This window comes from Sycon ciliatum, chromosome 1, assembly GCF_964019385.1.
Source record: "Sycon ciliatum chromosome 1, ocSycCili1.1, whole genome shotgun sequence".
NCBI lineage: Eukaryota > Metazoa > Porifera > Calcarea > Leucosolenida > Sycettidae > Sycon > Sycon ciliatum.
In genome coordinates, this window is record NC_088643.1 from 93,836,545 (window position 1) to 93,980,723 (window position 144,179).

Here is a 144,179-nt window from a genome sequence, read left to right on the forward strand (position 1 = left end):
ACTCGTACTGCATTGGTTTCTGGTCCACCTGTCACTCGTACTGCATTGTGCTGGCACTAGTAGTCATGTTCATTGTTCAATCCACAAAATGTGATACAGAAAGTGAAGAACCATCCGAGGTAAATAGCCATTGTAAACATTGCATTGTGCTGATGGTGGTGGTGGTGGCACTGCTGCTGCTGCTGCTGCCGTTGCCACCGTAGTCATCATGCTAGAATATGTAGTGGTGACAGGTCACATTGCAGCAATACACTCGAAGACGTGCACCATGCAGACAATAGAGAGGTTCCGCACTACGTAAAGTTGAGCTACTTTACGTTAGTAGGCGGGAAAAACCCGTGAATTCGCGAGTTTGCACTCCACTTACGGAAAGTTGTCTACGGAGAGTACGTAGATAGGGCTCTCATAACGTAGCTGGTCCGTAAGTGGATTGGGGTACAAATTTATGACTCTCTCCCCAGGTCGATCTGGTCATACACTGCCGCGTTCGGAGTTGCCAAGGGCAGCTACGTGATTTGAAAACTCCGTATGGCGGAACCCAGATGCGCATGCAGTTTACGTAAGACTTTCCGTAGATCGACTACGCTTTTTACTAACGTAATTACGTTATGCGGAACCTCTCTATTGTCAAAACAGTGTACAGTCCAGAGGGTACGCCGGACTTCATTCCAAGAGGTCCCCTGCCTGCGCTATCTACATGCACACACCTCGCCATGAAAACAGATTGTTTCGGCAACAAAAACTGCCAAAATAGCTTGGTTTTCAGGCATGGCATAGCACGGTGAACCGGTCAGGACACGCTCTCGCATACTAATACTGATACCACAAGTGCAATGTACATGTATGTACAGTGTATGTACAGTGCAATGTACTGTCGTGGACATGGAAATCTGGTCGCACGTCTAGCGACCGCAGGGCGCTGGCGATGCAGCCGTGAGTACGCATACACACATTCAGTTGGGCGCTGCAGCGCGCTGGCCGCATCGGATCAACATGCGCACTGCCTGCAACGTTCTGTACGCACCGAGGGCACCGGTCCCGGGTCATTCGACTGGATTTCCACGTCCACGACAGTATCATGTGTATGTACAGTGTGACTGGTTCTTGGAAGTACATAGTGGCATTGCAAGAAGCCATGAAGCCAGAGCACATGCAGGACAGGAAAAAGGAGGATACGGTCAACAATGAGTAGACCAAAGTTGCAGAGAATCAGAACACAAAGGAACAGTATTCTCTCCTCCAACAGGACGTGCTTAGACTTCTTGCGAAGCCATTGGCAGTACCTAGCGCAACACAGCACACAATGATAGACGCAAGTTGTACGAAATACATAGGTACAGTGTTACACAGCACACAGCACACAGCACACAGCACACAGCACACAGCACATAGCACAGCACACAAACAGTCAAACCCACACTCACGCATAGACTACTTGCACTGTGGACAGTAAACTCATTTCCTGACACCCCAATACAAATTGTAATCAGGCATTGTAATGAATGTGGCATCAGCGACCTCGTGGAAAGCCATTCCATTTACTTTGGTAAGCAGTAGCTTCCTCTTTCGACTTGCACATACTTGACCAGTAGTTCTGTGTAGAGCCACTGACCTAGTGGCGTCAACAAGACTCAAGAGTGCATTTTTGAAAGGAAGCACATCATTCACAAGCAGGTCCCAACCCGGCAATACTGAGCAAAGTCCTTTCGGATTCGGGCTCAATGTGATATTGACTACAGATGGAGCCCTATTCGACTATGGACGGACTGTCCCTAGAGAAGTCTCCACAGGACGGACCAAACAAACCTGTACTCCTAACAGTATTTAGAGCTTTACATGAGTTCATGATAAGCTAAGCTGGCTTGGTAATACACTGTATACCAGCAACACCACCAGCAGCAGCAGCAGCAGCAGCAGCAGCAACACCACCAGCAGCAGCAGCAGCAGCAGCAACACCACCAGCAGCAGCAACACCACCAGCAGCAGCAGCAGCAGCAGCAGCAACACCACCACCAGCAGCAGCAGCAGCAGCAACACCACCAGCAGCAGCAGCAGCAGCAGCAGCAGCAACACCACCACCAGCAGCAACACCACCAGCAGCAGCAGCAGCAGCAGCAGCAGCAGCAACACCACCAGCAGCAGCAGCAGCAGCAGCAGCAGCAACACCACCAGCAGCAGCAGCAGCAGCAGCAGCAACACCACCAGCAGCAGCAGCAGCAGCAACACCACCAGCAGCAGCAGCAGCAGCAGCAACACCACCAGCAGCAACAGCACAGTGACAGAGTCTATGAACTTACTGCTGCACGGCATAGACCAGCACAAAGTCAGTCAGAATCACACTGCCTCGTTGAAACGCTACGCACAGCGGTGCAGCATAGTTGAGGTTCGTTACCGAGACTATTTGTGGATCAATGAGGACGGCGACCTGAGATAGAAGCCACTCGAACCACGCAAAGAACGGTGGATAGTCCAGAGTCCATTCCGACGTGTTCTAGGAAAAAAGAAATGCGGGGAAAAAAAGAAGAAATTTTGATTTGAAACAAACTTCGGTTTTTACCGACAGTCCTTTGTGGGAGTACTTGAAGAGTTTCAACCGCAAAAGCACTGCCCCATACAAGAGTGCCTAGCCACTAGGCCATAGGATGAGTGAGAGATGATTATTTGTGCTAAAGTCTTAGTGCAGATACTGTCAGCATGCACTCAGTGCTCCGCTTTACAAGTTTGCTATTCCAACTTGCTCAGCAGGCTACAACGTTAGTGACCACACATACAGCTGCAGCCAATGCCCCCAGCCCCACCACCCGTCCCCTCTCCACACAGCGGAGGGGACGGCACCGCATTTCAGCCCGAAACCTGGTGGGCCAACTAGAGCACTTTGTGGCGGATTTGGTGTCGCAGTAGAATTGGCCCACGTGCCATCTCCTCTGCATTGGGTCGGATTTCATTGCCTCAAATCGTCTGTATAACTTTTACAATAATTATATTGAAAATAAAATAAATAAAGAATCAGGAAAGATGAGTGCATATACTAGTAAATGAGGACAACAGTGAGAGTCGTACGTACTTCAAAATACCACTTGGACACAGGCAGACTGTTCGTGATTGCCAGCCAATTTCGGTGCACTTCGAAGTCTGTGGAGCGACTGATTGTTACAGGAAAAACAAAAGAATAAAACGATCATGTTCAAGCCAGTCCTCCACGACCACAGCAATGTTTCGCTGATATCACCATGTACGTACTACGTCCGAAATAGAAGAACTTTGGCAACACTCAAAATAATACCCCAGCCAAAGGGCAAAAGATCCTTGCTGGAGACCATCACGACACGTTTCCTTTACAAGCCACAGAAAGCTGAGCTCCTTCCACCGTGAATACTCAATGTGCCATGTCAGGAACTTCTACAAGCAGACTTCGCCACAAGCAAGCAATCCATTCACTTTCAAGAATCTATTGCTATTGTTTATGTCGACATCAGTCGATTTGAATCGGGGAAACTTTTTTTACTTTTTTTCACGACGTGGATTCTACGATTTTTCAAAAGAAAAGCACCACGTGGTGCCATGGCAACTTGCCAATTACTATAATAATTATTATTTATTTTTTCCAGAGCAGATATTTTTCCAGTAGGCAGAACATGAACATGATTGGACTGCATGTGTAGGGAGTAGCCAGATATCGATAGTGACACTCACCCACCCTTTGAAAGTTTGTTAATAGTAACGTTACTTCTACAGAGATTCCCCATAGAGAAACAGAACGAGAGCATGTTAGCAGTCATCAGCTGCACAGGACAATCAGTAGAGCTGGGCACCCTGCCATTGATAACCTCCAGACATACAGTAACACCGAGAATTCATACTCTTACAACACACGCCACAAGAGAAGCACGCAAATCTGCAAATGTGGATGTGCACCCACAGCCCCCCCCCCCCCCCACACACACACACACAAACACGCGCATGCACTCAAGCGAGTACACAACAAGCAGCTCAAGTCACCCCAACCCATCATGCATGTGATCTGAATAAATCGATTTGTAAAATAAAAACATCGAAAGAAGACAAAAACGGTGACAGAAAGTTGGGTGGAACATGAGCAGAAGAAAAAAAATCTTGATGCAGAGCAATAGATACTGAAAGAAAGGAAAGAACAGAATTGCAATGACAATACAAATCTGTTCTGAGCATTCCTAAAACAAAACGGACAATTTGATACCTAGACATGAAAGCTAGTAGCAGACATAAGAGATGCACAACACCAAGACTTGGTCAATCACCACTTAGTGGTGATTGAGCGGGTGTGAGTAAGGCGTTTGATATAATCTGAGCAGCAACAAGTATACCAGTACACTGTGCAGCTGGTTCAACTCAGGGCTAGTTTATAGGGGTTAGTGTGGAGAGGTGTGATGGACAAGAGTAAATCTGTATCAGCATAGGACCGGGTTGATAGATCAAGACATACACTAGCAGGAGAGAAGAGGAGAAAAAAAGGGGCACTCATGCTCAGGAGAAGAGTCACAGATAGTTGAATCTAAGGTTGGATCATCAGTACTAAATCAAACCGTGATAGGATGGCTACCTGCACAGCAGGGCAGTCAAGTAGGCAACTAGATAGCAGAAAGAGCTAAAGGCAGCAGCAGGCAAGCGGTGGGAGAATAGAGTGATCGCGGTCACTAAGAATACTATCTTGCACATACATGTACGGCGTGTACAGCTGCGTAATGATCAAGCCAGGCGAGTGCTAATATCAAGCAAGCCGGTGCGCATAAGGGGTGCTATGGACTAAAATAGGACGGTGGTAATATGCTGCACATACTTAGATTGGTGCATTTGATGTGGACGCTGTTGTAGGATTTCTCGTACATATATAAATATAAAAGGGAGTCCAAAACGACACCTGCTGAAGGGCATACGGTATGTGAAAGAACAGCTATATGACACACACACACACACGCACACACACACACACACACACACACACACACACACACACACACACACACACACACACACACACACACACTACGAGTTGAATATCGGCATTGAGGACGTGTTGACCGTTGCTCCAGCCGATTTCCTTTTGAACCACTGCAATCAATCAAACACACCAGTGCAGATAGGTTCAGACAGACGTGCAACGACACAATTTTAGTGTCAGTTTCCATAGTAGTCGTGCTAAGTTTATTCTCGCTTACACAGTTGCAGTGATTTGCACTCTTCTACTTGTCTGCCATGTGTACTTGTTTGCCGAGTGGACGGCCCGGCATTCTTCTTGCACGCTCCAGACAGCAGCCGTGAGTCAGTCAATCGTCAGTCAGTCAGCAGGAAGCGCGAGCTCCATCGTTTTGAGCAGCCACCCCCCCCCCCCTCTACTTGTTTGTTATGATACTTTTCTCTCTTTGTTCTTCTTGCATTTTCTGTTTTGTTCTGCCTTTCAAACTGTACGTACGGTGCAGTGAAGTTTAGAGCACGTGCGTGGTTGCATACTCGTACATGACATCACGCGTTTTTGCTTCTCAGTCTTTCAGCATGTGGTCCGTGTCGGTGCAGCGCAGTGTTTTCCCTGCACTTGGTTGGGAGCTTGCATGCTTCCAGAACTCCGCACTGAGCTAAGCTGCTTTGCTGTTTCTCTACCTTTTCGCTTGAGGGTCAGTATTCTTTTTGGATATTGTTTGAGAAAATACAGCTTGAGCTATGGAAAGTCATGAGGGAGAGGAGCCATGACACCATGCCACATGATGTAACACAAACAAAACAGTCTGTCCACACCATGCTGTATCTGGTTTCCACCAGCTGCTCCAACAATGAGCACAGCACCCAGGGACAACCCTAGCTGACAGACCAAGGCCCCACCAGATGGCAAAACAGAGAAGATAGTGTGAGCATAGTTCTTCTCAGCGCATGGATCTTGAGTAGCACTATGCATGAAGAACATGAAGAGACTTACACTGCTCTTGTTGCGTGGGCCAAGACTTCCTTCGTCTCCATCACCAATGAAGCCTTTACTAGTCGACAAGCTGATTTTGTGACTGCTTGCTGAAGAGGATTTCTTCACTTGGATGTTGAGCAGGGTCAATGCTTTGCTTGCTGTATAGTTATAGGGTGGGAAGCAAACAGACAGACGGACAGACAGACGGACGGACAGACAGACAGACGGACAGACAGACACACAGACTCACAGATGGACAGACAGACGGACGGACAGACAGACGGACGGACAGACAGACGGATAGACAGACAGGCAGACAGCTTCTCATTTATATATGATGTCAGTTCATCAGGTCAGGGCGCATGGATCTATGGTCTGTCGCTCGGTTTTGACTACCGTAGTTGCGAAGTACCTGTACAAATTCCTTGAACTGTTGATCTCTGGTTATGCATGATGACACCAGAAGGCCAAATGGTCACGAAAGGCTGGTGTCATAAAAAATGTCTGCCGTGGTTTGAGAGATCATTGAGTTGCACACTTGATCAGGTATTCTTGGTAACAGCATTGAACACAACCATGCACACGACACCAACACCGAGCACACACACACACACACACACACACACACACACACACACACACACACACACACACACACACACACACACACACACACACACACACACACACACACACACACACAGACACGCACACACACACAGACACGCGTACACACATACACACACGTGCACACACACACACACACACACACAAACACACACACATATACACACACACACACGCACACGCACGCACACACATCACGGTAACTATGATGACATGGCTGCACTTACCATTGTGATTAACACCTTTCAGCAATCTCTCTACATGTGTAAGAACATAGAGAAGATTTCACACATACAATCACACAAAGAGCAGAAGTCACACATACCATCCCACGAAGAGCAGAATTCAATTCACACATTATAATCCAACAAAGAGCAGAATTCACTCAAACAACCTCACAATGAACAGAATTCAATTCACACAAACAACCTCACAATGAACAGAATTCAATTCACATGAACAACCCCGGAAAGAAGTGGCTGGAACACAATACTCTCACAGTCAATCTTGCAACAGGGCTGGTACATGTACCGTTCTCCAGACAGGAGCTTACTGCATTGTTGCCAAAAGAGCACTTCTACCACTCCGGTTGTGTACATTTCCAAGACTAGTTTCAATGATCAGAGTAAAAACATTCACACAGTTAGAGTACTTTTATGACAGTGAGAGTAATTTTATCACACAACATAAGTCACCTTTCACGGCATCCGGTAGCTTCTTGTGGGCAACATGATACGCTAGTTTGCCACGGCTGTCCCTCAAGTTTGCATCCGCACCTGACCAGCACGGACACACACACACCTCAGATCTCAGACCTGCCCATCGCGGAAGCGATGATAGCGAACAGCTATGTTAGACATTGCAACTTGTGCTGGGATTACACCATTCAACAGCTTGCAAGGCTGATGAATTGACCGCCACTAATTTAAGCCTGGTATCCGCGCGCGCGCGCACACACACACGCACGCGCACACACGCACACACGCGTACAATATCAATTGCAAACAAACCAAAGAAAATGCAAACATGGGTGAAAGCAGTAGCAACAAGGCATGGCACGTTGATAGACAACTGACAACATTGATAACTAGTGGGGGGGGGGGGGGGGGGGTGTAAGCTAGTCTCACCAGCATCCAATAACTCCGTGCATATGGCTGTTTGTCCATATTTACTGGCAAGATGAAGGGGACTACAGCCCTGTAAACAACACAACACGCCATTAACTTTGGTTAATATAAATAGGAAATTGAGTGAGAATACAACTGACAACACCTCCGTCGAACTCGGATGGTGAGCCAATGTTATAAATAAAAAGGAGAAGGACAAAATGATACGAGTTAGAATTAGGTGTCCAGTTGTTGAATGTCTCAGTACCCCTTGTCAGTTTAGTGCCAGTTTGTTGCACTCGCTGCCTGTATTATGATCTGACAACACCGTTATTATTATTTTAAAATAACAAGCCATTTTTAAAACTACCGTGCAGTACATGAAATCGTCGACAATAATGTACATGTAGCATGGGAACTTACACTCTGACGTAACGAAGAACAGGAGCAAGCAAGGCAGCAAATCCACATGGGGTGTGTACACAACCAAACACAACAGGAAACACAGCAATGAGTTGAAACATGAAGTAGATCACAAGTAGACCACATACACACAACGACACAAGATTCCGTGCAAGCACGCCAAAGCTTGGACACAACACACTCTGGATAGAACCTGCCAGCGCAGAGATGAGAGCCATGCCATAACTAGAACGCCGGCAATACTGATAATAGTGATAAGGCAAGTGATCGCCTGCAATACACACTACACCGTACTCCTGAGTAGAGCATGTTCCAGGCAGTACATGTACGCAAGTCATTCAAACATGAAACTTACATGCTGCACGTGCCAAGAGTCCACGGGCAGCCAAAGAGCCAGCCAGACAGTCAGTCAGTCAGTCATAGTAGAGTGAATGCAAATAAATATAGCAGAACATAGGTACATTAGCATTGTCAAGACTAGCTGCTCAAATAATTGCCATCATGAGCATAAAAAAGAGCCAACATCAATACAACTGAACATTCAGTCGTGCTACTTGAAACTCAACCTGAAGTGCCCGTTTGCCACCCAGGACTTCACATAGCCTTTTGGGCACCCTGGAACTTGTGTGAATACTGTTGGACACAAGCACGCCATGCCAGCAAAGCACTCTGAAAAACAGTCCGTGCGACCCAACATGTAGTTCTCATTCAGGATTACTTGAAGTTGTGCACCCAGCACCTCTTCTCACCAGCCTAGGGCCATAGTCATAGCAACTAAATACACAAGGTGCTGGCTGTATGGTTATGACCTTACAGTTCGAATATTAGTATTTGCCTTGTTGTCCAGACAGAGATTCAGCATGTCTTTATTGCCAAACTTGCACGCCCAATGCAAAGCGGTCTACAGCAGAAACGGAAACAAAATCATGCAAAAAATTCAGCAGCACACAAGAAGATAATACAGCTAAGATGTGGAAAGGATATACGAAGGAAAGTCTGACAGTTGAGCATTGCATAAGCATGTCACTTGCCCCATAAGACTATACGCCACACATTATGCATACAAAGATGCCCACAGAGCAATACAGCTACCGTACACATAACTATACTTACAAACTGTAAAAGGAAATCCATTGGAAGCCAGGACGCACCATCCGTCAAATATACAAAGATGTGTATAGAAAGACACACACACACACACACACATACACGCGCGCGCGCGCACACACACACACACATGCCAACAAGCACGCATGCAGATACCCAAGCACACACGCAGTACGAAGTAAGACTCTTTGAAAGGAAAAAGCAAGAAAATTCCAGGATAAATTTCTTCATGCAATAAGAACAAAATTCTCTTGACTAGCAACCAGTGACTGTGCAATCTACAGCAGAAGCCGGTAGGTCTAAGGCTGCTCTAGCTCAACATAACACCACGCATACTCTTCCCGCAGAGCTAAGCGTAACAACGGACATTCGAATGTGAAGTACCATAGTCCTGTACCAGTATACTCCGCAAAGGGAAACTGTACGGATCACAAACCGAGAAAAGAACTTACGCCCTGTTGAGATGAGACCAGTAGGCAGATTCGAATCAAGATGAGAGAGAGCATGCACAGAATAGAGAGAGAGAGAGAGAGAGAGAGAGAGAGAGAGAGAGAGAGAGAGAGAGAGAGAGAGAGAGAGAGAGAGAGAGAGAGAGAGAGAGAGAGGAGAGAGAGAGAAATAAGACAACATGAGTTGGTAGCAAACTGTGAATCATGTACTTCTCATACAAGAATAATGGCCGGCTGGCGGTGGCGGTAGCTTCAACGATGCACATGCACCCCACACCCAGTGATGCCAGACATGCGCTGACACGGAGTAAATCTACACAACTTCAGGCTCAACACATAGAAATACACTACAGGTGTAACATAATCTTTGTGCTGAACATTGAATTCAAACAGTGTTGAATTTTTTTCACCTGCAAAAGGGTGGGTGGGGCCGGGAAAAACTAAAGCCTTTTCATTTTGAAAACAATACAAAACACAATCATTGGTAACCGAGGGCGGCCTCAAAGTGAGAACAAGCAGTGACACGACAAACAAGTAGGATAAGGGAGCTTGGTGGCGTCCAGTAGACTGCAGACAGCAGTCACTTCTATCCTTCCAAGTCAACTCACCGTGAAATAATCCTGCAAGGGACAACATGAATGTACAGCACCGCACAAGTGAATATACGTACACACACACACACACACGCACGTGCACGCACACGCGCACACACACACACACACATACAGGGGTAGCTTGCTGATTGATAGTGGCAGTGTGTCTGTGTGACAAAGAATACGAGGGAGTCATTTACTGTAGCACTCCCAAAAGCGTTAACGTGCTCCTTTATCTCTCAGAGTGTAGCATTGACCCACATAGAAGAGGACTCTATTTTCTGGGGAATACCCGAGACCAAGCCACAGTAAAAGAGAAGATGGTGGAACTTGTAGTGGCTGACCTCATGGTCACAGCATCACGAGTAGTGAAGGGATGTATCACAGGAGAGGGCTGAATAAAGATTTCGATTGTTATTGCGCTAGAGTGCAGAGAGCAGCAACATGTATGAGTACTCGTATCGATGCCCATCATAATGAGAACACATGCACCTTTGTATGCATGACGGTGATATTGGATAGTATTGTATCTATGCCGATGATATTGAACAGCTGTTAGTGAACGCACATACACTCCAACGACTATGTTCCACTTACTCTGCGATCAACATGGATGTCTTCTTCTGCAATCATCTTCTCCATTTCACCAACATACTGCGCATTGACATGGTTGAACCAGGTCCTTTCTGATGGGTCAACAATGGGCTGCATGGACACGTAAACACAAATGGACGATGGCCATACTATAATCAGTAATCAGTATAAAACAATATTAGGGAGGTTTCGCTCTACGTAATTACGTTTGAAAATCCGTATGTCGTACACGCCAGGGAGCGAGGGCAACTTTCATACGTAAATCTCTCTACGGATTTCCGTAGGAAAGCTCTTTCCTGCGTTGGGTCCTCCGTAGGACTTTTTGAAATATTTTTCGCATTTCTGCATTTGTCCATGGCAACGTTCAAGCCGCGCGAAACACAAGGTACACATACCGTACACCACGTGCAAAATGAAATGGAAAACACGGTTTCGGTTCATGGTGCATGCGGTGGGCTCATGCAGCCAACGCGTCTCCAAAGCAACAACGCATGTTTAGCAGTCGTGGAGAAATCACGTAGAGCGAAACCCAACAGCTCTGATTTTTACGTATGAAAATTCCGTGCAGTTCCTACGTTATTTTCATACGCAATTCCGTAGAGCGAAACCTCCCTTTTAAGAGGATGAAAAAAGTGTTTTAACTCCGAGTTTCAAGCACTAAGCGATCATCAGTATACACATACAAATCTCAGACTCGAGTTGACCACCCATACTTCAAAGAAGGAGCTTCGAAAAACCTTCAATTTCCTACACCGTGGCCGCTGGTCGCATTCAGCAGGACATCGCTAGTCACAGTGCATTTTGAATGTGGGGGCGGCCATGCCTGGCGAAGTGGCCCCTAGTCACGTTAGTCTTTAGTTACAAGCTTTACTGTATTAGCAAGTGTATATAACAGCAAGAGTGTGTGCAAGTATGATCTTCCAGCTATGGGTACGTGCGGCGCACTGCTATTATTACGTAGTGAAATGACGATCAAGCTCCTGGATTCGAGTTTTCCTACAGTTTAGCCGCAACAATATCAGGCGCAATACGGCAAGCTCAAAGGAAGTGCCTGTGCCTGACACATCATGTACAACATCATTCGAAGACCCAAGAAAAGCGGACTTAGAAGCAGGAAACCGTAGCAGATCAATATCGGATAACGACGCACTGGCTCGCAGTTAGTGGCTACGTGATGTGCGCGCCAGATCCCCGTATGCAAATTTGCACACACGGGGGGGGGGGGGGGGTGCTCTTGGTATAAGTTAGTGCAATAGTGGCACACTGGCACTGTGTACATGTGGCAGTCAGGACTCAGGACTCGGTATGTTTCCTATGACAGTAATGTTTGCTATGCGTTCGTTGTCTTCAGTGGGATTCTGAGATGGAACAACAATCATGCAATAATCATAAATCAAATGACTGTCTATCAGCTACACTGAGATCTGTGAGAGAAGACAACGCTCAATGACTCATGCACTGATCATGTAGCGAGTTATAGAGCAAGCAGCCGCCGACCGGACCGACCCTTGTCCTTGGGTTGCACGCTCACTGGCTCACCGCTGGCTGCACACTGAGAAAATGAATGACTTTTGATTGCTTGAAGGAGAGAGTGCATTGGGTTCACAATCTGACACTGAAAACCAAATCTTCATGACTGTACTGGGCTCTTACCCCGTTCGCAAGAACGCGTGGGCCACCAAAAAAAAACAGAATGCACCAGGCCAGGCCACAGACATTCTAGCGACAAAAATCAACGAACACCACTCACTAGGAGCTCACCCTTTCTCTTGGTCGCGCACTTTGCAGCGAGGCTTCGACTGAAGATTGGCCATAGTAATTGGGCAGAGCGATCTTACCGGGTTTCGCTGTCGGTGGTGATCTGCTCCGTGTGCCTAGCTTCATCTCCAGCGCCAGGGGCATATTCTCAGGATCTATAGTTGCCTGTGCAACACCGGGTGCGGACTGAACGACGTCAAAGCTCTGGCTCACTGGTCGAGGTCGATCGCCGTCACTGCTGACTGAGTACGAACCCCTTTTGCCTGCAGTAGTACTACCTCTGCGCCGGAAAGATCCTCCAAAGTTAGAAACCAGTGAAGCAGCTCGCCCGCGAAACTGTGCCGTTCCGGATGTCGTTAGCGATATCGGCTCCATTCCTCCCTAGGATCCCTGAGCTGCCTGGACTACTGCTCAGATCGCACGGTGCTGCCACGACCACTAAATCAGATACACCGCACCGCACACACGATGTTGTGGCGTCTACGGTCGATCTACAGAGCAACGCTGGGCGGAAGACTGCCGTTATCTACTGACTGTAGCGGCTAGAATCTGTGATACGGGCGCGAAACGAAGAAGTCCAACGCTCTGATCGGTAGACGTAGCCGGTTTACTCCAACCATGTGAACGCAACTCAGACAACGGATCGCTCGCAGATCTACTCTCGAGTCGGTCGGTCTCTGCACCATAAATTCTGAATCAATGAATCCTGAAGCGGTGATGCGAGTCACAGTCAGTGGGTGATACTCAAGTAAAAGAGTCAATGGACTGCACTGCAGTGCCACTTCTGCGCTACCTAGACCTGGAGGCTGTCCTAGGCTGTAGCGTCAGTAGATCTACTACATGTACTGGTCTAACAGCTACGCCGTCAAGTAACAGTCATAATAATTATTCGAATCGGTATCTACAAGAGCGTCAACAACAAACCATCAGGCATCAGGCATCGCTGCATCGCAGACCTAGTATTTTACAGTACAGAGCCATACCAGTAAGATCTACTCACAGGAGACAGATAGACCAGGGTCCAGTCTGTTGAGTGTTGTGTTTTGTTCCTGTAGGCTGTAGATCTACCTGCCAACTGCAGTGAAACATGACTTTAGTCTTTGAGTTTGAGAGATCTCCCTCTACTCCAGTTTGGGAGCGCTCCCAGGCAGTAGGGAGGTACTAGGTAAGTACTAGTATACTATAGTCGGCCTCAGCGGATCAGATCATCATTCTCATGCCCTCAAAAATTATTTCACACGTTGTAGGGGTAAACATGGGTCATGGGCATGTAGTGCCATGCCATGGCATACGTCCTTGACCATACATAAGACTAAGAGTAAGACTAAGAGGGAGGAAAAGAGTGCCAGGCACAAGTGCGCCACATGCACAGCTAGCACTGAGTTTGTAGACGCTTGTTTATCATACTTGCTGCAAAATCCGTGCTGAACACTCCTAGATTAGAATAAAAGTACACCCGGACGTCTCTTATCCGGGCACCTTGGGACCGGGTACTGCCCGTATCTCAGAATAACTCATCTACCATGTATCATATCACTTTTTGAAGAAGTTTATTTGGAACGTATTGCACATGTTCAGGATACAAAAGGAACCCATTGGTAAAAATGTGTGGATTACATAGGTTGGCAGTGAAAAATAAGCACTTCCGAATACGGAAAAAGTTCAAAACCCCCAAATTCGAAGTATTTGTGCTATAGGAACTCAAGCTAAAGGTGCCCGGTAGAGAGACGTGCCCGTATCTGAGGCGTCCGGATAAGAGGCGTTTGAGTGTACTGTAAATAATACAAAATTTCGGCACTTCACGATTTTTGACATTTCGGCGGCGATCATTTATTTTCGGCGTGGGGTAGAGGGCATGGTATAGTGCGAGAGATGCTGTGAAAAATTTCATCGGCTTTTTAATTTAGGCGTTTTGGGTCGATGCCGAATATAGCCGAAATTAAATAGCTGCCGAAAATTTGTATATTTACAGTATAGGAGACTTGTACATGACTGTAATGATGTATAGTGTACTCAGCACGGATTTTGACGGACTTATAAATAATAATTATTCCCGTAGCTATGCAGAAGACGTTACTTCAGTAACGTCTGGCGCTAGCCAGGGTCCACACAGCTTTAATTTGGTGTTTGTTTGTGTGTTTGTTTGTGTCACGCCTGGCGCTATCCGTATCTGACGGCAAAAAAGCATAGGATGTTATAAATTTTTCAATTCTCCTTTTTTCAGGCATATCCTGGGATTCGAACCCGCACTATCGCCCTACATGCATTCCCCCATACACTTCGCATTCATACCCATTCTTCCAAGTTGCGTTACGTTATTATCTTGCGTTTGAAAGCCCTATTTGAATATTGCGGGAAGCTGTATGTGGTCAGCTGTGTTTGATGGTACGGTACGGGAGACGGTGTCGTATTACCCTCGATCGTACCTGTCCCGTCCCTATCCCCTACCGTACCGTGCCATCAAAGACGGCTGGCCACAATGCATATAACTCAAATAGGGCTTTCAATAACATCCCTATGCTTTTTTTTTGTCTAGGTCATCAAGGAAAAAAAGCATAGCGTAGGGCCCTGAGCTTCCAAGCTCTCTCGTTATAACTTTTAAAATATTATGGGCTCGCGCTCGCGTACAGGGCTGGTCAAGAACCACCTTTCCGTTTCAGTGGGACGCCACCAGCACATGATCCGGTGTCAGATGCAGCTCTTTAACGGGGGGAGAGAATCGATAATTCTCTGAACAATTGTTGCTCAAGCGAGCAAGTAGGAGTTTCACTTTTTATTTCCTCATTTCGGCTTTACCGTCTCTAACCCGCGGCTCTTGGACAAGGATTGAGCCCGAAATCGCTGGCGCTCTTAACGAGGTTATTTCTCGGGCGATTGCTCTGCTTTCTTCTTGCCTCAATCACTTTACGGATAATTCTGATGGCAGCGGGATAGCCATCAGTTTCAGGATGATCTGGTTGCTTTCAAAGAGCATCAAGACCGCACTGAAATTGGTGGCCTTTTTTAACATCACAGTGGGCCCTTCTATTCAGTCTTCACCTGACCAATGCAGTACGTGCAGCTGGAGCAGAAAGAGAGCCACGCGCCTGATGGGCCATGCTCCTGGATCTTCTTCGGGCCCTGGTATGCATCATGGTACATGCCGTCAGTTCATTGTTGGTTGCACTCCGTCAACACTATCACAACTAAAATTATAATTAATAGAAAGATACCGTTTGTGCCAAGCCATAGCCCCCTGGTGGTTAACGATAACTAGTATAGACTCTTGTTCTGGTAGTGACGCGTAGGTGAGTGCAATGCATCCTGTTAACCAGGCCGGGGGTACTCAAATAGAGGCCTGATGGATTTCCATTTGCATTCCTGTTTGAGGTATTCGCAGAAGGCCGGGCTTTACATACTACCTTGGGATATCAATCTGCTCTCTAGCTCTTTTCTGCCGATAGCTAATTCTACCATTGGCCACTCACCCATGTGCTGTCCGCCTGCTGAAAGACACACTCATCCATCAGCCCCTCGCTACACCCAGGGGTGTCGGAACTGGCGCGGCAGGTGCGGACAAAGCCGCACCAACAATTTCATCAATAATCTCAAAATGTGATAATGTGATTTTTGAAGTAATAGGATATGGGCTATTTGGGCCCAATCAGTTTCCAATTCAACGTTTCCAGGGGAGGGCCCTGGACCACCAACTCTTCATGCCCGCACCAATGACTATGTTGAATACCTTCCGATGCCCCTGGCACTCACACCTGGGATGTCACAGACAGTCCAGATCAGTTTGGTGACATGACCAATAAACAGCTTGCCCTTTGCTTCGTTATGTTTCTGGCTCTTGCTGGAGCTTCTCAAGGTCGTGAACTCTGCGAGCTGCCATCTGATGGTCTTATTGTGAGGTGCTGCGAGGAGCATAGAGATCTATGTCTTATAGCCGACGTCAAATGCCTGGTATGGCATATTGCAGAGTCCTCAAAAACAGAACATTGTACCTCTTAGTATGTTACATATCGAGTATACTTGAAGTGCGGTACACTAAGTTTCACTGCAACATAATCCTCTGCCGGCATCGGATATCATGCACATTTCAGGGACCAAGTGCATGTTTTTTTTGAAATTTTCCCACTAATAATTATTACTTCGAAGTAAATAAAAGGGGGTTTGTCAACTGACAACCGCTCTATTTAGTTGCTATTCACTCTTTATGTGATGTCCACCACTTTCTGAACTAATAATTATTTGAGTCAGAATTCGGATATACAGTCGACTCCACTCTACACGAATTCACATAATTACACCAACTTTCGTGATATAGCGAACTATTGTCCATGTCCCTGTTTGAACCCATACAAAATGACCCTTTGCAGCAGGGAGTAGTAAAATGCCAGGTATTTTACTACTCCCATGCTTTGTAGCGAACAGATTTCGTTTATAACGAACCACATCTTGAAGAGGCGCGTGTAAACCAAGTGTACCAATACCGTCATGGGCCATATGATGATAGTCATGATGTTTTGCTTGTATGGTGTACGTGCATTTCTGCTATAAAGAACTTTGGCTGTAAGGAACTAATTCTCCCGCACAATCGTGTTCGTTATGTCAGAAGTCTACTGCAGAGCATTTTCAGCTAGTATTAAACTTTGAATGTGCCAGTTTTCCGTCCCCTGGAGGCAGCATAGTCAAAATTCAGCTATAACGTACCCTGGGCCTGGATATGACATTCTTTTTTCTTGGCATCAATAAAAAGTGCAATTCTGAGGACACAACATTTGCAGTTTTCCAGTCATTTGACCTCAGTGGATATAGAGTCACCTTGGCTATAACAGTACCGTTGAATTCCAATCTCCCTTGCAGGTACACTATGCTGAAGTTTCAATGTACTTCAGTGCATGATACTTAGAAGTTTCATATACAGTCCACCTACCCTTATAACGATAATTGCGTGAGACCAAGAAATATTGTTAAAAGGGTACTGGTTCATTTCATAAATGTACGTCATAACGCATGATTTTTGTTCATTTTTTACACTCTTCAGAGCATAAAAACTTGCGTACATGTCTGTTCTATGCACATTATGTACATAGCAAGGCATCACTGGTGCTCCAATTGCAATTTTTATCATGTCCCAGCGACATCAAGTGAGACTTGCCCTACTTGGATAGTGGAGTCTACATATTTCCTGCTAAATATTGTTATGAAATGGAAAATGCCGAGTGGTCAGCCCATTTTATATCGTCCTAGGCGTACTATTGTTATAGCAATATTGATATAAGGATAATGCATTTTATCACTCTTCTATATCGACCTCCACTAATTCTCGTGATCCTTGACTGGTCCTATATTACCTATATCGCCGCAATATCGACCGCTTATATCGACCGCTTGTATCGACCGCTTGTATCGACCACAGGCATTGTAATCTTTCGACTTTGGAGGGACTTAGAATTTTTCTCTCCACTTCAAAAAGAAAAATTGAAAGAAAGAAGACAAAGGAAGAGAACAAGCAGGATTTGAACTCACAACAGTATGAATCTCAAGCAACCTCTTATACCACCCAGCCACTGTGCTGCAGATGCTGAACTCTGTTGTTCTAAAGCTGTGTTCACAACTGGCGCGTGGACGCGGTACGCTTGCGGTTCATGCGCCCCCAAACGCGCGCTCAGCCTTTCACAAAAAACAGCAATCCGAGCCGTATTTAGCGCGTGCGACACCTTCAAGTACTAATTTGTTGACCCCGCCAGTCAAAGTGACTGGCATGTACGCTGATACGCGCTGAAAATTCCAACATGTTGGAAGTTCCATTTCGGCGCGTTTCCGTACGCATGGCGCCCCAAAAGCCAGCAAAAATACGCGTGTACGCGTGGTTTCACGCGTACACGCGCCAGTTGTGAACACAGCTTTACAGTCCTGTACCCAAAATAGGCAACATCCTATGTACACTACCTATGTACACTACCTATGTACACTATAGTACAAATACTATACTACAAATGTTAAAATAGCTCCTAAAGGTTCAAATTTTGGGGTTATGGCAAAGGAATCGTGATAAATAGGATATTGACCTCGACTTCGGTCTATATGGGAAATATAGGCCTCGTAAAAGACCTCGGCGGACCTCGGTCTTTTACTCGGCCTATATTTCCCATATAGACCTCTTCTTGGTCAATATCCTATACGTATACAAAAGTCAATGGAGTGATTTGGGTTGACAAAAAAATATCGTAAGGGTAGGTCGACTGTAATTCACTGTATTATAGTACAGTACATAAAGCCAGCTAATGATGACTATTATTGGAGTAAGGGGTCGCCCATAATTATCGAACTTTTTTCACGAAACGAAATAATTTCGTTATGGGGTTGGAGGGGGTTGACCAATTTCGTTTCAGAAAACTTCGATACATGTACATGGCCATAGGAGCAGTGACACACTTGCGACTTTTGTTGTATAATTATGCATGTATATGTCAACAATTTGTACGTTCTGAGGGGGAGGGAGGGAGGGGTTGGGTCTAAACTAAAATAATTCATTTGGTGAAAAAGTTCGATATTAGATATCCTTAGCTAAAAAAATGCTAACGTAAACGCAAAACTTTCCGTACTTCGGATCGTTCAAGCTGACTTATCCCTTAGCACAATGTACGTTATAGTTCAGACGAAGTAGTCGTGACAACCATGGCGATATGAATATTCGTGGAAACAGGTGCGGGAAATTCAAAATTTTGAACCAGGGATTAGTTTGCTGTCGTTCCCAAAGAATCCCTTGGCGAGGTCTTTCACTCTGGGATACCAGACGCACTGCGAAAATGAATTTTCGCGGTTCCCAGGTCCTTCGAAACCCTTTCCCAAAGGCAGCACCGAAGACTGTAAGGGTTCTCCAGCTCCAGCACGTCTGGGAGAGGCCGATGAATTTCTTCCTCAGGAGTGCCGTGGAACTGGTCCTTTGTTTCCCAGATGGGGTAGAGGGTGAAAGGCACGAAGAAGAGGACGCAGACATTGTCAACCGAAAGGCAAAACTCGCCAAAAATACTAAAATGTCACAAGAGGAAGCAATCTCTCGATTCTCATCTCGATCTGCACGTGCTTTTTATCTCCCGCCAGTTACAAAACAATGCGAGTTTTTGCATTTTTTGCAGAATTACTATAACGAACGTCGGCCCGTTATGTTGAGCTCTGTAACGTTTTTCCGTTACCCGATAACGTATTTTGTCACGACTGGGAGAGAGTACCGTAAAAGTTAGCGTTATCGTACTTTTGCTAAGGATGTCTATTAACAGACGGCCCCTAACACTACACTGTCCCCCGTGAATTCTGTGACTCCGCGGATTGCAGAATTTCTGCAGAATCCAGTAGTGTCCGCAGAATTCAGAAAATCCCGCCGAATATTGCAGAAAAGAGAGAAAAGCTGCTTTTCTGGAGACTTTCAATCTATTTTCACAGCCAAACCAACCTGCTTGTGACTTTCAAAATCAACTTGCAGTATATTTTAGAGCTTTTAATTTTCTCGACCAGGATTTCGGATAATTTTGGTTCAGAATTTATAGGGACAACAAACTTCCGTGGGGTTGCGGAAATTCGATCTGTTTTTACGCTCATTTTCCTTGCAGAATTGCCGCAGAATAGAGAAGGACTTGCAGAATTTACTGTTTTCAGGAGCAGAATTCTGCACGGAATTTCTGATATTCTGCCGCGGAATTCACGGGGGACAGACTACGTGTAAAGCCAACACATGGGCGGCCACTGAAACCAGATTTTGCCTGTAGTCTGGGAATTTAACATCTTGCTTAGACTAATCGCCAGCATTACACAAGAAAGCTGAAGCTCGCTCAGCACTTGTGAGCATTCACGAGCACTCGCCAAGTCTAACACACGGATGTGACACCCAGGTTTATAATAGGGCCTTTCGTCATAAACACAGGGCAAAATAAGAGCCGCAAGCTTCCTCAGCCTTCTCAAGCTGGTTAATTCCCCAAAACACGGTGTATTGAGCAAGAAGTGCTACCATGGTGCTTTCTTGCCGGTTTGCCGAGTCGAAGGTTCAAATTAATGAAATTACCAGGCTTTTGATGCAGTAGCATACAAGTACTAGTATAGCTTCTTTGCCTGCTCGGGCACCCAATCGCTACATTCGCTTTTGGACATGTGCTAGAGGTTGTCTTGATAATTTCACGTTGCAGAGACTGTCGGGGGCCGAAGAACAGAACGCCGAAGAACAAACAGGCTAGAATTTCACGAAGCACAGCATACTGAGCGACATATGCGCGGAGACTCGACTGCACATATATGTAGACTGCAGTGCACGAAAAAATTAATAAAAATGGCCTACAAGTAGGCTACGGCGCTGTTCTTCGGCACTTGACAGTCCAGCATAAATATTCCACAGTATGCTGTCATAAAAGTACTCACCCTGTCTCCTGCAGCTTCTTGATCTTCCTGGCCACCTTCTCCATCAGATCCCACCAGCTCACTATCTGTGTTATCCTCTGATGTAACTGTCAATACTTTCGACGGTCGTACTCCAGAGGTGCTCAAGGATCTGCTGATCTTACTCACTGTAATAGCAGAAGTAGATTGACTTTTGACTGGATCTGGTGATGGTAGCTTTATTTCTCCTGTCGGAGAGCCTATCTCACTCAACTCATCCTCGTCACCTCTACCCAGAACAATATTGCCAGCATGTCTCCTATGTTCCATCACAAGCTTTCTTGCCAAGCACTGCAAATCGAAGAGCAGACCAGAGGCCATGTCTGGCATAATAGTATTGTCAGTTGTTCCCTGTGGTGGATGCCACTGGCCAGCCGCACTTTGAGGTTTTCGATCCAAATTTGCACTATAGCGTCGGCCAATTCCGGCAATAATTCCAGTATTTCCTGGAACTTGCGGAAGCCGAATGTCCGTTACACTATTTGAACCTGCTGTCAGATGGATTTTCTTTGGCGGTTGACTTGCCCGCCGCCTGGCGGTGGGAGACAACCGGGCGAGAAGGCTCCATGGTGGCGATGAGCTTGGATCCGTCCCGGAGTGAATTCCATGGAGGGAGCTTGTTGAGCCAACCGAGCTCATCCTCGAAACGTGAGGGTTGACAGTCAGAGGGTTGAATTACTGTTTTCTAAATAGCTCTACACTGCTACTGAGGTACTTCTTTCTGCGTGAAGCCTTTGTGATCGGTCTATCTCGTCAATGGCACCCAAGAACAACCTCAGATAAGGAAATAATCACATCTTAGACCGATCTTGTGACAAGACACAGACTTTCATCGTCCAGAACATCTATCTTGCATTTTCGTTTGAATCCACACCGCAGCATTGTTTGTTTGTGTGTGTGACCGCAACGACATTGACAATCATGGAGATCCACTTCCAAGCTACACACTTGCAAGAGTCCAGAGTTCAAGATAGGGTTCCTTTTATGGAGTCATTTGATTCTTCTTTTCGATGCAGTTCTCTACTCTACAAAAAGTCAAGGAAGCTTTTCGAAGGGAGTAAATTATTTAATTAGAATTAGAAAATTATTGATTGCTGAAACATCAATCCATTCTACGAAAGTGTAGCAAGAGTACCCCCCGGGCCCCCCCCCCCATGTACTCTTGATTCTAGCTGTCAAGTCATATTTTTCGTTGAAGGGGATGGCCATATGGATGGGCGGCGCAGGAGAGTCAAAACCCTAAATCCAGATTGCGGAAGAAATAAGAACATCGTGACATGACCCCTGGGATTGGGAAACAACATTCTCCAGCAGAATTCCACAACCAGGAAATCGGGAGTGGGACTACTCTCTGGACACAACACAGGCCCTGCCTGCCCTTCAAAACTGCGGTTCGCACCAGAGAGCCGAGCCCCTACTCTTGATGTAGGGCTCCCTGGTTCGCACCATAGTCACGCCATGCGCCAGTGCACATCCACCACTAGCACACTACGAAGAAATGTTCAACATGCACCAAAATAATGTCGTGAAAACATGGCTTTTCCAGAAACACTATAAAATCGTGGACCAAGCAAGCAGGCTGCAGATGCTATCATAAAAATATAGAAAATGGGATATTATCATGCAAGCATGGCAGCGGATCAGGCAAATTAAGCATGGCTGGAATCAGAGCCAGCCAAGCGCATCCTCATCGCATTTCAATTCAAGATACCGCTGCTTGCAACTGTTACAGGCTCAAAGGGCTGTGAACAGATCTGACCAACGATGACAATGACAGCGCCGAAGCAGATGTGGGTACGTGCCACTCGCGGACACTTGCCAAGCGCAGAATGATGCTAGTGGATGAGTACAAATACTGAGCATTGGGGCATAGAGCGCGTGACAGGTAGAAAAATGGGGTCAACGTCAACAACTACTAATCAATGTACAGAAATGGGGCAAAGGCTACAAACATAAAACACATCCGAATTCAAGACGGTGAGGATAACGAAAATCCGAAATAAAACGCAGCAAGGTGAGAAAGACCTACCAGTACTTATGGGGAAATTTTGTTCAGGTGGCTGTGTCTTGGAAACGTTGCAAATGAAAGGATGCCTATGTGAAGTATCGTGAGCTGGGGCATAACATATGATGTTTTATACTGGATGGATGCATGACTAGCATGATGGGAAGCAGTTAATGACATGTAGAGAATACTTATGACTTCATGACCACCTGGAGAGGGCAGTTAGGGGTGGGGCTAAATGCACAGCATTATTATCAAACACAGCCTAAATCCATCCCTGGTGCAGCTCTTGATTGCAAACGTTGAAAAAAAAAATAAAAAAATAAAAAAGAAGTCCAAAACACGGATACCGTGATCAATGGGAGAAGCTACGATTGGAGCGGCGCCCACCGACATGTCTCCGCTTTGGCGGTCGGTCACAGAACTGACAGCGGCATAACGCCAGCGTTAATATGCTATGTTGGCAAAGGTCTGTTGCAGACGGACGAAGCATGGATGAAATTTGTGTCATAGACACAAGCAGTTGGTGCATCGACTTAGAGAGATGGGAAAGGTGCTGTGACAGAGAAAACACACACACAGAACAGTAATAAATGAGAATCAGTTTAATACTGGACATGTGTGAAAGGGCAATGAGGCCAGTAAAAGAACTCATGGGTAATAAACTAAATGAAGAATTCGAAACGGTCAGAGATAGGGATGCAGATGGATTGCTTACCAGTAATTGACCGTTTCGTAACGCATGCCACTCATCACCCTCTTTTGGTAAAGGACCACCGCCTGCTGCTTCATACGCCATTAAGCCGAGTGAGAAGACGTCCGCCTTCGTCAGATCAGTGCATTGATCTTGGAGGACCTCTTTCGCAAGATAGCGAACGTCACCTTCATCATCAACACCAGCTGGTTCCTATTTTCATCAAAGTAAAATAGAAAACAGTCGCACGCAGTGTACATTGGCAACGGCACTGTAAAACTTAGCGTTGTTGGTTATAGTAAACAGGGATGAATTTATCCGGTATCGCATCGCAGTTTGCTACGCAAAATCGATCTACTGCTACTCAAAATCACAGTGGCACGCAGAAAACTGCCATACATACACATATAGGATATCCATGCCTTTTTGTAGCTTACACCACAATTGAGATTTTGCATAGCAAAAACTGCTATGCAAAAACCTGACAGGAAATTCATCCCTGGTAAAGCACTATGCTTGACAGATATCGCTGGGGCACAATGGTGTCCAAGTGTGGGAGGGTGTATAGCAGCAGCAACACCACAGTGTTCTTAAGTTTGATGTTGAGGCCGTGCAAGAAAGTTGACTGAGCAACAGCACACCAGAACGAGTGGTCAATTTCTCACATCTAGCAGATCAAAGGAGCAAAAGGCACCACTTATCTCAGGATCGTGCTTGCAGAACCATTTTCCATCTGCACACTTGCAATGAAACAAAAATGCAATTCTACCCTACTGCACCTTGATGTGTGTGGCACAGAGGGGGTGGGGAGTCATACCGTACAAGGTATGCACAGCAAGTCTGTGGCAGGGGTTTTACTGAACTTGCACTAGAAGCACGGCAAAAAGCTACAGAAGCAAGAAAAAGTTGGAGAAAACTGGACACACACTATCACTCACCGATGAGAGATCTGTTCGCATTGCATGACCTAGGTCACCGATCTTGTAGACACATTTTTCGATACAGATACAATTGGCGGGGAGGGATTCTTCGGATGAGCTAGAACAGCAGGAACATCCGGGCGATACGATAGTTACGGGTGAGGGAGAAGATGGATATGGAGGTGATATGGGAAACTTAAAATGACTCGACTCTCCTTTAGACGCAGGTGACGCCAAAGGTCCATTCGGTCTGCGACACAGGAAGATGTTGCCCGGCTTAATATCAAGATGAGCAAGGTTGTGCGCATGAATGTGGGCCAAGCCACGCGAGATCTGCAAAATACAGAAGCAAACAGGCACGAAGTGGTAAGAACCAAAGGGTACCGCCAGGACACTGTGTCTCACCAGATTCATCCCCCCCCCCCCCCCATCCGGTCCTGATTTACAGAGAGTGAAAGAAAATCTTAGCGGTATGTCCAAGTGGAAATACGGTCACATGGTGAAAGAACACCAGTGCACTGGGGTCATACACAGCCCTACAGCAATTCACAGTCTGGAACTAGTTGCGGTAAGGACAACATAGGTGTGCAGCGTGCAAATGTACCACCTACAGATAAGAGTCGCTCATCTACCTAACTTAAACACTGTATAAGCAGAAATATTCGCCCGGAATTTCATCTTTTCCGTCCAAGGAGCCTTTGGACTAAATTTTGGACTAAATTAAATGCCGGACAAATGTCGATTTAGAAAGGAAGAGGACATATGGATACGAGTTAAGAGTAACTCTCCATCACTGTAACCAGATACTATACGTCAAATGGCTCAGTACTTTGTCAGCTTTGTGCCTAGTTGTTGCACTTTCTGACTGTATATGGTATCTGGTTACAGTGATGGAGAGTTACTCTTAACTCGTATCCATACGTCCTCTTCCTTTCTAAATTTATTATTGGCTCAACATCCGAGTTTTAAATGTCGATTTGTCCAGCTTTTCAATACACTCTTATGATCCATGGACGAAATTTACAACCGGACGAACTCTCTTTCTTAGGAGTTGGACGAAATGACCGGCCAAATTTTCTGCCTGTACAGTAGTGTGAAGATGACACCAATGAATTGTAGAGAGTTCAATGGGAGGTGTGCATCTAAGATAACCGTCACCTTTTTGCGGGGCAAGTTACCCATACTTGGCAGGTACAACCCGTTATAGTACATGTATGAGTAAGGCCTCACAAAGTTCATGACCTTTTATGCAGAGTTGGTATCAAGGTGTGTACGGTTGTAGTGGACATGCCCCGCAAAACGTAATGGCGGGAAATTGATGCATACGTTCCATTGCAAGCAAGATTCCAATAACGATAATATAGGCCCACGTAATACTTAGGTTGGGTATAAAGCAGGCATCTATACCACAGTTGTAAGAATTTCCGCTGTGTGTAACATTACGGTATACTTAACGCACAAATTTGGATAAATGTTGACATCACATGGAACTAACCTGCAACATGAGTTGCTTGACTTCAGGTTCTTGGAACTTCACATCCGCTAAAATAGCATCCTGGAGACTGCCACTATTGCAGTACTCAAACTGGATAAACAGATGGAAGTTCTCCAACCACGAGCTGTAGTACCTGCAACAAACCACCGCACAATAGCACCAACAGCTCATTTCTTCGATCATTCCGTGAAATAAATGGGAAGAAGGGGAGCCACCGAGGTCATAAAAGTCCTTGGAACAGTATAATTATTATACTGTTCCAAGGGTCTAAAGTTTCAAAAGGTCGCTATTTCTCCGGAAATCCCAATGGGGCTCTCTTGATTTCGTTGCAGATTCAGAATCAAGATGCACTTACTTCCCGGTTGGTTTACCAAATGAACGAATTCTGTTAACAATTTTGGTGGAAAAGACCATGAACATTTATGACAATAGACACCCTTAGCAAAAACGTTATGTTGTAACGGTAATTACCGTAAGGGGAAAAATACCGAGATTTGGGTTCGACCTTCAGCAAGATGCACGCTGATTTTAGTACATGAGAATAGCTTTTATTTCGCGCGCGCGCGCGCGCGGTACAACCATTCATGGCGCCAAATACGCGCAAGATGAAATCGGTACGCAATACGCAATATTTGGCCAAAAACGTACCGTTTGTCACAATGATAAATCAGCCCCCATAACGTTTTTACGCTGCAGCTTTAACGCTATTTGGGTGATCAAGGTAAGAGTACCGTAAAAAAAAATAGCGCTACCGTTGTTTGCTAAGGGTGTCTAATGGTAGAAACATACTGTCGCAAAACCCCATGACAAACAAGTACAAAACACAAGCACCCAAACTTTTGTGCCAAAGAAACAGATCCCAACATAACTAGTAGTGTTGGAACGAATAATCGAATAATCGAATAATTTAGAATATTCGTGGGGTGAACGAATAATCGAATAGTCGTAGGAATTATCAGAAATCGAAAAAAAAAAAAAAAAAAAAAAAAAAAAAAAAAAAAAAACATCTATGCTCAGTGCTGACCCTACTGATATTTGCACTGCGTAGATCTGCTCGTAGTATTTCTTCTCAATCTCTTCTCCTCCAAGTTTTAATCTCCTATCGGTATCTAGTAATCCTAGTATCTAGTAATACTTCTGTTCTTTCCATACGAGGGAAACATGGATGCAGTGAATGTGATTTTCGGTCTTTGACCACTTTCGACCAAGACCCTATGCAAAGCTGTATCAGGCGTTGCATACTCTGGGGGGTTATGTACTCTTAAGATCTTGGCGGCACAGGTTAACCGGTTTTGCACCTCCACATAACAAAATCCGATAATCAGCAAAAAAATCAAAAAAAAACTACTTAAAAGTGCTGAAAAAGTGTTGAAAAATGCCATCATGCGTATGATAGAATATAGATTATTCGTTCGATGGAGGGCGAAATTATTCGATAGATTATTCGTTCGAAGAATCCGTGTTCGGTTTAAACACTAATAACTAGTTATTGCTGTCACAGAGGACGAGTTGACATAATCAAAGGCGACCTATTGAATTATTCCCTTCACCCATCGTTAAAGTGAAAACCCTGGTCCAGAGGGCTAACACCTAGATACCCATGGGTCCTGATGAATACTTCATCATAGTGCTCTCAAAGTATCAAGCTATGAGCAGGAAGCCTTCCAGAAATTCAATACTTTCGCAAGGAAACTTGCAGCGCTTCCAGATATTTTGCACAGAGGACAAAGCAAGAAACCATTCACAAACTACGCACGACAGCTGCATACCCTCTGACTCCATGCAATATTAGTACGACATGGTTAAACTTAAAACAAACGTCAAGATTCACTCAAAACACTGCTCACTACAATGCCCACACATGTACAAGAAGACATGACAAGTACAGAACCTGCCATTTTCAAACACAAATACTCCACGACAAAGAATTTCACCTCAATGGTATGAAATATTCTCCTCCTGCTGCTAGAGATATGTCAACATTACTCACCTGACTACATGAGGATGAGCCGATAATTGGTGGTGAGTCCGAGCCTCCCTAAGAGCAGCGACGTCTTCAGAAATATCTTGAATTGGACATTTGGACTTTTTCACAGCATACGTCCCGTTGTCCACGCGATTCCTACACTTATACACACTTCCAAATGCTCCAGATCCAATATGGTCCATTTCCTCGAATTCCTGATGGTATCTTCCAGCACTTTCACTGATGGCATTGGCTGGAGTTCGAATAAAAGTTGTTCTCAAAGCTGACCTTGGTGGAGCAGGAGTACATGGCATAATAGTCTCGCTGGGGTAGTAACGACGTCTACGCTTTGTAGCTTGACCAAGATGCTCCGGCGTTGTAGGCGGAGAGGGGCTGGGTGACTCCCTCTCCGCATCGCTGAAGAGACAAATTCTCAGCTGATCATAACAGTCCATCGTCCATTCTTTTCCTGGGCTTCCACATAGATCTTTGCTGTCTTCGATCTTCCTTCCCATTCCGCACTCGACGCATGCGCACGTTGTTGTTTCAAATTTGGCGCCAAACAGAAGTGTCAAGGCAAGTCGACAGCACTTGACAGCGAAAATGACGATGCTGGTGACAAAGGCCTTGTTTTCGGCCAACTGTAATGATCCTCACAGTCAGCACAAAAGAAAGCTTCAAGTCCAGGAGCAGAGAACTGTTCGTACATCTTGCAATAAAAATATCTAAATTGGGACTTGTCTCAACTCGTTTCGTCTGAAGCAACCAGTCAGGACTCGTTCGGGAATCTCCTAGAAGTGCGAGAAGTCGACAATCACTTGTTCCCCTCCATACAGCTTCGTCGGGAGCTTAGATCAGGCACTTGACAGGAAAGGATGACTCTCCTTCCTCCTGCGAGCCCTCTCCTAAGCATTTAGAAGTGGAAAGAACTAAACAGTGACGGTGATGGCGTGGAACAACAAATCATAAGAAAATTTGTGTCACAAGGCAATAAACGGTTGAGGTTGTACATGTACAAGGTGTACGCGTCTATGGTACTTCCGCGGTGTGATGAGTCAAAAATGCAACAGTATTCTGGCCAACAGACAAGTAACATGCTGACGAAAGCCTTTGTAATTTTTGTTTCAAAAATAACTGTCAGCAAGTACCCTCGGCGTGCACCGACACGCGGTCCAAAATGATTAGGACAGCCATTATTTTGGAGATTGTTTAGTGAATTCATCCATCGTGAGCGCAGGTGAATCAACGGATGAGATGTCACGCAAGTAGCTCAGGCTGAGCACACTCGTGAGTCGTACTCCCTGTACTCACTCAGCAGTCTTGAATTTGTTTCTGCAACGACAGCATAATGATTATTATCATCATGGGCAAGATACTACTATTAGTATATTGTACTAGTAAGCCAGTATTCATAGGTCATGTATGCGGCTGAGTGTGGTCTATACTCAGTCTTGAAGTTGAAGAGATAAGAATTGTTTTTACATACTGAGAATACTACTGTAAAAGCAGAAATTCTCGGTGGTGTTTTATTTTCGGTAACTTCGGTGCCGACAATTTTTACCGAAAATAAAACGCACCGAAAATTTTGGTACAACCAATTCTGTATACATGTAGTACTAGTACACTTCCCTGGAGAACGGGTTTTACCGAAAATTTCCCTCTACCGAACCGCCGATTTTGGAGAATACCGAAAATATTACACCACCAAAAATTTCTGCTTTTACAGTACTTTCTAGTGGCAAGAGTACATAACCTATGTATATGCTATGTACTCTTCGTAGTAGTAAGCAATGAAAGAATTGCGCCGATCATATCAGTGTCCATGGCCACTGAGCAACGTGGAGATAATTATCAGTGTGGCAATGCTGCTACAGTCAGACCTCGCTTACTAGCCTTAGCCGGTCCTCTTTTATCCGGATCCCTCACCATCCGGAAGAGATCGTTGGTTACCGATTTACAGCGTATGGCATGCATACATACAGTATGTGTGTTCGATTATCCTGTTCCCTCGCCTATCCTGATATTTCTGTGGAAAACGGATGTGTGCGGCTAACATAATATGTAAGTGAGGTCAGGCTGTACTACGACTTTACTACTACAGTATGATCGGGCGCCGTAGAACCCTTTGCCGAAGAACACTTAGGCTTGAAAATGGCACAAATTGAAGAACAATCCAGGCTAGGTTTGCAGGTCTAAGAACACATGTACTGCTTTATACGTGGTGTGATCGCATGGCATGATGCTCTCCACAATCGCGGAATAACTTCGGAACAAAGCCACTAAAAATCAGAATATTATATTCGCCTTGAGCCCCTCCTCCATTCTTCAGCACCAGATCTACTGTAGTGCTAGCAGTGAGACTGAGTACATGTAGTACATCACTATACAAGCCTAGTACTACTCCAAAGTTGCTATGATCATGTACATGTAGTATTTTTTTTAAATGGAGTAGTAAAATAGTACTCCCTGGTCCAGGTACCGAGCACCTTACATACAATAGATTCGCGCGCTGAAGAACGTGGAGCCCAAGAACACCCAGCCTGAATAACTAAGAACGCCCCAGCCTAAAGTTAAGAACGTCGGTGTTGGTTTTCTGCGAGCTTGTGGGATACATAGGGCTCAGTACGGATTGTTTCTAAGAACGTGTTATAAGAATGCAGCCAGATTGCTGAAAAAATAGGAACGTCCCAGGCTAGCCCCTTGGAAACAACGTTCTTGGGCGCGTGACTCTACTGTAGAAAGTTACGTAGACAACGTGTCAATAGCGGTGTCGTTGGCTCTTACATTGTGACCACAATAATAGAAAAGCTGACTAGAAAAGCTGACAGGCTTTTGCTGACAGGCTTTTCTAAATGATCACTCGAAAAAAATCATGAACATGTAGTTACAACATTGCTAAAACTTATTATAAGGCGACTTACTTCGGGTCACTCCACTCAGTAGCTGCATCTAGGATCGGTCGTTCAGGTTCCGGTTTTCCCCAAGTGTTGCCAGACATATTCAATGTTAATGCCAGGCTTTTCACAGTGCAACAGTACATTTGTTTTACACACCACCCAGCACTATCAGGGTCCCGCCGGCCCGGCCGGGGACAGATCTCGGTCACGCAGACTAAGGAGTGCGGGGAGCTATAAATATTGTAGTTGCGCCCATGCCCCTGCCATCGAGCATCCAGGGTATAGAGCCATGATTATACTTTCTGTTGTACTTACCAGACAGTAAAACATTTCTGCGGTCGCATGGAAAGAGTTGGTTGGGTGACCGGAAGCAATGAATTAATTCCGGGTGGCAAAGGAAAAAGGATGGCATTCAGAAAAGTTTCCCGGTCCGATGTTTATAGCAGCCAAGTAAATGATGTCCTCTCTCAGTTCTCTCACATCCACATCGTGTATTTCTAATCATTTAGAAACTGCATGTCCCTGATGCAAGCATAAGCGCATGAGCCATTAGTATAAATAGTTCATTGAAAAATGCCCAGCTTCATCATTCTAAAAGTGACTCATCAGAGCAAACAAATAATGAATGGACACAACAGGATGTCTTGGTGGTTTTTAAAGGCTACAAAATGTACAGGTACTAGGTGTGCTGGGTAAAATCTGACCCAAAGTGCATATTTGGCGCCCTGGACTGGCCCACACACAGCCCTTGATGGCCAGGAAGTGGTGCGAATGCTGGTGGATATACATGACATTGTACACATGTACAAATCCGGTCATGTAATGCAATGGGAAGTGGCCCAGGAGATTTCATCTACATGTACATGTAGCTAAACTGTACTATTTTTCACAAGTTTGCTATCGAAATGCAAAGAGGCCCCATGGGAATTACACCACAATTGGAAATGTGCATGTGTGTGTGTGTGTATCAATTCTGTTTTTTGGATTGTGCGTGTGACATGTGCTGTTAAAGGAGATTTACCCGTGTAAAGCGACAAACTTTCGCGGCGCGCAAATTTAGCGTTTTTATAAATTGGGCTGGTTCACGATGAGAAGCTTTTGCGATTCTATCTCTGCAGTTGGATCTTGTACTGTCTACAATCAATGTACGGAGAGATTAGCGGCGATTTATATTCGCGAATGTGTGCTGGTCGCGAAAATAGCGAAATTTAATCTCTAGCGAAAGTTTCTCACTTTACAGTAGTAAAATCCTGTAAGAATTTCGGCTAGCTTTGTAGATGGACTTTGAAACTTGATTAGCGTTCTGAGCACCAATTTGATTGCCCAAATAAGAGTGTTCAAGTTTTCCATACATGTATATGGACTTCCCTTATGGGATGATTTGGTTCGATTTGTCCCCTTTATTTATTTATTTTTTTTTTATTCAACTCAATCGCGTCGCATATGCAAGCAACGCCAGAGATGAGGGACTGATATGGTACTTACCCTCCAGTCATCCGTGCTGAAAGGGGTGCATCTATGAAGGCTGGGGAATTGTTGGTTTGCGTTGTGCAACCCTTGTCACAGGGCCGCTTCTCCCCGGCCCCGCACACATATTTTCTACCAACATCCCAAAACTGGCACGCCACATGCAAGCTATGCCGGGGCCGCAGGTCATACACACCCCACACGTACACGCGCTCCACATATGTAATAGTCACGTTCGCACAGTATATGCCGTATAAGCCAACCATTTGCTTTGGGTGCGGTCACACCAAGGCTGTTTTTACAGGGCTGGCGCACGACCCCCGCGGGACACTTCTCCTATCCTTGCCCCTCTGATGTGTTAAAAGTTACAAGTATGTGTGCATGCAGCAGCACTACATTGTACGACCTCGTACTAAGTTTTAATTTTTAATTGGCCAAGAATCATCCACACATCCAGTGTCATACAAGGTCCATGTAATCGGTAGCTTACATGGACAATGCTCATGATTGCTTACGTTATTTGAAGTACTATTTTCAGAAGTATGCCACAAGAACACTAGGCCAGGGGTCCCAAGGGCTTTGGGGGAACCCATGCTACGCCACAAATGGAAGTGCGTGTGTGTGCATGCGTTTTTTTCATTTTTTGTGTATGAATTTTTTTGGATTGTGTGTGACATGTGCTGTAAAAGGCCATTCATCTAATAGCTAATCTGGAGCCGCAAGTCCTGAAAAGGTAGAGTATACTTTGTATTCTGATACAAGTTGCTGACAAAATTGGGGCTAATGCCTAAAGATCTCAGGCTGCGGCCGGCCCGTTCAAATTTTTAAAGAAATATACTGCCTTTTCTGGAATTTTTGAAACAGGTTTCGCCCATCTCCTTTTATACATGTAGCTTACGTCACGCACAATCCAAAAGCATGCGAGCCACTTTTAGCATTGCGAAACCTGTCACTATCAGTTCTCAATGAACTCAGTGCCAATAGTCCTTATGCACGCTGTACATATGTACGAAGTTCTGTACTAGGGCCGTAGGTGTGTACATACCCGGTTGGGTGTTCATTGTGTGCTATACATGCGCGTTTGACCCATTTAGCCTCACAATTCATGGCATCTGTACAACGTGCATAAGGCCTATGACTCGTTGCATTTGTTTGTGGCCGGGAACATTTATAGATAACCATTAACCATCACCATCCGAGATAACCATTAAATTAAACAAATAAGAACTCAGATAGTGAGCCAAGGAAAAAATTGTAACATGGCACAATGTGGGCACAAGTTATGCGGAGTCCACCAACTAACCCAGATTTTGAATAGTCAGACGTGCACAATCTGTCTGGTCTTGCTGTCCGTTATCGTACCAGGTCAGCATTCCTTGGAATGTACTGTAAAGTGAGAAACCTTCACTAACGTTAGAGATTAAATTTCGCTATTTTCGCGACCATCACACATTCGCAAATATAAATCACAGCAAACCTCCCCGAGTCCCCGTGCATTGATGGTAGACAGTACAAGATCCGGCTGAAGAGATAGAATCGCAAAAGTTTATGAAAACGCTAAATTTGCGCGCCGCGAAAGTTTGTCGCTTTACAGTAGCTTGTGCTCGGCCCGATGGCGCTTACCTTCTCCTCTTTGGAATTAGCACTAATATCTATGAAGGCATGAACCTTCCAAGTAGTTGGAAGGCCGTTGGTTAGTGGCCGGTATCGTGCAGTGCTCAAGCTCACTTTCTTGCCGTGGAATGTCTCAGTACTCCTTGCCAGTTTTGTGCTAGACTGTGCACGCCTGTTCAAATTCTGGTTTAGTTGGTGGACTTGATGCGGCATAACTTGTGCCGCCCACATTTTCCATGTAAAAAAAAGTATAAAAATAGCAGGAGAGGCTTCACACCATGAAGTACAGGCCTGAAGGACACCCATAGAGGGATGCACCGTGACTGATTCGTCCTCCATGTACATGTAGGAAGGATGTGTGTAGGTTTATTATTAAACACCTTGAATTTTTTTCTCTTCTTAATTTTTCCCAATTTTCCTTCAAATTATGCCCAAGCTACCTACACTTTTGCTGGGCTTGGCCCATACAATGCATATACTCACATTTTGTGACTCATCTGCCAACATGCCGGACGGTGGCAGTGTGAGTCAATGACTCGGCTGTGTACTCCGCTTGTATGGGAAGTCCTCACCGACAAGGTCGGCCAGGAGCAGCTGCTCAGTGTTCTTGCTTGGCACCGAGCCTGTACATGGACAACAGCATGCATTTCATGGATCTACATGTACATGTACATACACAGTTGTCTAACCCTTTGAGGTGCCACTGAACGCGTGAAAATGCGCAATTGCAGTTCACTCCACCATTTCCATCATAACTTACGTTCTGTTTGCTTGATTTTGACAGTCTAGGGCTCTTTGAAACGCTCTTTCCGCTGCCAAGAGAATGAGGCCACGCTCAACTCCGTGGGTGCCACAAAGCCTGCTCCAGAGCGCAGGGAATCGCCATAGGTCGGGCCTCGTGTTGAAAGAAATACTTCTAAATTTCATCCCAATGCCATTTCGCTATCGTTTCTTGCACAGCTCTGGATTTTTTTGCATCTCAATCAGTAGTTTCGACGTCATTACACCCACACGTCATCAGCTGGCTGCACACCACGTGATCCACGGGAAATCCCCGAAGCACGAGGCAAAAAAATGATTTTGAGACGTTTGAACAATTTAGTGCCGCGATCAAACTTTCGAGCGCCATATCTTTATCATCTTTTCTCCTATCGCAAAAGCGATTACACCATTGGAAAGCTTGGAGCTTCCTCTTTGATCTACATATTTCGATATTTGCAACAGGACAAAAATCGATGGAGTTACGACAGTTTTACGGTACGTACACAATATCAGTCGTTAATGACTGATGCACCGCTAAGGGCTAAGGTCCTCATGCTGCGTATACTGCTCTATGTTCAGTGGACAGAGCCAGTAATACAATGATCACACACTGCAATGAAGCAAACAGCATTATATTATGCTGTCTGATGAGTGTTTCACACGAAACTCCGGGTAACGGCGGAAAAAATTGTTTGCTTCATTGCTCTGTGATCACTGTACATGTACATAACGTTACATGACTGTATACCACTGTCATGTACCGGTACAGATCATGTGACACGGCAAAGCACCCAGCTGACAGTTACCATGGTTTCAGATGTTGCAAAAGAAATGGAGTTCAAATCCCCAAGAGTGCGGTACAACCTTTAGACAGTGCTGCGACGGCAAAAGTGACTTCACATCACGTGACGTGGTTCAAAACGGCAAAAGATTACGCTGGCAAACAGTGCAAAGTAGCCACAAGAGAGTTGAGAGAGAGAGAGAGAGAGAGAGAGAGAGAGAGAGAGAGAGAGAGAGAGAGAGAGAGAGAGAGAGAGAGAGAGAGAGAGTTGAACCCAAAGCAGGGGTGATCCTGTATCTATCGTGCACAGGGTGCAAATAATGTGTACGGGCTCGTCAAAATCACAGTGATGTGAAGTTCTGCCGTCGCAGACCCCATAGCTGGAGTTGCACACTCTTGGGGGTTATGTACTCTTGGTCATGATCATGAGTTTTGACTTTCTTCTACAGCGCAGCTTCCTTATTATACTCAATGATTGGGCTGCGAAGCGAAGGCCCATATCCATAACTTCATAAGCACATGCTCCCTCGCTGCACATGACCCTCCCCCTCCCCCCTCTCCCCACACCCCATAGTAATTACCAGGGAATAGTACAATATTGTACTCGTGACTCCCTACTAATTACAACCCAATCCAGGACTGAAAACACTCAACTCTGCCTGATTGTAGGAGATCTACCAGTGAGACTGGCTGTGTCACAGTGAAGACTGTCTGTAGTGTCACGCAGAGCGACAGGGTTGTCCCAAAGCCAAGGGATTCGAAGCAAGAGTACTCTCTCACGTCTAACACCTGTCTCACCGAATTCAAACATTCCCTCTGCCAGCACTTCCGCCGATACACTCACTACATGGCAGTCTGACTGGGACTGGGCAACCGACCGCCTTTAGCCTCCTCCGGGATTGTACTCCTGCTTCTCCATCCCCAAGCCTAATTGTCGCCAATCCTGAGTAGCCAATCTCCACTGCTACCCTACTTCACCCTTCATTACTCTCCTTTCACTCCTATCATCTGTTTGATTATTTGCTATTTTCTGCTCTGCTGTGTTCCAAAATTAGATCCTCTCCTTCGTTCCAAATCTTCCATTTTCTCCCCTGCTTTTTTTCCCTCATGCTTATGCTTCCCTCCCGAATTTGGTGCGCCTGCCATGTGAAGATGCCGAGACCTCTGGTCAGTTGAGCATGGCAAGCCCCACCAGCACCATCTCACCCCATGCTAGCCCCATGTGCCTGCTGGTGAGTTGTGTAAGTTTTGTAAAAAACCAAAAACCAACAAAAAAAACAGCACACTGAATTCAAACATTCCCTCTGCTAGCACTTCCGCCGATACACTCACTACATGACACTGATGGCATACCAACCCCTTGACATGCGCAAATGCTATGCCAGCTTCTTTTCGTAGTTTTCTTCGTCTGTGTTCTTTGTATATCTACTCTTTCCCGAACACATGGAATTTCTTTCAGATAGTACAATCATGGAAGTATACCCTAAAATCAAATTTTCGCCAGTTGTAGTCTTCGGGGTGCTGAGTCGAATGGTCTTGGTCCGAGGATGCTGAGACGCTCCCTTCCTCCTTTATTCCCAATCGAACTCGCGCACTTCCACCGAAACTGGGTGACTGCGCCCTACTAGATAGGGATTTGTATGGAAAAAGTCACTAAAACGCCGTTTCGTTCTTATAAAAGCGCGGATGACCGCGATTGGTCCATATGTTGTAGTCTTTTGGCCGCTGAGTCGACTGGTTTTGGTCCGAAAAGGCTGCGATGCAGCGTTCGGCCCTTATTCTCAATCGAACACGGTTGAGTAAGCGGTCGCGTGCTCATGCGTACACCAGTCGCCTGGTCACCGTGCCTGCAGGCTACAATTTTCACATCAAGGTTCAACTCAAAGGTTCAAAGCAGGGAGTCGTAAAAGGCTTTTGCAACTCCCTGGTTCAAAGGTTCAACTCGAGTGACATAAACGGGCCCAAACACGCTGTAAATGAGCACGTGACCGCTTACTCAACCGTGTTCGATTGAGAATAAGGGCCGAACGCTGCATCACAGCCTTTTCGGACCAAGACCAGTCAACTCAGCGGCCACAAGACTACAACATATGGACCAATCGCGGCCGTGAATCCGCGCTTTTAAGAACGAAACGGCGTTTTTAGTGACTTTTTCCATACAAATCCCTATCTAGTAGGGCGCAGTCACCAAGTTTCGGTGAAAGTGCACGAGTTCAATTGAAAATAAAGGAGGAAGGGGGCGTCTCAGCATCCTCGGACCAAGACCATTCGACTCAGCACCCCGAAGACTACAACTGGTGAGAATTAGGGTGCGTTCTTAAATCCTCTCGGAAAAGTTGGAGACTCTCCGAAAAGTTCGAGAGCTGTTCTTATAATTATCCTCTCCGAATTTTAGGAGGCTCTCCAAAGCTCTCCAAGCTCTCCAAGCTTCGGAGGTGGTTGAAACTCAGAGATTCCCGCGGTTTGGGATCAGCGCATGCGAACTAGGCTAAAAGCCACGTGTTGATCATGAGTGTCCGCATTTCCCTTTTCGCATACGCACAGCGCATACTATTTTCGTGGCACTCAAGATCACGGCCCCTTTGGCGCTCCATTTTGCTTGACATCTGCAAAATATCTCCGAATAAGAATCCCAGTTTCTTCGACTTCTCTTTTCTTCTTCTCCTAGAAGCTGGAGAATTTAAGAACGCACCCTTATTATTTTGATTTTAGGGTATACTTGGGTCTGTTGAGTGTTGTGCTAGCAAAATGATCAGGCTCAGGTCAAAGGTCATTCAAATAGTCGCGTACTGCGTGCCATGCCGCTGCACCGTGAGCTTGCTCTTGTCTTGATCTCGGAGAAACTAAGTAATTAGTTTGATCTGAGATCAGTAGAGCTATTATTTTTATATCCGTGTACCAGGTGTACTGTGTAGGCAAAGTCGGAGCGAATCATGCTGCATGGGTTGGACTTACTTACTGGGGAACTGGTTATTGTCGAAGGACGCGGAATGGCAGACTCAGTTTAGTGGTCTGGAACTCGCAGTGGTTCAGCTACTTCCAAGTAGTTCGGTTGCATGCTTCGGCCTGTGCTGCTGCATTCTCCATCCCTGCCCTACCTGGCCCTGTCCAGTCTCAACGGTTCCAACGGTCTTGACAGGGAACTCAATTGGTAACCGTGAACGTGACACGTCTAGCCGCAATGTCCGCGGGATCCGAGCTCGTCCCGGATGAGCCAGGAAACATGGCGATCGTCCTGAACTCCACGCTGCAGCATGGCAATGAAGAAAATACTCCTGAATCGCTGACCTTAGCATTCAGCCCAATACTTTCGACAAACAGTCGAGCCCCGGAACCTGGATGTTCGATGGAAAATGAGGATTGTGCGAATGTGAAAATCGCTTCTGTGGACAATGCTATGTGTTCGGCTGAAGATAGTGATGCAACGGTGTTCAGTGGCGATGGAGAAACGCATGGTGAAAGTGACAGTGAGTTCTATCAGCTGCCAAACTTGGCTAGTATATGCCAGAGGCGAGCAGTCCCACTGCCATCAACCTGTGACACTCCGCTTCCCAGCGCTCTGTCTCAATCTGAGTACGATGGTGTGGCGGAGAAGACTGCAGAACCGGCTCAGCTAGGCAGGGACAACAGCATCTCTGATGATCAGAACATGGAAGGCGGGGTAAGGTGAGAACATGCCTCCAGATTCATAATTATAATCTGATTTATGACTTATACACAGTCACCGTGAGAATCCAGGACACGGCTAGGCTGTGTGAAATACTGCATGGGTGGGGCGGTCTTTCACTGAACAAATTCAGTGTGCTTGGTTCACTGTGACTGGCTGGGATGTCCAATTTGATGATTCGGGCCTACTCAAACTAACGCGTTAGCCAACATTGTAATTCCTCAAATTTTAGCGATGGTTATATTTAGTGTGTTATTGACATTATAGTGACGATTTGTTTCAGTGATTGAAGAATTCCGTTGTACATGTAGCTACATTCAACGGTCTCGGAGAAGTGATCCACGAGTCCTAACTTCAGTGAACTTAATTTGCTAGGTATCCGTGTTGCTAAAATTAGGAATTTACAGTAGTTGTTCAACTACTTTTAAAATGGCTACATGACAATCCAATTGGACCTCTTCTCGGCATACATGTAGTAGGAATCCGTATATATTGCATTTGGCCTTTTTAAAATCATTCCAATGCTCCATTCACATACAGTAACTCCATGGAAGACGGCGATATGTCCGAGGAGTTTCTACCTCAAGTCAACGAGCAGTTACGCTCCACCGCTGCGGCAACTGTGCTAGTCACACGGACAACAAGTACGCACAGCATGATACAGGGTAGGTGCAAGCGTAGCTGACATGACATTGCTGCTGCTGCTTTGCGGCTGCTGCGCGGTGGCGGCGGCGGTGGTGATGGTGGTGCAGCTGCTGCTGCTGTTGCAGGTGGCCATGTTCTGGACTAGCCAGCTCTGTCTATGAGGGCGGGTGTTACTGCAACTGTTCAAGTACCTAACTCTGAGATGTGTCTCCTGATGGTGAAATACTCTCCACGCCAACAGAGAACTAAAACCTCGACCTCACGTTTGGAAAGCGAATGCGGCCAACACCCTGACATGTCACCAATACATTAAATGTGGGCTTTGCACAGCAACGCCTAGTTAGCCCATGCACATGCATGCTGGTGGTGGAGTGCTGCGAGTGCGTGTCATCTGACCACCTCGTGACTAAGCCGCGTGCGTAGCGTGTGGCCTGGCAAAATGTTAAAGGGGAAGTTAAGGCAAAAATTAAAATTTCACCAGTTGTAGTCTTCGGGGTGCTGAGTCGAATGGTCTTGGTCCGAGAAAGCTGAGACGCTCCCTTCCTACTTGAATCCCAATCGAGCTCACGCACTTCCACCGAAACTGGGTGACTGCGCCCTACTAGATGGGGATTTGTATGCGAAATGTCACTAAAAGCGCCATTTCGTTCTTATAAAAGCACGGATGACCGCGATTGGCCCATATGTTGTAGTCTTTTGGACGCTGAGTCGACTGGCTTTGGTCCGAAAAAGCTGCGATGCAGCGTTCCTCCTTTATTCCCAATCGAACATGGTTGAACAAGCGGTCACGTGCTCCTGGTTGCCCAAATCACCTGGTCACCACGCCAGCAGGCGACAACTTTCACACCAAGGTTCAACTCGAGTGACAGGACTGCACCCAAAAAAGGTCAAACAGGCTAGTAAGTTGTACCCTGCAGGCACGGTGACCAGGTGACTGGCGTACTTAGGAGCACGTGACTGCTTGTTCAACCATGTTCGATTGGGAATAAAGGAGGAACGCTGCATCGCAGCCTTTTCGGACCAAAACCAGTCGACTCAGCGTCCAAAAGACAACAACATATGGGCCAATCGCGGTCATCCGTGCTTTTATAAGAACGAAATGGCGCTTTTAGTGACATTTTGCATACAAATCCCCATCTAGTAGGGTGCAGTCACCCAGTTTCGGTGGAAGTGCGTGAGTTCGATTGGGATTCAAGTAGGAAGGGAGTGTCTCAGCTTCCTCGGACCACGACCATTCGACTCAGCACCCCGAAGACTACAACTGGTGAAATTTTAATTTTTGCCTTAATACTCATAAAAAGGACACACTTCAGGCTCATTACAAACATCTTGAAAGTTTTTGTCTTCACAAGTATACTTTCAAGCCTTCAACTTTCAAGATGTTTGTAATGAGCCTGAAGTGTGTCCTTTTTATGAGTATTATCGCATTTTTGTCTCAGAGGAAACTGTTTACCTATTTTGCCTTAACTTCCCCTGAAGGAGCGTTCTTTGCAGTTGCAGTTTCTGTTTCGAGTCGTAGTTTTTTCACTCCCTCCCACCCCTTTTGAAGTGACATTAATTTTTGTTTCTCCGGTTGGGGGGGGGGGGCAAACGGCCTCCTATTATGTCTGTATGTTGTGACGCCTGATGCCAGGCAGTCGTGTGAGCCCTCGGTGGGCGATTGGCTGGCCGCGGTGGCCATTTGTGTGCCCCCGGCGGGCAAGATGATAATTATCGGCCCACGGTGGGCAGTTTGCTGGCCTCGGTGGCAATTTGAGCACCCTCGATGGGTTGTCTGCTGGTTTAGCCCTCGACGGGTGGTTTGTTGGTCGCGGCGGCCATTTGAGCGCCCTCGGTGGACAGTATGCTAGTTTAGCCCTCGGCGGGCGGTTTGCTGGCCTCGGCGGCCATTTGCCATATTTGTCATAAATATCAAAGATAAGTAAAGAAAGGGGAAGCTTTGCAAAAACGAATTGTACAAGCCGAAAGCCAAACTCCTACAGTACTCCTCATGCATGACATTGTGATGGACTAGTTGACTTCTTTACTTATCTTTGATATTTATGACCCACCCAAGTTGGGCGGTGTGCTGCTTTGCTGCTTCGAATTGTAGTTAGACCGCTTTGTCGTACTGGTCTCGTCGTCGTCCAGTAACAATCGACATCCTTTGTTCGGTTGGGACTGTAGCTTTTGCTCGTTTTCGTTGCGCTTGCCTTCCCCTCTTTGGTCTTTCCATAACCTTGAACCTTCCAAGTTGGAAGGCTGTCGGTTAGCGCTACGGAGATGTGTTGAAGCTAGGTGTCAGGACGTCGAATGTCTCAGTACTCTGTCAGTTTTGTGCCTAGTTATTGCACTTTCTGACTGTATATAGTATCCAGTTACAGTGATGGAGAGTTGCTCTTAACTCGTATCCATATGTCCTTTTCCTTTTTACAAAGAGCATATTCTTGAATATTTGAATTGTCCAAAAGAAATCATGGCAACCCCCAACCCAATGTGTCTATTGTATGTGTGTGCACGCCATAGTGAGTGGTACGTTGTGGGGGTGTCTGCGTGGCAGAAAATGGGTACGCTGGTGGCGTGTGCGTGCATGTGTGTGCTTGTGTCTGTCTGCGTGGGTGCACGAGTGCCCAAGCTGGGCGTGCGGGTGCAATTGGAGGTGCTTGCATGTTTACGGGTGCAAGGGCTTATACTATGTTTGCTACTGAATGGACACATGGAAGCAATGTTGCGTTGAGTTTTTTCTTGTCTTAGGAAAGTTCTCTATCTTGTGATTTTGCAATGCAATAATTCTGTCATCACGTCTACATGTAACGTTACATGCAGAGTGCTCAACATCATCTTCTCATCAGGACATACCCGTAGTGGTAGATCTAATCGATGACAGCAGCAGTGGCAGCAATGCTGTGGAGGTGGAACCAAGACCCAAACGCCAGGCAGCGCAGACAGCAACATGGCTAATGGACGCCGCCGTCTTCAGACCCGGTAGTAATGTCTACTTGTTAGGAAGGGCTGCTGAATGGAGCAACACTCGAGTAAGTGTGCATGTCATTGTACATGATATCTATATAACACTCATCTGTGTAAACCCAGGCATCGCATGTACTGGCACGAACCTGAGAGACCCGCGTGCTCATCTTTGATTTAGAAAAGTGATCCTGTCAGCTTTTCTATGATTGTTGGCTTTTGGATTTTTCTTGTAGGCACAGCCCTTGTGAAAGTCAGTGGCACAGGCCCAGTTACTGGGGCGTAGATACTGGTGAACTTTTGTCTTGAATGCTGGGACTGAGTTCAGACTCGGCTGACTATCATGGAACACGCATTCCGGGAGTTTGTTCTATTGGTCGATCACCCCATGTGGGAATGATCTGAGACGGCACTGGTTTCAGCTGATGCTTGTGATGGTCGCTGCAGTTTAAGATCTTGTAGATACATCTCCCACGAACCAGGGCGAACTCCATTGTGCTGCCTATCCAGCAGCATTGGCAAACGATACCGTCCTCCAAAAACTACTTGTCTTGTTATCCTGAGTGTTGATTGTGCAGAATTAACACTCAGGATAGGTTACGATGTTTTATACGTTTAAACACGATACCAGACTACTTGCCTAAGTTATTGTTGCTATTGAAAACGTCGCAGCAGTGCACTGCAAATGTGCTCGATGACCCTTGTCTGCATATTCCAGAAACCCACAGCATCGTCATCATCGTCATCATCATTGCAGCCTGGAACAGTTAGCATGGCATCGACCAAGAAGGCGGTGGGTCGCAGAGGTCGACCAAGAAGACCAGTTTCAAGTGCACCGCCACTATCAGCAACAAGTGGGCAAGTTATGTATGCTGCTGAGAGTGGTGCGCCTGTGACTATGCAAGAGTTATCAGAGAGGGACAGCTACTCTCTGAGTTCCAAGGAAACCCTCGAGAGTCTCCAGGGACGTCTGGCTGAGATGGAAAGAATTGTTCTAACACCAAACTTGGGGTTTGGCCAGCTCAGAGGTAAGGACAGAATGTGTAAATGTGTCACAATGACTGCCGTCAATGGTATGGAATGGAGATATGCATAGGAGAGGAATCAACGAGTGCCATGTACAAAATAATAGAACGACACACATGAATGCATGTATTGTTACCATGATTGACGTTGAGAGTTGCTTGAGACGATTGATGGTATGCCTGTATTGTGTGGGGTACTGTGTTATGCCTGTGTGGGGTACTGTGTTTACGATACAGCCATGAACAAGATGTTTGGATCACTTCAAGTGGAAATAGAACAGCAGCGTGTACTCTGCAGGAAGGCCAAGGAATCATTCCTGCGCAAGTACAAAGCAATGCAGGACGCATCTTGCTGGCACAGAGAGGAGATTGAGAAGGGTCGTCACCTGAGCTCCAGCATGCGTCTCCTGTCCAGCTTGGTGTCGCGTTGCAGTGACCTGAGCGAGATTCTAGCGGAGAGAGGAGCAACCTTTGAGCCAAGTCCTGGACGAGTGGATACAGCAGCTCTACAGACTCCTACTGCTGCATTCCCTTTGGTCAGTGATGCAGAGGCAAGTAGTCACAACACTGATACTGACCCTAACACGATGATTGCCACAAGGCAGGCAAGTGCTACAGGGTCTACATCAGCCTTTCATCGGCCGTCACCTCTGTCTAATAATTCACCGTCAACAGCACCGGTAGTGGTAGCAGCACCAGCAGCAGTAGCAATGCCTACCCAAACACAATCAGCAGTGGCAAGTATTGTTCATCCAGTGCCATTGAGGCAGACAAGTGCTGAGCTCACATCCAATGCAATGCCTGCCAGTGCTGATGAACTGCCAATGTCATCAGTTCCACGCACTGTGGGAAGTGTATGTGCTATAACCCAACACAGCACTACGGGTGCCGTGGCATCGACATCAACACAAGATCAGCCAAACGGCATGGACAATCCAGGAGTGACAAGCTCCAACGGAGCCGCACCACCAGCAGCACCAGCCACAACAACTACAATACATGTGCCACCACCTCTGGCATCAGCAGCAGCAGTAGTACCACCACCGCCACCGAGAACAACAGCTGCAGTAGTTCCAGCAGCAGCAGTAGTGAGCTTGTTACCCTTGTCACCAGGACATACTAGAACTGAACCTGCGACTGTGCTTAGCAGTACCACTGTCCAGGAGCAATCTAGCATGCCAGCAGTATCAGCATTGACCACCACTACATCCAACATGGCATTGCACCACCAGTGGCAGCAGCAGCAGCAAGGAGGCAGAGCAATAGCATCAGACCAACGCTTACCCTCCCAACCACACCAGGTTCACACAGAACCTGTGTGCAGCCAGCCAATAGCTTGTACTGATGTGGCATGGTGTAGCAGTGGAACTGTTCAGGTGGCGGCTTCAACCACCCAGGTCCAGCAGGCTGTGCACAGTCATGTAACACCAGCACTAGGATCACAGCCGACAGGCACTAGGTCTACTAATTCAGCTGCGCAACTCCTGACTCAAGCATCGATGGGTACGGCGGTAGCTGTGACATGCCCTAGTCGTCCGCATACAGCAGTGGCTCGTGCCACAGTTCCTGTGACTTGCAGCAGCAACAGCAGCATCAGCAACAGCAATCAGTCCTGTAAAAGTACCACTGCATCAAGTATATCTATAAGCACCGGTAGCAATACCAGTGGTAGCACCGCCTCACGAAGACGTGGTGGCCTAACCAAAACAACTGGTGGTAAACCCACAGGAAGAGTGAGACGCAGGAACACTGCAACAACGGTATCAACAACAACCACAAGAGCAGTACAGGCTGTACTTGCTATTCCCAGTAATCCAGTGCAGAGCATGATCCAAACCACTAGTAATGGCACAGGTAGTATGAGCGTAACGTCGGCCAGCACAGATGCACCCATAACTCCATTGGATGACTTTGCTCTTCTTAGTCAATACACTGACACACTGCTACTGCAAGATGTACCTAACACTAGCGGTGGCCAGTCCGCCCAGATTGTGCCGGTGACCATGTCGACCAGTGGAGGAACGCCAAGCTGTGCAGCGACTGCTCCATTGGCAACTACTGCGACGGCGGCTGTGTCTCGGGTAACAGCGCCCACAGGCAGTGGCCAGCAAGCAAGCAGTGGAATGACTGGAAGCAGAGCCAGGTTGTCTCAGTTTGCAACACTAAGTGAGATGATAGAGGCTGGTGTCATTCAACCGGGGGAAGATGTACTTACCATGACTGTAGTAAGTACTCAGTGCCTCTCCAATGCAGTACTCAGTCAGTGCCTATTCTACACTACTCAGTCAGTGCCTATTCTACACTACTCAGTCAGTGCCTATTCTACACTACTCAGTCAGTGCCTATTCTACACTACTCAGTCAGTGCCTATTCTACACTACTCAGTCAGTAGTGTATGCTCCAATGCACTAATGTCATATTATCTTTGCAACCTCTGACGGTAGCTTAGCTACATGCGCCAGTATGAGATAGTTGAGGATGTCCTGAAGAACCGTGTCGTTTAGAAGACCTGGGAAAGTGTGTGTGGCAAGGTGTGTACAGTATTTGCCACGACTGTTCCTATAGAGCAAAAAATGCCACCATGATCAATAAATAGAAATGCAACTAAAACCCAAAACAATTAATGAAAAGAACTCAAAGCTAACGAAAAGAACCCAATCAGCGACTGTTCCTTGATTATGCGCGTCGTACATCGGCACCAATGCATAATAGCATGCCTACTGCCAAGCGGCGTGTGTGACTACAACATGCCATGTACTGTAGAGTAGAACCCAGGTTAAGGGTCACACCGGATTAGGGATCGGAGCCCGGGGGGGGGGGGGGGGGTCACTTGGCACGTACATTGTGCGGGTGATCCTTCGGAGCCGGGGGGGCACTTGGCATGTGCATTGTGCGGGTGATCCTTATACCGGGATTTAATTTCCGGCCCAAGGGGGGGGGGGGGGGGTCCCCCGTCGGTTTCCGAGGAAGCCGTAACTTTTTTCGCTCCAAACTATTTTTCCGAGGTCCATCTACTCACAAGAAGTCGTTTTGCACACCTTTTTGCCCATCCCTGTACAACTGAGTCCAGCTATGTCCGCGCAGAGTTAGGTGGACCCTTAATCCGGGTTCTACTCTACTGGAAGTAGCTACATCGCTACATGTATGGTCAACTATGAACATGATTGTACAGTGCTGTGTTATACGTGTGTTGGTGTACACGATGTACTCACAATGCCCGGTGTATGCATCACAACCATACAGCCGGTCCTTGCACATGTGATCTAAGTGACTGGGAACTACTGAGGGGGAGGAATTTCTCAGGAAATTTTGTGTGCTGCCTATATTGCTCATTGCTGTCATCATTGTCGTCGTTGCTGTTTGCTGCTGCTGCTGGTGCCAATGTTCTTGCCCAGGACCACAATGGGCGTCCTGTCAGCTGCACTGAACAGCTAGACTCGCGCAGCGACGTGCGCCATTTCAAAGCCCATCTTCAGCAGGATGGTAGAATTCAGAGTGCCGGCGGTGAATGCTTCCACTCTCCACGCCTGTGGGCTTGTGTCTGTCTGGCATCAATCATCCCGGACTTCTTCACAAGGCAAATAAAAGATAGCATTCTGTACTCCATGGTATGTCATAGAATATGTTTAGATGTTTGTTTGTTTTGCAAACCAACAAAGTTCTAATGCTAGTAATAGTACAATATTTGGGTGAGGACAGCTTGGGTGCTAGTATGCCGGTAAACTGTGGAACAGGCCTCTTTTACGGGCAAAATAAAACCAATGAAAAGCCTTGCTTATTTTTTTGCCGCTAAAATAGTCAAACCTGCTAATTCACGCTGACTACCGTAACGTGATTGTTTGCCAACACAGCCACCAGCCAGGTGGGCACATACCGGCCGTGCTGAAGAACTACATGTACAAACAATAATAAGAGGATGAACTCATGTACATGTAAGTACATGATGATTGCACGGCTGTGCGTGGAACTCAACCACAGTTCACAGAGAGCCTTTCTGCCCACTGTTTGACTGTGAGCGTACCAGTAGATGTAGGGAGAGAGAGAGAGAGAGAGAGAGAGATACTTGTGCTGTGTATATCTCTAATGGCATACCATAGTCCAGCTCAGGCCAGCAGTCGTGTGATGTACGCAAATAAACCTTGACTACTGCCGTACTGGTCAGAGTGCCACGATGTGCAGAGCTTCAGTACAAGCGAAATCCAGTGGTACAAAAAGTTAAGATTAAATTTTGTTCCGCTGGATTTTCGTTTGCAGTCGAGTGATGGACTGCAGTATTCTGTCCGTCGTCTTTTCCCTGTGTGTGTGTGTAGGTCTACGCCAGTGGTGTGTTGTTACAAGAGCACATCGCCAACTACAATGAGCAAGGTGAGATCAGTTATGGCAGCAGCAAACATACCAACATGACATACGTACTGGTACTCGGGAACACGAAATGAGCTGCAGCAGAATGCTTCGTGTCATGTAGATCACCACAGCACTGTATGTGCACTAGGAGCCTTGCCAACAGCGCAGTCCTGTTGTTCCCTCTTCTTTGCAACGGTATGAAGTAATATTTCAAACTCTTTTTATATTTCAAAGTATGTGCATGATAATACCGTATTATCTCTAATATAAGCACAGTCTCCAATAATAGCACGTCTCCAATAATAGAACACCTTGGGGCGGCATTCAAAAAATAAAGTGCTCAGTCTCCATTATAAGCACACTGTGTAAATTCATTATCTGTACCGGCAAAAAAAACCCTGAAATGTGTGTGTCATACATGAATTTGGCATGGCAACATGCCTCTGAAATGAGGTTGAAATAATAATGGAACAGTCTCCAATAAAGGAACGTCTCCATTAATAGCACGGGGCAGAGGTACATTGAAAAAATAAAGGACCGTGCTTATATTAGAGATAATACGGTAGTGACCGCCGGTATGTGTGCTTGCACGTGTGCTGTGCTGTGCTGTGTGCTGTGTCTAGTTGCTGTTGATCAACACGGGGAGGTGAACACAGCTGACCGACATCTAGCTCATCCAATCTCAAACACACCCAAGACAACCAGCCAGAGGAAGAACTATCAAAGAACAGCTTCCGCCAATGCCAATGAGACGCCGGCAGCGGTCATTGACAAGGCCCTGAGTAATGCACAAGCCATGGCACAACCACCTTCCGCTACACACAGTTGTGGAACTAATAGATGGCCACCAAGTAAGTTGCATGGCTTCCGAAGACTACTGCCGGACTCAACAGAATGGCTGTGCACAGTAGATTGCGAGTGGAGCAGTGTCGGTTTCGTACGGCAGTGTTTTGCTCAACTTACAGATCCAGCATTTTGAAATCTGACCAATACTGCCAACAGCCAAGGCAACAGCCAACAGCCAAGGATCTAACATACGAGCATAAAGCGGCATGAAGCACACACACGAATGTATGCCCACACGCACACACATCCACAGCACGCCACAACAAAATATAACTACCATGATTAGACGTTTGTTATCTAAAAGGTGTATTCAGTTCTAGTGGTAGAGCATTGTTATAATGGGAGAAAAAGTTCACATAAACCGCCAGCAGATAACCAGAAAGCCCAGGCAAGACTTACGATAGAGAAGTGAAATACACCAAGTTGCCAACTCGCTCACAGTATAAGCAAGAGAAGGCACACAAATAAAACTAATATGCAATGTCATGATTGATTCGGATGTCTCTATCCTTCTTTTTTTTTACTCAACTTGTGCATTCCGAAGTTTTCATGATACTGCCATTGGGCACCATGGCGTATATGTTAATTAGGCATGCCCAGCAATGAATGGTCACTCAGTGTATAAAAACACACAGTGTATAAAAAGAAAGACAAATACGAGGGTGAGTCTGCCCATGACGTATCTGGCTAGCAGCAAAATTAGTACTTTGTATGCACTGCCAGTGCATATCATTTTGCTGTGTGATGGGAATGTGATAAGGAGATGGTGGACACAGAAGGTAAGATGTAATAAAAAGCAGTGCATTGGGTAGAGAAAACTACATTGACTTTCTCAGCTAGCTCTAAAAAGTGTGATTATGGCAATTTTCATGTTTCTCCATGCTAGACATATGTGATAGCTTGATAAGCTAGAGAAGGCTACCTACACCGGTGCAGCGCGGTGGTTTTTGCATCAAGGCAAGGGGAGACATTCCTTGGGCAGCGTTCCATGGCAAATGTCGAGATGAAAACAGGCGTTCATCTCTCAGTAGCAGCAACAGCAGCAATAGGCACTGCATTCGTTTCTTTTCTTTTCATCACGCATCAATGAGCATCCTCACCCTGCTCAACAACAAACTCCTCTGCGTCTTCACGAGACACCCGCTCAACCGTGCTGACTTTGTAGCGGAAACGAACGCCGTAGAACTTGTCAGCAGTGTCCAGCAACTCTGGCCGGAATGTAGTAGTGATGAATTGTGCATTATCTGCACTCTGCTTGATTTTGTCTGTTTCCCATTGGTAAGTACGAACATATGACAATAGACACATGCCCACACACGTATACACCACACACACACACACACACACACACACACACACACACACACACACACACACACACACACACACACACACACACACACACAGGGAACACTATAGGCACGAGTTTAACCCATTTTGTATACAGTTTCTATACTGCACGACAGGGGAGCTCAGCCACTATAGGGCTTGAAAGTGATGACGTCAAAACGGCCAGGGAGTAGTAAGTTGACATCAGATTTCTATTTTTGGATCCACCAAGGTGTGACTTTGCTATTGCCTAAGTATGTGGGTGCATAGCAACCCACTCATGTCGCATGCAGGTGTGACTTTTATTTCGCCACCAGTTGTAACCCCGCCCCCAGTAGCCAAATCAGTCAGTTTCACTGGCTACATCACCATGCTGTGGGTAAGACCGCTTGAAATGTGCTTGGATCCATACAAAAACTGGATCCAAGTGGATCCAGTTTTTGAATTTTTGAAATTGTTGCTATGCTGTGACGTAGCACTTTCAAGCCCTATTGGGCACAGCGGTTTCAACCACAGTATCACATGCTCAACACATGTCCAGAGATTGACCCGAGATAACTATGGCTGTGTTTACATGAGGTGCTTCAACCCAGGTTGAGTTCGACCCGGGTCAGAGTTCAACCCGCCATGTACACAAAATGAATGGCGCGTTTACATGACGCATTGCGCTTGACCCGGGTTGAAATTTCGCCCCGGGTTTGATTTCAACCCTCCCCCCCCCCCCCCCACCAAGGGGAGGGTTGAAATAAACCCGGGTCAAGAAAATCGTACAAATGTACTTCTGTTAGCCAGTGCAGGCTAAATTTTATTTTTCAAGGAAACCCTTCGAAAATGGTACCAATCGATTCAGCATGGCATTTTCATTCCTCCTGCAAAGTTTCAGCTGATTTGGAGTCATGACAAGGACGCTATGGCGATTTGAAGATCGAAAAACTTCACTTTTGTTTGTCAAGAAGAAAGACCATGATCGCACACAAATCATACAACCCGTGTGGCACAATGATTTTTGAACGAAGTTGATCCGCGGACCCCGTGCTTCGCGCATGCATGCATGCATACTGCATGCACACACGCAGTACAGAGGCTTTTTTGAACGCGGATATGTAGTTCTTCGTCTTCTTCGAAATGTCTTCCAAATGCGTGGTGCTGGTTTTTATCTCAGCTTCGTCAAGGCAGAATGCAGCTGCAGGTGATGCTCCTGTGTGTTCATGCATGTTCTCTTTTCGCGTCTCGACATTGTAGCGTCCAGACTCTGCTCGACTGGAGAAGATTGAGGAGACTATGCTTTGATCCACATGGAAAATCGATGAAATTTGGTAATTATCGTCGGGCGCTAAAAAGCGCTGGGGAGCATGGGGCTAAAACTTCGTAGCAGTCATCCCTACCATGACAGGCATCGACTGGTATATGTTCCATTCTGTTCCCAACCACTACGGGTAGTCTGCGAAGCTTTCTTCTTCGCCGATTCTCGGACAGATCGTACGTCTTCGCACTGTATCTCTCGTCTCCCTCAACGGATCAAAACACGGTTTTCGCCAGGACGAACACAAACCCCCAGATTTCGCGGCGGCAACAACTTCGAGTAGGGAAAAGCTAGCAGCTAACCAGGAATCACCAACAAACACGTGTAATACTCAGTGTGATTTGCGACAGCTGTCATTGTGCCGTCGCACCATGCATGTACCATGCACGAGAATGGAACACGGATGAGTCGTTTTATTACGACAGCCTGCACTGGCTACTTCTGTGTGTATCTCGCGCCAGGTTTGAACAGCACTGCACATGCAAATTTCGCGCGAACGAGTTCACGTGACCATGCAGGACTCTTAGAAGTGGACTTTTGGCGGCATATCAGTATTTGACCCGGGTCAACTGTCTTCATGTAAACGCTCACCTATTTTGTCTATCGTACAGACTTTCAACCCGGGCTACACTCGACCCGGGTTGAAATTTCTCATGTAAACACAGCCTATGGTGCTGCCCCGCCGGATTATACAACTTTCTGATGCCACCAACACAATAGGCATGTTGAGTAACTGTTACAACTTACAACACACACTGTAATGCGCATACTGTAGCTAGCAAGAGTGGTGACATCGGTCATTACAATCTAGGGTGGTGCCCACTGCATGCCTAACTGTAGGAGACGAAAATTCCATTTACGTGTCTAAGCACTAGTGTATCAGCTAGCGCAACTGCCTTTAGTTCAGCTAACATCCTGAAGTTGGCTTGCTACAGCATGTACTGCATACAGGGTTCGTACAGAGTCTCGAAAAAGTCTTGATTTTGACCTGAATGACACTTTGTCTGGAAAAGTCTGGGATTTTGAAAACATGCACGCAACAGTGTTGTTATGCACAGTACTGGTGTGGTACTGGTATGTCGTAGATCTACTCCGAGCTGCGGCAGTGGCGTGCACCCATGCGGCGCGCGTGTCACTGTGGTCCACACAGTACAGTTTTTTTTTTTTTTTAAATCTACGTACAGCTCAGTCAGCAATGATTACAAAAACGAAAAAAGAAGTTAAGAGAAGTGCAAAGCAGAGCTGGAGTGCAGCTGCCCAATAGCGGACTGAAAACTACTAGTAGTAGGATGAAAAGAGCACAGACGAAGCCAATACAGTCAAAACCAGAGGCAAATGGTATCAAATGCGAATGCCTGCCTCAGCAACCGCCAAGGTGGGAGGTGAGTCCAACTGCACCGGCCGAATATTCCGGGATCCGCGCAAACACATCACGCTGGACCGGAGTAGGGCAAAACTCAATTTGCATCGAACCCAAGACATAACACAGCTGTATGCTTCTCCAGTCTTCGCGGCTTGAAGAGAAGCTATCCGCTTGTAGAGCGACTCCGCGTGTTTGCCCAAACCACCAGTGGTAGAGAATATGGCCGGAACAAACGACGAATGCTCTATGTCGCGGACACGTTGCTCGTAGCAGCGCCGCTTCTCCTTCTCGTGCTTGGTGTAGCAGGAAGCAATGGAGGTGGCGCGGTTTGAGGTCGCATGAGGATTGAAAACCCTCACATCGATGAAGGTGCGCTCAAACCGGCCACCCCAGATGCCACTTGCCGCAACGTCGAGACGGGCCTGCTCAGTCTGGATAGCGGTGCGATACCGGAACTGCTCCCCAGTGACCGGCTGCAGGTGGGGCTCCACGGAGACATTGTGAGCCACTCGCTTCAGCATATGGGCAGTGAGGTCACGCACCTCATTGTGCCGCACCGACGGAAACCCCCCTGTGGGGCAAGACAAAGCGTGAGCGACTGAAAATGTGGCTCCACAGCTGCAAGATGATGGCAGTCGCTGTGGAAGCCAGCCGTAGCGCAAGTGGATTCCGTCGCGGAACTCACCCTTGGTGAGGGTCAAGCCATGCCGCTTCAAGGGTCGACAGGTCAGCCAGGAAGAAGCTCCCTTCTCCGACGCTAGCGCAATGATCCGCTGCAACTCAGTATCCACAGATGAGGAAAGAAGCACAGCATCAGCCCGAACCGAGGCGTCAACTGTGTTCTTCGCTTGCTTCTTGGCAGCGCGTACATCGTCAATGGCGATGCCTAATTAAATATCTTGGACCAAGATACGGCTTGTCAGGGGCGCGGTGATGTCTCGAGAAGACTGATATTGGGAGGCTCGCGACGATGGGTGGGGCAGCCCGAGACCGCCGAAGCGACACGGAAGAGCAAGGAGGCTGCGCTCCTGGGTATTCACCGGTCGTCCCAGAAGGGCAGGGATCAGCATGTTGGACACAGCATCATCAAGTGGAAGCAGGTGCTCATCCATGGCTGGCATGCCTCGGCAGAGAAAGGTCCACTTACTCTGTAGGCCATGGGTGTACGCGGCATACGCAGCTTGAGGCTGAGAGCGGGCATAGTCACTCAGCCGTTGGACCTGTGCGACCCACTCCTCGACCTTCTGCTGCACGTACTGCGTGGCGAACGCGGATGACCCGATGGCTGCACCAAGGTAGCGGCATCCATCTGCCTGGATGGAAACACCAGTACCAGCGAAAATCCGGATGGCCTCGTCGAGGAGTGGGGGCTTGACCACTAGGACTGACTTAGCTGGATTTGGGAAGTAGCCATATTTGGGGCCCTTCTCCATCAGCTGATCCCACCACACTCGGACGCTCTTCAGCTTGCCTCCGGATCCGGCACCATCTGCATACCATGCCTGTACGGCTCCTTCTGTTGCAACAGCTTTCATAAGTGGGATGATGCCAATGGCATACATCGCCATGGCGACGGGGTCGCCCTGTGTGGTACCCTCACATGACAAGATCTTCTCGCCGCCGACGAAGAGGCTAGCGGGCTTTCGGTAGGTGTTGATCACGAGTTTGGCGAGTGATGGGCATAGGTGCTGGATGTTACGGAGGCACACTTCGCGATTTAGGCAGTTAAACGCGTTGGTGGCGTCAGCCAGAAGAATGGCTTCAGTGGAAGGGTCATCAAATACGTCGCACATCGCATGGATTGCCGCCTCTATGCCGCTATCTTGCCCCGCACATAGCTGGAGACTGCCAGCAGCTTCCATGATTTCGGGGCGGATCACCTCGAGGATGGCCTTCCCCACTATGCGCCGCAAGACTTCCCCGATGCCTATTGGCCTGACTCCAGGGCATTTGTCGAGTGGAATCAGCCTGCATGCAGTGTAGGCGTCTAGTGACGCCGGGTCCACGTACGTAGTAGCGAGACGACGAGCACACTTGGCCATAGCGTCACATAGTTGGTCCGATGTATCGGCAAAGGATGTACACATGTGCCGCCAAGAGGCAGCATCCACCCCGGAGGGACCGGCAGCTCCTTGGGTGTGCAGGGCGGCCTTGCGTAGTGCGTCTCGGTTGAGTGACTCAAAGCGTACAGGGTGGGGAGGCACGGGTGCCTGGCCCTGAAGCAATGCTTCCGCATGAAGAGGCTGCGCCTCCGGGTGCTTGGCCTTGAGGAGATCCCGAACGGTGCTTCCATTGATGGAGTCATCCAGGTCCAGCACTCCTCCACGACCACCATCTGCCAACATGTGGGTGGCGGACCTCAGTTTCCCATTGGTCACGAGGTTTGCAAAGTCTCTGGCTTCATCGGCCCTGCTTTTCGGGGATGACGCGTGTGCTCGCAGGAGGTGCTGGATAGTGCGGCATTCATGGAGCAGCTCGTCAAGCTCACCACGATTCCAGAGGTCAAGGCGCGCCTGGAGACGCTTAGAGAATGACTGTGACGAGGATGCATGGGGTTGTTGTAGGAGCAGTTGCTGGAATACCAAAGCAATTTTGATTGCCTGACCCTCATATGGACCTGTATCTCCAAAGCATTGCAGATAGCTGCTGAGTGTGGAGATAAAAGCTCTGCCCGTAGTTCCATGAGGCACATCAAAGGTGTTTGGCCTGAAGTGCACTGCTTCCTCGTATGCTGCATGAATGGCAGCTTGTGTGGCTTGACTGTCCATTGTTCCAAGTGTGAACGGTCCTGTTGTTGATTCCACATGTGGAGGAAGTGAAACGTGTGCGTCTGCAGCGATTTGATCCTCACGCTGGCTGGCATCCAATGTGGCGAGCAGCTGGGCTGCTTGACTGTCTGAGGCCACGTCCTCGTGGATGTCAGAGTCATTGGCATTGCTCGCTGTGTCACCTTCCAGCGTGTCCCATGCAAATTGCTGGGAGCTCGATATCGAGACAGGAGTCGTCGACAGCGCCGCGGAGAGCGCAGCTGAGGCAATCTCCTCAGCGGTTGTTGCCTTCCTCGGGGTCTGCAAACCTTGCACTACCGTACTCACAACACTGGCCCGAGGCCCAGCCGCCGTTACTGTATCGCCCGTACCCGTACACTGCGAAGATGGTTGGCTCGCCGCGGGTGGTTGGTTCTTGCACCTTCCATTTTGAGCAGGGCCGCAGTTTTGGCAGTTCCGTCCACTCTTGACACAAGCACAGCCAACACAGGAGCCTTTGCCGTTGCACCGACAACATTGGTGGCCACCCTGCATGGCGCGCTTGGCGATATGACGCGCACCGCACTGAAACCAATCGAAGATCTGCTCAAAAGCCCGGAGCTGCAAAAAAAACTCAACTCATCTCTGGGAAAGATGCTTTAGTCTCCACACAGTACAGTACAGTGTGGTCCACACAGTACAGTACAGTACAGTGTGGTCCACACAGTACAGTACAGTACAGTGTGGTCCACACAGTACAGTACACTGTGGTCCACACAGTACAGTACACTGGTCCACACAGTACAGTACAGTGCAGTCACACTACAAGTACAAGTCAGCGTGTAGATCTACTCCGCAACACGGTCGGTCATGGACGGGTACCGGGTGCGCGCAGCACATGACCACTGCCGCATGCCTGCTACAACTGTAGTGTTTGCCCAAGCGGCCACTGCACACGGATCGTAGGCTTTGTGCTTGTACTGTTGTAGAATCTACTGTCGTTTTGTTTTGATGTTTTGACACAAGAAAAACACAACCTGCCATGACCAGGGTTCGCACAGGTTATGGAAAGTCTGGAAAATGTATGATTTTGTGAAACACGTTTTATTTGGGTGGGAGTTTTGAAAAGTTTTGGAAAACGAAGTTTCCAACTGTCGCATCGGCAGTCTGCAGTAGGTGCTACAGTCTACTGCAGTCTGTACTGTGCTAGCCGTGTATGATCGTTGAGTGGCAGTTGCTGTGTTGGCTATGGCGGGTAGACTGGCCTGGTACAGCCCGCGCGCAGTGTGTGCGGCGCGGATGTCGAGAACATTTTTAGTTATACTTCCTGTTCAAAGTAAGTCTTTTCTTCTCTTTTCAGCAGTCAGTTCGACAGTGTTGCTGTGAGGTCGTGGTTTGCCTTACTGACAGGCGGTTTCAGTTTCTTTGTAGTAGGCTCTTAGGAGTAGTAGGCTCTTTTAGATTATACGTGTTCTTTTGTGTTTTGAAATGCGATTTTTCGTGAAGTAGGCAATATGCCAGGCAAGTGTAAATTTAGTTATGCGTGGCTCACGCACGACGATTTTGGAGAATGGATTGCTGTTGACCCGCCAGCGCGCATTGCGTAGCCATATGCAAGGAGTCGGACACAAGGCCGGCATAGCTGCTGCTCGTAGAATCCCGTCCGTCAGTACTCTGTTAGGAGGCAATGTTTCCTCAGCCGCTGTCTCGTCGACCGTTGCTTCACCGCCGTCCACTGTCTCACGAACTCCGCCTATGACTAGCCTCGTGTCAAATTCATGGAAAAGTTTGTAAAAGGTTTTGGAAAAGTTATTGAACTTGGTGGTGATTTTCCTGTGCGAACCCTGCATGACGTTGGTGAAGTAGCTTGGATTTTTCTTGTCCTTGTCAAGTTGAAGTTTCCAGTGCCAAAGAAGTATGGGACGCTGTGTTTTTTAGGACACATGGTAGTCCCACCAGGATTACTCTCTCTGGGTAGAGAGGAACCAGAAGGACAAGCACTCCGCCCGCTGCAAGCTTTGCAACACGACGTTTGTCATCATGACAATGGGGGAGAAAGCGCTTGTCAGCCATGCCAAGGGAGCCAAGCATAAGGAAGCGGTAAGGAGTGCGTCTGCTAGTCCCTCGGTGGCTAGTGTGTTCTCAGCCAGGTCCCAATCTGCAGCGCCACATTCTTCATCGGCGGCAGCGGATAGTTAGTCCTCGTTTGTGTCGAGCACTCGGGAATTGGAGGCAGAAGTTCTGTGGGCGCTGAATGTATCTGATAAACACCTATCAGTATCATTCCGTAGCTGCGAGGACCTTGTCGGTCAGTCCGGCCTCTTCGCAAAGATGTTTCCAGACAGTAAGATCGCGACCAAGTTCTCCTGTGTGGAAAGAAAATGTCGTTATTTGACAACGTTCGGGTGGCGGTTGGTCTAAAATGCTACACTTGGATGGGTCTGGAAATGGGTCTTGAATTTTGTGATGGCTTTTTCTGTACGCACCCTGTGTTCTGTTGACCTGCGTGTGTGTGCGCGCGCACACCTTATTGAGTTAATTAATACTAACGTGTTCTCCAATAGAATTGCCTTGCTAGCTTTGCACACTTAGTCACCATTTCGCACATCTACATTAAAAGCACTATTATAAACGCAATCTTTGTTTTCTAAAAATGATAGTTGTTTTTGGCACATTCCTTTTCTCTGCTCCGAACATATGATTAGGTTGTCTCCCTTTCCCTTTAGTCACGGTATGCCACCGACTGTCTCCCTTTCCCTTTAGTCACGGTATGCCACTGACTGTCTCCCTTCCCTTTAGTCACGGTATTCCACTGACGATCGTGACAAGAAAACGTTCTGGACACAAAACTACTTTGGCTGCAATGTCTGTGACATGAATGTGCCCTTTATAATTATTACTCATCACGATCTGAATCTCCTATTTAAAGTGGTATGGTAAGTTTGAGAGCTATGGTTCACACGGTGTATGCTGGTTGGTCAATGAGCACGACCACTGTCAAAATAGGCTAGTGACATTTTGTACAACGTTGGCGAGCGCTGACTTTACAGCTCTGATTTAATCCCCGTTCCTTGCCAAAAATGCAGGGGACAAATTGACTGTGCGTGTGTATGGGGGGGGGGGGGGGGGGGGAGGGGGGATGAATGGCACTTTACAGCACCGTCCAGTGACGAGAATAACCACCATAGAACCACCCAGAAACCCAGCACAGTAGAGACAAGAAGACAACATACCTGCAACTGCTTTCCTGTGCGTGGTGTCCAGGGCTTGATCAATCTCGTCAAACAAATAGAACGGTGCCGGGTCACACTTCTGTATGGAGAAGATGAGTGTTAACGCTACGATTGACTTTTGTCCACCTGACAACTGTTGCATATCTCTCATCTCGGATGACTGGCCAGAGAAAGAGACCTGTAACAAGAGAAGATAGAACAGATCTTGTTTAATTTATACAGTACAGATCCCGGGCCGGACATGGCACAGCGCTTCTCAGTTATATTCCACCGTGCAGATTGAGCACTGGGCGCCATGTAGCCACAAACCTGCGAACCCTGGGCTGTGCACTGGCGCAGGACAGCAGCACTGACTTACTCATGTGAGGTGGTATTTCAACGAGCACGATTGTACGTCACTTTCCCTACAATCCTGACTTTGATCTTGAAAGAAAGGGAATTCTCTGTGCCTACAGATCGAGTACTTATATAAGTTATCAGATTACATGCATACATAGATAGATACAGACATATGATTCACATACATGTATGCGCGTCCACGCACGCACGCATGCACACACACACCCACCCACCCCATGGAGATGCCCAAGATTATCTATCACTTACCAAGATACGAACTCCCTTCAAGGTCTCAAGAGCTGCAGCTGCACCCTGGGTCTCCTGCAAAGCGACAAGATCACAAATCAACACACAGGGTTCATAGAAAGCACTAGAACGCAGAACGCATAGAACATAGAGCATAGAACGCAGTCTGTGCTTTGAGCAGCATTCAATCGCAAAACCTGACCACATCTTCCAAGCTTGGCCGCAGTGCATTAATCACAATACCAAACATAAGCACCACAACATTCTCACATATTGCAGTCGGTATGAGAGGTACAGTTAGATAAAACCCAATCATTCGCTTGAAAGCTGCACTGAAACGTGCACCATGAGCTCGTGAAACGAGTTGAGCTGCACATGAGCAGGGTGTCAATGTCTGCTTGACTGGGAGCACTGACAGGACCCCTGTGGTCAGCTTTCACTGCCAGCACTGTATTTACAGGGACTATGCACACAAAGTTAGCAGCCCATATACATTGCATGGTATCATTAGTAAATCCATTTAGACCAGTCAGGTGCGAATTAAACACAAAAACAACTTACAGCATCTCCTCGAACCATCTGCAAACGCCCAATGCCGTTCGCAACCAACTCCTTGAAGATCTCGGAGAAATACTTGGAGACTTGCTTGAATGTGAACTCCAGTTGCTCATGCTTGCGTTGCTCCAGGACATCCATCAGTTCCACGATGGCCTGTGTGCATCAGATTGTGTGCACAGTACAGGGGGAAAGCAAGAACATAGAATGAGTGCATGGGGACAAGGCGTGAAGTGCATGAAAACAAGGCGTGAAGTGCATGAAAACAAGGCGTGAAGTGCTCACATTGTACACACCAAAATGGCCACTGTTCAAGCAGGGCTCGCAGCGAACCAAGCACACAAAATTCCAAACTATTTCCAAACTTTTTCCAAACCAATTTCAAGAATTTCCAAACCCACTCGTGCAGGAAAAATAAAATTAATTATAAATCTCTTCTGCACGACTGTCTTCTCCACTATTACTACGAGTACAACCAGGGAGTAGTAAAATCCTCCCTGGCACTACTACCATCAACAAATTCACCAAGGTGCATTGCAATGATATCGCCTTCAGCAGCTTGAGCCCCTGAAAATAGCAGGGGGATTCATGCGACGAGAGTTCCCCTCCGTAAGTTCAAATCCGCCTCCAGAGGGGGTTCCAATGAAACATTTACATAGCTGGTGTCCATCTCAGCGCAAAAAACGGCTTCATCCTCGCCAGCAAACTCATCTGAGTGCGAAAGGACCTCGCCATCCTGCTCTCCCGACTTCAAAGAATCAAAGTCGAGCGCGAGCGCCAGTAACGAAAAACGGCTAAATAAAAGTCATCACCGGCCGCGCTTGAGCTGCACTGAAATGACCATGACTGTACGAGACTCGTACATGCACACTGTGCAGTGAACACCACGCATCGCCAGCGCGTCTTCTATCGCGGCACTCAAAACGGCCACTTGCACTGCAGTGGTGCAGCACATCTGCGGCCAAAAAATCGAAATTCAAAACATTTTCCAAACTTTTTCAAAAGGAGCGCCTTTTCAAAACTTTTTCCAGACCTGGAAAATTGAATTATAAAATCCAAACTTTTTCCAGACTTCCAAACTTCGCTGCGAACCCTGTTCAAGGCCAAAGCCCAACAAGAAAGAAAGGGGAACAAGCAACATGCACAGGTGGCAAATTACAAAGTACACTGTGCACTGGGCCACATCGTCACTAACATCGTATGACTTGGTCTGCTCCTCGCCTCGCTTCACCAGCCTCTCCTTCTGCTCAGAAAAGGTGATATATTGATCAAGAGCCTTCTGGTTGACATGGCTGTACTTCTTCAGATCACTGTTGCACTCTTGTAGCTTGCGGAACAGCTAAAACAAACACACGCGTACACGCACACACCACACACCCCAGAAATCAGTAGAGTGAAGACGGCAACATGACCTCACGTACCGAACAAGGTATGGTATTTCAATACAGACTGGCATGTTCCTATGTGCGAGAAACAATTCAAACGCATACTGCAGTGTTCATATTTGGGAGAATCAAGGCCTGGCCGTCCTTATCCCGTTCCCCAGAACGCGAGATCAGTGTAGAGCTATGCTGGTACAAGAGTTGTAAAGAATAATAACAAAGGCTATCGTGCATCTGCGGCAGTAGAACAACCACAGAGGGAGTATGGCTCATGACCTGCAATGCAAGTACATGTACATCCAAAACACACACAGACACACAGAGCATCATGCCGCTCACCCACCTTTTTCAGTCCCATACTTTGGTACTTCTCAAAGGCATCAGCCGGCAGAGAGCCCAGCTCACGGATCTTGTGCATACACTCTTCTTTCTGTACATGCATAGAATAGACAGACGCAATAATGCATTTGAGATACTAGTATGGGATGATAACAGTCAGTTACAATTTACAAATATTCCCCTTTTGACGGTAGAGGCAGTAGCTGACAAGGTGTGGGTCAGGACTCACATTAGCCAGAGTAATTCAACTGCACTTGAACTTGAATCATATCATCTCAGGAAACTGAAGACGGGGGGGGGGGGGGGGGGGGGGAGGGTATCATGCACACACACGCACACACAGCTATGGCCCATACACACCTTCTTCAGCAATAACGTTCTCTGGTTGGCAACACGTTCCATATTCTTCGAGTCCTCTTCCATGGCTTCCCTACGCTCTTGCTCGACCACCTATACGGGAGAGAAGCATCGAAATCTCAATTCACCTCCATTGCCATGGCAATCAGCAAGTGCCCTCACACAGCGCACATGTGCATGGATAGGCTCTTTATCGTAGGATTGAAAAAAGGGAGCAGCAGCAGCAAGGAAACTCAAAAAGCAGTGATGAAGAAAACAGACACTGCAGCTGACAAGCAGCAGCCACTTACAATCCACTGCTCCAACTCCGCTCTCAGTTTATACTGGCGTTGCTTGAAGTCATCGAGGTTACGATCAACCTCTGCGACAACAAAGTCACACATACACGCACAAACACGCGCGTGCACACACACACACACATGCACACACACATGCACACACACATGCACACTACACACACACACACACACACACACACACACACACACTAGTAACGTCAGATGAGCACGAGCAAGACAGCGGGACAGTGGTCCGGTTGAAGGAATGGCCCACAGTCAGTGCCGTCTCAGAGAGTGTAGCATTGAGCGGATGGGCCGGCTGAGTAATTAACCCTCTCAGTGCCACGGGCGACTTTAGTCGCCCAGACTGAGTATGTGAGTACAAATAAATTCGTATCTCCACTTCTACACACAGGAGAGTTACAAACGACCACTCTACGTCTTCAGGAAGACCTTGGCTATCGACTCATCACAACGTTTTGTGTCCGTGAGGATAGATATCGCCAGGGCGAAGCCTGAAGCGCGCGCGCTCGGACAAACAATTGTCGCGTGTAGAAAACATGACGTATGCGCATCGCGGGTTTCTCTATTTCTTTCGCGGCAACCCATGCGTATTGGGTATCAAAACATCGAGATTTTCAGTGGCTTTCAGGCCAACTTTGTCCGAATTTCGTGCGTTGAAATTTGACTGCACTGCGATCGATCGCGCGCGTGAGAAAGTGCAGATGCTACGAAAATGCAGAAAACGGACTTCGCTCAGGCGCCCTCGCGAGGAAGACTATTTTCGCTGCATATTCTCTTCACAGCTGTCTGCCTGGCCATGATATCTTTCCAGAGAGCCATCGTTTGTAAAGATCCGTGGATATACAGCTGAGCTATGAAAAATTTGAGTTCAGCTCAACTCAGAAAAATTTGAATTTTTCTGACCCCCTTGGCACTGAAAGGGTTAACCTTCGCACAGAATATCTCAATGTGACATACATTCATACAAACATGCCACGGAGAACGGCTGCGTACAACGACAGCCGACAACAACCATAGCAAGCATAGTGTATACGCGCACGCACACACACACAGCCATCTCAGCTTCTCACCGTCGAGGCGTTGCTTAGCACGGTCAAGGTTCTGAACCACACTCCTCAGATCACTCTGGTTCTCAGACAACTGCTGCTGCCGATCCTCAACTGAGATATCATCTAGCTCCTGTCAGCAGTAGCAAACACACACACACACACGTCACTTGACGCTTCAACCCGGGGCCTTATTACGGGCATTCGCAGTAGCTGGCACATGGGCGTGGGATGGGATGCTGCCCAAAGACGAGCTATGGATGATGGCGGGGAGGAGGGTCATGGCGATGATTCCTTTATCTTTTCCTTTAGCTTGCTCTAACTGAAACGACATGGTTGGGGACAGAATTGCGATTGGCATCCTGAATGATGACACACATAATTTCCTTGCAGCTCCATGGCTCACATCGAAAGCTGTAAAATATACTGTTATGTCAGAGAAGAAAATCTTAATGATAAGATAGGTGGAACCGGGTGCTCTTTGAAGAGATGGTGACAGGTGAAGTGGGAGTGGGGCAAGTCAATTCTACGAGTTTGAAACACTAAACTACATGTATATCCCGGCAAGGAACTCGCCTAGCTGAACACAATGTGTCGTCTACACTTCATCTGAGAGGGGGGGGGGAAGGTTCTGTGACAAACGAAAACGAAGCATGTACCTGCACTAGCTCATCTCGACGGCGACAAAGATTGGTCGATAACTCGTTCTCAATGCCGTTCTTCTCCTTTTCCAACTGTAGAGCAACATGAACACACAAGAACACAATCATACAGGTTTAATACATGCACCGACAAACACACCTACACACACATCTACAAAATAACTAGCACAAAGATTCGTCGCAACTGTTAGCACTGAACTTCCAATTCTACTGACTGCCAACACGAAGGTGAACCAATATTCAGTGAAGCGTACTGAGAAGTCATGATCTACTAACATTTTCGAGTAGTTACTTTTCTACTGTAGTTGGCTACCGTCCATACTTCTACACGGACTGGCACCATGACAACGTGCAGAAGATTCAAGGTTCAAACACAAAAGAGTAACACACACACACACGCACGCAGAAAGGCACCCATAGTTTCACAGGGAGCCAGAAGCACATTGCACTCACATGACTTCGCTCCGATATGCATCGTCTCATTGCAGACTTGATGTCATCCACAAGTTTTCTCAGGTCAGCAAGCTGCGAAAACAGAACAAAAATAAACTCACATCTTTACATCTTGCATGTAAAAGTTGAAAACTGAAAGACGGGAATGAAGAACAGCAATGCAGAGTATGTCAGAACAGAACTTAGTACATGCACAAACCTCGGACTGGTCATCAGTATCAAGCTGTGACAAGAGATCAGTTCCCAGCTCGGCTGAGAGAGCTTGCAGAGTGCTGTTGAGGCCCTTCAACTCAGCTGAATCAGCATTCAGAGTGTTCTCCTGTGAACACACACACACACACACACACACACACACACACACACACACACACACACACACACACACACACACACACACATGTACACGCGTTCGTGCACACAGCAAAATCGGTTAGCTCATGGAGCACTCAACAAGATACTACAAGCATCTAGCCATAAGCATCTTGGCATTGTATTCGATTCTTCTCTATCTTGGTCCGCCCACACTGACCACGTTTTGTCCCGTGTTTCACGTACTAAGACTTGGTTGCGACTTCGGCGATGACTTGTAAGAAAGGGTTTGCTCCCCACACCGGAGCTCGCGCTATTCCGCCGACTTTACTTGACTGACTCACGACTGCCATCCAGAGCACACGAGAAGTCCATCGAACCTTCGACTCGGCAAACCTGCAAGAAAGCGCCACTCCCTGCTCAATACACAGTGTTTCGGGGAATTCACCCCTCATCAGTTGAGCTTGAGTAGGCTGAGGAAAATTGTGCCTGAAGAGCACCACTTATATAGTGCTCTCCAGGCACAATCATCACCAGGGATACAAACTTACAGAGACGCTCCGTTTCCAGCGCGACAAACACCTCGTGAACACCAGATAGCAGCGTGAGTCAGTGTCGCTCCTGGACGGTGGTTTGGAGGTGACAGCGTTGCGAATGACCGAGGGTCCCCGACGTCTGTCTCACCGTCCAGGAGCGACACTGACTCACGCTGCTATCTGGTGTTCACGAGGTGTTTGTCGCGAAACACTGTGTATTGAGCAGGGAGTGGTGCTTTCTTGCAGGTTTGCCGAGTCGAAGGTTCGATGGACTTCTCGTGTGCTCTGGATGGCAGTCGTGAGTCAGTCAAGTGTCAAGTAAAGTCGGCGGAATAGCGCGAGCTCCGGTGTGGGGAGCAAACCCGTTCACGTACTGTAGGCATTATGACGTCCCATTTCTCTCACTTACCCACCAGTTGTAGGGTATGTTTTTATAAAATCTTACATTCTTCCACTCTTTCTTTATGGATACCCTGCATGGTCTACTATTACGAAGTCCCAACTGGAGAGGTTGGAAATTCTCAACCGCCGTATCCTCCGCATGATATTTAGAACTGGCCGCTACATTTCTAACTCGGACTTGTACAAAATTGCAACCTGTGCCCCCCCCCCCTGCAGTGTTATCTCGATGTTATAATGTGCTGTCTTGTGCACGCAATTTACCTTGGCATATTCCCCCCACACCAAGGTATCTGTACATCACAACACCAATACGAACCTTGGTAGCAATGGTCTTGACTAACATCTGCTGTTCCTTGATAAGACCACGTACGTTAACCTTTTCACGGTCATAGGACTCTCTGCACAGGTCAAGACACAAGTTTAGAGCAGATACAAATACAAGTGTCATATCCCGAGTAGCTGCAGAACGTGTTTTCCTGGCAACGGCGACAGCACTGGTATGTTACTGATCTCGAATAGAATCGATTCCTTCCCTATCAAGTTTTGGGAAGACGAGCTTGCAGGGCTGAATGGATACATTGATCAACAATATTGGTTGATAGACCGATCGGGTTATCATTGCATGATGAATGTCTATGTTGATGCCATGGGATTGGTAATGCATACGTCTGGCATGTCAAATGTCAGAGATCAAGAGTCATGGCACAGAGGGATACAAGACACACTCAAGTCGAGATGATCATTTTGGCCAGCAGAGATGTCACTAGCACTGGACAGTACACAACTGGCAAACATCACATGTACATCCATGGAGTTGCAAGCCACTGACATACCTCAGGTGAACTTGTTGTGTCTCCACTCTCTGCAGATTACCTAAGACCTCTGTGATTTGCCCATCAAGCTGTTTACGCCAAGCAAAGGTCAAGGAAGACTTGCAGACCAGAATCAACAGCCAGCACAGCAAAAAGGAAAACATTTTGACCTGATATTTAGCCAAAGTACACACAGGTACTTCCACACGCATACACCGTCATTCAAATCACAGCGTACTTCACAAAGGAACGTGCCCCCTGAAGAGCAGCACAGAGTGAGATGAACAGAGAATACAGCTGATGAACCCAAAACCTGGTTAATGGGAAAGCAGACACATATCAACCCAACAACTGCTATTCGTGCAAAAAGGATATCAGCAAGTCGCTTTACAACCTTGTCCAAAGAGCCCTGGTCAGCCTCCATGCGAGTGACTAGCTGCGACTTGGAGCGCTGTGCAGCCATGCGCGATCGGCGAGAGTCGTAGAAGCCACCGGTCATGGCTCCGCGACGACTCACTTGATCACCTGTTCACGCCACAGTCAGGAAGAGAACAAGGACACACACACACACATAAATATGTGCGTGCATGAGCGCACACATTATCAGCACAATCACTGTATAAAGCCTGAAAGCAGACGACACTCCACTGTGGACACTGGAAGCCAGAGGCCATACACTGCCCGTTTCAACCAACCAAATAGCATGCATAGTGCTGTTGCTCAATGAGCGCGAGCGTGTGAGTCAAGTTAGCACCGTGCACAATGTCGCAGGCCAATGTTCATAGGTCTACGGCAGCACAATGACTGGATCAACCGGATTGAATTGAGCAGCACTGATTGAACACTATGAATATGCCATATAGGAGACCCCGACATAAAGCTGACAGGAGGCTAACACGGCTAGCCTTGTGTAAACACGTAACATACCAGCCAGTGTAATACAGTCTAGGTTAGACGACTGGGAGAATTGAGAGGCAACCTCAATCGTCCGACATATCAGCGTCTTGCCAAACACGTTCAGCATAATTTGCCGGAAGGCTGGGTTGAAATTCAGCCGCTGGATCATCGGAATAACATCCTACATCAGAGAGAAACAGAAACAGAAACACACACACACACACACACACACACATAAATGACTTGCTGATCTACAAACATTCGCTATTGTGCTGTATGTGCAGGTGTAGAGCGTTTTATCGTGAACTGGTGTGGGAAGACATGGCACGATATTTATACTACACATTTTCTTGCTGCAACAACATACAAACTCCACATCTGTTGTATGGCTTCGGGCCCAGTTCACAGTCTGCAAAGCACCATGTGGCATGAAGGACTGACTGAGACAATGCTGTTGGTGACCATGGTGATTGGTACAAAGCACCTAGGAATCAAAAACGTCACGGACTTTGACAAGCCAAGGGCATTCTTATTTTACCTGTAGGGCAATGCCTGTATAGTTGAAGGCATACACTGTGGAGAATCCATAAATACAAATACACATGGGTACTATTGCACTTGGTCAGATTCTAGCCAGTACGTTCAACGGCGCCTGACAGGGCTGTAGTAGCCTGGGAAAGCAATGTGTATGAGAGTTGACAGGGAGGCTTGATGCGCCGCAGTGGGTACAAAGGTACTTCACCTAACATGATCACAACAGCCTGGCAGTGTGACAATCCACCACAGGAATGCAATCGGATACAAACAAACAAGCTAGCAACATGAACAGAAAAAAACACTACACTCACAGCAGAGTTTGGATACTCGGTTTCCTTGGTATGCATCCGATTGAGCGGCATGAAGGTCACCTCCCCCGACAACTTCTGTCTGTTCATGTGCTGCAAGATGGTGGTAGCTGTCTTGTCGTTGTCCACGATGATGTGAAAGAGCCTGATGAGCCACAGAGGCAGCGGCAGCAGCAGTCAAACATCATTGTCACGTCAACAGTCACAATCAATATAACAGAGGTATGATTGAGTAAGAGAGGTACACACATACCTCGTGCATCCAGGCAATCCGGGAGCAGGCACTGCCCGTAACTTTGAAATGTCAGTAACTCCGAATCACATACATTTGTGATGGGGAAAGGCCATAGATATGACATGTGACGTCACTATTTCCACCAAAAAGTGACAGAAGAGGAGTAATATTTCCACTAAAACTCGCCCAAAGGGTGGCTGGTAGACTGAAGTGCCTGTAACTTCGGGGTCCGGATAACCGAGGTATGAGTGTATGATATTCAGCATAGGGTTTGCAGTGCAGTTTACAGCACAATTCCTGTTACAGTCGTCCCTCTCTAATCCGGCACTTTATAATCCAGCACCCTCGATAAACCAGCACAATTTTCAGTAGCCAAAATGTCCTCTTCATGCACATTGCAGCAGTAAATCAGATTTGTTAATCCAGCACCCTCCCTAATCCAGCAGATTTTCGTGGCACAAATGGTGCCGGATTATAGAGGGACCACTGTACCAGCCCACTACTAGCATATTCTTGTAGCATGCGCATGACAACGCTGGTTGTCAAGGCACAACACACAGCATACGTGGACTCACCTTCCACCAGCTGTCACTTCCACAGCTGTGAAAAACTTCTCGTCGCACTCAAAGTTCTCAATCAATGGGCCGTACACACCTTCCAACTTCTTCTCTTCGATGATGCGGCGCACAGCCTCCAGACCTGCGTTCACAGACTGGTCAGAGAAGGAAACAACAATACTTTGCAACATGCTCACTGCATTTCCTTCATCATCCCATCATCCACTTTTGACCTCAAGTATAAAGTGATCACACAGCTTCTGGTATACAGCTGCAGCCTAGGACAAGAGAACGTGGTGTCCGCCACCCACCTTGCTGACGGTCGTACGTAGGTTTCGCTCCACTTGATTCAGCTCTTCACGAGATGAATGCAGCGTCTGCTTCATGGAGTCCTCTTCTCGCCAAACCTCTCTGCAAAACGTGCAACAGAACAACAAGATAACACGCATGTACATGTATGTGCAAGCATGCATGTGAAGGAGAGGACAAACCGACTAAATTAATACACACATGCACAAGCACAGAGCTCCTATTCTGCGATGAACGCAGGGAATGGAACACTTAAACCTCTAGTCAATGGACACCCTACTGCTCCACTGGCAAAGAACTCGCCAGCAAAGCATGTACAAGTACCTCCTTGGATATTTCAATAGCTTCCTTACTTTCGTTCATTCGTGAGATCATCTCGTTGCTTCTTGAGTTCAACGTGAGACTTGTTAGCTTGGTCCATGGCCTGGCGCCGGTCCTCCAGGTACGCATTACGCTCCTGCAAACACACACACACACGGTGAACACAGGTAACACAGGTTGACCACCAGCGAAATAGCAAGGGCTCTTTCGACCACAAGGCCACAAGGAGGTTGATAGGGACAAGATCATAACTACCAACCATAACCCAGGACAGCATGCACCTAAGAACACACCATTTGACCATGATTTGACGCCCATCACCTGAGGCGATGATAGTGATACTACAGCAGAAGCCATAGCAACTTGTGCTGGGACTGCACCATTCAACAGCTTGCAAGGCTGAAGAATTGACTGCCACTATTCAGCTTGGTCTACACCACACAGCTATGAAGTGGCTTTTTCTGGCCAGTGAATCCCTAATTTTTGATCTTTTTCATTTTTTTCACGCACACACATCACACCACATACTCCGGCATGCACTGGCTGTTGGTAACCACCCAGAAGAATGAAAGAAAAGTCAGAAGGAGTCTGAGAAAGAGAAGAAAGACGTGTGTGGCCATAATCGTCGGGAATCGAACCCGCAACCTATCGATTGGAAATCGCTGCACATACCACTGCACCATATGGGACACACACACACACACACACACACACACACACACATACGCACACACACACACACACACACACACACACACACACACACACACACACACACAATGCATTGGACAATCGCCAATTCATTCACAAGAGTCATGTGCAAGGCGTAAGACTAAATGGATATTTAAGTGATGCTAACTGAGACTAGGGATACAACACACGGCAAGCGTACTAGCGCTACTACAGTAAACACGCAGCAGCGTTCACTGCAAGACTGCAATCGCATACCTGAATGGCAGTGTCCAGCGTCTCAAGACGTTGCTTCAAGTGGGTGGCTTCATCACGCACCGTCCGAAGCTGCACATGACATCACAAAAGCACCACAATACTTTGTAGTACACTGCCGTCAAGACACATCACCTGCCAAGGTGCATAGCATGGACATTACACACCACACAGTACATGTAGCGATGGTACAGACACACTCAACCTCCACAAACCAACACAAACCGTACCTGATCTTCTTTGCACACTATTGTTGCTGACAGCGCTTTGGCTTCCTGAACAAATCCAACAACACCAGCAACATGCAGATGCACACAGATCCAGATAGATGAGAAGAATGGAGAGTGAGGGAATTCAACCCTATTCTCACTTGGCACCAAATGGCCTGGCCATGCTCCGATCACTTTTGAGTTTACAGTTCTAAGGTGCCAAAGTGATACGTTTCACAATTCTGTGAATTGCAAAGTCGTACCAAAACCTACATACCGTATTATCTCAATCATAAACCCCGGGACCGTCCTGACCCTAAGCATCAACCGGAGACGATGCCTATACTTTTAAATCAACGCTTTGTCAAAAATCCGCATGCCCGGGTTTGTAGTGAAGAGTGTGTAAACAGCACCTCGAAGGGGTATATGGTGTACTTGCACTAGAGATAGGATTATGGTACCTTCTTTATCCAGACATCACGGTCCTCCTTGGAGCGAAACTGCTGCCCACGGCCCTGCTTAGCATAAAGCTCAGAAACTCTTTGCTCGGAAATCTTCAGCCTGAATGCAACAATCGGACGAAAAGGATCAAAGTAAAGAGACAGGGAGCGGGAAAGAGAGCGGGAGAGGGATGAAGAGAGAGAGAGAGATAGATAGAGAGAAGAGAGAGAGAGAGAAGAGAGAGAGAGAGAGAGAGAGAGAGAGAGAGAGAGAGAGAGAGAGAGAGAGAGAGAGAGAGAGAGAGAGAGAGAGAGAGAGAGAGAGAGAGAGAGAGAGAGAGAGAGAGAGAGAAGAGAAGAGAGAAGAGAGAGAGAGAGAGAGAGAGAGAGAGAGAGAGAGAGAGAGAGAGAGAGAGAGAGAGAGAGAGAGAGAGAGAGAGAGAGGCTACTTGCCATGTACAAGTACACAGAGTAATAGGGCGCTAAGTAACACGTTAGTTTAACACAGAAGTGAGCACTCCTTCACAACACACTGCGTACCTTGCAGACATCTGCTCCTCCTCAGCTCGCAATTGCTGAAACTTTGGTGTGATCTTGGAGAGGCTGTCCTCCTTCGTCTTGATGTTCTTATTCAGCTGCCGAAGTTCACCTTCCATACGATCCTGGAGGGTACAGGTACACGTTATACAGTACAGTGAGAGTTTGCACCAACACATGCACTCTTACAGTGTGTATGATCATACTGCCAGTATTGCTAGAACAGTTTACATGGCAAAGGTGCACAGCACATAGCATCAACAAAATTCACTACAAGTAGCATGTACCATTACAACTGTATGTTCCACTGCGGTGGTATTCGGCGCAATGGACTGGTTTCTCTGCCTATAGAATCTCAGTATTTCAGAGTCTGGAGTGGTCACTGAGAACAGGCAGAGTGCTGCAACAGAGCATAGGAGGAGCGAGAGCAAACTACCCATCCAATGGGACAATTACCTTTCCTTTGGAGTGCTCCGATACGCCGTCTTCCAAGTCCTTCACACTCAGCTCTAGCTTTGCACGCTGCCGGATGAAGTCCTGGCGCTCCACTTCCAGCTGCTGACGTTCGCGAGTCAGCGTGTCGGCACGCGATGACACATCGTTCAGGTCTCGGTCTATGCCCTGTGGGATAGCGTGTCCCGAAAACCAAACATACGGGTACATGTGCACAACATGACGAATTTAGACATCTACTGCATTCCTACATGAACTACTCGAATAGGATAGAAGTCTACCGCTCAGATAACAACGGTATCAGCATACATGCACAGGAAATAACGGGAGGATGGAGAACTTCTGAAGCTGATATATCAGCACACTCATAACTCCATACATTCCAATTGCCATATACCATGCATTTACCACGCAGTGCAGTTATTATCATACATGTACTTGGTCCGTTTCATCGCAATTGTCGCTTATCTCTCACGCACCTTTTGACTGGTAAAACCCAGTCCGATCTCGATATCTAACTCACATTCGTTTGGGAGGTTGTGATGGCAAGATCAAAGGAGACCAGAAAGAAAAAAACATCGCGACTAGCGCCAGTGCAGTGGCATCGCGATTCGTACGATTTTGATGGGAAAGTGGGGAACTTTTCACTGCAGCGAAAAGCCAAGCGCAGCTCAAAAACCGGAACTGTAGCAGGGGAAATCGACATCCTGACCTGGAGAGCGTGACAGTCACGGCCAGGCAGGCATTCTTTGCAAGCCTGCAAACTGATGGCGAGATGGTGGCAAAGAAGACATTGTCCGACCTGGCAGAGAAAGCAAGAGATACTCTACGCCAGCAGCTATACACACCAGTGAATGTCAGCTCAAGTGACATCACCTCGAGTGATACAGAGCCAGAGTCGGATAAACTAAAGCGTGAGTGCAAGAACGCGCTCCGTCGCTGTTTTCTTTTGTACTTGAAGTACATCTTTTGTAACCTTGCTTCCTTTCTTTGACTTGCTTCATCAGATTCCATCGCTGAATTTTTTTCTTGTGGCGGACAGGAATCCTGTATCATGCTTCTTCACTATGCGTATTGGAAATTTTACAGAGCGGTAAAAAAACTCCTGTTCTTAGTTGCGATAGATAAGCGACAATTGCGATGAAACGGACCAAGTACAAGTACTTTGAAACACACACACACGCACACACACGCGCGCACACACACACACACACACATACACACACACATGCCAAGAGCCCCCTCCTGCAGCAAAAGTGACTTCAGATTGAAATCTACGCACCTGAACTTTCTCCGACGCCTCGGCGGCTTTCTTCGCCAGGCTGTTAGCTCTGTCCGATGTTGTGCGACGGGAATCTTCAAGATCATCCAGCTGTTCACGGGCCGTGCGCAACTCTTTGTCGTGGACGGTGTACTCCAGCGATCTGCAACAAAAGAAAAAGCAATGTTCCACCATACGCAACTACTACGAATCACATACTCTGGTGGCGGTCGGTTTACGGAGGAATGATAAACGACACAAGCAAACCAGTGTTGTCCTCTAATGGTATATGCAGCAGCTTAAACAAGAGAATAGCCAGAGAATTTTCAACTGCAGAACTGCGGCCTTGCCACTTGCCCTTTCGCAATCAAGGTCATGCATGAAACAAGAAGCAAGGAAGCAGCAATACGGCGGAACTGACCGTCTCATTTTGTCCAATTTTTGGTAAGCTTCGAGTTCTTCTTTCTCCTCGGACAGAGTGGAGAGTCGCTCTTCAATTGCCTGAATCAGCTCCGTCACTTTCTCACGTTTCAAGTCTGAGCAAAACGAGTCGCACGTATACACACACACACACACACACACACACACACACACACACACACACACACAGACAGACATGTACACATGCACACACACCAGCAAAAACCCTCATTCAACAACATGCCCAATCCCACACAAGTCAGGTGTGCAAAGATAATAACTAATAGCATTGCATGCTAGTAATACATGTATGTGGTGAACCGGTTTCACTGTTGGTACATGGCCCTGCCCCAAAAAAACGGGGCATGCTCGACAAAAACCATACTTATTGCCTAACACACACACACACACACACACATACATGCACACATGCACACATCCACACGCACACACCACACACATACGCACACAGGCACGGTACCCAGAGCGATCACCTTACCAGTTTCCTTTAAAATGGCTTTGCTTTCTTCGCGCTTCTCATCGTAGACACGTGTTCCGGCTATCTCTCGCAGCAAATTCAGACGTTGTGAGTCGGGGGCAGTGGCCAGTTCATTGATCTGTAGCACACAGTGTGACACAAGGAGAATAGAAGTAATACAGTAAAACAATGCAATCAGGACACACTATGGCGATATAAAGTACCGTAATTTTTAGGACCTTGCATTACACTACACCAGCCGTACGGCCAGTTTGGGGGATTTCCCATCTAGGACATTGCACTGCCATTGGTCACCTTCCTCGGCGTAGTCGTGGTAGCGGTTCTTGTATTCGCGATGAAAAGAAAAGTGAAGTGTAAGGCTGAGCCGAGGTTCTTAACCCTTTGTGACCCCACTGAAAGTACGACAATTTACTCACCTCCAAATAACATGCACTTTCGCTTGTATCTCTGCCAAACATTCACCGATTTTTACAAACTTGCCACCGCTGGAAAGGTATTTCCAAGACGAAGCGACTAATACCACACTCAAGCCAGCTACCTGCATGGCCTTTGCTCTGCGTGGCCTACAATGCCGCTCAAAACAGCAGCCGTGCGCGAACAGCTCCAGCAAAGTTCAAACAGCCGCCATTCCTGTTCGATTTAGTGTGTTCGAATTTGTGCATCATGTTTCTGCCTTGTATTAGTGCAGTAGTGCATTTGTAGTTTACTTATTTGTTGCTATTTTGTGCACTGTCTCAGTGGCTGGTTATTTGTATCATAAGCATGAGTGCGCGTCTGCCGCTAGGCTGGTTGTCTGTTTCATGAATGCACTTGCGGTTGTTGTTGGCTGATCACTACACCATTGTCTCACATGTATCATCGTTCTAGCTGCGTGCTCCCGTACCTGTGCGTACGGTGTTCTTTTGGTTCTATATTCGTGATTTGCATTTTTGTTTTGGGTCAGATGTGTTTACGATGTTTTCAGATGAGTTTGGAAACGGTTGTGTTGAACTCTAAGCTGGTGTTTTTTTGAGCTAGGGCTTGTTGTCCGAAGATGGAATATTGAATACAGTCTGATTGGAGAAGTCATTGATTTGTTCAGTAACATATGGTCCTTCGAGCCGGATTGACATGGCTGCGCCAAGAAGAAGTTCGCGATCCAACCAAGGTGTCTTGCCTGTACGGTTTCAGGACGAGGGAAATGAACCCGCAAGTCGTCTGAGCCCAGGAAGCCTGTCGGACGTGGACTCCGTGTCTGAAAGCAGTGTGTCAACCAGAGCCAGTGTTGTTGGCAGTAGCATCAGCTCGTCTGCGTCGTCGTTGCGACGAGCAAGTGTTGTACAGGCAGAGCTGAGAATGGCTCGCATGGAGCGAGCCTTCTTGGAGCAAAAAATGGAGCAAGAGAGAAGGATATTTCGTCTGGAAATGGAGGCTGCGCAGGTCTCTCTCTCATCGACATCGCGGTCGAGCTCACCAGTCGATGAAAGTTCGGGATTGACATTCAAAACATGTGTCACCGGGCTTCCCAAGCAACCTCAAGCTCCGCTGGATAGTGCAGCTATGGAAGCTGTTGAACTACAGGGGAGTGATGTGCTAGTAGAGCAGCACGTAGAGGAAGAAGTGCTTGTCGTTGAAGAACATGCAGCCAACGGAGCTGATGAAGTGAAAAGCGACGAGAAAAAAGTAGTTGTTGAAAGCCGTGTGCAGTCACTGCAGTGTGCTCAAGATCCGAGTTCCGCTGTGTTGCACAAGGGGGACAGGGAACGTGTTCGTGATCCAGCTGAGACCAGTGCAAGTCGGAGTGCAGACAAGAGCACGGAGCTGACCACAGGAGTGACAGGTTCAAGTGTCCGTGACAGCAGGCATGCACCCAACACTGTGCAAGCTGCATTCAAGTCTAGGTCCAAGCCTGCCAGCTCACACAAACCTGTACGGGAGGCTGCTGCTGCACGTGGTGCATACTTTGAGACTCCTACTGCTAGGGCTGCTGATCCCGGACTGCAGGCTCCTTCTGCCAACCAGTGTGCCAGTGCTAGGAGAGTGCAAGACTGGGTTGACAGAGTGCAGGTACCAGTACCAGCAGGAATAAATCAACATCAGGTCAAGCCTCTGGAGTTGCCCAGATTTGATGGCATGCAGAGGAGCTACGTAAGATGGCGCCAGAGATTTATGAGACTGGTGGATGATGACTACTCCGTGTCCGAGGATTATAAGATGGCTCGCTTACGAGAGGCGCTAGATGGTGGCAAGGCCGAGGAACTGATATGCGAGGTGCTGGATGGGCCTGGTGCATATAGAGCGGCCTTGGAGGAGTTGGAAGCTTGGTACGGAAGCAGTGAGCGCGAGCTAGAACGTCAGCAGACGGAACTCATGAGTCTGCCCAGAATTGTCATGGAGAAAGACACTGAGTCGCTGCAAAAGCTCGCTGTAAAGCTCCGCAATGTCATTGTGAACATGTCAACTGCTGGAATGCAGCCAGGCAGGGAGCTGTATATAGCGGTCACACAGAAGTTGCCACGTGGCATGCTGTCACGCTACATGGATTGCCATGACGACAACAGGAGCAATGCTCAGGAGTTGTCACAATGGCTGATGAGACGGGTGAATCAGTCGAGGCACGTTGATGCACGCCTCTCAACTGGCGGTGATCAGCAGCCAGCTCAAAGAGAGCAGCGCAAGCACAGGGTCTTGGTGTCGAACGCCAGTCAGGCAGCCGAGCCGACGGAGCCTGAACCATCAAGAGCTGCCTATGCTCAGCCCAGAACCGCAGCTTCTGACAGGAGGACGTGCCCGAAGTGTCGAGGCAGCCATGCTCTTGCAGATTGCTCCAACTTCCTGACCCTTGGCGTCCAGAAGAGATGGGACCTGGCGAAGCTGGTGGGGCTATGTTTGCGATGCCTGCAGCCTGGTCATTTTGCGAAGGAGTGCAAGAGCGCCGGATGCAAGAAGTGCCCAGGTGGCCATCACAGTCTGCTGCACTACGACAAGCAGAAGAAGGCCAGCCAACCTGATGAGAAGACGCAGAAAGACTCCTGCAGCAGTGCCTGTACAACCAGTGCCGACCACACCATAGCCTTCATGACCATTCAGACGACAGTCCACGGAAACAGTACGGCAGCACAAGCCACAGCACTGTTGGACTCGGGTTCGTCAGCCAGCTATGTCACTGGGGGTCTTGTTCGAAGTCTCGGCATCACGACAGAGAAGTGTCGCATGGAGACGACGGTGCTCGGAGGCAGCTCTATCGTCGGGGAAACGGAAAAGGCCAGCCTTGTTATCGCCAGCCTGGACGGTTCCTACGAAGGCAAGCTGGAGGCATGGGTGCTACCCACAATCACTGCAGCCGTGCCACCCGTCGAGTGGGAGCAGCAGAAGGCGAGCTGGAGCCACCTGCAGAGCTTGCCACCGATGGTGGATCCCAGCACTGCCGTCGACTTGTTGATCGGATTAGACGCGGCAGAGATGCATGCGTCCCTTGAGGAGCGTGCGTGCCCCACGGAGGGAGGCCCGACAGCCCGGAAGACGCGCCTCGGTTGGGTACTGTTTGGCCCAAATGCTGTCAACAAGTCTAGCAGTGGCAGCACTACTCTACTCGGCGTCTCTCAAAGCTCCGGAGCTGAGGAGGAGCTGGATAAGCTAGTGAAGAAGTTCTGGAGTCTGGAGGCTGTGGGAATGGAGCCACATCCGCATACGCCCGCAATGACTCCTGACGAGAAGGCAGCGGACGACCTCACAGCGGCAACATTGAGCCATGACGGTGAGCGTTTCCAGATCGGCATCCCGTGGCACAGCGGTGGACCTGGACCAGAGGTTCGGAGCAATTTCGAACTGGCAAATGGCCGGCTGACCAGCCTCATGCGGATGCTGGAGAGGAAGCCAGACGTCAAGCTACGGTATGCGGCAGTCTTGGAGGATTATCTTAGCAAAGGCTACATCAGACTTCTGGAAGACGTGCCGTCTGTCAGCGCCAACCAGAACTACCTTCCGCACTTCGCCGTTGTTAGAGAAGACAAGGCAACTACCAAAGTGAGAATCGTCTTCGACGGAGCGGCTAGAAACGGGACCCATCCCAGCATCAACGAGCTGATGTACGCTGGGCCGAAGTTGCAGAATAACATGGTCCATGTTCTGCTCCGGTTCTGCAAGGATGCCGTGGCTCTTGCGGCAGACATCTCGGAGATGTTCTTGCAGGTCAGGCTGAGACCTGAAGACAGGTGCTATCATCGATTTCTGTGGGAGAAGGACGGCAACCTCGTAGCGTTCGAGTTCCTGAGGCTCGTATTCGGCATCAAAGCCTCGCCATACCTGGCAGGACGCGCACTGCTTGAAACAGCGAATAGGTTTGCTGACACAACGTCCAAGGAAGCCGTGAGAAGTGTGGCAGACAACTTCTATGTCGACGACCTCTTGAAGTCCTGCAAGTCTGACGAAAAGGCGATTCAGTTGCGAGCTGATATGCAGGCGCTTCTGCTTCAAGGAGGATTCCACATTCGGAAGTGGAACAGCAGCTCGTCAGCCGTCATCCAAACTGTTCCTGAAGCCGACCGAGCTGCAAACACCGAACTTGCCATCACCGATCGTGAGGCAGGAGCGGAGCCAACCCAGAAGACTCTCGGCGTGTCATGGTCGTGCCAGACGGATTGCTTCACCTTCCACTATGCTGAACCCAAGGAGTTTGAGTTCACGCGTCGCGGTGTGTTGTCGCAGATGTGCCGGCTCTTCGATCCTCGTGGGCAGCTGGCTCCTTTTACGGTACGGGCTCGTGTACTGTTCCAAGAGGCCTGCATCCGGGACACAGGCTGGGATGAGCTATGGAAGAGAATGCCGATCGTCAGGAGGTGGTCAACCCGCGGCGTCGCTGGCTTTACGTTCAACGGCTGGTATTGGAAGTGTGGCGAAGATGGTTGAAGGAGCTCGTGCCGCGGCTGAATGTACGCGCGAAGTGGCGTGGCGACAAGCGCACGGTGGAAGTTGGCGACGTGCTGCTCGTTGTGAAGAAAGATACGCCTAGAGGAAAGTGGCCTCTTGGCCGCGTGAGTGAAGTCTTCCCGGGTCCGGACGGCGTAGTGCGAGTCGTGGATGTCGTGATCCAGGGGAAGACTTACCGACGCGCGGTGCACAACCTCATACCACTGGAAGTTACAGATGATGAGCAAGCAGTTACACCGGCCAGTGTACCCGCCACCAGCTCTAAAGGTGTCGATGAAGTGTCTGCCGTAGTATGACATCACACTGAAAAGAGCGTGATAATGAGCATGACGAACTCTGATGTGAGTTTCCTTATGGCACTAGTGTTTAGGAATGCAGATTAGTTTGTTGTCTTTCATATGATAATTAGCTACTAGTCTCTAGCGTATATCTGTGTGAATTCTCTCTCAGTTGACTTCGTTCGAGAGGGAGGAAATGTTCGATTTAGTGTGTTCGAATTTGTGCATCATGTTTCTGCCTTGTATTAGTGCAGTAGTGCATTTGTAGTTTACTTATTTGTTGCTATTTTGTGCACTGTCTCAGTGGCTGGTTATTTGTATCATAAGCATGAGTGCGCGTCTGCCGCTAGGCTGGTTGTCTGTTTCATGAATGCACTTGCGGTTGTTGTTGGCTGATCACTACACCATTGTCTCACATGTATCATCGTTCTAGCTGCGTGCTCCCGTACCTGTGCGTACGGTGTTCTTTTGGTTCTATATTCGTGATTTGCATTTTTGTTTTGGGTCAGATGTGTTTACGATGTTTTCAGATGAGTTTGGAAACGGTTGTGTTGAACTCTAAGCTGGTGTTTTTTTGAGCTAGGGCTTGTTGTCCGAAGATGGAATATTGAATACAGTCTGATTGGAGAAGTCATTGATTTGTTCAGTAACAATTCCATTCTCCTTCATCACATCGACTTCAAATAAACTACAGCGGAAAGCTCCTTTCAAGCGCAAAATTTTGGTGTGCAGCATGCTTGAGTATGACGTAGCACTCCGGGGAAAACCCCTGCCAAGCGCAGTGTGGAAATTTGAATTTTTCGATCGGAGTGAATTTTTCCGCCGACCTCAAGTCTCACCACGGCGGCAACGTACATCGTAGATACTTCGGATAACTTCGATGTGATAGCCAAGGCTCCTCTCGAGACGTAGACGCTTTGTTTATGAAAATCGGGGAAGGAACACCAGAGATATAATATTTTTAGTGCCACTGTATACCAATCGATCGATATCGATCGATGGGGTCACAAAGGGTTAATCCCCAGTTATGCGTTGTGGCTAAACACCACACTGGTTCAGCAGATGCAGAGTTAGGCGATTCACAAGCCGTAAGAAATGCACCAGACAAAGCCACAAGAACTCCCAAAGATACTAGTACTGGCAGCTTTATGAGAAACATGGTCGACATGACTTCTCACCTTTCCTTGTTTGACAATGTAGTATGGGTTACTGCGAGAGAGACCAGCACTCTCCAGAAGATTAACCACGTCACTTTTACTGTATAACATGCACACATACACACACACACACACACACACACACACACACAAGCACACACCATGTACCATGTATACGCCTGTCACAAGAGAAGCACGCAAATCTGCAAATGCACTGGATGTGCACCCACAGATTTTCTCTTTATAGCAACGATAGCGGATCTGATTCTGATTGAAACAGATCAAGACAAGCGCCAGATAACTGTCTCATCCACACAACTGGCGAAGCCATCGACCCCCCAATGCACACCTGGTCTACACCACACGGAGTACATCGAAATAGGACGGCCAAGACAGTTACCTATGCACACCCTACACTTGCTGGGTTAACCAGTATAGACAGCACGCTGCTTTGATCAAAGCAGACACTAGATGCACTGGTACCTTGAAGTGAAATTGGAGTTATTTTACCAACCAGCCTCGGCAACTGGGTACTGGGAAACCAGGGCCAACAGACGTACCAACAACCTCAGCCATGAAAGCTATATAGTAACGACACACTGGATTGTGGAGCCGAAACTAGCCCAACTTCCAAAATGCTTTGGCAAGAGGGAAGCCTTCCGACAGGTTGGACGCACACACACACACGGACACACACACAGTCCATAGCGCATTGCAGATCCTTTTTACAACACAGCAAATAAACCCAGACTTCTACAAACAATAAACAAGCAAAAGAGGTCCCTTGTCGAGAGAGAACAGAGAGATACGATATGTTTTTAAATTATCCCTGCAGTAATTGACATCTTACGTTACATTCTTCTTGTCAAGAAAGTACTGGTCCTTTTTGGAGCCAATGACACGACGGAGGCTGACCTCATCCCGCTCAACCTTGGACCAAGAACACAAAACAAGGCAAAAAAGAACACAACAACAACAATGCCTTACAATTACTGGTTATCAATACTAGCTGAACCAGATACAACCAGATACAACCAGATACAACCAGATACAGATAACACAATTCACGAGAAGATAAGTCACCAAGCTCGACTAGCGTCTTCAGAAAGACAATGATATGACAAGAAGAGGGATTTAGTTGAAAGAAGGCACATCAGCACGCATAGCACAGAAGCCACTGAGCCACTGGTAAGACAGTATGAGGCGTTTCACACCATTGCTTTTGACTTATACTCAGTATATTGACGGTATGAGCAGCAGCAAATGGGGCCAGTTTTTTAGGCAGTCAAAGCAGTGAGAAAAGGGCACATAAGGGAGCGCAAGTAGCGCTAATTACATAGTGAAACCATCGAGAAACAGCACAACAACACAAAACAAGGGAACTACAGTACATGACATCGTACTACAAGTAACAATGTCCAAACAGTGACCACTTTCGCACATACATCTTCAGTTCACAAAGTTCAGGCTTCAGCTTAGCAATATACACCGCTTCCAGCATAGCCAGGTGAGAGTTGTTGCGTGCTCGCACTTGAATATACCCATGCTTTGGCACACACTTTGATATGCCAAGAAGACTATTTAATATCCTGGGAGGGGAAGGTAACAATTTCACACCTAGGGAAGGTGTATTGCAAGAGTTGAGAGGCAGAATAATGGGTAAAGGTGAAATCATTAATACTAAATTAACAGTCCATTGCAAGAAGTGGCAGCAGCAACACACCGGCGTATTCACACTTATGCCAAGGCCGCTGAGCAGCAAGACCAACAAGAGACTTGAAGGTTTTGCACGCAACAGATATTATTTATTCACAGCGAAGCTTGGACATATAATACCATTGGTACTAATAAGTAATAAGAAACAGATCACCAATAGTGATGGAGAAATAGTACTCGCAGCAGCACGGTGTTGCCGGTATACATGCACCGGGATGGGATAGAGTGATATCGTAAATTGGATCAGTTTAGTTTGCCTTCTAGAATGCATAATTCAAGTTTCATTGTACATGTATTGCACTTCACCCCATCGAACACACAATACGCACATGCAGTTAAAGGGGAAGTATACCCTAAAATCAAATTTTCACCAGTTGTAGTCTTCGGGGTGCTGAGTCGAATGGTCTTGGTCCGAGGAAGCTGAGACGCTCCCTTCCTCCTTTATTCCCAATCGAACTCGCGCACTTCCACCGAAACTGGGTGACTGCGCCCTACTACAGTCAGTTTCAAAAAGATTAGCAATCCTGGCGATCGCCCGGGGAGTTTGCCGTCTTACCGTATGCGCGCTCGAGAGCTGGCTGGAAAAACTCACTGTGAACTCGAAGAAATAATCCGCGCGAAAGCATGAAAAATGGTAACTCACTCACGTCGGTACATGTACGTCTGGTTTACAACAAACGAGTTCTTCCTCGTATCGACATGGAGTCAGAGAGGACATGTCGAAAGTGTGGTAAATGTTGACGAGCGGGATGGGTCCCAATTCGTTTCGTGCCCAATGTCTTTGAGCTGCGATGCAATTTACTCTCACGGTGTGACGAAAACGACATCGACACAGACTCATTCCCAAGGCCATGACTTGGCAAAGCTATCCGTGTGACTTCGGCGACATTTTGAGAAAAGCAGACACCTGTGAAAGCTGATAGAAGACGGCGTTGACTCCTAAATTCAAATAAATTGGCGATCTTGAAATACTAAAATACATGTACAGTCAAATCTGTCGTAAGCGACCGCCCCTTGGTGCAAGAAAAAGCGGTCGCTTACGGCAGATGGTCTCTTACGACAGATGTATGGTAAATCCGGCATACCAGGTATATGCTTCCATGTACTCAAATCGACGAGAATAATGTGATTTTTAATATCATTTTATTGGATATTCAACGACGACCATACCCGTATAGTACGCGTATGCGACACGGCAGTAGATCGACACTGCCTGGACTTGAGAGCTACAGCACAGCCTGAGTACAGGCCAGGCGCCAGTCGATCGCACTTGCAAGACAGCGCATTTTCACACTTTGCAGTTGACACTGCACTGGCAAGTACATTTTCGCACCTTACTGAACCTGGGTCGCGGTCGCTTACAGCAGATTTGAATGCAGCCACCGTGCATGAAATCGCGGTCGCTGGTCGCGCACAGCAGATGGTCGCTCTGGACAGATCAGTTTGTATGTGAAACAGTCGGTGCACGGAAAATCGGTCGCTAACGGTAGATGGTCGCCTACAGCAGAGGTCGCTAACGGCAGATTTGACTGTAATTCTCAAAGAGAAATCGATCGATCGATGTGCCGTTGTATTCAACAACACTTAGCTGCAGCGCAATGACTTCCGTGTTCACTCACACCGTTTCAGTGTTGTGGGTGTGTTCATATGGCGTGAAGCAGTCAAGTGTCAGTAAGTTCGGCAGGAAACGCGAGCTCCAACAACAACAAGTCGTTTGGCACAGCCACCTTCTTTGGCTTGTACTTTTTGTACCAGCGTGATCACCAAAACTATGAAAAAAAGGTTTGACTTGAAGATAGTTTGGGATTTGAACTCACAACTTCATGGTCAGCAGACAGCATTCATAACCACAAGGCCAAAAAGGAAGGGATAAATCGTGGGTTTTGATAAAAATCGATACTGACATCCAGGGCAAATTGTAAACCATGGGAAAAGGCCGGAAACCTGGCCGAAATTCTAACTCCTTAACGGCTGGTCCAATTGTTCCGAAACCTTCACAGAACAATTTGCCGTGTCCTAACAAGCCATTCTATGTACTTTGTTGTCCAAATTTCCCTTATCTTCATACTTTTTAAGACCAAAACCTGATTGCTAATCTTTTTGAAATGGACTATAGATGGGGATTTGTATGCAAAATGTCACTAAAAGCGCCATTTCGTTCTTATAAAAGCACGGATGACCGCGATTGGCCCATATGTTGTAGTCTTTTGGACGCTGAGTCGACTGGTTTTGGTCCGAAAAGGCTGCGATGCAGCGTTCCTCCTTTATTCCCAATCGAACATGGTTGAACAAGCGGTCACGTGCTCCTGCGTACACCAGTCACCTGGTCACCGTGCCTGCAGGGTACAACTTACTAGCCTGTTTGACCTTTTTTGGGTGCAGTCCTGTCACTCGAGTTGAACCTTGGTGTGAAAGTTGTCGCCTGCTGACGCGGTGACCAGGTGATTTGGGCACCCAGGAGCACGTGACCGCTTGTTCAACCATGTTCGATTGGGAATAAAGGAGGAACGCTGCATCGCAGCCTTTTCGGACAAAAACCAGTCGACTCGGCGTCCAAAAGACTACAACATATGGGCCAATCGCGGTCATCCGTGCTTTTACAAGAACGAAATGGCGCTTTTAGTGACATTTTGCATACAAATCCCCATCTTGTAGGGCGCAGTCACCCAGTTTCGGTGGAAGTGCGCGAGTTCAATTGGGATTCAAGTAGGAAGGGAGCGTCGCAGCTTCCTCGGACCAAGACCATTCGACTCATCACCCAGAAGACTACAACTGGTGAAAATTTGATTTTAGGGTATACTTCCCCTTTAACGACGGTGACATGCATATTTGCTCGACGAGGACCTCACACATACTGTAAAAGCCATATATATAACGAAGTGCTAACTCTAACGAGTTAACGAGGAGAAATCTGTCGTTAAAATAGAAATCGTTATACAGAAATCGATACATATACTGTCCTATTGAGCGTTGAGAACGAGTGAAAATCGTTACCTTTGGTACACGTAAACTAGTCAATTTTGGGAAATCGTTATAATTATATGCGCCTCGTTAGAATAATGGCTTTTACAGTATAGGATATCAGCAACGAATCAACACTTACAGGTGGTGGCACACCTGATGTGCCAATACGTCTCTTATACCAGCAGGAACAACAAAAGTGAGTGGTGACATAGTATGTGTGTGTGTACATGTGTGTGTGTGGGGGGGGTCTTACCGGCAGGCGGCCTTCAGTGTTGTCAAAAATGATTTCAACAAAGGCGGATACAACTCGCGGACCAGGCCCTTCCTACAGTGCGCAAATGTCAATCCAGCAAGCAAGCAGGCACGGGGAATACCACACAAACATCACCAGAAGTTAATCCAAAATAGTAATCAGAAAGACAACTACTGGACACAACAGAAGAGCAGCAACACTGCACTACTGCAATGCTGCACACAGTCACTAGACCTCAACAAGAGTGTGATTCATTATGAAACACATGCCAATAGACTCACTCGCATGTACTTGTAATGGGAGTACACAATCGTTCTTGCCATGTGCAAAGTTGCCTCTACTGTATGGCATGCACAGGTTCCTTTTCGGAGCCCCTACTCTTCCCATTATTGGGCTGTTCTGCTACTTCTCTACCCTCTTCTTACGGGTAGGTTGCGTCTTCAATAAAAATTAAAAATTAAAATGCAGGAATCAGAAGGACGTACGTGAAGCAGCTGCTGCCGCTGTTCCGGCCGCAGGTTGTTGAACTCGTCACTCAGCACAAACTGAATGGCTGCACTCAGGACACACACACACACACACACACACGCACACGACCACAAAACACAGTTCCTTCACTTCACACTGTACATTGTGGTTCTTGATTGCACGGGTGGCAAATATTTCTCCTTCTGAGACTAGTACTGCCTGATGTCATGGAAGTGAACCATTTCTTGGCACGATTCCGTGTATTGCACTATCAATCGTGGATCCGTGTCCAAATTAATTTGTCCGGTGTATGGTTACTCTGTATGAATAGAGATAAATCTCCGCACATAGCCATCAAACATATTTTGAATACTCAGTAGTGTGCCAGTGTTGGCAAGGGCTTTGGTGCTGATGTTGTTTCAGCCTATAGTGGCACTGTGAAGCACATTTAAAATGTAGAGTTTGTTCTCCTGCACAACACTCAGTCATTGCATGATCTGCTTGTCCATGTTGAACTTACCAAAGAAGAAATTACTTTTCCCCGAGCCATTTCTTCCCACTGAACATGAACAACACAAAAACATTACAAAACGGTGAAAACAAAACAACAAATAAGGGGGGGGGGGGGGCAGATGTAATGAAGAAGAGAAAGAAGACAGAAAGAAGACAACTAGCAATAAAAGCAAGCATAACGTACCGATTACATTGTGGCGCGGGCTGAATGGTTCCACGATAGTTTGGTCACGATAGCTTCTAAAGCCTTGAATTATCACCTGAATAATAGGTTCAAATTCAAGCAAAAGGAAATATTGCTATTCGTGGAGACTTCAGCTGCAAGAGCTACAATCATGCGGAACTCTGTATATACCTGTTTGATATACATGTCTCAGCATTCGTCGTTCTCCCCTATCGGCCATGCAGAAGACAATGAAGACGACCAATTATTTTCAGGCCAAGCAATCAACCTTACAACGTTGCAGCCATATCATTCAAATTTCTCCAATCTTGCTACAGCTGCAAAGAAAAATAGCTTTCCAGTTCCATGATCTGATGATCCACTCAGCGTGGTTGCACACGTACACATTGTTTTTGCATGCATCATGCTTGGACATGTTCCCGCGCGTTTTCAAGTGGCGGGAAATCTAAAAAACACGGGGTTCGTCGAGAGATTAAAGATTATTAATTTTTGAGATATTTTTTAACAAAAAGTTCAAAAAATGATCACGTGGTACAGATTCTGTTAGCACGTGATTTGTGCAAGAAAGCATTTTTCTGACGGATCATGAGTTTGTTCAGTGCCAGTGGATCATGGACTTGACTGCGCTGGCAGTCTAGTCTGCAGTCTGGCACATGCAGAGCGCCTTGGTGACTTTGTTCAAATAAAGTTAGTTTTCGCTTGATCGAATGGTTGTGTTCATGCCCAGAGACTCGAGAAAATAGAGCTGGAAGATAAGCAGGAGTCAAATTTGAAGGAGCGTCTGCTCACCAGACATAGCTGGGAGTAGTAATAGCTGATCTGTAAGATCTTGGCTTTCTGAAAAAACAACTGTTACGTGTAGGTGTTGCAGTAGGATGTAGAGCATTTTACTTGGTGGACTTGGTGGACACGTTTCCTGCAAGGCATTTCTATCGCACTTGTTGGCCAGTGAGGATGGCGTCTTCTGCAAGCTCACGAATAACTGCTAGACATACTCGTGGAGGACGCCCTACACCAGTGACTAGCTCTTTACCTTTTCGCACTCGTCGCTTCGGTTACAATACATTTGATGGAGATGGCGGTACAGACAGCGACAGTGGTGCTGATACAGAGATAGCTGGAGGCAGTTTACCAGTGCTGGCGGTGAGGGCTGAAGGAGGTCGTCTTGTTCCAGAGGATCCCAACAGGGTAGCTGATGTGATCGAGAGAAACCCTCAGACCAGAGGCAGTCAAACTGCTATCGGCACACAGGACAGCACGGCTGGCTCGGTTGTACCGTCAGATTCTGAAGACGCACAACAACGACCTGTCATTGTTACATCCGAGGATGGCCCGGTAGAGGCACGCCACATCTCCAATAACTATCTCTTTGGAATGAAGAAGTGGAAAGGTCGAGTGATTGAGCGTCCATTGGATACACGCTCTGAGGTTGTCAAGGATCTTTATCGGAACCCAGAACGACTGCGGACAACAAATGCATCGACGCTAAAGATTGGAAATATTGTCTACTTCCTCATGTTTGGCTGGTGGGCGGCTCTAGTTTATTTTCTGATCGCCGGCTTGATGGCATTGACTGTTGTGGGCTGGCCTATGGCAGTTCGGTGTGGTCAACTAGCGCTGTACATGGCTTGGCCGTTTGGCAAGTTTGTTCACACGACGTCAAGTGCTACCGGCGACATGGCAGCATCACCGGTTACATACTCACCAGCCAATGTACGCTACACCCGCAGCACTGGTGGATCATCAGATGAATCTGATTCGGCTAGTGCCGCCCTGGTCAACGCAACGCCCACACCTGGTCATCTCACATCTAGCTGGGTGGAAGTCAATCAGTCCAGAGGTGGCCTACCGACTACTATTGAAAATAGCGAGACTGCCCAGTCGACATCTCCCCTGGCGTCGGCTCAGCACTCATCTACAGGGCAGTTTACACGCTACCACCCATCGTTCGTAATTTGGTTAGTACTGGGTGCTCCTATAGCCCTGCCGCTACATATCATCATTGCTTTCCTGTCCTGGATGCTCGTTGTGTTCATACCTGTGGCCAAGATGAACGTCACGCTCATGAAGCGTGTTCTGTTCGAGCCGCCTCGCTCCGTCTGCATCAACGACTCGAGCCTGGCACCGCAGTTCTTTTCGCGCCAGTCGGAAGTGCGCCTATGCGTGTACGAGGCTGTCAACATCTACTATTACAAGTACACAGTGGATGGTATGAATGTGGTGCTTGTTAACCTGCTCCCGTTCGTTGTCCTCTCCTTGCTCAATGGTTACCTGGACAAGGAGAATACGTACACATCCAATTCTACCAAGTTTGCCACATCGCTGATAGCCATCATCCCGCTGGCGTACTACATTGGCCTGGCAATAACCAGCATCGCGGCACAGAGCACGTACGCTGTTGGTGCCGTCCTCAACGCCACCTTTGGCTCCATTGTGGAGTTGACACTGTACGTCAGCATGCTGCTGAGGGCACACGGTAAAAGCAACAACTCATCATGCTACGAAGCCATTGTCAAGGCTGCCCTTACTGGCACGCTTCTTGCAACCATGTTGTTTATCCCTGGCTTATGCATGATTGTGGGTGGTCTGAAACACCGTGAGCAAAGATTCAACTGGAGATCTGCCGGTGTTAGTTCTTCGCTGCTGTTCGTGTCTGTAGCTGGTAGCTATGCGCCGACTCTGTTTGCCAAGGCATACGGCGGAGAGTACGAAACCATGACATGTTCAAACTGCACCACATCTGTGACCGCTGGCACGAATAAGTCGTCGACTGGTTTCAACTGTTCAGAGTGCTCAATGGATCAGAGTACCGGCTTCATCGTGATCGGCCCTCAGGTGCGCAGCCTATCGTATGTCTGTGCGGCTCTCTTACCGCTCGCATACCTGCTCGGCTTGCTCTTCACGCTGAAGACACATCGCTACATCTACGATGAGCCATCTCATGACGATGACGACAAGTTTGCTGTGAAAAAGGGCAGTGCTGGCCACGGTCATTCGCATGGCCATGGTGCCCAGTGGAGTCGCTTGAAAGGTCTTGTTATCCTTCTTGTAGCCACCGTTCTCATGTCTTTGCTGGCTGATCAGGTGACCGAGCATATCAATGCTGTACTAAACAATTCCGGCATCTCTGCGGATTTTATCGGCGTCACCTTGTTGGCCATTGTTCCTGACATTCCGGAGATCGTTAACGGCGTCCAGTTTGCCATGCAGAACAACATCAGTTTGAGTATTGAAGTTGGTAGCTCTATAGCTGTACAGGTGTGTCTGCTGCAGATTCCTATCTTAGTCTGGGTGGATGCTATCTATGGCATAGGCTTTCACCTAGTGTTCAACGACACGCAGCTGTGGACAGTGATCTTTGGCGTGCTCGTCATGAACTATATCTTCATGGACGGTAAGTCGGACTATTTCCAGGGCGTCATCCTTGTGATTGTGTATATCATTCTCGTCACAATCTATTACTTCATTCCCACGTCTGCTCTGCACACCACTTGTTGAGAAGCGATGTCATGCAGAGCCAATGGTCGCTTTCAACGCCTGTACCTTTCTTGAGGGATTTTATCTATACGAATATCAGTTCGATGGAAATTTAACACATGTCTTTGTCTTTTGTATAATAATTTGCCATCATAAAAATGAAAGAGCCCACTCCATATTTCATAAAAATGAAAGGCATTCAAACACATCTATCAAGTTGAAAATATAAATTAGTTTGAGTTTTGTTGTAGTTTTGTACACTGGTGCATAGGACTCTCTTTTGTTGATTTGTTTTACTTTTCTGCTGTTGCGCAGCACACCGTCCGATAACTTTTAACCAATTCCTAACTTGATTCCCCACAGCATGGTGCTGATGGCAATGTCGCTGGAACAGTTTTTTTTCTTATCATAATAATTATACCATACAATGTAATTCTATTCCATTCCCTCAACCAGTGAATATGTAATTGTATTGTTTTCATTAATTTCTAGTGTAGTATCTGTACTTCTACTAACGCCCTATGGTGTGTAAGTAACCTGAGCTCTCCAAAGAGTTCTTCGTCTTTTTTTCATTCCTCCTCCCTTTTCTTCCCTTAGTTTTGCTAACCTAGCTCTTTTTTGTCCATTAGAACCTTTCTCAGATTACATCAGTTTTAACACTAGAGGGTGAATCGTACTACGCAAACATTCCCTACGTCTCTTGATGATTGTTTTGGCAAGACACTCGAGTGGAAGGGAAGCCGTTCTGTTCACCCATTGGATCCGTGTGATGCTTGTACGCTCCGCCAAGTGCATTAGGGAGTCGTGTATGTCACTCACTGCAGGTGAACTTGCGCATTGTCGAGTCTCACAACATGACACTGGCTGGGATAGGGTCATTGGTGATACAGCCATGACTCTCTCTCTCTCTGACTCTCTCTCTCTCTCTCTCTCTCTCTCTCTCTCTCTCTCTCTCTCTCTCTCTCTGCTCTCTCTCTTGCTCTCTCTCTCTCTCTCTCTCTCTCTCTCTCTCTCTCTCTCTCTCTCTCTCTCTCTCTCTCTCTCTCTCTCTCTCTCTCTCTCTCTCTCTCTCTCTCTCTCTCTCTCTCTCTCTCTCTCTCTCTCTCTCTCTCTCTCTCTCTCTCTCTCTCTCTCTCTCTCTCTCTCTCTCTCTCTCTCTCTCTCTCTCTCTCTCTCTCTCTCTCTCTCTCTCTCTCTCTCTCTCTCTCTCTCTCTCTCTCTCTCTCTCTCTCTTGCTCTCTCTCTCTCTCTCTCTCTCTCTCTCTCTCTCTCTCTCTCTCTCTCTCTCTCTCTCTCTCTCTTCATAGACGTAGGGCGCCCGGGTGGCTAACCGCTTTGAAGCTGAGACCTTAGGTCGGCGGACTCTCTCCTGACCTCACCACCACCACGGTCCACCACGATTCATGTCTGCATGATCTGAGTCTTCTGCCGTATGCATGTCGGGTTTTTTCCGTTAGGCTTCGACCCGCCTAAACTAAAGCCCTGCAAAATCCAAGTAACGAGTGGTTTGACCATGCACTGCAGCAGCAGTGTCGGGATTGGCTCAGCCTCTGTTATCCGTAGCACTTCTGCAGCCAAGAAGTCACAGAACCCCTCGCATACACTTCCCTGCACTCGTAGTCCGAGTCCCTTAGGTTTCCCCCGGACTTTCCCGTCTGCAAGACAACCGGATGCAGTACTAGCACTGCAGCCATCTTAATTGTAGCCTCCACGACACAAGTAACTAATTATGGTATCAGATAAACCTTGTTTTTGTTCAAACATGTTGGTTGACAGCATGTAACAAGGTGGACCGGGACACCGTTTTCGGAAACAGTGACCTTTCAACAACCATCCACGGTTGGTAGAGCCCCCGTCTGTTGAGACCATCTGAACTGCTACTATTTTTTATGACATCCAGGAGCGATCACAGAATACACGACTGACTTCCGATGGTCTCAACAGACGGGGCCTCTACCAACCGTGGATAGTTGTTGAAAGGTCACTGTTTCTTCTCAACACAGTGTCCTCCACCTTGTTACATGCTGTCAACCAACAACGTGACATTGTAAAGAACTAAAAAATTATTACTAGCAAGAGTATAATTATAAGTTTGAAGTTGAGTCGGATTATAACTCTTGTTACTAGTAGTAGTACCCTGCAACCACGACTGGTGGTTTGTGGGCCTCAGCCATGACGTATCACTGATAACGGAGAGAAGTTCAACACAAAGTAACGTTAGTTGTGGTCGCGCAAGGAATGGGGGTGTTGGATCTAGTTCCCTTCGTCCAAGTGGTAATGTCGGCAGTAGTTGGCAAATCCCTGGACGTTAGAAGGACCTAGGTTGTAGCAAGAGTACATGTACTCTTGGTTGCAAGTTAGGAATAGAGAAAGCAGCGCTGGCTATGCACCAGCGATATTTACCATGGTCACGTTAGCCACTCTGTTTTCAGCCGTATATTCCTCTCTCCTGTGTTGCTTAGCATCCAAGGCTGATATTATCATTAGCACTTGTAAAGTGTCAACATCACATAACGACATCCAGTTGACGTACTAGTAACCAGGAATCTACTGGTCATGTAGAGAGTTGATCGTTTGTCGCCACTCAGTATGTAAAGGGACAGAAGGAAACTGTTACGTTACGTACGGCACACAAGAGTAGTTAGTGCGGGGCAGGTTCTGGCACACTTTTTGACCTTTGACCTTTGGGCCAAATAAGGCACACTGTGTCGGTCGTGCTTGGTCTGGCCCCGGGACTCCCCCAGGGTTTGACCTTTGACCTTTGGGTTAAATAAGGCACACTGTATCGGGCGCGTTTGGTCTGGCCCCGGGACTCCCCCAGGGTTTGACCTTTGGCCCTGCCATGTCATAAATGTCATCATGTTCTTTTCCGTGGCGACCGTGCACTTGTGCACGTTCGGTGCATTCGCACCGGGGAGTAGTAAAATACGTACTACTCCCTGATTTGCACATCGTAGATGTGCATTGCATGCAGTGACATATTGCGCATGCGTGCATACGCACGCGGAGCGTGTGACCTTCAGTGGTCCTATGCGTGTGGAAAAGACGCCGTGCAACACAAGGTGTACTAGTACACGTGTCATTATACTACTCCCTGATTCGCACTTCGTAGATGTGCAGCAAACAAGTTCACGTTCCTTGCATTCGTTTTATTCGCACATCGTAGATGTGCACTGATTGACAAGTTGCCCATGCAGAGCATACCTAATCGGCTTTTCGATCGAGAATGTTCAAATTCGGCCATATTATGAGCTCCAAGATCAGAATTCGGCTAAACATAGTACTTGAAGTCACCGCTCCCATTACGTCATGTACATTTACATACACCCTGTTGAAGCACTGAAGCATCGGTTTTCGGGGAATTCAACATGCGAATTTTTGAAAATTCGGCGAAAAGATGGGTAATTTCTTCAAAACCACTGTTTTCGGCGAATTTTTCGCCCGGCCGATTAGGGAAATGCCTACTGTCCATGCAGGTCCATTAGATGCAAATTTCTACTTTGATCAGGATACAGTTAGAATCAACCGGCTACGCCCGGAGTATCATGCATTAAAACAATTATTGAAGGGGTGTCACAGTGAAGCAGTGTTGCTACGCACCACAAATCCCCTCTGCACTGCATCGAATCTATACTGGAGAATCCAGAGTGACCAGCAAAGAGTCACAACCCGCGGGTATCCAGTCACACTAAGGCATATCCACCATTCCCCACATATTCACTGTAACAAAACACAATACTGTTCACTATAATACACTTTTATTTAAATGGACTTGGATGAGTCTGTAGAAGAGAACACAATGCACGCACACGCACGCATGCGCGGACACACACACACACACACACACGCGCGCGCGCACACACATCTAGGTTATAGTGCTATACACGTATCTAGGATTTAGGAAGCACGAGAATATGTCGAAGCACCCACACATATCCCTTCATGCAGTGTACTTCAGTAGCCCAACACATTACGACCGCTATAGCACAGGACCATCACAAAACACTACACACTGTTACTACACTGCATACACAGTTACTACACTACGCCTGTTACAAGTACTTACAAATAATTTTGAAAACAAATGGCACATCCCGAAGACGGCAGCTAGCTCCAGACCTTCATACATCATCATCATCTGTAAAACCAAGCATGAGCGCACACAAACACTATTAGTGTCACGAATACGGAAGCAGGGTAAGACAAGAGGATACGAAACAAGTAAGTATCGCTATAACGAGGGGGATAAGTATACATGTAGACAGAGCAGTGCTTACTTACAGGGTCCGGATACGCTCCATGGCGTCCCGGTAGTCGGACTGCAACAGCAGCCCGACCTGCCGGCCCTCCCAGTAACGGGTTCGATGGGCCGCACCCGCCAGGTGTGCGGCCACGGCCTGGCCTCCCACCAGCCTTTCTCCACTGTAAAAACGAAAGAAACCGCAGAAAGCACAGTGTCATAGAGCTCTTTTGTTGGGGGAGAGAGCTAGGAGCACTGCACACTTACCATTTGTCACAATATATTATAAGAAAGAGGCGGCGCTTGACGCACCGCCTCAGGTGCTGAAACAGGGGTATAACCCCTGTAAGTTCCACACCGCAGTGACATGTGAAAGCCATACTGTAATGATACTGAAGTGAAGGTGTGAACCGCAAAGCAAGGCCTTTACCTTCTTCCTGTCGAATTCGCTCTCCAGCTGCATAACGACATCATCCGCTAAAATCCAATCATACCAAGTAATGCAAAGGTCATCAGTTGACCTTTTGGACTTTTCAACTCTTATCCAAAACCACCAAGAGGAAAAAAAACCAGGATAATAATAATAATCTTTATTTCAGGATTACCCAAAGGCTAACGCCTATCTGGGGATGAAGAAGACGTCAGTTGTAGAAGCGTTTGTGGAGGAGTTGTTACATTATTCTCAGTAAATAGATATGGCTGATACATTCGGTGTAGACGTGGACGACCGGTCGTGGTCTCTCACCACGGGTCCTTTACTAATAGAAAGGCGGACGCCAATAAGAACTGTTGTGGACTTGGCAGATCAAAACGCGCAGCAAGAAATTTGGCACGTCGATGGTAGACTCCATCGGGAGGACGGACCAGCTCTTGTTGATAGTAGGGGAGTGTCCGCCTGGTGCTATGGAGGTCGCCTTCATCGCATTAATGAACCTGCTTGGATAGGACGGGGTAGCATCGAGTACTACCTCAACGGCGTCTAGAGCCGGCGGTCCTGCAGTCAGTTATTGTGACGCCACATACTGTATTCTACGGTGGTATCACCACGGAAGGCTCCACAGGGAGAATTCGCCAGCGGTGATACGCAGGGAAGGTAACAATCGTGTACGGGAGTGGTACCGATACAACCTTCGGCATAGGGAAGATGGACCTGCTTTCATCTCTCAGGAGGAGGAGGGTGTCTATCAGTGGTACCTCAACGGGGTGTATTACGGTGACCACCATCAAGACCAGGCAATACACCCCATGGAGCTGCAGTACACCAATGTAGTACCTACTAAGGTAGACTCGTCAGCAATAAGTCATGAGTCCATTTGTGTGATTTGTCAGGATACCCTGGACCGTCCTCTATCCAAGTTGGAGCGCGGTCATGAATTTCACTTCCACTGTATCAAGGAGTGGATCAGTTCTGCCCCTAAGCCCTACTTGCCCAACCTGCCGCTACTCCATGACTGCTGAGAACTTGGTTGAGTTCTTGTAGTAATACATGACACAGTTGCATGTAGGCGACTACGAATGACCAGTCATGTGCTACTGATGGACACGAACACGCCACCCTAAGTAGCCATGAGCGGCTATTTGGGAAAGGGCAACAAAGCACCTCGTGGGCGGCCAAGGTTGACACTAGCCACAAGTCTGGTCGCTCAGTTGAATAAGCTGGGTGTGCCCATGAAGACCATGGAAGCCCTTTCCAGGTGCCGGCAACAAGCAGAGGACAAGACAGACTGGAAGAAACTGTGCAGCTCGACACTCGAGGACAAATCAGTATCAACAGCTTCTACACCTTGCTGATGATGCTCACAAGACAGAAGTGGGAAAAACCACTGAATTTCTTTATTTAGTGCTCAACTACGCGAAATGTGCTATTATTATTATTATTATTATACATGTTCAATTGTACACAGTCTGGCTGACTGCCATTCTCTACCACACATTACCGGACACTGTTGTGGTTGTCGTCGCTATCGTCGTCGTTGTTGATGTTGTTGTTGGTTGTTGTCGTCGTTATCGTCGTCGTTGTTGATGTTGTTGTTGGCTGTTGCTGTCGGTTGTTGTCGGTTGTTGTCGTTTGCTGTTGGTTGTTGTTGGTTGTTGTCGGTTGTTGTCGGTTGTTGTTGGTTGTTGTTGGTTGTTGTTGGTTGTTGTTGGTTGTTGTTGAGTGTTGTTGTTGGTTGTTGTTGATTGTTGTCGGTTGTTGGGTGTTGTTGTCGGTTGTTGGGTGTTGTTGTTGGCTGTTGGGTGTTGTTGTTGTCGGTTGTTGGGTGCTGTTGTTGGTTGTTGTTGGTTGTTGTTGGTTGTTGCCGGATGTTGTCGGTTGTTGTTGGTTGTTGTTGGTTGTTGTTGTCGGTTGTTGTCGGTTGTTGTCGGTTGTTGTTGGTTGTTGTTGGTTGTTGTTGGTTGTTGTTGGTTGTTGTTGAGTGTTGTTGTTGGTTGTTGTTGATTGTTGTCGGTTGTTGGGTGTTTTTGTCGGTTGTTGGGTGTTGTTGTTGGTTGCTGGGTGTTGTTGTTGTCGGTTGTTGGGTGTTGTTGTTGGTTGTTGTTGGTTGTTGTTGGTTGTTGCCGGATGTTGTCGGTTGTTGTTGGTTGTTGTTGTCGGTTGTTGTCGGTTGTTGTCGGTTGTTGTTGGTTGTTGTTGGTTGTTGTTGGTTGTTGTTGGTTGTTGTTGGCTGTTGTTGGTTGTTGTTGTCGGTTGTTGTTGGTTGTTGTTGGTAGTTGTTGTCGGTTGCTGTCGGTTGTTGTCGGTTGTTGTCGGTTGTTGTTGTTTGTTGTTGGTTGTTGTTGGTTGTTGTTGGTTGTTGTTGGCTGTTGTTGTTTGTTGTTGGTTGTTGTTGTCGGTTGTTGTCGGTTGTTGGGTGTTGTTGTTGGTTATTGTCGGTTGTTGTCGGTTGTTGTCGGTTGTTGTGTTTTAACCCTTTGCGGTGCATCAGTCATTAACGACTGATATTGTGTACATACCGTAAAACTGTCGTAACTCCATCGATTTTAGTCCTGTTGCAAATATCGAAATATGTAGATTAATCGTTATTTTGTTCATTATCCAGGAGGATGTTGCTATGATTCAGTACCATTTTTTCGCATAATGAGACAAGTTTGTGTAACGTTAGTGTGACGTGGGTATGCTGATTGGATGCGAGGTGGTGAGAGTATGCTGATTGGCCGATAACAATTAGTGGAAGGGATAAAGTAATGCGCTGCTTGTGCAGCGTAACCAAACACATGGTCTGTGGGAAACACCCTAGTAAAATAAATAAAATAATAATAACATGAATTGCCACCGGCACTTGAGAGACTCGAGCCCCGCCACCTTGTTCAAATCGGACTTGGTAGCTTCGTATTGGAACTTAATCTTCTTCTTTTTGAGGTATGACCGTACAAAACGCGCTTGGAGTTTTCATTTATTTTATTTTTTTATTTTATTTTTTCATTGCAACTTTTTTAGCAGATGTCCACTCGTGAAACAACGGTGAATCTGGAACGAATAAATGGTCCATGCCAATGGCATGACGAGTCTCGAAGTCTTCACATTCATGATGGAACCTTGTCATGATTGACGCATTCCTTGATGGTGCGCACATGAAATCAACCTGGCTCATCTTTTCCAATTCCATTCTTTTCACATCCTGCAACCCATACCCTACTAGTATCAGTGGGGACGCTAGAATCAGAAGAGGCAAGGCAGCACTCTTCCGTGGATGTATTACTCGACACAACACCACCCATACTTGTTTTCTAGAAGTTTTGAATATAATGATATATTGCAGTAGGAAGTAGTATACAGTCAAATAGGATAGGATAAGAATGAATGATCAGCTGTCTGATAAAGAATGCAGTTCATTAAAGACTTATTGGAAGCTCTCTACCAGCTGATCGTCTTGTTGAACGGCGACACTGCATAATGATATGAAGCTCTCAGTTAGCTGTTTCAGTTCCGTGGTAGAAAGTGTCATGTGCGCGTCCAGAGCACGATGAAAACATCTGGGCTCCACGTGGATGCAGACGATTGGAGCAACAGTAAGACGTACCTTCAACGCCTGCTCGTCAATGTCGAGGGAGACTGCCCCGGGGTAGATGAAAACATCTTGTTCCACATCCAGTTCGAACGAGCTGGTCGGGACTAGCTTGCTTTCACCGTTGATGTACACCCGACATTGACCGTCGGACGAACGTGATGGGTAGAAGTTGGTCTTGATCTTCTCCACACGTCCTCTTCGGAGAGTGTCACGGAGCGATGGACAAGTCTTGATCAAGTTCGTAATGATGAACTCAGTGGACTCATTCAGTTCGATGTAAACCTGTCCTTGAGCATCTTTGCGAGCTGTTGCCGTACTACCACAGGCTGGTAGAGCTCCTGAAGGGAAGTACATCTTATAACCAGGCTTGTAGAAGGATCTACCTGATGACTTGTAGGACAGTTGCATGTCCTCCTGAAACCCATCCACCACAATCTCTTTGTGGAGCTTGGTAGGAGCAGGTGGCACATAGCGACGCTTAGCCGGTACTGCGTTCGAAGAGAGCACAACTTGAGGAGGGTCAGCAGGAAGAGCGGAATTCTTCCTCACCCGTCGCTCGTATAGGGAATCCATCTTCCAGGAAGCGAAGGCAGAACAACTCATCAGCACTGTATTCGATGAACGAATGACTCAACTACAGGACAACCATCTGTATTTATACAAGTCAGAGACGGGGGCGGATTGAAATGTTAAAAATATGTGTCAGCTAGATCAACCAATCACCATCAAGCCCGACACAAACATTTGCCCAATCAGCATTGAGCCCGCCAAAAACATTTGACCAACCAGCATCAAACTCGCCAAAAACATTTTGTCCAGTCAGCGGCATGCCCACCAAATAATTATCTCATCTTAAAGATTCCTTACATGATACAGCCACTTTAGTGAACTGATACAGTATGGAAATAAGATCAAAGTCAAACGTGTGCAAGTTCTGAATCACGTGATCAAGTGAATAGGTTTCCCAACAATAGGCATCAATCAATGATGTCATAAGAGATGTATCAGATGGAGATAAAATCAGCAAATTCGTACGCAACGTGGACAGTTGAGATGATGACACCATCCTGGTCGACTCCATGAGATGCAGTACATATAGGAGTGGAAAATGCTGAGGAAGAGGTTTCATGATTCGACTGAACCTCAACCATGATACATTGCTACGAGGTAAGTAGGAACGCAGTTTACGTAGTACATCCACATTCGTATCGTATACTATGCAGGATAATGCTATAGCATAGTTTAAACTCTTGTACAAACAGGATTTTTTCATCGCAAGTAACTGCTCCCGAAGAGGGTGTACGCAAAGCTGATCGGATAAGAGTTCAGTTTTCGAAAGAAAATGCAAAAGATGACGATCCACACCGCATAACCGCTCATGTACAGCGTAACGCTTCTTCATCAAACTACATCTCCTATGCACATCATCTTCAGGGAAGTAAATCACCGCCATGACAAGTCCACACGAAGAACACACGTATCTTCCTTCATGTAAAACATGATCAAGATGTTGACACTGTTTTTCCTCCCCGTATTGCTCTTTTTCTTCTTCTTTCTTCTTAAATTCAGAATCCATCTTCACTCCTCACCAACATCCTCATTATGACACTATATCCAGCATGATATCTACTTTATATAACCAATCCTATCCGGGGCAATTATCAGGTACAACCATTGGGGTAGATGACCTCATACCCTCGCCAACACGTCGACGTGTTGGCGAGGGTATGAGGTCATCTACCCCAATGGTTGTGCCTGATAATTGCCCCGGATAGGATTGGTTATATAAAGTAGATATCATGCTGGATATAGTGTCATAATGAGGATGTTGGTGAGGAGTGAAGATGGATTATGAATTTAAGAAGAAAGAAGAAGAAAAAGAGCAATACGGGGAGGAAAAACAGTGTCAACATCTTGATCATGTTTTACATGAAGGAAGATACGTGTGTTCTTCGTGTGGACTTGTCATGGCGGTGATTTACTTCCCTGAAGATGATGTGCATAGGAGATGTAGTTTGATGAAGAAGCGTTACGCTGTACATGAGCGGTTATGCGGTGTGGATCGTCATCTTTTGCATTTTCTTTCGAAAACTGAACTCTTATCCGATCAGCTTTGCGTACACCCTCTTCGGGAGCAGTTACTTGCGATGAAAAAATCCTGTTTGTACAAGAGTTTAAACTATGCTATAGCATTATCCTGCATAGTATACGATACGAATGTGGATGTACTACGTAAACTGCGTTCCTACTTACCTCGTAGCAATGTATCATGGTTGAGGTTCAGTCGAATCATGAAACCTCTTCCTCAGCATTTTCCACTCCTATATGTACTGCATCTCATGGAGTCGACCAGGATGGTGTCATCATCTCAACTGTCCACGTTGCGTACGAATTTGCTGATTTTATCTCCATCTGATACATCTCTTATGACATCATTGATTGATGCCTATTGTTGGGAAACCTATTCACTTGATCACGTGATTCAGAACTTGCACACGTTTGACTTTGATCTTATTTCCATACTGTATCAGTTCACTAAAGTGGCTGTATCATGTAAGGAATCTTTAAGATGAGATAATTATTTGGTGGGCATGCCGCTGACTGGACAAAATGTTTTTGGCGAGTTTGATGCTGGTTGGTCAAATGTTTTTGGCGGGCTCAATGCTGATTGGGCAAATGTTTGTGTCGGGCTTGATGGTGATTGGTTGATCTAGCTGACACATATTTTTAACATTTCAATCCGCCCCCGTCTCTGACTTGTATAAATACAGATGGTTGTCCTGTAGTTGAGTCATTCGTTCATCGAATACAGTGCTGATGAGTTGTTCTGCCTTCGCTTCCTGGAAGATGGATTCCCTATACGAGCGACGGGTGAGGAAGAATTCCGCTCTTCCTGCTGACCCTCCTCAAGTTGTGCTCTCTTCGAACGCAGTACCGGCTAAGCGTCGCTATGTGCCACCTGCTCCTACCAAGCTCCACAAAGAGATTGTGGTGGATGGGTTTCAGGAGGACATGCAACTGTCCTACAAGTCATCAGGTAGATCCTTCTACAAGCCTGGTTATAAGATGTACTTCCCTTCAGGAGCTCTACCAGCCTGTGGTAGTACGGCAACAGCTCGCAAAGATGCTCAAGGACAGGTTTACATCGAACTGAATGAGTCCACTGAGTTCATCATTACGAACTTGATCAAGACTTGTCCATCGCTCCGTGACACTCTCCGAAGAGGACGTGTGGAGAAGATCAAGACCAACTTCTACCCATCACGTTCGTCCGACGGTCAATGTCGGGTGTACATCAACGGTGAAAGCAAGCTAGTCCCGACCAGCTCGTTCGAACTGGATGTGGAACAAGATGTTTTCATCTACCCCGGGGCAGTCTCCCTCGACATTGACGAGCAGGCGTTGAAGGTACGTCTTACTGTTGCTCCAATCGTCTGCATCCACGTGGAGCCCAGATGTTTTCATCGTGCTCTGGACGCGCACATGACACTTTCTACCACGGAACTGAAACAGCTAACTGAGAGCTTCATATCATTATGCAGTGTCGCCGTTCAACAAGACGATCAGCTGGTAGAGAGCTTCCAATAAGTCTTTAATGAACTGCATTCTTTATCAGACAGCTGATCATTCATTCTTATCCTATCCTATTTGACTGTATACTACTTCCTACTGCAATATATCATTATATTCAAAACTTCTAGAAAACAAGTATGGGTGGTGTTGTGTCGAGTAATACATCCACGGAAGAGTGCTGCCTTGCCTCTTCTGATTCTAGCGTCCCCACTGATACTAGTAGGGTATGGGTTGCAGGATGTGAAAAGAATGGAATTGGAAAAGATGAGCCAGGTTGATTTCATGTGCGCACCATCAAGGAATGCGTCAATCATGACAAGGTTCCATCATGAATGTGAAGACTTCGAGACTCGTCATGCCATTGGCATGGACCATTTATTCGTTCCAGATTCACCGTTGTTTCACGAGTGGACATCTGCTAAAAAAGTTGCAATGAAAAAATAAAATAAAAAAATAAAATAAATGAAAACTCCAAGCGCGTTTTGTACGGTCATACCTCAAAAAGAAGAAGATTAAGTTCCAATACGAAGCTACCAAGTCCGATTTGAACAAGGTGGCGGGGCTCGAGTCTCTCAAGTGCCGGTGGCAATTCATGTTATTATTATTTTATTTATTTTACTAGGGTGTTTCCCACAGACCATGTGTTTGGTTACGCTGCACAAGCAGCGCATTACTTTATCCCTTCCACTAATTGTTATCGGCCAATCAGCATACTCTCACCACCTCGCATCCAATCAGCATACCCACGTCACACTAACGTTACACAAACTTGTCTCATTATGCGAAAAAATGGTACTGAATCATAGCAACATCCTCCTGGATAATGAACAAAATAACGATTAATCTACATATTTCGATATTTGCAACAGGACTAAAATCGATGGAGTTACGACAGTTTTACGGTATGTACACAATATCAGTCGTTAATGACTGATGCACCGCAAAGGGTTAAAACACAACAACCGACAACAACCGACAACAACCGACAATAACCAACAACAACACCCAACAACCGACAACAACCGACAACAACAACCAACAACAAACAACAACAGCCAACAACAACCAACAACAACCAACAACAACCAACAACAAACAACAACAACCGACAACAACCGACAACAACCGACAGCAACCGACAACAACTACCAACAACAACCAACAACAACCGACAACAACAACCAACAACAGCCAACAACAACCAACAACAACCAACAACAACCAACAACAACCAACAACAACCGACAACAACCGACAACAACCGACAACAACAACCAACAACAACCGACAACATCCGGCAACAACCAACAACAACCAACAACAACCAACAACAACACCCAACAACCGACAACAACAACACCCAGCAACCAACAACAACACCCAACAACCGACAAAAACACCCAACAACCGACAACAATCAACAACAACCAACAACAACACTCAACAACAACCAACAACAACCAACAACAACCAACAACAACCAACAACAACCGACAACAACCGACAACAACCGACAACAACAACCAACAACAACCAACAACAACCGACAACATCCGGCAACAACCAACAACAACCAACAACAACCAACAACAGCACCCAACAACCGACAACAACAACACCCAACAGCCAACAACAACACCCAACAACCGACAACAACACCCAACAACCGACAACAATCAACAACAACCAACAACAACACTCAACAACAACCAACAACAACCAACAACAACCAACAACAACCAACAACAACCGACAACAACCGACAACAACCAACAACAACCAACAGCAAACGACAACAACCGACAACAACCGACAGCAACAGCCAACAACAACATCAACAACGACGACGATAACGACGACAACAACCAACAACAACATCAACAACGACGACGATAGCGACGACAACCACAACAGTGTCCGGTAATGTGTGGTAGAGAATGGCAGTCAGCCAGACTGTGTACAATTGAACATGTATAATAATAATAATAATAGCACATTTCGCGTAGTTGAGCACTAAATAAAGAAATTCAGTGGTTTTTCCCACTTCTGTCTTGTGAGCATCATCAGCAAGGTGTAGAAGCTGTTGATACTGATTTGTCCTCGAGTGTCGAGCTGCACAGTTTCTTCCAGTCTGTCTTGTCCTCTGCTTGTTGCCGGCACCTGGAAAGGGCTTCCATGGTCTTCATGGGCACACCCAGCTTATTCAACTGAGCGACCAGACTTGTGGCTAGTGTCAACCTTGGCCGCCCACGAGGTGCTTTGTTGCCCTTTCCCAAATAGCCGCTCATGGCTACTTAGGGTGGCGTGTTCGTGTCCATCAGTAGCACATGACTGGTCATTCGTAGTCGCCTACATGCAACTGTGTCATGTATTACTACAAGAACTCAACCAAGTTCTCAGCAGTCATGGAGTAGCGGCAGGTTGGGCAAGTAGGGCTTAGGGGCAGAACTGATCCACTCCTTGATACAGTGGAAGTGAAATTCATGACCGCGCTCCAACTTGGATAGAGGACGGTCCAGGGTATCCTGACAAATCACACAAATGGACTCATGACTTATTGCTGACGAGTCTACCTTAGTAGGTACTACATTGGTGTACTGCAGCTCCATGGGGTGTATTGCCTGGTCTTGATGGTGGTCACCGTAATACACCCCGTTGAGGTACCACTGATAGACACCCTCCTCCTCCTGAGAGATGAAAGCAGGTCCATCTTCCCTATGCCGAAGGTTGTATCGGTACCACTCCCGTACACGATTGTTACCTTCCCTGCGTATCACCGCTGGCGAATTCTCCCTGTGGAGCCTTCCGTGGTGATACCACCGTAGAATACAGTATGTGGCGTCACAATAACTGACTGCAGGACCGCCGGCTCTAGACGCCGTTGAGGTAGTACTCGATGCTACCCCGTCCTATCCAAGCAGGTTCATTAATGCGATGAAGGCGACCTCCATAGCACCAGGCGGACACTCCCCTACTATCAACAAGAGCTGGTCCGTCCTCCCGATGGAGTCTACCATCGACGTGCCAAATTTCTTGCTGCGCGTTTTGATCTGCCAAGTCCACAACAGTTCTTATTGGCGTCCGCCTTTCTATTAGTAAAGGACCCGTGGTGAGAGACCACGACCGGTCGTCCACGTCTACACCGAATGTATCAGCCATATCTATTTACTGAGAATAATGTAACAACTCCTCCACAAACGCTTCTACAACTGACGTCTTCTTCATCCCCAGATAGGCGTTAGCCTTTGGGTAATCCTGAAATAAAGATTATTATTATTATCCTGGTTTTTTTTCCTCTTGGTGGTTTTGGATAAGAGTTGAAAAGTCCAAAAGGTCAACTGATGACCTTTGCATTACTTGGTATGATTGGATTTTAGCGGATGATGTCGTTATGCAGCTGGAGAGCGAATTCGACAGGAAGAAGGTAAAGGCCTTGCTTTGCGGTTCACACCTTCACTTCAGTATCATTACAGTATGGCTTTCACATGTCACTGCGGTGTGGAACTTACAGGGGTTATACCCCTGTTTCAGCACCTGAGGCGGTGCGTCAAGCGCCGCCTCTTTCTTATAATATATTGTGACAAATGGTAAGTGTGCAGTGCTCCTAGCTCTCTCCCCCAACAAAAGAGCTCTATGACACTGTGCTTTCTGCGGTTTCTTTCGTTTTTACAGTGGAGAAAGGCTGGTGGGAGGCCAGGCCGTGGCCGCACACCTGGCGGGTGCGGCCCATCGAACCCGTTACTGGGAGGGCCGGCAGGTCGGGCTGCTGTTGCAGTCCGACTACCGGGACGCCATGGAGCGTATCCGGACCCTGTAAGTAAGCACTGCTCTGTCTACATGTATACTTATCCCCCTCGTTATAGCGATACTTACTTGTTTCGTATCCTCTTGTCTTACCCTGCTTCCGTATTCGTGACACTAATAGTGTTTGTGTGCGCTCATGCTTGGTTTTACAGATGATGATGATGTATGAAGGTCTGGAGCTAGCTGCCGTCTTCGGGATGTGCCATTTGTTTTCAAAATTATTTGTAAGTACTTGTAACAGGCGTAGTGTAGTAACTGTGTATGCAGTGTAGTAACAGTGTGTAGTGTTTTGTGATGGTCCTGTGCTATAGCGGTCGTAATGTGTTGGGCTACTGAAGTACACTGCATGAAGGGATATGTGTGGGTGCTTCGACATATTCTCGTGCTTCCTAAATCCTAGATACGTGTATAGCACTATAACCTAGATGTGTGTGCGCGCGCGCGTGTGTGTGTGTGTGTGTGTGTCCGCGCATGCGTGCGTGTGCGTGCATTGTGTTCTCTTCTACAGACTCATCCAAGTCCATTTAAATAAAAGTGTATTATAGTGAACAGTATTGTGTTTTGTTACAGTGAATATGTGGGGAATGGTGGATATGCCTTAGTGTGACTGGATACCCGCGGGTTGTGACTCTTTGCTGGTCACTCTGGATTCTCCAGTATAGATTCGATGCAGTGCAGAGGGGATTTGTGGTGCGTAGCAACACTGCTTCACTGTGACACCCCTTCAATAATTGTTTTAATGCATGATACTCCGGGCGTAGCCGGTTGATTCTAACTGTATCCTGATCAAAGTAGAAATTTGCATCTAATGGACCTGCATGGACAGTAGGCATTTCCCTAATCGGCCGGGCGAAAAATTCGCCGAAAACAGTGGTTTTGAAGAAATTACCCATCTTTTCGCCGAATTTTCAAAAATTCGCATGTTGAATTCCCCGAAAACCGATGCTTCAGTGCTTCAACAGGGTGTATGTAAATGTACATGACGTAATGGGAGCGGTGACTTCAAGTACTATGTTTAGCCGAATTCTGATCTTGGAGCTCATAATATGGCCGAATTTGAACATTCTCGATCGAAAAGCCGATTAGGTATGCTCTGCATGGGCAACTTGTCAATCAGTGCACATCTACGATGTGCGAATAAAACGAATGCAAGGAACGTGAACTTGTTTGCTGCACATCTACGAAGTGCGAATCAGGGAGTAGTATAATGACACGTGTACTAGTACACCTTGTGTTGCACGGCGTCTTTTCCACACGCATAGGACCACTGAAGGTCACACGCTCCGCGTGCGTATGCACGCATGCGCAATATGTCACTGCATGCAATGCACATCTACGATGTGCAAATCAGGGAGTAGTACGTATTTTACTACTCCCCGGTGCGAATGCACCGAACGTGCACAAGTGCACGGTCGCCACGGAAAAGAACATGATGACATTTATGACATGGCAGGGCCAAAGGTCAAACCCTGGGGGAGTCCCGGGGCCAGACCAAACGCGCCCGATACAGTGTGCCTTATTTAACCCAAAGGTCAAAGGTCAAACCCTGGGGGAGTCCCGGGGCCAGACCAAGCACGACCGACACAGTGTGCCTTATTTGGCCCAAAGGTCAAAGGTCAAAAAGTGTGCCAGAACCTGCCCCGCACTAACTACTCACAAGCAAAGAGCTCTCACTGCTCTGAGTCTCTGATCGGCAGTGACCGCCTAGAAAGCTACCGGTAGGCGTGCCTGTACCTGTAGATGTTGAAATGACTGCTTTGTTCATCTCTTGCTCTGTTCATTTAAAACATGGTTAAACTTCACCTGGGGTTCCCAGTAAAAAGGCAGTAGCCTGTTTGGACTCCCCTAGTAAAATAATAAAAACTACTACTACTACTCGTGTTCATCATCACCAATATACCGATCATGAAGAGTCCCGTATTTCCCCGATTGTAGGTCGCACCCCCACTTTCAGGTCCGTGTCATAGCGTTTTGGTATTACAATGTACATGATTGTACATGTATATGCATTCGGATTTTTCTATTCATCTCGAGCATGCGTTGACTTGGATTTTTCTATTCATCTTCAGGCCCGTCGCACCGACTTTGGAGGTGGGGCGGTCCGGGGGGCCTCCCCCCGAGAAAAATTTCAAAAATTGAAGCCAATTGCAAGCATTTCCGGGTATTTGGTGTCATTTCAGTGTACGGTAACTACAATGAAAGTCTTTTTGATTCTGCAACAAACGAAGAAGACGCTACGATCGGGGACAAACATTACCCTCCCCTGGGAAAAAATTCAAAAATTGAAGCCAATTGCAAGCATTTCCAGGCATTTGGTGCCATTTCAGTGTAACTGCAATGAAAGACTTTTTTCTGCAACAAACCACGATCGGGGACAAGGATTTGTCACGTTTGCGCTAAGCTGTGATCATTGTGCTTTGTTGTAATGCGCTCCAAAAAAAAAAAAAAAAAAACAGCCGAAAAAGTGGGGCGGCCTTTTTTTATTTTTTTTATACGAAAGTCCACTATATTCCCGAATATGTGCGAGAAGTGGTGGCGGGGCCAGGCTGCTCTGCCGACCTCAAAGGTCTCGGCGTCTACCATGGTCTACGCAGACAAAGCGCGCCATAATGCAGTAAAACCATGTAGAGAGGAGGAAGAGGGGAAATGAATAATAGTGAGAAACAAGGACAATGGGTAGATGGTCGTGAGAGAAGCAGAGTGAAAGATAACGTCACATTGTGGGGGGGGGGGGGAGGATGCTAGTGAGGCACTGGTCTAAACCGTTTCAAAGGGCGTCGGTGGCTGCTTGCCAGTTCAGGTGCAGCAGATACTTGTTGAATTTTTCTTTGAATGATTGGAGCTGGCTGGGTTGCGGCCGTGCTGGTAGAATGGTCGCTGGTAGGCTGTTCCACAAGGGAATAATGCAGTCTGGGTAGGAACCCTGGAGGCTGCTACGAATGCGCACGGGCAGCGTCGACTTGAGCTGGAGCGGGTGGCAGTGGGCAGTCTCCGTGGCTAACCTAGTGGATCGACCACCCACTGGGCGGGGATTGGCTGGAGGTGGGAGGATGGGCTTCAGGGGGCTTGTTGTTGGAAGGTAAGACAGCTTGAACGTGAACGAAAGCGCAGCAACCAGTCGGCGGTGTTTCAGGCTGCCTGAGTGGGGAGCCAGGCGCCTGGGCCAATCACCTTCAGTGCCTTGTGCTGGATTTTGTCCAGTCTGGATGTACCTGACCCCATCCACACCAGGCAGCAGTATTCCAGTGTTGGCCGCACGAAGCCTTTGTAGACTGCCGTGCGGCCGCTGGGGTCCAACAGGGGCGCAACCTTTCTCAGGAAGTGTAGGCGTTGGGCAGCCTTTGAGGCCACGGCCCGGAGGTGTGCTGCGTAGGACAGTTGCGAGTCGAATGCTATGCCCAGAAGTTTAATTTCCTTCTCTTCAGGAACAGTCACTCCATTGAAGAGCACTGGTGGGAACGCTGGGGGAGGCTTGCGGTGGTCGATGATGAGGGCCTGAGATTTGGATGGCTCGAAGGTGACCTTCCACTTGGAACCCCAGTGGGAGACGGCGTCCACTGCTTCCTGGAGTTGTGCTGCAGAGTCGGATATGCTGGCGGTGGCAGAGATGCACTGATACAGTGTCGTGTCATCTGCATACGTGGCAAGCTCAGCACCAGCAGGCAAGGTGTCCTCGCAGTCATTTACGTACAGGAGGAATAACGTTGGTCCAAGGATGCTACCTTGTGGTACCCCTGCTTGGATATGGTGCAGGGAGGACTCTTGGCCGCCCACAATAGCCTGCAGGCGCCGGTTGTGCAGGTAGCTTTCCAGCCATCCGAGAAGCGGGCCGTCTAGACCGTACACGGAGGCCTTATGCAGCAGGCCAGCATGGCTGACTTTATCAAAGGCGCCTGCTATGTCTATCGCCAAAACATGGGCGGCTCCTCCTAGGCCGGCTGCTCGGGACCATTCACAGTGGAGCTTGGTTAAGACGTCGGCTGTGCTCAGGTCCTTTCTGAACCCGAACTGTTTCGCAGAGATGACATTGTGGGACTCCACGAAACTGGTTATCTGACGATTGACAATTGTTTCCATCACTTTGGATATGATAGACAGCAGAGACACAGGTCTGTAGTGTTGAGGCAGGTTCTTGGATTTCTTCTTGTGAATGGGTGTGACTCTAGCTGTCTTCCAGGATGTCGGCATAACCATGCTGTAGAAGCTAAGGGAGAACAGTTTGGAGAGTGGCTTACTTAGGGGGTCGGCACACATCTTCAGAACTCGCGCGGGAATGCAATCCGGTCCAGTAGCTTTCGATGCATTTAGGCGCCGGAGTTCTCTCTTGACAGTGGCAGGGCGGAACCGAACCGTTGAGAGCTTTTCAGCCGTGCGCTGAGCAACGTGGGGGAAATCAGTCGCTGGTTGGTTGGCGGGGAAGTCGTCGGCGCCCAGGCTGCACTTTGAGGCGAAATACTGCCCAAAACACTCAGCTTTTTCGGCATTCGATACGCATTCCAAACCAGGCTGCGGCGTAAGAGTTGGGATGGACGTGTTTCTGCTGCTGCCACCTGCTTGCTTGATGGTAGACCACCACGAGCGGTCACTCAGGCTAGCTTTGGAGAGCTTAGTACGCAGGGTAGCCAGGCGGGCCACCTTGGCATGCTGGAGGATGTCATTACAACGTAGAGTGGCTGCTGAGGCTGTCTGCCGCGCTGCTGTTGACTTCTGCCGTCTGGCAGTAGCCCAAGCCCTCTCTTTTGCTTTTATGGCATCCGTGCACTCAGGGGTCCACCAAGCTGGATCCGTCGGCCGGGATGTGAGTTGCCGGGATGGGATGAAACGTGACATACCCTGGAGGATAACTTCGGTGATGTTGGCGCACGACTCATCAGCGCTGGTGGTGAAGGCAGTTGACCAGTCATATTATTATTATTATGCACTTACGCGTCAATGTCAGCGGTGGTAAACCGCCCACAAATTCGCACGTGCTGAATGGACTTGGGAATTGGGAAATGAAAAAATAAAAATAAAAAGAGCAACGACAACAGAAATAGAAATACAATACAAGACGTACCTGCTAAGGGGCACATGACAGCATTGCTCAGATTGAACAGAGGACGCAGACACAGGATAAAGGGCATTGTCGACTCCGTTTTGAGAATAATCCAGTAAAATGGTGGCAGGTGGATGCAAATCCACCAGTCATAGGCTAGGAAAAAGTGACAGAGGCGGTTCCAGTCTGCTTGGTTGTACCGCCAGACAGTGCGTGTGGTTTTTGGTTCACGGAACGCAGAGATAGGGAAGTCCATGGTGAGGACAGCGTGGTCAGAGGACCCCAGTGGGGCATGGCATTTCACCTGAACCGGTTCACTGAAGTCAGACATCACAAGGTCCAGGGTGTTGTCTCCACGTGTGGGGATGTTGACATGTTGCTCCAGGCCATGAACATAGCAGAGTTCCTCGGCTGCTTCTCCTGCCAAGGTAGTCTTGGTGCTCCCTAGCCATGCTGCATTGTGGACATTGAAGTCCCCTGCGAGGATAACATAGTCACCGTGGCTGCGGGCCTCATCTAGGTGGGTATCAAGGTATTCGATCAGCTCGGTGTCTGTCCCGGCTGTGGAGCCTGATCGGTAGAGTGCACAGATAACAATCTTGGACCGGCTAGCTGTTGATACAGATATCCATATCACTTCGTGGTGTTCCGTGCTGAACCGGTCCAGGTGCTGGAAGGCCATGTTAGATTTCACCCAGATGGCAACTCCGCCTCCATGAGCGATTCTGTCATGTCGGATTGGGGGAGCGTATCCGGACAGACAGACCTCACTGTCAGTGACCTTTGCGGTTGAGAATTTTGTCTCCGTAACAGCGATGACATCAGGTGAGGAGCACTTTGCAACATGTGCAAGTTCACCAAGCTTTGACTTTAGGCCAAAAGCATTGGTGAGTAGGAGCCTGAGGAAGCGCTTCATTGGTGACCATGTAGGTCATGTTGTGGCGCAGATCCGTTTGATCTCTTCAGGTCTCCAGCCTCTGGTGGGGAGAGGTGGGAGTTTCTCCGTTTTTGGCCACCAGGCAGTGGAGTGGAGATGATGTCTGCCGGTGGTGGTGACGGTGGTGGTGGCGGCGGTGGTGGCGGCGGCGGCGGCGGGGAGGAGGTTGAGCCCTGCTGCTGTTGTTGCTGTTGCTGTTTAGTCAGAACACTGGCAGAGGTGCTGTTTCTGCTACTGTGGCAGCGACTGCTGGTGCTGCCCTCAGGGCTGGTTTCAGAGAACCTCCATGGCCTGCAGTATAGGGGTCTTGGCCAGAAGTTGGGCGCTGTAACTGTGGAGAATGAAGTGGCATCGATGGTCACTCTGGCGGAAGCACGCCCACTTTCTGACAGCCATACACTGCAGGTGTGGACAGGAATAGAGGCGCCCAGAAACTCACTCCTGGTTTTGATAAATTGCCTGAAGTGGCTCTCATGCTCAGTGCTATCTGTGGCGATACGGCACGCTTGTTCTTGGGTGGTTCTGAGGAGACAAGCTTCCATGAGTCATCCTCGAAAACATGGAAGATTGGCTTGCCGTTGGACTCTGTCACATCTGTCTGAGACTTGGACTCTGTCACATCTGTCTTGGGCTGTGACTCAGAACACTCTGCCTTTGCCAAGCCACCGCTTCCCTGGGCCTGGGGGCCGTGGGGCTTTCGTCAGTTTCGATCCGCGCTTCAAACGACCCACGTGCCCTTTGCTAGGTTACGACCAATCAGCAGCCTCGGAGAGCGGGCTTTGATATTCCATCAAAGCCCGCTGTCATTGACAACCTGTACGAGAAAACCATCAAAGCCCGCTGCCATTGGCAACTGTACGACAAAACCATCAAAGCCCTGATCATGCCCAATCTCAGTCTTTTCAAGGTGATCTGGCTATAAGAACAAGAAACCGAGAGGGGTGGTGGTCGGGGATGCGGTGGCTCTCAACTTGTGGAGTTGGAAATCTAGCTCCAGCACCGCAGAACTCTCAGCAATATGCAGCGTGAGCAAGGCGTGTATGGTGGAAGTGAAAATACTTCCGTGACTCTTCAGCCACGTCTGGCTCTTGACACGTAGTCCTGAGAAATTTCTCACGAAACAGGTTTTTCGTCCACTGACATTACTTTCCCTTTGCTGTAATCTCTGTGTGAAACTTACGAACGGGACGAAAACGACATGCACTTTAGACTTCAGGCTGCTCTGAAATCCCAAAGGAAAGGCCGACATTGTCCACACTCGAGATCACCCAAAGAATGAAGCGAGTTTGATTCAAAATCAAAAAAATGTTGGGGATCGTCTGAAGCATATTCAAGCGAGGTACAGTCGGGCTTGATGACTGATCAAAGCCCTCGGGCCCAGCCCTTGGGCCTACGGCCCTCGGGCTGGACCCTTGGGCCTACGGCCCTCGGGCTGGACCCTTGGGCTTTGATCAGCCATCAAGCCCTCTGTACCTCGCTTGATTATCTACTTGTGACGCCAGTACGTGATACGGTGCTGCTGGGTTCCATGTGAGCTGCAGCTTGCTTGGCGCTGTGTTTGCCTCAGCCGCCCCAGCCGCCCCCCCCCCCCCGTCTGTGACGGCCTTGATCTTTTCGGATTACGTTCCCTGGGCCTGGGGGCCGTGGGGCTTTCGATCCGCGCTTGTGACGCCAGTACGTGATACGGTGCTGCTGGGTTCCATGTGAGCTGCAGCTTGCTTGGCGCTGTGTTTGCCTCAGCCGCCCCAGCCGCCCCCCCCCCCCCCGTCTGTGACGGCCTTGATCTTTTCGGATTACGTTTGCGCTAAGCTGTGATCATTGTGCTTTGTTGTAATGCGCTCCAAAAAACAAAAACAAAAAAAAACAGCCGAAAAAGTGGGGCGGCCTCAGCCGCCCCAGCCGCCCCCCCCCCCCCGGCTGTGACGGCCTTGATCTTTTCGGATTACGTTTAGCATGGATTTTTCAATGAAGTAAGTTCTTTGTTCTAGTGGTAAGGGATATCACACCCATTGTAAAATTTAATGTACTACATCATGTAGTATAGTACTCAGTAATCCACTATAGACTCAATCACAGACTCATGCATTAGACGCTGCAAAATTGATTTTATTATGTTTTGCTGAGGTGGTCAATCACTTGTATGACCTCCGTGACTGCAGGACGTCATATTAATTTGCGGAAGAGAATTGGCCCATCATTTCTCGACCGATGTCGCCTTTTTTCAATGTAACTGCCTTCATTATTCACACATGTATGTTGGCGTGAACGTGACTACTACTTCATTACTTTTACTTCGTCTACCTACATGTAAGTCCTTGAATGGTTCTTTGCAATCTGTATCACAATCTGAGGGTACAGCAATAAAGCCAGTATGTGCATAGATTCATTAGGTAAGCCCAGTCTCCTGATCCTATTGCATCATTGCATGAAACCTCAAAGCAGAGACATTGGACGTGGTGACTGGTGGTTGCCTTGCTGACACAAAGCTGACTTGCGGCCCTCGTCCAAACTAGGCTCTGGAATGGGCTGCAGTCTCAGCCGTAGCGCCTCGACATTTTCATGCTCAGCTGAAGGACAGCTCTCAACAGGGGAACAAAGCCTGCTGCCATGGTACAATAATGCTCCATATTCTTTCACTCTCATTGCAATCTCAGGAGAAGAGACAAGAATACTACATTGTAGTAGATAACGACGTTCCGTGCTGCAAAGACGTGTGCCTTTGTCGGACCCTACCACGTAACATGCTACTGATTATGAATATGATTGTAGCCTTATATGGCCCACTGGACATGTCGACACGGTCGGTGGGACCAAGTCCAACTGGATAGCACTGGTTTCGTTGCACAGATTAGATCACAGAGTGCAGCGACACGTACACGCAGACGTACTTCAACGTAGTGCCTAGGCTATGGCTATGGGCTATGCTAGCTCAGCACAGACTGTCTGTAGTAGTAGTAGTAGCTGCACTCGAGCTCATGCTCATACAGTCATACTCATACTGAGTGCAACTGAACTATGGTTGTGTATGATCATGATGATGTGCTGAATCGAATGTGGCATCTGACGTGCTTGCGCTCTTTTCGGCGAATGACATCGCGTATCAGTCGTTCCTCCTTCACAATCCCTACATCATAGTACATGACTGGCTGTACTGACTGCAGCAATACAAAGCCAAAAGTGTGCTAAGTGGGCGTCATTAATTATTTTGGTATTTTGTACACAGGCGCGGTACCTACACTATAGTACTAGTACACTACACTCTACAGACCAGTGAGAAGCCTAGCAAGTTAGTAGCATTGGTACAAGTCATGGCACTTGACAGTATAAATACAGCGCTCAGCTCTCCCTTTCTTCATTCTTGCCTGGCATTTGGTGCGATTCGCATCACTGTCGGGTTCCGCTTACTTCGAAATGACTGCGGCTGCGAAATCCTGCAAGTAGCATTGTCCCCCGTGCGCTGACTGATGGAACCAGGATGGTGCACGGGTAGGCATGTTAGTAGTCTTGCAGTTCCCGACCTATTTTCCGTTACAAGGCCTAACTGGCTCCTAGCAGCCATGTTTATGTAGTTTTCAGATACGGACTTAACGACGCAACGATAATGGCCTTGTCAGTGTACATGTGCAAGCCTGGCTGTCTACTAGCGGCCGCGCCATCTTTCCATTGCGGAAAGCTCAGCGGAGATAGTCAGTGCAAGCATGTACACCAAGGCCTCATTGGTTATCTGACGAGCCATGTTACCTCATTGCTCATCAGCTAGTCAGTGAGGAGCAGAAATTCCACGGAGATGGTTCAGAAGCATTTATTTTTAATCCTAACCCGTCCTTAATCTTAACCCGAATGAAAATTAATAGACTCGGCTGGAGAGCTAAGGATAAATTGATCGTAAAGAAAAAGACCAAGGAACTACAAGTTACGCTATACTGTCCACAGACAGAAGAACGAATTCAATTCAATTCAACTTAGGCGTGGGCAGAATGGAACAAAATACAGCGAAGGTGTCACGAGACTTTACCTCCTGCGGAAGCCGAGACCAATGAGAATAGGACTTGAACAGAGGGGATTTTAAAAGGATCGATGATCTGGCAAGTGGGAAATGGAGAGAACATCTAGTACGCGAGCTATTATTGAACCAGCTTAAATACGCAAGTGCATGAGGAGGAGCAAGTTGAAGTTTAATACGGTGAATCCATTTGCATGCCGAGTTGGGAAAGCGTTCTGAGAGAGGGGAAGAGGAAGCCAAAATGTATAGCGTCTGAGAGGAGGTCAGAGGGGGCATGCGAAATATTAATCGAAGTAATTTACGGTGGGTGACTTCTAACCGATGCATAAGAGCGGAGGATAGACCGGAGGACCAAACGAGAGAGCAGTAATCAAAGAAAGGAAGAACATAAGAGTGATACATTTGTATTCGACAACCATGGTGTAGATGGGAGATGTGAGGAGAAATGCAGCCTATCGCGGAGCAAACTCGCTTTTCAATATAGGTTACGTGCGAATCCCACGACAAGTGTTCATCAAGAAATATACCAAGGTGTTTGTGATTTTTAACAATGTTGATAGCAATGGGATCATCAGGGAAAGTAAAAAGCCGAGTCGTAAAGAGGGTGAGGTCACTGGAGGGTCGTGGGGGGATACAAAGGATTGCCGTTTTCGACACATTGGGGCGGAGTTTCCACTTCGACATCCAGCGCACAACTTGATTGCTCTCTCTCTCTCTCTCTCTCTCTCTCTCTCTCTCTCTCTCTCTCTCTCTCTCTCTCTCTCTCTCTCTCTCTCTCTCTCTTCATAGACGTAGGGCGCCCGGGTGGCTAACCGCTTTGAAGCCGAGACCTTAGGTCGGCGGACTCTCTCCTGACCTCACCACCACCACGGTCCACCACGATTCATGTCTGCATGATCTGAGTCTTCTGCCGTATGCATGTCGGGTTTTTTCCGTTAGGCTTCGACCCGCCTAAACTAAAGCCCTGCAAAATCCAAGTAACGAGTGGTTTGACCATGCACTGCAGCAGCAGTGTTGGGATTGGCTCAGCCTCTGTTATCCGTAGCACTTCTGCAGCCAAGAAGTCACAGAACCCCTCGCATACACTTCCCTGCACTCGTAGTCCGAGTCCCTTAGGTTTCCCCCGGACTTTCCCGTCTGCAAGACAACCGGATGCAGTACTAGCACTACAGCCATCTTAATTGTAGCCTCCACGACACAAGTAACTAATTATGGTATTACTATTAGATAAACCTTGTTTTTGTTCAAACATGTTGGTTGACAGCATGTAACAAGGTGGACCGGGACACCGTTTTCGGAAACAGTGACCTTACAACAACCATCCACGGTTGGTAGAGCCCCGGTCTGTTGAGACCATCTGAACTGCTACTATTTTTTATGACATCCAGGAGCGATCACAGAATACACGACTGACTTCCGATGGTCTCAACAGACGGGGGCTCTACCAACCGTGGATAGTTGTTGAAAGGTCACTGTTTCTTCTCAACACAGTGTCCTCCACCTTGTTACATGGTGTCAACCAACAACGTGACATTGTAAACTGAACTAAAAAATTATTACTAGCAAGAGTATAATTATAAGTTTGAAGTTGAGTCGGATAATTATTATAACTCTTGTTACTAGTAGTAGCAAGAGTACATAACCCTGTGGTTATGTACTCTTGCTAGTAGCAAGAGTACATAACCACAGGGTTATGTACTCTTGCTAGTACCGTAAAGTACCGCCAGAGCGCCCCACCATCTCATCCTTTCGTGGTCGTATTGTGGAGGTGGACGGCTGTCTGTAGGTCATACGACATGAACCTTGTACACATATTGCACGTTTTGCAGTCAATTCGCACCTTCAAGCTGACACAAGCTCCACACAAAAACCTGCCAAGTGTGACCTTAGTACACTAAGATTCTCACATCGTACACACTTCGTTGCACTCCGCCATACGATTTTCCTTTCTCTGGCTGTAAAATCAAGGTGGGGCGCTCTGGCGGTACTTTACGGTAGTAGTACCCTGCAACCACGACTGGTGGTTTGTGGGCCTCAGCCATGACGTATCACTGATAACGGAGAGAAGTAAGTTCAACACAAAGTAACGTTAGTTGTGGTCGCGCAAGGAATGGGGGTGTTGGATCTAGTTCCTTTCGTCCAAGTGGTGATGTCGGCAGTAGTTGGCAAATCCCTGGACGTTAGAAGGACCTATGTTGTAGCAAGAGTACATGTACTCTTGGTTGCAAGTTAGGAATAGAGAAAGCAGCGTTGGCTATGCACCAGCGATATTTACCATGGTCACGTTAGCCACTCTGTTTTCAGCCGTATATTCCTCTCTCCTGTGTTGCTTAGCATCCAAGGCTAATATTAGCACTTGTAAAGTGTCAACATCACATAACGACATCCAGTTGTACTAGTAACCAGGAATCTACTGGTCATGTAGAGAGTTGATCGTTTGTCGCCACTCAGTATGTAAAGGGACAGAAGGAAACTGTTACGTTACGTACGGCACACAAGCAAAGAGCTCTCACTGCTCTGAGTCTCTGATCGGCAGTGACCGCCTAGAAAGCTACCGGTAGGCGTGCCTGTACCTGTAGATGTTGAAATGACTGCTTTGTTCATCTCTTGCTCTGTTAAACTTCACCTGGGGTTCCCAGTAAAAAGGCAGTAGCCTGTTTGGACTCCCCTAGTAAAATAATAAAAACTACTACTACTACTCGTGTTCATCATCACCAATATACCGATCATGAAGAGTCCCGTATTTCCCCGATTGTAGGTCGCACCCCCACTTTCAGGTCCGTGTCATAGCGTTTTGGTATTACAATGTACATGATTGTACATGTATATGCATTCGGATTTTTCTATTCATCTCGAGCATGCGTTGACTTGGATTTTTCTATTCATCTTCAGGCCCGTCGCACCGACTTTGGAGGTGGGGCGGTCCGGGGGGCCTCCCCCCGAGAAAAATTTCAAAAATTGAAGCCAATTGCAAGCATTTCCGGGTATTTGGTGTCATTTCAGTGTACGGTAACTACAATGAAAGTCTTTTTGATTCTGCAACAAACGAAGAAGACGCTACGATCGGGGACAAACATTACCCTCCCCTGGGAAAAAATTCAAAAATTGAAGCCAATTGCAAGCATTTCCAGGCATTTGGTGCCATTTCAGTGTAACTGCAATGAAAGACTTTTTTCTGCAACAAACCACGATCGGGGACAAGGATTTGTCACGTTTGCGCTAAGCTGTGATCATTGTGCTTTGTTGTAATGCGCTCCAAAAAACAAAAACAAAAAAAAACAGCCGAAAAAGTGGGGCGGCCTCAGCCGCCCCAGCCGCCCCCCCCCCCCGGCTGTGACGGCCTTGATCTTTTCGGATTACGTTTAGCATGGATTTTTCAATGAAGTAAGTTCTTTGTTCTAGTGGTAAGGGATATCACACCCATTGTAAAATTTAATGTACTACATCATGTAGTATAGTACTCAGTAATCCACTATAGACTCAATCACAGACTCATGCATTAGACGCTGCAAAATTGCATTTATTATGTTTTGCTGAGGTGGTCAATCACTTGTATGACCGGTCGACCTCCGTGACTGCAGGACGTCATATTTGCGGAAGAGAATTGGCCCATCATTTCTCGACCGATGTCGCCTTTTTTCAATGTACATGTAACTGCCTTCATTATTCATACTTCGAAGTACATGTACATGTTGGCGTGATCGTGACTACTACTTAATTACTTTTACTTCGTCTACCTAAGTCCTTGAATGGTTCTTTACAATCTGTATCACAATCTGAGGGTACAGCAATAAAGCCAGTAAGTATGTGCATAGATTCATTAGGTAAGCCCAGTCTCCTGATCCTATTGCATCATTGCATGAAACCTCAAAGCAGAGACATTGGACGTGGTGACTGGTGGCTGACACAAAGCTGACTTGCCCCCATCCAAACTAGGCTCTGGAATGGGCTGCAGTCTCAGCCGTAGCGCCTCGACATTTTCATGCTCAGCTGAAGGACAGCTCTCAACAGGGGAACAAAGCCTGCTGCCATAGTACAATAATGCTCCATATTCTTTCACTCTCATTGCACTCTCAGGAGAAGAGACAAGAATACTACATTGTAGTAGATAACGACGTTCCGTGCTGCAAAGACGTGTGCCTTTGTCGGACCCTACCACATAACATGCTACAATAGATTACGAATATGATTGTAGCCATATGGCCCACTGGACATGTCGACACGGTCGGTGGGACCAAGTCCAACTGGATAGCACTGGTTTCGTTGCACAGATTAGATCGCAGAGTGCAGCGACACGTACACGCAGACGTACTTCAACGTAGTGCCTAGGCTATGGCTATGGGCTATGCTAGCTCAGCACAGACTGTCTGTAGTAGCTGCACTCGAGCTCATGCTCATACATGTAGTCATACTCATACTTCATAGTACCGCAGTCTAGTCACTCTCACTCTCATCGCGCAGTGCACGTAACATCATGGTACATGTGCGCACAGTCACTGAGTCAGTCTGATCTGCTGACATGAGCATTTTTGACAGTTGACTTCCCTAGCAGCACTAGCGTCACGATGACCATGATAACCTGATAACTGCCTACTTCAGAATTTTTCAATGGCTTTGCATTTGGCCACTGCACCGACACTTGATCTCGTGATTGCACTGCTGAATGCAATCTTTCCAGTTTCATGGTTCTACGAAGTACATTATGTATACATGACTTTTGTACTGGTAAGTAACACGGTTAGTTGCACCTCGGCCATTGCCCGGCCCGGTGACCATGGTGACCTGGTGATGGGCATGGCACTGATGGTATAAATACAGCGCTCAGCTCTCAGTTTCTTCATCTTGCCTGGCATCTGGTGCGATTCGCATCACTGTCGGGTTCCGCTTACTTCGAAATGCGCTGTTCAAAAGGTACTTTAAGTTAAGAGGTTGGCCCCGTGCACTAACTGATCGGAACCAGGATGGTGCACGGGGGATTGCCCGGTGTTGAAAGGAGTTCCCGACCCATTTACCGTTACAAGGCCTAACTGGCTCCTAGCAGTAGCAGCTATGTTTATGTAGTTTTCAGATACGGAATTAACGACGCAACGATAATGGCCTTGTCAGTGTACATGTGCAAGCCTGGCTGTCTACTAGCGGCCGCGCCATCTTTCCATTGCGGAAAGCTCAGCGGAGATAGTCAGTGCAAGCATGTACACCAAGGCCTCATTGGTTATCTGACGAGCCATGTTACCTCATTGCTCATCAGCTAGTCAGTGAGGATGAGATCCATGATGGTCTGCAGAGGACGAGGGCTGCATGCAGTATGATGGTCTGCAGAGGACGAGGGCTGCATGCAGTATGATGGTCTGCAGAGGACGAGGGCTGCATGCAGTATGATGGTTTGCAGAGGACGAGGGCTGCATGCAGTATGATGATGAAGCGAATTAAGCTGTAACAGTCATGCTGACGCCTAAGGCGTTGGTATAACTTACAATGCATTTGGTTGGTTGGTTGGTTGGTTGGTTGGTGTATATATTTACTTCGCCAGAATGAAGAGGCATTGCTGCCTTCTTGCCTGGACAAGTGGATTGTCCAAGCTCTCACAGAATGACGCAGAAAGGAAAGAAATATTACATGAGAGTGTGAAGCATGCAAACTAGGAGAGAGCGAGAAAGAGAGAGAGAGAGAGAGAGAGAGAGAGAGAGAGTGAGAGAGAGAGTGAGAGAGTGAGAGAGAGAGAGAGAGAGAGAGAGAGTGAGAGAGAGTGAGAGAGAGAGAGAGAGAGTGAGAGAGAGAGAGAGAGTGAGAGAGAGAGAGAGAGTGAGTGAGAGACAGAGAGAGAGAGAGAGAGAGTGAGAGAGAGAGTGAGAGAGAGAGTGAGAGAGAGAGAGAGAGAGTGAGTGAGAGACAGAGAGAGACAGACAGACACACAGACAGACCTAAGACAGACGGACGGACGGACGGGCAGACAGACAGACAGAGACAGCGAGACAGAGAGAGACGGTCGGAGGGAGCATTTCGTGACTTGTACTCCTTAACAACAATTCTAAGACTTGAACAATATAATTAGGGCTTAAGGTGGCGCTACACCTTTCCGGCACCGCCCCACGCAAGCACACATATCTCAGCAATGGGTAAACAGATTCTTATAAAATTTTCAGCATTTACTCCTTGGATATGCCCGTTTCAGAAACAGCAAACATAAAGCCAAAGATGCCATCTATCTACTGTTGGCATACATGTGACGGATCTGTTCGCAAAATCCGCCGAAAGGTTCGCCTGTAACCACGATATAGAAGACCATGCGTCCTATGCAATACAATGAGTGCCACTGGAGTGTCTCACACACACATGGCAAGACATTGAACCAAAGAAAGGGGACACCAGCAAAACAAGCCAGCAAGTGCAGGAGATTGAAAAAAAAAGAACGATAAGCGCAAAAAATAACAAAAGGTTTGACCTGTGCTATCATGAGCATATGAAGAGCAGCCCTCTGAAACTTCGGTTCAATGTCTAGCTAATGCTTCACAGATTTCAAAAATGTATACTTTGTTGGGTCTGCAGGCCACGGTTATCTCAGTAGCTTGGTTAAGAGTTGCGGGAATAGCCAAAAAAAGGGGAAAAATTGCAGTATAATACATGTATTTACAATCTGTGTCCACCACGCCAGCTACTTTTTAGAAGGCCCCAGTCTCATAAGTGAGACCTTCGTCATCAACAGTCTGCTCCTCCACACCCTACCTCACTCTCCTTCGCCTCTTCCTTGCACTCTTCACTTCATCTGAGGATTTCCTGGCTGCATTTTTGGCTTGCTCGCGGTCCAACTTCTCAAGCGCTGTCCGCGTGTAGTGACCAGCTGTCAGGCCCATCGCTTCAAGAATCTCCTCCAAGGCCTTGTTCTTCTAGTTGAAGCAAGCAGTGGCTATGGCAACAGCTGTCTGGACAGTCCTTGACGAGCAAAAGCCAGTCTTTGGACAAATCTGCCAAATGAGGCCATTGATGTACTCGTTCCGATTCTGAGTAGCGCCACGCAAGCATTTCTCGAGAAGTTGCCTCTCAGTCAGCCGCAAGTACACAGGCTTGATGACTTCGAAGACTGCATCCGGCAGGCTCTTCTTAGTTGGTATTCAGGGCCACCAGCTTGATGACTCTGCCACTTGCACCAATTATCTGGTCCAGGGGGGCAGAACTAATGCTGCGGCTTGTCATCTGTTGAAACACAATGCATGACCGGTGCCCATATCGCGCGTGCCATGCCTTGCAGGTCATTGCTATGTCCACGTCCGTTGGCAGTATACTGCTCCTTGCTGATCTCATGTTTGCTCAGCTTCCTCTGGAATATTGTGCACTGCTGGCAGTGCCGGGAGAGGACTTCGTAGTCGATGACTTTGCCAGTATCCCACGAGATGGCAAGAAACGCTCCATGTAGCGAGGTAAAGCCGCGTCGCATCCACGTTCCGTCGTAAGTGACGGCAATATCAGGGGAAGACGCCAACTCCTTGGCATCCGCAGCTGCACGCTCATGCTGCTGGTGGCAACAACTCTACTGGCCTTTGCTAGTACCTTGGTGTGCTTCTGGTATGCAGAGACATTCATGGGTGCAGGCATATTCATGACAGTGCAGAATTTCACAAGGGATGCCCACGTCCTATCCATGTCATTGCAGTAGCCGCCTTTCTGTTCACATCCCAGCAGTGCCCAGTCTTCTTGGACATAGCCTCACGGCTTTCAGCCTCGCAGCTGTCACAGGCCAGCGATAGAGTTGAAGCCAATCCTTCACGACGTACTTCACATAGTGTAAGGGTGCCATGGCACGCTGAGCAACAGGCACTATCAGCAAGTAAATTTTGTAAACATTCTAAATAAATAATTCGGCTCCCGGCCGTCAGGTAATCATCACCGTCGCGCTCATCTCCAGAGCTGTCCTTGTCACTGTCACTAGATGTCTCACTCTCACCAGAATTAGACTGTTGGACTTCGGCATCATCCCTATCTTCTGACAACACAGAAGAGTCCTCTGCCACGACAATTTTCGTAATTTCACTCGACAATTAAATTATTTAGCACATTGATTTCCATGGAATTTGCGCTTCTTTGGACGACCAGGACGGCCTACGTACTGCCTCTTGCCCATAGTGATCAAGGAAGGTTCCACAAAACAGATGAAAGCCAACAAAGCAGCTAAACTGATAAAGAGCTACAGTTTGGAGATTGGAGATTGCTGGTATAAAAATATTACCAAAAATTTGAAGTACGACATGCGCACTGTGTGTGGTGACATGCGCACTGGCACTGCTGATGCCGATGGTGATGTCAGCTCTGCGTGGGGCGCAGCAAGGTAAAACCAGGGAGATTTTCAGCCTTTCCGCGAAGTTTCATCGCTAAAATGCCAGCGAAATCAAAGTTACACGCAAAACATGTGTAATGTAAATTCTAATGCATTAAAATTTGAATTTTTGAATTTACAATTACTATTTTTGACAATTGCGGCCTTTGACAGTCCATATCTCAAGAACTAATGAAGCAATTCACTTCAAATTTTCGGGATGTGCGGTTGGGACCTACCCAGAGGGCCTGGAAGCGAAAATGGGGTCAAAATCCAAAATTCGATTTTTGACCCTCTGAAAGGTGCCCGAAAGGTGTAGCGCCACCTTAAACGTCCACCAGTTATTGGACTCCAGCACATGTACACGAACATGAACTATCGCACCACACACCATTTTTACGAGGGAGCTTGAAAGTACAGGAGCCCTCGCCGCTATGCGTTGTAGTTACCTGTTATTCGAAGGAATAGAGACGTCTTTGCAATACAACACATGTTTTGTATTGCATTGGCGATTATCGACCATGAGCTACAAACCTATCGTCGTTGTCTGTTATTCTTGTTTTTTTTTTTGATCTTTCGAATAGATCCCGTGCATTGAGCACCTATCATCGAACATGAGTTATGTGCCTATCAGTATCGCCTGCTGTCTTACATTTATTTTTTACTTTTGTTTATTTTTGTTTTCCTCCCTGCCCACTCTGCCTGTCTTCTGGCACATGCGAATACGTGGACTTACTGTTGACGTAAACGCGGACGTGCGTATAATAATAATAATAATAATTGGCGATTATAGGGCACATGTTTGAAAAATTAAACACATGCACATGTTTGACGTTTCCATCATACATAGTGAGAAATGGCACTAGCCTGGCAGGATTGGGTCAAACTGTGCACTGACGAAGCACAGCATGCAGAGGTACTAGGATTCAAGTCTCTCGAACGCCAGGAGTCAGGATCATCCATAATCATGCGGACCTCACTTGTCAAAGTAGTTGTCATCGCAGAGTCAATCTTCTTTGCCAGTCACTGGCGCATGGCGCTGGTGCGCAGCTCAGCTGGCGCGAGATGTCTGATGAGTGATGACAGATGAGTGCAACTGAACTATGGTTGTGTATGATCATGATGATGTGCTGAATCGAATGTGGCATCTGACGTGCTTGCGCTCTTTTCGGCGAATGACATCGCGTATCAGTCGTTCCTCCTTCACAATCCCTACATGACTGGCTGTACTGACTGCAGCAATACAAAGCCAAAAGTGTGCTAAGTGGGCGTCATTTTGGTATTTTGTACACAGGCGTGGTACCTACACTATAGTACTAGTACACTACACTCTACAGACCAGTGCAGTGAGAAGCCTAGCAAGTTAGTTAGTAGCATTGGTACAAGTCATGACACTTGACAGTATAAATACAGCGCTCAGCTCTCCCTTTCTTCATTCTTGCCTGGCATTTGGTGCGATTCGCATCACTGTCGGGTTCCGCTTACTTCGAAATGACTGCGGCTGCGAAATCCTGCAAGTAGCATTGTCCCCCGTGCGCTGACTGATGGAACCAGGATGGTGCACGGGTAGGCATGTTAGTAGTCTTGCAGTTCCCGACCTATTTTCCGTTACAAGGCCTAACTGGCTCCTAGCAGCCATGTTTATGTAGTTTTCAGATACGGACTTAACGACGCAACGATAATGGCCTTGTCAGTGTACATGTGCAAGCCTGGCTGTCTACTAGCGGCCGCGCCATCTTTCCATTGCGGAAAGCTCAGCGGAGATAGTCAGTGCAAGCATGTACACCAAGGCCTCATTGGTTATCTGACGAGCCATGTTACCTCATTGCTCATCAGCTAGTCAGTGAGGAGCAGAAATTCCACGGAGATGGTTCAGAAGCATTTATTTTTAATCCTAACCCGTCTTAATCTTAACCCGAATGAAATTAATAGACTCGGCTGGAGAGCTAAGGATAAATTGATCGTAAAGAAAAAGACCAAGGAACTACAAGTTACGCTATACTGTCCACAGACACCAACAGGTACTAAACAATCAGCTCTTGCGATAACATTGCACCGCACTGACTGTAGTCCATCGGCCAAATCTCAGAAAGGGCCTCTTTCGGCGAAGGTGATGCACTGAAGCTCCAACTAAACGCCCTTTGGCACACTAGCTCATGAGACCCCATAGAATACGAATCCGTTTGTTGGACGTTGCCAATCCAGTCCAGGATAGTCGAACTGGGTCGAATACCTTCTTCCGATTTTCGTAATTTCGTCCACCATTATATCTTTCTCATCGACTTTTTTTCGCTTGGCGAATGTTCTTGAGCCGCTGAGCAGAATCTACGCACGCTCGAACACTTGAAATGCCTGCATGTTGACGGTTCGCAAGATTCTAGCGAGCTTGGTGGAAATCTATTATTTATTTTGACATTTTTGGGGGAATCTGAATTAGAACAGTAGAAGCTCATTCGGAGAAGACGGCGTGTCGCCGCTGTCGGATTGTCGCTACTGTGTTTCAGATGTATTTGCTTGAACGTGCTATTGAGGATGGACAGAAGATGAAGTGACGGCTTTCTTGAACACGGACGTTGTGTCTACATTGTAGCTGAAACATCTCATCTGGCGTCTAGAACGCAATTATTATGAGTTGTGAGTGCCAGCTGAGCTGAACACAAGCTGGACACCATTCGTCAGCTGGGAATTTGCATCGAAGCTCTTGATAGCCACGATAAGCATAATTATACAGAGGTAACCTTGTTTGACTCAATACGCATGCAGGTGATACCACTAGTGGCACTACAATGTAAATGGTGCAAAATTGATGCAACAGCGAATATGTACTTCGTACAATCACGAACAATTGTAAGGCAAGTGTTCATGCCTGTCATAGAAGAATTTCAGCCCGGAAGTCTTGTTGTCATGGTCATAAATAATACAGGACTGGAGTTGGCTCTGGACATAAACACACTTGTGGTGAATACGGTCATTATTGCGAGAAAAATATTTAGCCACTGTATGTTAACTGATGCCGCACTACACGCAATATTTCATGTACATGTGTGTGAGACTCAATTGCATCCACAAGGCCGTAGATGCATGTAAGCACACAATGCTGTACAGTATAAGTAGTAGTCGACATGTGGTGTCTTCCTGCTGCACATGCACATGCGGCAAGTTGGCAACGACACATGACCTATCTGCACCGCACAGCGTGAGCTTAGAAAGGAATATTGCACACATAGTGCTATTTGTGTTCCGATATCGTTAAGCCGGTATACATGTAGTATCCTTATACATGTACCTGGTCACTCGATAGGCGATGCCGACTGTACTAATCTTATCCATATTACCCGATAGGCTATAGCACACTGCGTCAGATCACTATGCAACAAAACAAGAGCTTTGGAGCGAATATACACTGAAGCAAAGTAGGTTTCAACGGTACAGCACTAGTCACGATGAGGGGAGTTACGAGGATGGTTAGGCCGTGACACATAGATGATGATTGTTAATGATTCATGCACGGTGGAAAATTACCACCAATGGCGATCATATTGCTTTCACAACAATGACATCAGTAGGAGCAGTGACACAACCTTATTGCTCCAAGTAGGATTTACAAGCGAGTGAAGGGAGAGCAGACTGGTCTAATAGCAGACCGGGTCTAAGCAAGGAAGTAATCGGCATCAGAGGTGAGCTTGCACATCAGAAAACAGATGATGATCACCAAACACAGATAAGTTGGCTATGTGTATGTTTGTGTCACTGTGTGTGCATGTGTGTGTGTGTGTGTGTGTGTATGCGCGCACATCTGTGTGTGAAAGAGAGGCAGACAGACAGATAGCATATGGTGGGAGGGATCAAGGTCTGACCTCAGAGTTAAATGCTGACGGTGTGGAATAGCAACAGTGCGAAATCGGGCAGGGTGGTTAATGGCCCACACTGGAGCCGAGTAGGAGCGCCAGTGGTTGAGGGCTAGCACAGGAGTAGCAGCAGCTCCAGCCTAGGAAGATCAGCTTCTGGATGAAAATCTCCCAGACACAGTAGGTACCAAGCTTCACTAGCAGATTGCCGGCAGGGGTGCACGGCGAGCACCCGTACATCCCTCAAGCCACCAGAGCCGCAGTACTTGGACACGATCCAGGTGCTTACCCGCCAACAATGCTGAGAAGGCACTGGAGCCATACAGGAACTTATGATCGAGCATGACCACAGACTTGAAATACAGGGTCCGGCGTTGAATACTGAGACAGCGACGTCTCCTCCAAAGAACACCACTCAGCCCCACCATTGCATTATTTTCGCTTTTTCATGATTTTTACAATTGTGTTAGAGCACACAGCACTCGATGCAACATTTACCAGTGACTAAATAACTCCGCGTCTCCGACCATAACTGCAGCGTTCCCGTGAGCCTGTTGGATTTCTGTCAGCCTGTTGAGATTATCTTCATCTCGTCACATGTGAGCCTGTGTGTTTCATCCGTATCGTGGCACAATTACACAGACACGATTTCCAACTCAGGCCGGTTCCGTTGCTCGAAGGGTTGGCGGTAAGAATTGCTACGCCGTCTGTGGCTGCATGGGAACTTGGCGAGTCGTCGTCTTTCTCCATAAATCCTGATCGTCACGCGAACAACAGCCACTATTGCCTAAAAACTACGACACAACAGTATCAAGCTCGCCCCAGCAGAAGGACACGAATGACGAGCGCTAAGACGGAGAAAGAGAGACAGGGTTAGCGAGAGCTGACTAGTGCAGGTACGCTGTCACCTCCTGAGGTGGTGGGCGAAGCAGCGAATTGAAACGAAGGAAGATAGAACTTATTAGAAGGCATACGGAGGCACCAAAACCTATTGCCTGTCACATACTAAGTGCCATTTAGGGTTGACAGCTGTCAGCTGACAGCCTCAAAAATTTGAAAATCTGCTCAAAAAACTCTCGATCAGAACTCTGCGCACTCTCAAATGGAGCGCACAGTAAAAAACTCGGCGACGAAGAACGCTTCGTATCGACGCCCTGGACTGAATTCGGCACGTCCAACAAACGGAATAGTGTTCTCTGATATATTCTCTACGTGCTGGGTATGGTCGCGTTTAGTTGGAAGCTCAGTGCATCACCACTTTCGATTTTGAGACTTGGCCGATGGACTACTGATGGTTCTGACGTTCTACAAGTAACAACTAACTGGCTATGCTCTAGATCTAGCACATGCCCATTCTTGCACACCTGATGAGCCGTCCTTATCTATACTCTATTCGGCGAAACGATCGTGGTATGGAACTGCTGCTTGTTACCGCTGTCCCTCTAAAATTCTAAATTGTGATAGTCGACCTGTTTTACCGAGGCGTTCGGTTTTGCAGTATTATGTCTCCTTTATTCACTTCTTTCGAAGGCGATAAGCCAGAACCACCGGGAAATATTTCCATAGGTGGGACAGCAAAAATAAAGTGAAAAAATAAAAAGCTAAAAACCAAAGGGACAAGAGATAGGGGAAGGAAGAGGAAGAAAGGAAAGAAACTCAATCCGAACTCCAACATCAAAACAATAATAAAGAATTTGCAGTGACAGGCAAAGTACATCAACCAATGAAGGGAGTAACAAAGGAAATATCAGTCTTTATCAGTCGTTATTCAAGTCTCTTAGCTATTGAACATGCAAACGCAGCAGAGGTGCATAGTTCTTAGTATTTTAATCGAGCCTTGGATAGCCTCCTGTTGCACAATAGCCAGGTCTCCTCCCTGCACAGTCCGAAGGCATTGAGGAGTCTCTCCCACCAAGCCTCCCAGGGCACCGACAACCACAGGGACCACGTCAACCTGGGTGAGGGACCAAATCTATTATTATTATTATTATTATTGTAGAAGAGAAAAGGACATATCGATACGAGTTAATTAAGAGTAACTCTCCATCACTGTAACATGATACTATATACAGTCAGAAAGTGCAATAACTAGGCACAAAACTGACAGAGTACTGAAACATTCGTTAGCGCTACGGAGATGTGTTGAAGCTAGGTGTCAGGACGTCGAATGTTTCAGTACTCTGTCAGTTTTGTGCCTAGTTATTGCACTTTCTGACTGTATATAGTATCATGTTACAGTGATGGAGAGTTACTCTTAACTCGTATCGATATGTCCTTTTCTCTTCTACATTTATTTATGGCTCAACATCCGAGTTTCAAATTATTATTATTATTCCACAATCACGATGACATAGTGCCAATAAGCATGTGATGCGGGCGATTTTAACCAGCCATGGTGGGGACAACTGAGAAAAAGAAGGAGAAGAAAAAGAGAAAACAAAACAAAACAAAAGGAGTACTATAGGAACCTGGAGAGAGCAGTATGAAGATTAGGCTAGCAATGGAAAAGAACGAATTCAATTCAATTCAACTTAGGCGTGGGCAGAATGGAACAAAATACAGCGAAGGTGTCACGAGACTTTACCTCCTGCGGAAGCCGAGACCAATGAGAATAGGACTTGAACAGAGGGGATTTTAAAAGGATCGATGATCTGGCAAGTGGGAAATGGAGAGAACATCTAGTACGCGAGCTAATATTGAACCAGCTTAAATACGCAAGTGCATGAGGAGGAGCAAGTTGAAGTTTAATATGGTGAATGCATTTGCATGCCGAGTTGGGAAAGCGTTCTGAGAGAGGGGAAGAGGAAGCCAAAATGTATAGCGTCTGAGAGGAGGTCAGAGGGGGCATGCGAAATATTAATCGAAGTAATTTACGGTGGGTGACTTCTAACCGATGCATAAGAGCGGAGGATAGACCGGAGGACCAAACGAGAGAGCAGTAATCAAAGAAAGGAAGAACATAAGAGTGATACATTTGTATTCGACAACCATGGTGTAGATGGGAGATGTGAGGAGAAATGCAGCCTATCGCGGAGCAAACTCGCTTTTCAATATAGGTTACGTGCGAATCCCACGACAAGTGTTCATCAAGAAATATACCAAGGTGTTTGTGATTTTTAACAATGTTGATAGCAATGGGATCATCAGGGAAAGTAAAAAGCCGAGTCGTAAAGAGGGTGAGGTCACTGGAGGGTCGTGGGGGGATACAAAGGATTGCCGTTTTCGACACATTGGGGCGGAGTTTCCACTTCGACATCCAGCGCACAACTTGATTAGTGTGATACTGTAGCGAGTCGCAGGCTTGTAATAAGCCTGGCTCGGTTATATGGAGCGCTGTATCGTCCGCGTAGAGTGAGGTATGATCCAAACCTGCCAAATCATTAACGTATACTATGAACAATAGAGGCCCCAAGATAGAGCCCTGGGGCACTCCAGAGTGGACTGTTAGAGGGGCGGACAGGGCATGTCCAATTCGGACACTCTGTCGACGTTCAGTGAGATAGCTGGTGAGCCACTGCAGACACGTGCATGATTCTTGGTCTCTATATAGAGAAACCGAGTCTCACGGTTCGCGCGTGATGTTTTTGGTCGCATAGCTTCCCCTTTTATTGATCTTCGCATCTTTTGAGGCACACAAGAAGTATTTGTTGCTTTGCGTCCTCGAATCGTGATTTGACCGTTGTGTCCAATGTGGTCTTGCCAGTATCGTCATCGACATGCATGAACATCCCCCAACGTCCTTCACAGCTGAGACTTTCAGCTCGTGCTAATCTTGGTTGCGCTCACCTTCCCCTCTTTATGATATTTCTATAACTTAGAACCTTCCAAGTTGGAAGGCTGTTGGAGTGCGCATCCAAGATGTGCTAGAGCTGTTAGCCAGTTAGTTGTAGAACGTCAGAACCATCAGTCAGTGCGTTGCAATGTTAAGGCATGAGCTGATTGTTTAATAACTGGTGGTGTTTGTGGACAGTATAGCGTAACTTGTCACTGACACTGAGTTTATTGGTCCTTTTTCCTTTCCGAATAAAACAGCTCACTCCACTCACTAGCGGTAAAACACTGGACACCATGTACACATACCAGTTTCACGTCGTTCTGTTTTGCAGAGTGATAGGGACCAGTACCCTTTTTCGGGACCTCTTTCTGCTTCGTTCTTCAACAGCTAATGCAGTGTGCCTTGCAATGTCTGACCTGCCTTCACTCCTCCAATGACCTTGTACTACCCGGCCGCGCTTATTCACGTCGATACGGTCTGTGCGGCTGCAGATGGATGGAATAGCGCTCCATTTGGTATTCGCACTGCTGCATCCCCATCCCCATTTCGACATGCATTACTTAGATTCCTAGTAGGTTACCATGGTTACCCCGTAAGAAAACCTTGAGTCTGTGGATCATGGAGACTGCCGTGCCTCATGCCGTGCAATAAAATACCTACGCTTGCATGCTCGTACTAAAAGTAAAAAGTAAATTATCGTATCCGTTCCCGAAGGGAACTCACGACGGCCGCTAACACCCGATAAACCCTAGCGGCAGATGCAGCGCCTAACGGTGGGGGTGAGTGGGTAAGTCTCACAACCACTGGCACAAGTGCCGAAAGCGACCCCATTAGCTGCATCCATGTACCCCTTGTGCCTGGCCACAAGTTCCCAGTTGACTGTGGGTAGCAGCACGGGTGGAAAAACCGCTCCCAGGCAGGACTTGAACCAGGTACCTCTCGTATCTCAATCATGGTCTTTCACCAACCCACTGTGCCTGCCTGCATGCTCGTACTGCTATGGAATAATTCATTCTCGCATTTTGACTTGAGCAGATAGCGCACATATACAGTCATGTACGGAGGTCCGCTCAAGTTCTTCCTTGCATACCTTCCGTAATTCTGTTCTTCATTTTTTAGGGTACCCTGTCAAAAGGCCTTAGGCCTGTGGGGATTGCCCTATCAAAAATTTAATAATAATAATAATAATAATGTAAATAGGCGTCGAGGCGACAATTCGACACCGTTTGGCATCGTGGCTTACTTGCCAAGTTGGAGGTCACCTTCCGGGTGGAGGATGCTGCCTTGCGTTGGATATCCTCGTATCTGTCTGCTCGTTCTCAGGCTGTTCGCTTGTCCTATTTCTTGTCTGACCCCCTCCCTGTATCGTCTGGAGTGCCCCAAGGTTCCATTCTGGGTCCTTTGTTATTCTTGCTTTACGTTAATGACCTACCACAGAGGCAATATGCTTTGGTTCTGCAAGAGTGCTCAATGCCTGATTCAGGCAGAGCGGCGTACACAAAGGCACACAATGAAAACCTTGGCAAATTTATTCCGTTGTGACTCCGAGTTTCATGGCTGAACCAATCATCAGACAACGATAATGGAATAGGAGGCAGCGCTGGTATATCTAAGTGGAGAGAGGTGTGATAATATGATAGCGAGAGGAGTAATCGCGTGAATGTATACAGGGACGGGCTATTTCAGAGGCAGATGCAGTAGGCGCAGGTATGCGGATGACACTGGCCTTATCTGTTCTGATTCCTCCCCTGCACAATTACTCCTTACCATGCAGCATCGCATCAACAGCACTGTCATGTGGATGCAAACGTGGAAACTCCAGCCCAATTTAGACAAGACAGAAGCCATGTATATTTCTTCATCCCCTCCTGATCAACCATTATACTTCCCTGACTCGACTATGCCTATCCGTGTTGTTACTCAGCACAAACATCTAGGTGTGATGTTTGACTGCAAACTCTCTTGGGCTGCACATGTCAACTGTGTATGCAAGCGAACCAGTTCAGCATTAGGGGTACTACAACCACATTCCACTCATTTGCCCATCCAGTGTAAACTATTATTTTATCAGTGCTATATTCTCCCTATATTCGACTATTGCGATACCGCTTGGTGTGGCCTTTCTGACACAACTCTGAACCAATTAGAAGTCCACCATAGATTTATACTTAAAATTCTTTACAACAAGGATCGATGTTTTCCTTCGGATGCCCTTTATCGACTTGCACACACTTCTCCTCTCTCCGTTCGTCATAAGCACCATCTCTGTACACTGGTTCATAAAATATTTCTTCATAAAACCCCTTCACACATGATGAAGTACAATTGGTTTTCGACAAGCTCAACCCGTAACGCGCTCAGCCTGCCTCTTGTTAAGTCAGCCCAGTATCTAAAGTCCCCTTTGTTTTCCGGCTACTCTCATTGGTTATCATTACCATACGGTCTGAAAACTTGTTCTTCTATTGGTCAGTTTAAAGATCTACTATCACAACTGAACTAGACGAAATAATTATCATCGAAGAACATTCTCGAATACCTGGGTGATGCACGAATTTTGATAGTGCTCGCTTCCGTTAATCGTTTTTCTTTGTAATTTTCCATTCATTTTCTGCTCTAATTCATATTTGCTTTGTTTTCCTAGCTTACTATTGCCGTGGCTGGCTCAACGCCCTTGTCTGAGGGGATTCTGTCCCTGCATTAGCTATGCTTGTCACATGCTATGAGATTGTGTCTAATAATAATAATAATAATAAGGACTGTTCAGCACCTGAGCGAACGCATCAAGCAACACACTCCTTTACACATTATCCCACGTAGCGCACAACTGGAGCGTCCCACGCGGGGAAGACCCCGTAAACAACCACTACCTCCGCCAACACAGGACCTAGCGTCCCACTCGGCAAGTCCACCATTGGCTCCCGTGGCCATGACCAAGTCACTCCCTCCACCAGCGGAGGTGGATGTGGCTTTGAGATTGTGTCTAATAATAATAATAATAAGGACTGTTCAGCACCTGAGCGAACGCATCAAGCAACACCCTCCTTTACACATTATCCCACGTAGCGCACAACTGGAGCGTCCCACGCGGGGAAGACCCCGTAAACAACCACTACCTCCGCCAACACAGGACCTAGCGTCCCACTCGGCAAGTCCACCATTGGCTCCCGTGGCCATGACCAAGTCACTCCCTCCACCAGCGGAGGTGGATGTGGCTTTGGCGACGCCACGTGTGTTGCATGCAGACACGTTTGCATCAGCATCGCTTGCTGCATCACCGGCAGAGACGACAAAAATACCTACCTCAATATCAACGAGACCCAGAAGAACAACTGCTAATTACACCATGACTTATTTCAGTACGGAAGTACCGAGCCAACGGAATACACAACAGGAACGTGAGACGAGGGATGGGAGGAGACGGGACCTGATTGCTCCGAGGCAGGACGTCGTTGAGGAGGATTCGGCCAGTGAGTCCAGTGATTCCGGTGAGTGTGAGAGCGAAAATGATTGTGTGAGTAAGAGTGGGTGCGAGCGTGTGTTTTCTAGTAGGAAGTCATCAGTGTATAAGCATCTTGCATCTCGTCCTGATTGTTGCAAGGTTTATTCTGATTCTTCTTTTTCTGTTTTGTGCCGTGCTCGTCATGGTTATAAGTTGCAGTTGAGTGTGTTAGAAGCTGTTTGTCAACGTATTCATAAGCCTAATCTGTGTGTCCAGAAGGACAGCATTATTCGTTTGAAATTGTTTTAGTAGCAGCTTGTTCTGTCTGTTTGGCTCTGGTTGGCCATGGTGTCATATCTTGTGTCACAGTATACTAGTAGTCCTTACAAGTTCGTTAAGTGCTTTCGCAGTTTTTCCTGTTATTACCTTAGTGCTAGGATTATCATTTTCATAGGTGTTGTTTCTTCTCACTCCATTTCTCTTTATTAGTATCTTTCTGGATTGTTTTTCATTAGTACAACGTAGCTTCCTGAGGAGTGTTGTGCGAAAACTAGTTCGAAGTACAAATTTTTTGTTCATCATTTTTTTCCATATCACATTTTTTCTTTCTTCCATGTTCTCCACTGCCTTCGTATCCACTCGCTTTTTGAAAACAATAAAAGCCTTTGTGAAATGTCGGTTCAGCTCGTTCTGTTGATCGCAATTCTAAAAATAATAATAATGTACATATACATGTAAACACGAGAGCCAGCGGATAGTGGCCGATGAGACACTACAGTACAAAGGGGTTATACTTATAGCAAGAGTAGATAAGGCCATGGTAAAAATTATCTTTGATTCTCAAGTACGCGCGCACCGATTTTTGGCGGCGCACCGACGATTTGTTGGCATGGTAACTATCGGCATGGTAAGATGAGAGTAGCATCCAGCAAAGTACTACAGTGTACATGACTTGTACTACTACTTTTTTTTTTTTTTTTTTTTTTTTTGAAGTAGTAAAAGCCTCTTTTACGGGCGAACAAAACACAATTTGCCGTGGCGGAAGGATTGAAAACAAATCACATAATGATGACGTCGCATGTGATCAGACAGCAAGAGAAACATAGCATAGTCCGCACAATCACGGGGCAAGGCTCAACGGGACACCCTAGCCTCCACGACAGCCAGGGAGGCACAGCCATCCATTGGAGGCTGCCAAACTCGGCGAGCCCCACGCAGACACATGACACTCGAACGCAGCAGGGCGAAAGACAGCCTGCAGCGGAGGTGGGCAATTAGCACAGAATACGCCTCCCTCCCACGTAGCGACTGGAGATGTGCAATCCGGCTCACCAGTGCAGCGGCACCCTTGCCGCATCCTCCGGTGGAAGAGAGCACAAAGGGGAGAAAAGTGGATCGCTCCACTTCTCGGACTCTCCGATCATATCGACGCCGTTTCTCTTGCTCATGGTGCCGGTAGCAGCCAGAGAGAGAGGAGGTGCGGTTCGAAGACGCATAAGGGTTGAACACCCGTACATCAATAAAAGTGCGTTCGAACCGACCCCCCCAAACTCCACTGGCCACCACATCCAAACGAGCTTGATCCTCGGTTGATGCTGACCGGAGCTGAAACTGCTTCCCAGTCAGGGGTTGGAGATGTGGCTCCACTGCGACGTTGTGGGCGACACCCTTCAATGAGCTTGCCAGTATGTCGCGCACCTCGTTGTGGCGGATCGAGGGGAACCCACCGAAAGGACAGGACAAGGCGTGAGCAGTGGTGAATGCCTTCTCGCAAACACAGGTGGTGGGCAGGCGAGAAGGCGTCCAACCGTAACGGAGGCAGAGGCCATCCCGGAATTCCCCCTTCGACAAAGCGAAGCCATGGCGAGCGATGGGTCGGCAGGTAAGCCAGCTTGATGCTCCCTTCTCCTCTGCCAGACTGATAGCGAGATCGAGTTCGCTGTGTTCGGTGCGGAACGTATCGGCAGCTATCTTCATTGCCTTTCTGGCCTCGGAGCGAGCCTGACTCTTGGCCCTGCGGACACAGGCAAGAGCATCATCGAGGTGCTCTTCTTGCGCCATGATCTTGTCGTACAGCGCAGTGGTGATTAGCCTGGAGGTGCCGTACTGTGAGCCAAAAGTGGCAGGGTTGGCCACGCCGAGGCCTCCATGCCGGCAGGGGAAAGTGAGCAAAATGCGTTCAGCTTCACTGGGCGCCGTCCGTCCACTAATGGCAGGGATTAGGCGGCGGTGGATGATGTCCTCCAGGGGTGCCAGCTGTTCTGCAGCACCATCGAGAACCCGACACAGGAAGGACCACCGGTGTTGGAGGCTGTTCACCAGTGCAGAGTAAGCTGCTTGAGGCTGTGACCGGGCGAAATCTGTCAGCTTGCACAGCTCCTGCGACCAGGTGGCCACCTTGGAAGCCACAAACTCCTGCACAAACTGATCAGTTCCGATGGCTGATCCAAGGTGACGGCACCCGTCAGTGGTGATAGACACACCCGTGCCGGCGAAGATGGTCTCGGCTGCCTCTAGCTTGTCCCGCTTGACGACGAGGACGGACTTGCTGGGGTTAATACCGAACGCCGGCCCATCCCCGACGAGTCGGTCCCACCACTGGCGGAGAGGGTTGAGCCCGCCACCCGCGGACGAGTCATCCGCATACCAGCTCTGGCGTGTTTTTTTTATTTATTTTATTTTTTATTTATTTATTTTTTACAATGATCACAGCTCACAGGCAAAGACAAAAAATTGCATAGTGGGAGCATAGTGATGGTGAGGCTTTTTGCCCTCAGCCGACCTGAGGTCTCGACGTCATGGGGACATAAAACGCACCAAAAAAAGAAGAAAAATGAAAGGAGTGACAGGTACATGATACGAAATGTTAGGAGGAGAGACAGTACATTAGAAGGAGGGGAATGATAAGACAGACAGTGCTAGGAGGAGAAGGAGAGAAAAGAAGAACAGACGTTATTGGGAATAGTATGTGGAGCGGAATTTGGAAGTCATGGGGTGAGGCAGATATGATGCTGATGATCAGAGATGGTCATGTGCCCACGACCAGTCGTTTGTCTTCAAATAGCGGTTGGCTGCAACTTTGAAGTGTTGCAAGTTCTTGGTGCAGAAAGGACCAGAGAAGACTCCGGCGGGCAGCTGGTTCCAGACGGGGACAACTGCGTGAGGGTAGGCTCGACACAGGTTGTTGCGGGAACGGACTGGAAGTTCATTGGCCAGTTGGTGTGCGTGAGCATTGCATCTCTGGAATGTACTACGGGTGGAGTGGACTGTTCGGTGTTGGGGCTGCTGGGGTGGCAGCATTCTCTGTAGAAGGGGATGCGCATCCGGACAATGCATCTTGTACAGGAGGCAAAGTGCTGCAACCGTCCGACGAAGAGCAAGACTTGGCAGCCAACACATTGGGGCGATGGCACGGATGGCCCGGGCTTGCACACGGTCGAGTCTTGCAAGATGGGATGGGGCCGCTCCCATCCAGACAATAGGGCAGTACTCCATCACTGGGCGCACAAAAGCATTGTAGGCTTGGATGCGACCGGGCACGTCTAGGAGGTGTTCCTGGGGTTGCCACTCTGCGCACCAGGGGGAGTACCCCCAAAGCGTACATCGGCATAGCAAGAGGATCTCCCTGCGTTGTGCCTTCTCGCGATAGGAGGCACTCCCCGTCCACGAATAGGCGGGCCGGCTGACGGTAGCAGTTTACGATAGCGGGTGTGATGGCTGGACAGAGGTGCGCTACGTTGCGCATACATGCTATGCAGAATTTTGAAATTTTCAATCGGCTCTCAAAGGGTTAAGGCGATTGAACGCATTGGATGCATCCGCCATAAGCACAGCGTCAACGTCTTCTTCATGGAACGTGTCGTGCATGGCGTGAATGGCCGCCTCAATGCCACATTCCTGGCCTCCGCACATCTGCAGTGACCCTGTCGCCTCACGAACAGAGTCCCCCGCCACGCTCAGAATAGCCTTGCCGATGATACGACGGACGGTTTCGCCGATGCCTATTGGGCGCACACCCGGTTTCTTATCTAGAGGGATAAGCCGGTATGCCGTGTAGGCTTCCATCGATGCTGGGTTGACGTACTGAGTGGCGATTCGCCGGGCACAGCTGGCGAGAGCATCACATAGGTCGTCTGAAATGTCCCCAAACGCTGTGCACATACGCCTCCAGCCATCTGCGTCCATCCCAGACGGCCCTGCAGAACCGGTGGTATGCAGTGCAGCTTGGCGCACAGCGGTCCTGTCCAGCTTGGTGAAGAGCACTGGGTGGGGCTGTGCTGGGGGTTGCCCTGGGAGGAGAGCCGCTGCTGTGACTGCTTCGCCCTGTGGGTGCTTACTGCGCAGCACATCAAGCACGGTCGTTTCTCCAATCTAGTACTGAGTACTAGTACTAGTTGCCAAGTACAAAGTAGTTGGAATTAGTCGAGTTGTGAAAGTAAGACCTACAACAATTCTAAGACATACCCATTACCTTAGAAGAAGTAGCACCGTGGATCTCCATATCACTATAAGCAAGAGTAGATAAACAAGAGTGTGCAACTCCGGATCTCTCCTGCACAATCTGCAGATACCCCCGCCCACGGCGGAATTTTTTGTTGACGTCACCTTTTTTCAGAGAAACGCGCCTTTTGCTGCAGAGCAGTGTGAGAGCACGTGCTGGGCACCGACCTTGTGGTGTAAAGTCCGGCCGAGTGCACGAGGGAAAACTTTCTAAAAGGCTCGCAGCGCGTGCGTCGTCGAAAAGATTACGTCAAGAAAAAATTCCGCCGTGGGCCGGGGCCAACCCATCCTGAGTTGCACACTCTTGTTTAAAAAAAGTAAAAAAAAGTAAATTGTTGCACACTCTTGTTTAGGCCATGGTAAAAAATAAAGTTGATTCTCAGGTCATGAGCCTGTGAAAATCGGTGCGAGCGAGTGATTTTTTATTTTAATTCCCACAATTTTTTATTTCCAAAGATAGGGTCACACATGTGTACGTCACAGGTTCATAATTAAATTATTTTTATTATTCAGGCCAGGGAGTAGAAAAATACCGGTATTTTACTACTCCCGGATTCATGCCTTTCGCATTGACCGTTTTCATGCACGCATATGCATGCATAGAAATAAAATAGAATTGTTGTAGGTCTTACTTTCACAACTCGACTAATTCCAACTACTTTGTACTTGGCAACTAGTACTAGTACTACTACTAGTACTCAGTACTAGTAGTAGTACAAGTCATGTACACTGTAGTACTTTGCTGGATGCTACTCTCATCTTACCATGCCGATAGTTACCATGCCGATAGTTACCATGCCGATAGTGAACTACTCTCATCTTACCTTGCCGATACGGCGATAGTGAACTACTCTCATCTTACCTTGCCGATAGTGAACTACTCTCATCTTACCTTGCCGATAGTGAACTACTCTCATCTTACCTTGCCGATAGTGAACTATTCTCATCTTACCTTGCCGATAGTGAACTCCACTGTTAAAAATGCCCATGGTTCGAAATCGAACCATGGACTCCAAAGGGTTAATGTTCATGGAGGAGGTTTTCATCGTCAACTGCGCACAAAATACTCTGCCATCGGTATACCACTTATAATGAAATGCCTCGCCGGCTGTTTGGTGAGAAAGAGAACTTCACCACTGGATGGTAGTTCTGTCTCGCCAGGCAACCTGTGAGGCCTCCGTGGTGTACATGTCTCCGCAAAGTGTCCCGCTGAGCTTTCAACAAAGGAAAGATGGCGCGGCCGCTGCGACAGCTCTGCTTCAACACGTACACCACGTAGAGTAAGGCCAGGCGCGGTCGGGAAAATCTACAAAACTGCTGCCACTCACAGTTGTCTTAGGTGGTGACTGGGAAATGCAGTTAGACCTGTTAGCTTGGCCACTTGGACCAGTATGCCGAATAAACTTTCATCATTAAAGTCATAATAGTCGAAGTAAGCGGTAACGGTCAACCCAGCACTGACTGTGCTGGGGGAGGAATGAGGAAGACTCACTCGCAAGTGAGGGCACATTCCGAACTGAAGACACACTCTGCCTGAAACTCCTTTTATACTAACAAAACCGAAACGCTCAATGGAAGGTTCACAATGGAGCAGTCCCTCAATGACTACTAATTGCCCCAAAAGTAATGACTAATGTATCGTATCATGGACTGCAGACTATCCGTACCCATGGCCATGCCATGGATGGGAACAGAACTGAAGTCCCCACTCCAGGAACAAGGAGTACAGCAATCATGATGATGTCAAGACTACTACATCTAGGATTACATGTACATGTAGCAGGAAGCACGAGTTACAGTACTATTAGTATTACTACCCTGTAAAGGTTTTCAAATCAACAGCTGTCATCAATCATCACTGCATGCACTGACATTCGTGTGACATGAGTCGTGCAAGACGTGATTGATGCCATTACTACTAGCATTAGTGGCATTACATGTCCATGAGTCATGACTGTATAATTATCAACATGACACAGACAGTGTTACCACTACCAGTTAGTAACAGTGTTATCCACTGTGGGGCAGGTCATGCGATTGCATCATCATTTTGAAATGTTTTTACAGTATTTCCCGTCTCACGACCGGGTATGCAGCCCAAACGACAAACGCTTTCAGGTGTTCCCGGTCCGGCCCACTGCAACGCTTTTTGGCGGGCAATGTTACCATGCTTACTACTCAGTGTGTTGTACATCTCACAGTACTGACGACAATGGCCTACAAGAATACCGGCGGTACTCGGCGGTAGGGGATACACTGTATACAATGTCATGTACACTGTGGTAGCCTGGTGGGTGTTTGAAAGAGGATTTTTCACTATCAGGGAATCTTTATCTTGACGATGAAGTTTGAAAATGCCGAACTCCATTGCCCGAACAATCAACGGAGTGAGAGCAATCAGACCGGTGAAACAGCAGATCAGGACCACGATGTACATGTACGTACAGTACATGTATCAGTTCATCTGGTGATATTATACGAGCCAGGCCAAAACAACACTGCAAGTTACTAGTAGTTACTTTCATCTTCGACTGTGCGTGTGTAGATGTCCACAAGGGTATGCGATCTGGCTCTCACGCCACACCATTTCCGCGATGGCGAAACGTTTTGGCCGTTTACACGAGAACGAAACGGAACAAAGCGATTGAAAAATACATGTACATGTATGTCTAAGGAATGGTGTAAAGAACCCGGACAATGGTTAGGTTGATACTAGTATGCGGTCTACAAAGCAGTCACAGCAATGACCGAGCCCTCAGCCCAGCATACATAATTATACATGTGGAGGCAACAGCCGTCTCACTGGAGCATCTCAGGATTCCGTGACATGTTTACTCGCAAAACTATACTGCCCTAGAAATAATTGTTGGTGGCCCCTTCCCTACGTGGCCAGTGCAGGACTTCGCACTGCCACAGGCTCAGCGTGTCTTCACGTTTCGTACATGAATCCGCCAAATGTTCCACTAGTGCACTGGACAGGGGGTACCACATGTGTACGGAGTTTCACCGGCGTTTGAAGTGTCTCTTTCCGATTTGGGCATTTGCTTTCGCACCTGAACTAGCTGATGATTGGTGCACACATGTCGTGTACGGAACTAGTCAGATCGGCAATACCTCACAAAGCACATGTGACATTCTACGTGGTGATGTGAAGAGGATGTGGTACGATGGCATGTAGGTAGGCATGCAGTCTTAATCACGATTATTAATTTTGTAGGTCAAGTCCAAGGATTCCTGCAGTGTCCTACATGTAGTATTCATTTTAATACCAAGAGTCTATAACCATGAGGTGTGGGAGAACGGGTGGGGTATGGACTCGCAGTCAGTTCAGGCCACAGTGCTTGGGTTGCCTTGTAAAATGAGGAACTACGCAATGCATGTACCAATATGCCCTACCCTGCCTGCATGTATCTGTCTGTCTGTCTGTCTGTCTGTCCATCTGCCTGTCTGCCTGCCTGTCTGTCTGTCTGTCTTTCTGCCTGTCTGCCTGTCTGTCTGTCTGTCTGTCTGTCTGTCTGTCTGTCTGTCTGTCTGTCTGTCTGTCTGTCTGTCTGTCTGTCTGTCTGTCTGTCTGTCTGTCTGTCTGTCTGTCTGTCTGTCTGTCTGTCTGTCTGTCTGTCTGTCTGTCTGTCTGTCTGTCTGTCTGTCTGTCTGTCTGTCTGTCTGTCTGTCTGTCTGTCTGTCTGTCTGTCTGTCTGTCTGTCTGTCTGTCTGTCTGTCTGTCTGTCTGTCTGTCTGTCTGTCTGTCTGTCTGTCTGTCTGTCTGTCTGTCTGTCTGTCTGTCTGTCTTCTCTGTCTGTCTATCAGCTACATGTATCTAACAGTTATTGGTCTCATTCCACGATGGCCAGACGCCAATAAGGAAGATTGATAAGCATGGTAGTATTGCAGTCAGAAACAGCTACATGTTTGTGGGAACTTACCCAGGGAGGAAATTAACAATTATTAAGTTAATGATGATGAAAAACATGCGGGGCCAATAACAGGTGTGGTCGAGATAGTTAAATGCTTGTGACACCGTCGAGATGATATCTGAAACTAGGAGAGTGCGCAGAGCAGAAACATGTAGTG

General features: G+C 47.4%; 6 protein-coding genes and 2 long non-coding RNA genes across 11 annotated transcripts in view; 3 read left to right on the forward strand and 5 right to left on the reverse strand.

Moving 5' to 3' along the window:
- Positions 1-3,485, reverse strand: part of LOC135806585 (probable dolichyl pyrophosphate Glc1Man9GlcNAc2 alpha-1,3-glucosyltransferase) — a 13,635-nt gene extending 10,150 nt beyond the window's left edge. The window contains exons 1-4 of the mRNA XM_065320785.1: positions 3,241-3,485; positions 3,065-3,143; positions 2,298-2,491; positions 1,177-1,283 (exon numbers count right to left, since the gene is read on the reverse strand). Of these exons, the coding sequence (XP_065176857.1) occupies positions 1,177-1,283; positions 2,298-2,491; positions 3,065-3,143; positions 3,241-3,320 (460 nt within the window). The 5' untranslated portion in view covers positions 3,321-3,485. The remainder of the gene's footprint in view (positions 1-1,176; positions 1,284-2,297; positions 2,492-3,064; positions 3,144-3,240) is intronic.
- Positions 3,486-3,990: 505 nt separating this feature from the next.
- On the reverse strand, positions 3,991-21,981 carry LOC135806586 (85/88 kDa calcium-independent phospholipase A2-like). 4 transcript variants are annotated; one of them, XR_010551248.1, is made up of 9 exons: positions 20,984-21,981; positions 10,832-10,939; positions 9,199-10,261; positions 8,086-8,986; positions 7,684-7,753; positions 7,252-7,332; positions 6,784-6,813; positions 5,948-6,087; positions 3,991-5,088 (listed from the first exon to the last, which is right to left on the reverse strand). XR_010551248.1 is itself a non-coding variant. In XM_065320787.1 (7 exons), exons 1-6 carry the CDS (start codon positions 8,131-8,133, stop codon positions 5,023-5,025), a joined length of 435 nt encoding a protein of 144 aa, XP_065176859.1. In that variant the 5' UTR covers positions 8,134-8,148; the 3' UTR covers positions 3,991-4,954; positions 4,985-5,022. The 4 variants fall into 4 exon arrangements, 2 of the variants coding, with proteins under 2 accessions (XP_065176859.1, XP_065176858.1); XR_010551249.1 differs by lacking the exon at positions 20,984-21,981 and adding an exon at positions 12,590-13,725; XM_065320787.1 differs by lacking the exons at positions 9,199-10,261; positions 10,832-10,939; positions 20,984-21,981 and having other exon boundaries at positions 3,991-4,954; positions 4,985-5,088; positions 8,086-8,148.
- Positions 21,982-22,502: 521 nt separating this feature from the next.
- Positions 22,503-28,895, reverse strand: LOC135806587 (wee1-like protein kinase 2). Its single transcript, XM_065320788.1, has 5 exons — positions 28,106-28,895; positions 26,116-26,248; positions 24,639-24,953; positions 23,725-23,913; positions 22,503-23,562 (listed from the first exon to the last, which is right to left on the reverse strand). Exons 1-5 carry the CDS (start codon positions 28,594-28,596, stop codon positions 23,362-23,364), a joined length of 1,329 nt encoding a protein of 442 aa, XP_065176860.1. The 5' UTR covers positions 28,597-28,895; the 3' UTR covers positions 22,503-23,361.
- Positions 28,896-38,473: 9,578 nt separating this feature from the next.
- On the forward strand, positions 38,474-49,335 carry LOC135806588 (mucin-19-like). The gene is made up of 8 exons (XM_065320789.1): positions 38,474-39,268; positions 39,810-39,934; positions 42,720-42,928; positions 43,579-43,888; positions 44,123-46,110; positions 47,281-47,493; positions 48,196-48,250; positions 48,853-49,335. The coding sequence occupies exons 1-8, from the start codon at positions 38,784-38,786 to the stop codon at positions 49,206-49,208; spliced, it is 3,741 nt and encodes a 1,246-aa protein (XP_065176861.1). The 5' UTR covers positions 38,474-38,783; the 3' UTR covers positions 49,209-49,335.
- A 22-nt stretch (positions 49,336-49,357) lies between these two features.
- On the reverse strand, positions 49,358-87,502 carry LOC135806589 (structural maintenance of chromosomes protein 3-like). The gene is made up of 35 exons (XM_065320790.1): positions 87,331-87,502; positions 87,160-87,235; positions 86,983-87,021; positions 86,480-86,547; positions 85,995-86,066; positions 81,912-81,991; positions 81,083-81,161; positions 74,719-74,836; positions 74,221-74,335; positions 73,821-73,962; positions 72,542-72,706; positions 72,089-72,210; positions 71,570-71,669; positions 71,130-71,174; positions 70,903-70,971; positions 69,987-70,090; positions 69,636-69,735; positions 69,343-69,479; positions 68,536-68,677; positions 67,718-67,868; positions 67,165-67,315; positions 66,812-66,880; positions 66,295-66,376; positions 64,931-65,050; positions 64,732-64,803; positions 64,276-64,350; positions 63,641-63,749; positions 62,559-62,629; positions 62,272-62,361; positions 61,916-62,002; positions 61,386-61,529; positions 60,197-60,346; positions 59,657-59,710; positions 59,051-59,228; positions 49,358-50,340 (listed from the first exon to the last, which is right to left on the reverse strand). Exons 1-35 carry the CDS (start codon positions 87,343-87,345, stop codon positions 50,159-50,161), a joined length of 3,573 nt encoding a protein of 1,190 aa, XP_065176862.1. The 5' UTR covers positions 87,346-87,502; the 3' UTR covers positions 49,358-50,158.
- Positions 87,503-87,808: 306 nt separating this feature from the next.
- On the forward strand, positions 87,809-91,330 carry LOC135806590 (uncharacterized). The gene has a single exon (XM_065320791.1). It carries the CDS (start codon positions 88,114-88,116, stop codon positions 90,655-90,657), a length of 2,544 nt encoding a protein of 847 aa, XP_065176863.1. The 5' UTR covers positions 87,809-88,113; the 3' UTR covers positions 90,658-91,330.
- Positions 91,331-94,377: 3,047 nt separating this feature from the next.
- Positions 94,378-95,246, reverse strand: LOC135807174 (uncharacterized). Its single transcript, XR_010551498.1, has 4 exons — positions 95,144-95,246; positions 94,918-95,058; positions 94,703-94,774; positions 94,378-94,418 (listed from the first exon to the last, which is right to left on the reverse strand). It is a non-coding gene; the product is annotated as an uncharacterized LOC135807174 (long non-coding RNA).
- A 10,697-nt stretch (positions 95,247-105,943) lies between these two features.
- LOC135807175 (uncharacterized) lies at positions 105,944-106,812 on the forward strand. The gene is made up of 4 exons (XR_010551499.1): positions 105,944-106,046; positions 106,132-106,272; positions 106,416-106,487; positions 106,772-106,812. It is a non-coding gene; the product is annotated as an uncharacterized LOC135807175 (long non-coding RNA).
- The last annotated feature ends 37,367 nt before the right edge of the window (positions 106,813-144,179 follow it).

Bases quoted from the DNA above. Each gene is read 5' to 3' on its own strand.
- LOC135806586 (XM_065320787.1), bottom strand. From the start codon at position 8,133: ATGTGGATTTGCTGCCTTGCTTGCTCCTGTTCTTCGTTACGTCAGAGT. The intron at 7,333-7,683 runs GTGAGACTAGCT...CGTGCTGGTCAG, and splicing joins CACGGAGTTATTGGATGCTG to GTGCGGATGCAAACTTGAGG. The intron at 6,814-7,251 runs GTGACTTATGTT...TTACACATGTAG, and splicing joins GCTACCGGATGCCGTGAAAG to AGAGATTGCTGAAAGGTGTT.
- LOC135806587 (XM_065320788.1), bottom strand. From the start codon at position 28,596: ATGGGAAGGAAGATCGAAGACAGCAAAGATCTATGTGGAAGCCCAGGA. The intron at 23,914-24,638 runs GTGAGTGATAGT...TGATGAAAATAG, and splicing joins TGCGAACAGATCTCTCATCG to GAACCAGCTGGTGTTGATGA. The intron at 23,563-23,724 runs GTAAGCAATCCA...TCTCTGTCACAG, and splicing joins TACGAAACGGTCAATTACTG to CACCTTTCCCATCTCTCTAA.
- LOC135806588 (XM_065320789.1), top strand. From the start codon at position 38,784: ATGTCCGCGGGATCCGAGCTCGTCCCGGATGAGCCAGGAAACATGGCG. The intron at 39,269-39,809 runs GTGAGAACATGC...ATTCACATACAG, and splicing joins AACATGGAAGGCGGGGTAAG to TAACTCCATGGAAGACGGCG. The intron at 43,889-44,122 runs GTAAGGACAGAA...TTTACGATACAG, and splicing joins GGGGTTTGGCCAGCTCAGAG to CCATGAACAAGATGTTTGGA.
- LOC135806589 (XM_065320790.1), bottom strand. The intron at 64,804-64,930 runs GTTTGTGCATGT...CTGTTTTCGCAG, and splicing joins ATACTGATGACCAGTCCGAG to CTTGCTGACCTGAGAAAACT. The intron at 59,711-60,196 runs GTAAGTTGTTTT...GTCGCTTTGCAG, and splicing joins AGATGGTTCGAGGAGATGCT to GAGACCCAGGGTGCAGCTGC.
- LOC135806590 (XM_065320791.1), top strand. From the start codon at position 88,114: ATGGCGTCTTCTGCAAGCTCACGAATAACTGCTAGACATACTCGTGGA.